This window comes from Colossoma macropomum, unplaced genomic scaffold (assembly GCF_904425465.1).
Source record: "Colossoma macropomum unplaced genomic scaffold, Colossoma_macropomum, whole genome shotgun sequence".
Taxonomy (NCBI): domain Eukaryota; kingdom Metazoa; phylum Chordata; class Actinopteri; order Characiformes; family Serrasalmidae; genus Colossoma; species Colossoma macropomum.
Window position 1 is genome coordinate 18,126,020 of NW_023494802.1, and position 144,179 is coordinate 18,270,198.

Genomic DNA, 144,179 nt, shown 5'->3' on the forward strand with positions numbered 1-144,179 from the left:
AGAAGGACAGAGCGAGTAGACCACTGAGACCAGCCGGTGATGTCAGAGCTGCTTATGGTAGAGAAACACACATATACACACAGAGACAGACCCCCTCCGCCCACCCACCACCTGCGCACACACACACACACACACACACACACACACCAGCTGTCTCATCAGTGCACAAAAACATCACTCAAACCCAAAGCTGAAGTCATACACACAACAATGAATGCTCACACACAAATATAATACAACAAGCTGTAAGCTGAGATAAATACACACTAATCGAGTTCACTAACCAAGTTCTCACCAACCATTACCCCTTGTGTGATTTTCAATATTTATCAAAAGGAGAAATTGAGCGATTTATTATTATTTCAACCCCAGATTAACTGGTCTTTGCTCATTTTCTGTGAAGAACATATAAAATAACCCATTTTCAGTGTCTTCACTCTGTTCACCCCCCACACATTTATATTACACATGTGGTGTTGGGTGAACCTGCGGGGAGTAAAAGTGTGGAGGTGCTGTGTCCTTTACTCTGTTCTCCTCCTGCATGGCCTGCTGTGTGTGTGTGTGTGTGTCTGTGTTTGTATATATATGTGTGTGTGTCTGTGTGTGTGTGAGGGTGGACAGCATGGACAGGCTGCTGACTGGCTACAGCTGCTAAAGGAGATCCCTACGCTGGACACTTGTGATATTTTAAACATCTGGTATTTTTACATAATTTGTTATGGCTGTATTGATTTAAACCAATAATGTGGTGGGTCCACCAGACCACTCAGTAACATACACATCAACACCACACAAGGGTTAATATTACAAGAGTTTCATACACCATGAAGGTGCAATAAAAGCTAATATTATAATCCAATATTATAGCTACCCCTTTGTATTAATATCATGACTGACAGTCATATGAAGACAGACTCTTTACTCTAATGGCCTTTCCCTAGCTCAGCTAATAAACGATAATGCTCATCCACTGCTACGGGCCTCATACACTAAACTGTTTTCACTTTGAAGTTGTTGGATTATGGAGACTTTGAAGTTTTTGTGTTTTTTTTGTCCCTTGATGTTAAGTGTCCAGAGCTGCTAATCATTCAGCGGATCATTTGCCTGTGAAAAAGGCCCAAACATAAAATAGATAAAGTAATAATAGTAACCAGACTGTAGTCCATCTGTTTCTCTGATACTTTGTTAGCCCCCTTTTACCCTGTTCTTCAGTGGTCAGGACCCCCATGGACCCTCACAGAGCAAGTACTATTTGGGTGGTGGATCATTGTCAGCACTGCAGTAACACTGACGTGGTGGTGGTGTGTTAGTGTGTGTTGTGCTGGTCTGAGTGGATCAGACGCAGCAGTGCTGCTGGAGTTTTTAAACACCTCAGTGTCGCTGCTGGACTGAGAATAGTCCACCAACCAAAAATATCCAGCCAACAGCGTCCTGTGGGCAGCATCCTGTGACCACTGATGAAGGACTAGAGGATGACCAACACAAACTGTGCAGCAGCAGATGAGCTATCGTCTCTGACTTTACATCTACAAAGGTGGACCGACAAGGTAGGAGTCTCTAATAGAGTGGACAGTGAGTGGACACTGAGGTGTTTAAAAACTCCAGCATCACTGCTGTGTCTGATCCACTCAGACCAGCACAACACACACTAACACACCACCACCACATCAGTGTTACTGCAGTGCTGAGAATGATCCACCACCCAAATAGTACCTGCTCTGTTAGGGTCCATGGGGGTCCTGACCACTGAAGAACAGGGCAAAACATCAGAACATTACTATTACTGTGTATGCATATAATAATGAAAAATAGATGTATGTTGTTGTTGTTGGTTTATATTTAGTTGACTTTAGATGGTCATCCTGAAGAAGTTTTAGAGAAGAGGAAACAGAATAAACTCACTATCATTTGCTTCCACAAATTACAATGCAAAGTTGGACTAAAGCTATAGCATAATAATAATTAATATATTAATCTACATATTGTGTTTTACTTTAAAAAGTCTTTTATAAAATACAACATTAATTATAATGGTACCTGATTAAGGCAATTCCTGCTAAGCGTGGATTTTTTACATGGATTTCTTCTGGTAATAAAGTCAATTTGAACCTTTAATCATAACGTAAAAAAGTGCTGTTTTGAAGTTAACTTAAAAATAAAGTTTTATTCTAAATATATGTAACATCTAATTAAATGTACAATGAACTACAAGCAAATTTCATCCTTTTTTCTTTATTTCTTTTTATATTCTGAAAAAATATCAGTCTGGTCTCACCACTCCTGGTCTCAACTACTACAAAGGTTTCGTCCTGACTCTGACTTAGTGTGTCCAGGTCTCGGTCTTGACTTGGGCACGTCTCACGTAGTCTTGACTACAACGCTATTCAAGTGTTTTCCATCGCTGATGTTGTTTGCATTGGGCTCATCTTAATTAGGTCCTAAAATAAACTATATACCGTACACAACGATTCTGGAGGTCTGTTTGCACACAAAGTGAGATGTAGTTTAGTTTATGAGTAATATAACTCACATTAAAGTCATAAATTAGTCTACTCTGTACCAACAGAACTGTAGATTAGTGGTCATCCAGCAGTAACTTAGTAGCTTCTCCATGAGGAATCGAATAACATTACTGGTACCTGCAATGTACCAACTAGATTACTACACTTTGGCTCACTTTGTAAAACATTTCTGACTCTATATTACAAGTTTGAACAGCTTTAATGTCCTCACCAAGAAAAAAGCAATGGGTTTTTTGGCCATAATAAGAAAAAATTGGTGTTTGTTTGTTTTTTTTTCTTTTTTTTTTTGACCCCACAATTTTTTAAATATTCAAGTCTACCAAATGGTCGAGATGGCTCTTTGTGGCATATACAGTGACCCAAAATTTGCTCTACAAAATGGTTGAGCAGAACATTAAACGGTTAAACAAAATCAGTTACAAATGTATTGTAGTTTTCAACATAACCACCATTAAGTTTACAAATGTTTTTCAAAAATCGTACGTTTCTAAACCAAAAGAGAGCAGCTAGTTCTAAACATTTATCCCAAAATACTCAATAAAAAAAAACTGCCAATGTGATACATATATAAAATGTTTATTCATAAATATTACTTCAGGCTGCATCAAAAATGTTGCAAGCAGGTATAAAAGAAGAAAGAACTTGCAATTCCATGACTTTGCCACTAGATGGAAGCATTTAGCAGAGCTTATTTATTTAAGCGGCGGCCAAAAGTCAAACCTGCCAGATTTTCCTTTACCTCAGTTGTAGTTGTCTGAAATTTGTGGGTGTCCCATTAGGGTCAGAAGTGATGAGAAGAACTTCCCTGGGGATTTTCCCTTTTTATCATCTCTACCACATGATCACCCACTGGCTTTGAGCAGCTGCTTAAAGGCTTGAATGTGTGTGGTTGCTAAATAGAACAAATAAACTGATTAGAACACATCTAAGTAACTGCAAACAACAACAATAATAAAACACTATGCACTTAAAAACAATGATAAATAGGAAGAAACATAAAATCAAATACTGAACTCTGTCAGTACCCACAAGCAAAGTCTAGGCTTGCAATAACAACTTTCGCCACTATGTGACACTAGCTCTATTACACATAGTGCCACATGGTGCCACTAGAGACATCCAGCGGTAACATGCATAGTTAACATACAGCCAGTTTAAGAGGTGCCTGGCCACTTCATATTTCTCCCATTATATCAAATATATGACGGCAAAATGCAAAAGAGCACATGTGAGTGAATGAGAAGAGGTGAATGGTACTAAACCAGAGAACTTGCAGAGAGGAGAATTACCTCTCTGGTACCTCTCTGGTAATTCTGTCTTACAGGTTTCTCAAACGCTAGAGGGCGCTCCTGAACGAGTCCAAAACGAATGGGTTAGGATGGAGCATTTGAGCAAAATCAATAGAAATGCATAGAAATGAAACTTAAAACCTTAAAAAATCAGAGAGGAAACTTATCAGCTTTGTAACTATCAGTTATGTAGAGAATAAACAACAAGTCAGGATCATGTTGTGCAATACAGTCAGACTGAGAACCCCATCTCTTTAGCTAGAGCCAGAATATGTGACACAGCTTCAAGCATGTCCATAATCTCCTCAGAGAAGGTGATCTGTCCATCCTCATAAATCGTAGTATCAGGTTTGATCAGTACATGAAAAATCTCCTCACTGGAGTCCAGTCGAGCCCTCCTGCATGGACAGTCAAGTTCATCAGCCTTTTCTTGGACTTCACAGCACTTCTCCTGCTTCCTCCTAGCTCCCTGTCTCTCTGCCTCTCTGTCCCCCTCTTCTCCATATGCCTGGAAGGAAGCTCAGTCGTGTGTCTCTGATCAATGTCATCAATGCTTTCAGGATGATGAGGAGGCCAAACACCTGAACCATAGTGGTTCATGAAGGGAGTGACCCAGACAGGAGTGAGCAGAGGCATTGAGCCATCCCAGTCTTGAGTTGATTTACAAAACAATGTGATAGAATTGAGTCAAAGTATTGAACTTGATTTCAAACAAACTGTCACGTTTGTTTCTATTTGTAATACCATTTAAAAATACCAGCAAAATGACTTCTAATAACATCTTGTAACATTGTTAAGTATTTTTTTCTTCTTCTATGAGGATACCATTTCATAGATTCAAGGTTTTCTTACAAGAAAGGAGATATAAGATTATAATTTTGCTTCTGTTTTGTCCAGCGATTAGCGATTAAAACAGCTGAAGGTCCTTCTCACCTGAAGGTGGTGTGATGAAAAGCACATTTTCAGAAGCTAGAAAGTGGCTCTGCACTATGGATGGACCTGATGGAAGTAAAAAGCTTTATACACCATTTAAAAACACCAACTGCTCTTTATGTGAACATTGCAATACATATAGACCAACAGAAATGGTCTAAAATAACTAATAATAATAAAAATATTACATTAAGAGGTGTTAAGTCTTCTTTTTCCATCTTCTATGAAGTTACTCTTTAATAAGTTTGTTTTGTTTCTGTTGTACATAGATAGCAATTAAAAAAGCTGAAGACGTTTCTAACCTGAAGATGATGGGATGGCATGAATCACATCCTCAGCTGGGAACTGGTTCTGCACCATGGGCTGACCTGGAAAACCCAAAAAACAGACGTAAGTATACATAAACACAGAGCACATGGAATAATAACTCATTTTTATTTTTACACTAATTGTAAACACTCCCTGTCTTTTACACTACAAATAGACTAATAAAAATGGTGTAAAATATCTAACAATAAGAAAAGTCTTGTGTTAAGAGGTGTTAAACTTCTTATTCCATCATCTATGAAGACTGTGATGATTATTACTTGCTTTGTTTTGTTTAGGAAAGACAGCAAATTAAAAAGTTGAAGTTTCTAATCTGAAGATGGTGGGATGTACACAGATCAGGCATAACATTATGACCACCTCCTTGTTTCAACGCTCATTGTCCATTTTATCAGCTCCACTTACTATATAGGTGCACTTTGTAGTTCTACAGTTACAGACTGTAGTCCATCTGTTTCTCTGATACTTTGTTAGCCCCCTTTTACCCTGTTCTTCAGTGGTCAGGACCCCCATGGACTTTTTCCAACTTCTATGAAGTTACTCTTTAATACGTTTGATTGTTTCTGTTGTAGATAGATAGCAAATGAAAGTTGAAGAATTTTCTAACCTGAAGATGGTGGGATGGTGTAAATCACATCCTCAGCAGCTGGGAACTGATCATGCACCATGGGCTAACCTGGAAAACCTGAAAAACAGATGTAAAAACACCGAATAATATCATATTTTTGTTTTCGCTCTTCAGTTTTTTACACTGGTTGTAAGTGTTGCCTGTTTTTTTTTTACATTATAAGGACAGAAATGGTTCAAAATGAATCTCAATACATCAACAGTTATGTTTTGCGTCTTACAACAAGATCAGTGAGATTATGAGTTTGCTTCTTTTCTGTCTAGCAGACAAAATAAATGAAGCAGTTTGAGGGGTTTCCGAACCTGAATGTGGTTTAATGTGTATCACATCTCTAGCAGCTGGGGCGTGGCTTTGCACCAGTAATGGACCTAGAAAAGGCAAAGAGATGAAAAACAATGCACTGATAAATATTACCTAACATTTTTTCATTTTTTTAACATTCCAGATAGCCGTATTTGTTTGTTGTAGGTCATAATCTATAACACATTGTAATCCAGGATTTGAAATGAAACAGTTATTATGAGAATAAAGTCCATATCACTCTTAGAAAGCATGGTTCTTCAAGGGTTCTTTAGTAAATTATTCTATATAGAACAATTACTAAACCATTACTAAAGAACCCTTGAAGAATCATCTGTTTAAAGAGTCGAGTCCAAGTCAAATATATCGCTGTTGTCGGAAGAAAACCTTGTATCTCCATTTTTGACGTTTTTCAGTTTTTGACATAATTTGAAAATACCTGTTGTTCTTTACATTGTTTGTAAATTTCATGATGAATGGACCAAACGAAACGGCCCAAAATGACTTGGAAAAAAGTCTGGTTCCATTGACTTACATTAAAAGTAAAGTAGGTCTTTTCCTTCTCCTGCAAAGTTATCGTTTTGGAGATATGAGTTTTTCTTCCGACAACAGCGATATGTATATCTGTATTGTATGAATCATTTAAGATAAAAAGGCTGTTTCTATTAATAAGAATGTCAAATTTATCCAATACATTAGTTTGTGAATTTGCAATCTTTTCTTTCTGAAATGAGTCTCCTGCACATTCATTAGAAAAGCTTCAAAGTTTTCAAAACTCTCGCTATTTGGAAAAATATTTAAATGAACCTACATGCAATATCATGGTTAGGAGTATATGATTTTAGCTATTTTAGTATATTTACATATGATTTATGTGAACACATCTATTAACAGTTTAACTATGTTTAAAGATACACAACTTATTCACATGAACTGAAATGTATTCATACCGTGACTGATCAAATCAGATGGTCCCTCAGTGAGGTGCAGGGAATCTTGCTGGAAAAAATTTCTGGCTGTTAAAACTTATCGTAGAAAAGATAAAACTGGATTAATCAAAGAACATAAAAACATGAAGTGAAGCTTCAGATGAGCCATTCAAACAGGATATATATATATGTGTGTATATATATATACATATATATATATATATATATATATATATATATATATATATATATATATATATATATATATATATATATATACACTGCTCAAAAAAATAAAGGGAACACTTAAACAACACAATATAACTCCAAGTAAATCAAACTTCTGTGAAATCAAACTGTCCACTTAGGAAGCAACACTGATTGACAATCAATTTCACATGCTGTTGTGCAAATGGAATAGACAACAGGTGGAAATCATTGGCGATTAGCAAGACACACTCAATAAAGGAGTGGTTCTGCAGGTGGGGACCACAGACCACTTCTCAGTACCTATGCTTTCTGGCTGATGTTTTGGTCACTTTTGAATGTTGGTGGGGCTTTCACACTCGTGGTAGCATGAGACGGACTCTACAACCCACACAAGTGGCTCAGGTAGTGCAGCTCATCCAGGATGGCACATCAATGCGAGCTGTGGCAAGAAGGTTTGCTGTGTCTGTCAGCGTAGTGTCCAGAGCCTGGAGGCGCTACCAGGAGACAGGCCAGTACACCAGGAGACGTGGAGGAGGCCGTAGGAGGGCAACAACCCAGCAGCAGGACCGCTACCTCCGCCTTTGTGCAAGGAGGAACAGGAGGAGCACTGCCAGAGCCCTGCAAAATGATCTCCAGCAGGCCACAAATGTGCATGTGTCTGCAGAAACGGTTAGAAACCGACTCCATGAGGATGGTATGGGGGCCTGACGTCCACAGATGGGGGTTGTGCTCACAGCCCAACACCGTGCAGAACACCAGGATTGGCAAATTCGCCACTGGCGCCCTGTGCTCTTCACAGATGAAACCAGGTTTACACTGAGCACATGTGACAGACGTGACAGAGTCTGGAGACGCCGTGGAGAGTGATCTGCTGCCTGCAACATCCTTCAGCATGACCGGTTTGGCAGTGGGTCAGTAATGGTGTGGGGTGGCATTTCTTTGGAGGGCCGCACAGCCCTCCATGTGCTCGCCAGAGGTAGCCTGACTGCCATTAGGTACCGAGATGAGATCCTCAGACCCCTTGTGAGACCATATGCTGGTGCAGTTGGCCCTGGGTTCCTCCTAATGCAGGACAATGCTAGACCTCATGTGGCTGGAGTGTGTCAGCAGTTCCTGCAAGATGAAGGCATTGAAGCTATGGACTGGCCCGCCCGTTCCCCAGACCTGAATCCGACTGAGCACATCTGGGACATCATGTCTCGCTCCATCCACCAACGTCACGTTGCACCACAGACTGTCCACGAGTTGGCGGATGCTTTAGTCCAGGTCTGGGAGGAGATCCCTCAGGAGACCATCCGCCACCTCATCGGGAGCATGCCCAGGCGTTGTAGGGAGGTCATACAGGCACGGGGAGGCCACACACAATACTGAGCCTCATTTTGACTTGTTTTAAGGACATTACATCAAAGTTGGATCAGCCTGTAGTGTGTTTTTCCACTTTAATTTTGTGTGTGACTCCAAATCCAGGCCTCCATTGGTTAATAAATTTGATTTCCATTGATGATTTTTGTGTGATTTTGTTGTCAGCACATTCAACTTTGTACAGAACAAAGTATTCAATGAGAATATTTCATTCATTCAGATCTAGGATGTGTTATTTGAGTGTTCCCTTTATTTTTTTGAGCAGTGTATTATGGCAAGTCAAACAGGAAATATTTAATGAACATTGATATATATGGAATGAATATTGATATATATACAATGAACTTTGATATATATGGAATGAACTTTGATATATATACAATTAACATTGATATATATGGAATGAACTTTGATATATATGGAATGAACATTGATATATATGGAATGAACATTGATATATATTGAATGAACTTTGATATATATACAATGAACTTTGATGTATATGGAATGAACATTGATATATATACAATGAACTTTGATATATATGGAATGAACATTGATATATGTGGAATGAACTTTGATATATATACAATGAACTTTGATATATATGGAATGAACATTGATATATATGGAATGATCTTTGATATATATACAATGAACTTTGATATATATGGAATGAACATTGATATATATACAATGAACTTTGATATATATGGAATGAACATTGAAATATATACAATGAACTTTGATATATATTGAATGAAAATGTATATATATTGAACATTGATGTACATGGATCGAACATTGAGATGAAAAAATGAATAATATAATTCATAAAATGTTTTGTTTGGACAGAGAGGGACTTTTGGGGTTGTGTGTGTTGTAGCCTTGCACCCCCCCACACCCCCAAACAGACTGTTTACATTGTTATTTAATGTTGCTATGTTGTTGTTCTTCAGTTACAGTGTGTGTATGTGTTTGTTTACTCTGTTATTTTGTGTCCAGCTCAGAGTTAGGGAGAGTGTGTTTGTGTTTGGTGACCCTCAGAAGAAAGAGCAGGGCTAGGAGTGACCTACCTCAATTTTCAGTTGCTTTTCAAGTGGCACTGTTTTCCCTCACTCTCAATAAAAGAGCATTTTTCAAACAGAAGCTATGGCCTCATCTGACTCTTCTTCTGCACCATGTCAAATTGTGTATATATTGAAACTCCACCCATCTGTGTCTTCACATCATATATCAGCCACTCTCAGGTCACTCTGTCCACAGGATCAATGTGTATAGATACTGGTCACTTTATCAGAATTCCCTTCCTTTAAGCTCCACCTGGAGTTTGTTAATGCCCATTTATTGATGTACAGTTTTTCTTGGCCATCCTCAACCCTTCAACAGCGACTTTCATTCAATATATATCAATGTCCATTCCATATATGTCAAAGTTCATTGTATATATATCAAAGTTCATTGTATATATATCAATGTTCATTCCATATATATATCAATGTTCATTCAATATATATCAATGTTCATTCCATATATATCAAAGTTCATTGTATATATATCAATGTTCATTCCATATATATCAAAGTTCATTCCATATATATCAATGTTCATTGTATATATATCAAAGTTCATTATATATATATATATATTAAAGTTCATTGTATATATATCAAAGTTCATTCCATATATATCAATGTTCATTGTATATATATCAATGTTCATTCCATATATATCAAAGTTCATTGTATATATATCAAAGTTCATTCCATATATATCAATGTTCATTCCATATATATCAAAGTTCATTGTATATATATCAATGTTCATTCCATATATATCAATGTTCATTCCATATATATCAAAGTTCATTCCATATATATCAATGTTCATTGTATATATATCAAAGTTCATTATATATATATATTAAAGTTCATTGTATATATATCAATGTTCATTGTATATATATCAATGTTCATTCCATATATATCAAAGTTCATTCCATATATATCAATGTTCATTGTATATATATCAAAGTTCATTATATATATATTAAAGTTCATTGTATATATATCAATGTTCATTCCATATATATCAATGTTCATTAAATATTTCCTGTTTGGCTTGCCATAATATATATATATATATATATATATATATATATATATATATATATATATATATATATATATATATTTATATATATATATATATTTATATATATCATTAACACTGATGTATCTACTATATGCAAGCAGATTTTCATACATATATAAACATGAAATGAAAATAACACAGTGACAGTGTCTGCAGGGGTGCTGATAGTGCAAGTGATGCCCTCAGTCCAGCCACAGTGGAGATATTTTGTTTTGTCCCATAACTTTTTCTTGATATCGAATCTTTCAATACAGATATTAGCAATGTAGTCCCATACAGCATTTAAAGATTACTCTAAAAAACACTCACAATATAAAATTAGATCAAATGAATAATAGATTTTTAAGACTGTCTGTTGGAAAAGTGCAGACCACTGAGCCAGGTGTATTGTTTACACGTGTATTTGTGAACCTTTTGTTATTCTATCCTCAGCATATGAACAAAACGTGAGACCAGTTTGTCTCCAACGTTACGTAACAGAAAACTGTTACTGCCTTTTCATAAAAATGTCATTTCGACTTGGCACTGTACACAACTTCCTTGTAAACAGCAATACAGTAACATTCATTCACACATGCAGCAGTGCGGGAGACTCTGGATACAGATGAAACGTCTAAACTTCTGTTCCTGTCATGCTGACTAACAACACCAGTTTAACTGTTGAGTTTGTTTTGTAGCTCTCTCAACACAGTGTAAGAAATTCAGTAAATGCAGTGTAATTCATTTGCATCTAATTATACAAATCAGATTCCAGAGTAGGTTCAGTACAGTAGGAAAAATGTAAATGTAAATAAAAACAGATTTTCAAATCCTTTTTAACCTGTAGTCAATAGAAAACAGTACAAAGAAAATATATTTTGTACTTTAACTAATTAACTTTATTGATTTTATCTGTACACATATTTTAACTCAAATGCCTGCAGGGAGTTCCAAAAAAGTTGGGACAGGGATGTTTACCACTGTGTTGCTTCACCTTTCCTTAAAACCTTTAGAACCCTAGAACTTTGGGTCAATTACAATTGCAATTCTAAAGTATTTACATGAGACAGTCACACATGCCATATGTTGTTATTTTCAGAAGGCCCTGGGCTGCTCAGATATGCCATTGTTTGACATGTAAATGCTGACAGAAATCTGATATCTTTATGAATTTGGGTCATTTCTGATCAAAAATGTACCCAGCACCTGCTAAATTTTGTAGTTTTTTATTTATAGAGATCTTGAAAATAAGTTGCACCTCAGATACCTTTTCAGAAATTGTTAGTCTGGAGTGTCTGTGAGCTGAAAGTGCAATCATTTTGAAGGTGATTCATTCTGTTATTATGTAACAATAACCAAAAATGGTTATTATGAGTAAAAATAAACAATTAGCATAAGGTGGACGTGTTGTTGTTGTTGTTGTTGTTGTTGTTGTTGTTGTGTGTTTATTGATTTTCTGTCCTCTTGGATTCATGCTGAGTGCTGAAACTCCAATACCCAGAAAGGCAGTCATTAGTTTTAATTACGTATTGAGTTGCATATTTAATATCAGATATTTTTAATACTCAAAATCAATGTAAACTGACAGACAGAGCTAGATATGATTAATTTTATAATATTTGTCATATTCATTGTTATTTGTCTTTTAAAAATGTGTTTTAGGGCCTGTTTGTGTGATTTTGAGGGAAAGTGCACTCAGTGCAGTGAAAGGCAGTTTTATCACCTTTTTTCGCCTTTTTTGCTGGAATATGAAGGCTAAAAAACAGAGCAATAATATCATCCGAATTACTCACTGGTGCTGACGTCACAGCTTGATGATGTCATGTTTTCTAGTTAGGGGTTGGGTCTGCTGAATGTCCTGATGCATGGATCATGTTTGTACCTTTAACTGTTCTGAAGTTATGAAGGCTAGCAATTAAAGAAGACCTGTTATGCTTATTTTCAATGCTGATAATTTTATTTTTGGGGTTTCTCAAGATTCTCTGAATCGTTTGAGAATGTACGTGGTGAAATCCCTCAGTTGTAATCATGCATTGCATTGTTCTTAAACTGCTGGATTCGTGGCCCATGCAGTTTTTCGCGAAGTGGCGAAAGACCTTTTTATGAATGTTTCTTTTATATGCAATCATGATAGCATCACCTGCTACCTATTCACCTGTTTATCTGTGAAAAGGTAAAAAACAAGTGTTTTGGATCATTCCACAAACTTCCCAGTCTTACACTGCTCCAGTGCAGGCATCAAGTTTGGAATTAGCGTATATGTACAAAAATCTGGACCCAGTTCTATGGAAAATAAATACGTTTTTTTTTCTTTTGGGAAACGTCAAATTCTTGCCGAGGTTTCAAAGGCTACATGATATATTTAAGTAAAATTAGATCGTTTGCTGTTCAACACGCAATGGACAAGAGGAAGAGCAACCATTTGAATTGCAAAGTAAATGGCAACCTACTATTTTGTCTATTTTGACAATAAATTAAGTATTTTGTTCGGTTTATACCACATATTTCAATAGTATAGGACATAAACACCATGTTGAAAATATCTTAATAGTTATGGTTCCCATTTGATCAGTTCAAAAAGAGGCTATTTAATGAGACAAAGCATGGACTCTTCTTTCTGTGATTGGCTCACAGCAGCTTCAGCTCCACCCTTATTATGACGATGATGATGATGATGATGATGATGATGATATTAATTTTTTTATTATTATTTTTTCTGTCATTTTTATTATTAAATTGACTTTTATTATTTGATATGTTCTTACACATTATCAGTCCCTTTTTAATGCATTGACTCGGGTCACCCTCAATGTTCTCTGAGGTTAAATAAAGGCTGATTGATTGATATGACTAGCTGACATTAGCCAACTCTAACATTAACTACATACACATATGAAGCTACTGGTGGTATACTGGTAGAAATAATGGTAACTACTTTTTCCAAACAGTTTGTTTAGCTAATAAGCTAATGATGCATCTTTAACCACCAAATATTTTAAATCATGTGCACCTTAATGCGGGTTCACGTGTTCTTAATTAAAGGGACGGACAAAATGGAAAACCATCTCTAACGTCAGTCGTAAACATGCTTACTCACATCCTACAGTCGTGCCCAGGTGGACACTTAAGTGAGATTTCCAAGTGTAAAGACTAGGAAACCCCCTTCTGATTATGTCACTGTAAGGCAGGAAGAACTTTTGGAAATTACTTGGGGGGGATTCCTATGGGTGGGCTATTTTTCCTTCCTTCCTTCCTTCCTTCCTTACTAACTAACTAACTAACTAAATACCTAATGCAGAAGCAGCTAATGTTACTGCAGGTTACTGTATGGACAGAATGGATTACTTAAACGGCAACAATGACTCATTTGAGGAGGATAATAAGCTAAAAGTTACCTGGCTTTCTAGATACCTTCCTTCTTGTTTCTTCTTTTTTGTCTGAATGGGTGAAGAACTCATCTCTTTTAGCCATTTTGTGCTGAATAAAGACAGAATCGTCGTTTTCTTAACAATTTTTTTGTATCCCTAAGGTAAAAGTTACACTAATGCTTTATTAGCTGGGCTTATTAACCTGTAGATAACTGGCCAGGCTAGCAGTCAGATGTGGTTGACATCAAAGATTCCTAATGGCTGTTTCAGTTCAGTTAATGTTCATGTCTAATTACATGCTCATTGCAGGGTGATTGTGGATGTGATTTGACGAATAAATCAAAAAAGAATGTAATGTATCATTTCATGTATCATATCATTCATGTGTCTGTTATAGCATGTTAATAAATTGCTTTGTTCAGTTGCGAATACAATATGCAAGTGAATAACTCATTAGAAATACAAATGCGTACCTGTTTATTTATACAGGAAAAAAACATTTACATCAACTCACAAGATTTACAAGTCTTATTTCAATGAGACATACAGTTATAGGCACAATTACACAATGTATGAACTACAAACTGTTAATTATTTAACCCCTTATGAGCCAACGTAGTCAAGATAAAATATAGACAAGATACTTTGAAGCGGGAAAAAAGTGAGTGCACTGCTTACAAAGTCCATGCTGGGTATATAAGGCTATAAGGCGATAAGATAGGAAGGTTGCATGCATCACTTTATATTGTCTGCATTTTAGTCGTATGTTGGGGGAAGAGAAATGAGCCGATTTCCTAAACAGGTAGACCCTTGATAATTTGCTGGACATGTGGCTCTCCTGATGATTCCCTCTTGAATATGTGGTTCCTTTGGACAGATCTACCATACTTTTTTTGTCCTTCTCAACCATTTTCGTTTCTTTTTTTGGATGCTCTATTACTACGGATAAGGCCAATAGATATTACAGAGAGACCCAGTCAAGTGTGGGTCACACTCAAGGTGGAAGGAAAACTCAAAGCCTCCGTGATTCAGTCCACAGCTCTGCCGATACAGTCCTCTTCTCAGATTCACAGAACAGCCCCCCAGGTGGTCATCATAGCGGACATCTTTATCCCATACCTCCATTTTAAGGCGATGACCGGTGTAAACATTTCCGAAGTCGTACTGTTTGTTCCACCATGGGTTATTTGATCTGATCCATTGGGTTTGCCTGAAGCTTCCATCGTACCAAAGTTTGACGTACCCCTCGGTTTTGCCCACTGGATCGCCTTTTAGACCCCAAGCCCTTATCACGGTCACCCTTAGCCTTCCTCTGTGGCCATTGAAAGGACAGCAGTTTGGAGAAAGGTTGGGTTGATTCCCTGCACACTGTGGAGGCGACGGATTCTTTGGTTGCCCATTTTCTGTAATGTACTGGGTGATGGCCATTTGGAGGTTTCTTCTCACGTCTGTGTCATTGACCAGATCATGCAAAGGGAAGACAGAATAGGTTATGATGTCTGGGGTGTGTTTGAGGCTACCAAGCCAAGTGTAGAAGCCTTCAGAGTCGTTTCTGGTCAGTGAAATCTCTCCAAGCCATCCATTCCCTCCAGAAATCTGGGTCATGTAGTTCATAAGACCTTCACTAAAACTCATAACACTATCTTGGTTTGTCAGGATGTTTCTACAGCTTCCTCCTGCAATGGAGGCGTCAGCTAGCCCAAGCCCCGCCTTTAGACCGACGTTCAGACAGTCCTTCACCTGACTAGCAGAGACCCTGTTGAGGGTTGCCAAGCACGTGCGAATGGAGGTCACTCTTTTAAACTTCCCACCAAGGTTGACTTGGCGGATATAGTGGGTCCCATAAATCTCGATTAAGCGGCGATATTGTTGCATGGCATTTGACGTGTTGCCTTTGGGTAAAGACAGAAGATGCTGGTGGAACTCTGGACTGAGAGGAGGAAGGCTTGGAAGTCGAAAACTGAAAAAAAGAAATAAAGAAGTATTTATAAACCTGGCCGTTTCACTGATGTCTTGCTGATTTAATAGATTATGTCTATATCAGTTTATACACCGATCACGCATAACATTCTGACCACCTCCTTGTTTCTACGCTCATTGTCCATTTTATCAGCTCCACTTACTATATAGGTGCACTTTGTAGTTCTACAGTTACAGACTGTAGTCCATCTGTTTCTCTGCATACCTTTTTACCCCGTTCTTCAGTGGTCAGGACCCCCATGGACCCTCACAGAGCAGGTACTATTTGGGTGGTGGATCATTCTCAGCACTGCAGTAACACTGACGTGGTGGTGGTGTGTTAGTGTGTGTTGCGCTGGTGCGAGTGGATCAGACACAGCAGTGCTGCTGGAGTTTTTAAACACCTCAGTGTCGCTGCTGGACTGAGAATAGTCCACCAACCAAAAATATCCAGCCAACAGAGTCCTGTGGGCAGCGTCCTGCGACCACTGATGAAGGACTAGAGGATGATCAACACAAACTGTGCAGCAGCAGATGAGCTATCATCTCTGACTTTCCATCTACAAGGTGGACTGACAAGGTAGGAGTGTCTAATAGAGTGGACAGTGAGTGGACAAAGTGTTTAAAAACTCCAGCAGCACTGCTGTGTCTGATCCACTCGCACCAGCGCAACACACACTAACACACCACCACCACGTCAGTGTCACTGCAGTGCTGAGAATGATCCACCACCCAAATAGTACCTGCTCTGTGAGGGTCTATGGGGGTCCTGACCACTGAAGAAAAGGGCAAAAGGGGGCTAACAAAGTATGCAGAGAAACAGATGGACTACAGTCTGTAACTGTAGAACTACAAAGTGCACCTATATAGTAAGTGGAGCTGATAAAATGGACAATGAGTGTAGAAACAAGGAGGTGGTCAGAATGTTATGCCTGATCGGTGTATATGTCTATTATATACGTCTATAATATTTATCTGTATATCGCTGCTGTGTGAACAAAACCTTGTATCTCCAAAGAGGTGACTTTACAGGACAAGGGTAAATGTTTTTAACTTTTAATGGAAGTAAAAGGAGAAATATTTTCCTCAAGTAATTTTGGACCATTTCTGTTGGTCCATTCATCGTGAATTTTTGACACAACATAAAGGGCAACTGCCTTTTTCAAAATATGTTAAAAAATGAAAAATGATAAAAATGGAGATGCAAGGTTTTGTCCATACAGCAGCGATATCCTCCTGGTCTGCAGATGCTCGGATCAATTACGTAAACAACAAGTGATCAAGAAAAACCCAGAATTAGAGTTAAAAATATTAGAGTAAGGGAAAATATTCTTTTTCAGGTTAAGTTAGGGATGTTTAGAGTTTGAGCTTTAAAAAAATCAAGGCCATGAAACCCAACCTGTAGTAAGTGCAGCTCAGTTGGTGGGAGGAGAAGTACGTCTTGTCCACTTTGATTCTGGAGGTTGCGAATCTTGACTCGGTGGACTTGCTGCCTCCTAGTTGCAGGTTGCTCAGTCCTGCCAGATTCAAGCCCACCTTCCAGTCATTCCCAATGACCGAGGTGGAGCTCTCCAGCAGAGCACTGACGGAGGAGAAGACAGCACTGGAGATCTGAAGGCTGCATCTGTTGATGGCTCGCCAGTCCAGCACAGAAAGAGGAACTTTCTGCAGCTCGCCGCTCATGAAAGGGTTCTGACACAACGTGCAGGAGTTAGAAGGTGTCAGAAAGGTCTGCATGTCGCTGACATAAGCTCCTTTACGCTGAAGCGTTACCACATCAAAGCCCTCACCAACTAAGTTGTGACCGGGGACAAAAGGAGCAGCCAGACACTCCTGCTGGCTGCCGGTTCTGCAGCTTAAAGAACCTTCAGAAAGGACAAACACTAGGGCACAAACGTGCCAGAGCTTCTGGACTAACGATTTCTGTGGCATTTTTATTTCTTGGTCATTCAGGTCCAGGAAAATCTGTCATAAAAAAAGAAAAAAATAGTTGAAATTGAAGTAGTGCACTTTATTTACTTGATTCAAATGTGTACATCATGTCCACATGAATAAAACAGATTATGAAATAACACAAATATTGTCAAAGGTAAGTAAATTGAAAAACAAAACTGTGTTATGCATAAAATTCTTTGAAAGAAGAAAATTCAATACTTTTTACTGATGAAACATTGAATGGAGTTAGTATACAAAGTAAATTCAGACTAAAAGTTATTTAGGAGTAAAAACTGTATGTTTGAATGTTTTGAAATCAAGTTGATACAATACCAATACTAATAACTACAGAACTAATTCTAATAATGTATTTACTGAAAAACCTTTAAACTGGGTAATTTTTCCACAAATGTTCACAGTTTATCATTTAACTATAACATTCTTATAAATGTAAAAGAAAACTCACCACTGCACCTCCTTTATCTCTGATAATGCCTACTACTCTTGTCTTACTGCAGCCGCTACCACTTCACTCATATCCCTGATCACACCCACTTATATGCTGTACATTACTTCCTCCTCGACACATTTTATTGCCTTTGAAATGCAGTGACACTCACATAAGCATGTTTTTTATGTTTTCAAGTTGAATATTAATGGACTTTAATTACAAGTTTCAGGAATCTACAAGCAAAACTGCTGTAGTATGCAATTCAAGATAAGTTCACAAACATCAAAAATGATAATATTGTACATTAAAATGCAAATAGGTTTAGAATGAAATTGTAGAAAATGTGTTTCGCTAGTGAAAGTTCTGATTATTACACAGACTTTCAGATACATTTACTTCAAAACAGTGATCTAACTGCTCACCATGTGGCCATGAGGGACAGGGATGCAGTCTGTCTCACTGCTCTAAAATGCAGTGGTGTGGCTAACATAAGGCTTTGCATATAGACTAAAACTCTTTGGCTGTGATCGAAATGGCATACTGTGCATTATATACTGCTTCAGTATGTAGTGTATCCTATTTTTCTGTTGTGGTCGCCATATTTGGGACCGAATTTCGGAAACAGACATGAAAAATGGCTAAAATTACTCTCCTTACTGTGGAAGAGAAAAACGTGACCTCAACAAAGTCAATAAAATAGGCTGTGATCCTTATGCAGTTTCCCCTGACCTCCTGATCCCACTTAAACTGGCAGAAAACTACCAATTTTTTCCTGACATTTATATTTATCTTTTGGGTTTGTTTACTTAATCTATTTAATAAAGTTAACTTACTATGTAGATAATATGATTAAAACAGCTGGTCTCAGCTGACCAATCTGTACAGCACTGGCTTTTTTCAGGCTCATGTGTGCAGTTACACTGTTTATTTTTCACTCAAACTACTTCATATCACCATCCTGGAATGTGAAAGTGACGAGAAGTGACCACACAGATTCCAAAGCTCATGTTTTTTAAAGTTTGGCTTTGGAGATGGATAGAAGACAGGATCCTGCCCTCTGTCATTGTATTGGGTGTCTTTTAACAGCTATGCAGACCCATCTCTTGACCAAAATAAATGTACACACAAAAAAGCAGCTAGAAATAGTGATAGGGTCTTGAGATGAGTTTGATTAGTTCGGTTTCTGATGTTGGCCGGCCAGTCATGCCCCTTTCTTGTGGTACGGCAAATGGCTTTTGTCGTACACTGTTAGAAATAAAGGTTCTGTGTAGGTACATTTTTCGTTCATCAAGGTTCAAACAATGTAAATGTTCCCTCAAAGGTACAACAGTGGTTTCAAGATCCAACTGTGGACCTTAAATAAGTTTTTCCAGGTGAAAAGTTCGTATTTGTACCTTTTCATAACCGAATGTTTTAAAAACAGAACAGTAAAATAAAAGCCTGGAGACGAGACGGGGTGTGTGGAGTCAGTACAGCTTAGAACATATCATTTCAGTGGATTATGGTACAGTTTAAACATAGCCTTTGTATTTTGGTAGTGACATAAAAATGAGTGACAGATTTGTTTTTATTTATTTGTTTTATTTTTAAATTAATGATAAATCTAAATCTTTCAATTTTAAAAGAAATCAAAAAGATAAAAAAAAAAACAACAAAATGACAGAAAAAATGATATGATGAAATTTAGGGGTTAGGATTTGGGACAGCCACCTCCCAATAGTACCCTATAATTTATAATACCCTATAAATGATGATTTTATATATATATATATAGCTCATTAATATATTCATTAATACCTTGGGTTTTAATAGATTGTGATATAATTATTATAAATATCTAAGCTCTGAAGACTTAATTGTTTGTCTAAATAGGTTTTTTTATGTTTGTTTGTTTTTTTTACCGTAGGATTACAGTTTGAACTAATTTGGCAGAGCTGTCCATAAATGCAAAGCCAGTAAAACTAAATGACCAACACAGGACAATGTTGCAGAAATCCTTAATGTTCCAAGGTTTTTCATTCATTTCAAGATTTTAAGCATTAAAAATGATCCTTTTGCTCAAACAGTTTAAAGCCACGTCTCGCTTTAAGTAGATCAGTTTGGACCTCTGATGTTAGCCTTTGCACCAGCTTCACTTAATGATAAATTTGCATGTTTTAGATAAACGTGACATGTGCAATCCTATCAAAGTGCCATTGGGTTTTATGCAGTTACTGCAGTGCACCTTTGACAATCTCTTCCCCTCATCACGTGTACAAAGTACAGAAGAGAGTCTTGACATAAGCTGGTTACTAATTACTGGAAATAACAGTGCACATGCACAAGCACATGCACGAGCACTCGTGCTCACAAAATTTTGTTTGTAATCCAAGCTGAATGTTATGGCCAAACGTGACCAACCATACCTTGAAGGGTGTTAAAAATGGGGGATAATTTTGTTATTACTATCAAAAGTAATATATACAGTACTGTGCAAATGTTTTCAGCACTCTGGGAAATTTATCAGGGCAATCAGCATTTATTTCCTCAGAAAAACATTAATATTATAATAAATACAAACAATATTAATAGATGAGGTAATTATTTATGCAAGTGTCTTAACAATTTTCAACTCTTTTCTTTGTGGCAGTCTGATATATAACTTATATAATAAAGAATTGGTATGTAAGCTAAGTTATGCGGTCAATATGTTCAATAAAGAATATTCGCAATAGAGCTGGTGATTATCTGTCTAATGACAATAGATAGCGCTCCTTTGATTGCTCTGTAATCCATTGTAATATCTGACTTAAGTCAGTAATTGTTTTAGTATTAAAAAAAAAAATACTGGAAATGGTGTCGCTCAGCAATTGGTGCTTGAGTCGAGGTATCGGTACTATTACTAGAGGTCAGTCTTTCACATCACTCCCAACATATTAAACAGCATATTCTCATTTCCTGAGTCTTTTTATTTAATGTCTAAAACAATCATATATGAACTGAGTTACAAGGGGTAGTGGTTGAAATCTTCCCCTCTGAAATGGGACCCTCAAATAAAAAGAGCATTACTTCATTAACAGCTACCAGCACTGCTCTGTAGGCGACCCTGCCAGTCTGCAGTGACAGCAGAGGAGGGTAAAGTTCAGCTCCTCACTGCTGGGCTTTAGTTACATTTAGGGCATCATATGACTTCAAAGAGGGGGGCAATTATTTATTATCACCCACCCCTAATTCTTCAGTGATATGAAGCTGAAGTCAGATATTCACCAGCTTCTTGTTCGAATTTTCCTGTTCCACCTTAAATGGTGCAGCAGTTACATTCTGTCACTTCAGGCATCAGAACTGCTGGACTATTTAAGGTGGAACGGGAAAGTTAGCTAGCTAGCTACCAAGACATTAGCATGCTATTAGCGATTTTTTTTGTGCTTGTTATGAAGAAAACGACCATAATATACTGAAACGACATTAAACCAAGATAAAACAATGGTTATCGTATTTTTTACGCAGAAAATTCTCACATTTGTGTGTTTCTTTGGTCTCTTGTTCAGCCATCTTGCCGTTCCTTTTTTTCTCATAACTCTCCGTTTGGAGTGTGTTTTTGAAAAACCTCCATTTGGAGGGCCATGTAGCCCCAACACTTCACCCCACCCCTCTATCTCAACAAAAATTGGGACTCCCTACCCCTAGACGAGAACACAAAACAACAGAGGGCTAAGGGCTAAGTGGTAGGGGTGAGGGGTGAAATGGGATTAGGCCTAACTCACAAGGTTAGGCGTATCCAAAAAAGGGACACTTCCACCAACAGCAGTGCAGCAGTAGTTGCTAGAGCAACTAGAGTGATTTAAAGACAGAGAAAACCCCCTTCTGATGATGTAACTTGAGGGTTAAAGGAACGTTTGAAGAACTACAAATGCTTTAGGGGCAGGCAGTTTGAGGAAGAGGACGACAAGGATCAGGTGAGGAGAGCAAGATGAAGGCTAAAGTTAGCAAGGTAGCTACCAGACGTTGTCTCGATAGCAGCATTGCTATCAGCATTGCTCCAAAATGCGAATTTACCTTTCAGCATTTTTATTTAATGTCTAAAACAGTCAGTTTCTATTCCCTATTTCCAAGCCCATGTGGTGATATTCATTACAGAAGCACGTCGGTAGCATGACCTGTTAGCTATTCACCTGTTTACCTGGGGAAAGCTCCAAAACGGGTGTTTTTGATCATTCCACAAACTTCCCAGTCTTACATTGCCCTGTCCCAAAATTCTTGGGATGTTGTAGGCATTAAATTTGGAATTATCTTACATTTTTGAAAATTGAGTTGTTAAAGTAAAATCTTTAACCCTTGTTTGTTACTTGTGGTCTGGTGGACCCACCACATTATTGGTTTCTGAAATCAATACAGCCAAAGCAATTTATTTAAAAATACCAGATGTTTAAAATATCACAAGTGTCCAGTGTAGGGTTCTCCTTTAGCAGCTGTAGCCAGTCAGCAGCCTGTCCATGTTGTCCACTCCCCCCCCACACACACTCTCACACACACACTAACAGCAGGCCATGTAGGAGGAGAACAGAGTGAAGGACACAGCACCTCCACACTTTTACTCCCCGCGGGTTCACCCAACACCACATGTGTAATATAAATGTGTGGGGGTGAACAGAGTGAAGACACTGAAAATGGGTTATTTTATATGTTCTTCACAGAAAATGAGCAAAGGCCAAGAATCTGAGGTTGAAATAATAATAAATCGCATCATTTTTTCTTTTGGTAAACATTGAAAATGGGTCCCACTGACCTGAACACCACACAAGGGTTAAATATTTTTCCTGTTTTTGATAAAATGGCAGTAAAAAACTGCTGCTTTCTGATTTCATGTTCATTTTACCTACCTAGTCACAACTTTTTTTGGAACTGGGTTTGTTCTCTAATGTTAGCCTGGTTGTATTGATTGATAGGCTAACAGTTAGGATTTGTTAAACATTGGACGGATTACCAAAGGTAGTATTATGTATCTGCATACTCGGTATTGTAGTGAGAAAACATTGACAAAGAAACATGAAAACATATAAAATCATGAATTCTATCAAAACAAAACAATGAGGCTGAGGGAGAGAATGCTGTGCTGCAGACTACTGCAATAACATGACAAGTAACAGTTAATTCTATTTTTAGGCCAGAAAGCTCATTAAAAATAAGAATAACATGCTGTAAAAAGAAGCAAACACATTAATGAGTCCATGTGAAGGCAAAAAACACCTGCAGATACACATACACACAAAACAATATCACCAGATTAACTGCAGCTGAGTAAATTTTAACTCTATATAAACTAAAGGTCAACAAAAGAATCCAGTATGCAATGAGGAAATAATTACATAGAGTGTATAGGTGTGTGTTTGACAGCTAATTACTGTTCCTTACTTACATGTTATTAAGGAACAGTAATTAATAACATGTTATCAAGGAACAGTAATAAGCTGTTCCTTAATAACATGTTATCTTAAAGATTTAGGGAACTTTAGGCTTTAATATGTGACTAAATGCAGTATGCACTGATATGTCACTGCCATAAAGTCTACAGGTGTAAAAGCAGCTATAATTCTTTCTGTTATTACCATGCTTACATTTAGTGACCAATAAACAAGAGATTATTTCCATGAACTAAAGCCACTCACTCCATTTGTTTAACATGATCATATGTCCTCATCTTCCTCTTTAATTTTGCTGTAAGTGCACAGTGGAAGCTGATTTTCTTCTAGATCAATTCAGCTACAATATCTTCCCTAATTAACGTTATTGGTCACCTTAAGCAATACAGACTCTTTAACTTGCTGCATCACTTTCTGTTATAAGGATTTCTCTGAGATCAGGGCTTTAGTTGCAAAGTAAACAGTAATCTTGATTCGGTGGAACATGAGTGGATAGCAGTCTGCCCTCTATTGGAGATTTCTAGGAATTGCAGTATGTGTGCAGCGCTTTTTCATGAAGTAACTAGACAGACTTCTAATACACAGATACACTCAGATACACAAACTGATAGACCATGTAAAGGGGTTCTAATAAAACAGTTGTTGGCAGATGTTTTCTAGCCTGTGAGGGATTCAGTAGCATTATTATGTGCCACAGTCCTGCAAGCCACACTACTGCACTGTGATAACAATGCAGTACAACAGAACCATTGCAGTGAAGGGACTCAGCCCTGGTAACTGAAAGCTGTGATTACTGAAACATGTTTTTTTTTTCAAAACAGTTGTTGATTATATGATGACAGACTACGAATTCTCTCTCACTTAGTGCTCATCCCTGCACCCCAGTATGTTTGTACTTGTGCTAAAATACCATTAATCTCCTCAGTCCTGAAACTAAACAATTTGTAAACATGTCCTCTGCTGTGTACTAAATAAGATAATACATATATTATCTTTCCAGTATACTTGGACATAGGCGTATAAAATGTGAAATGTGAGAGTTTTTGAAAAATGAACATTTCGCTGTTGTTGGAACAAAACCTCATATCTCCAAAATGGTAACTTTACAGGAGAAGGAAAAAACCTACTTTACTTTTAATGTAAGTCAATGGAACCAGATGGTTTTTCCAAGTAATTTTGGGCCGTTTCTTTTGGTCCATTCATCATGAAATTTACAGATAATGTAAAGGGCCACAGTCATTTTCAAATTATGTCAAAAACTGAAAAACGACAAAAAACGGACATACAAGGTTTTCTTCCGACAACAGCAATATTTATTATCACCAGCATAGGTCACAAAGAAAACACTGAATTTTTTCTGTGTTTACTGGATATAAAGCAACATGAAAAAGTTTCTGAACTCTTGGATCTACCTGGACATCTACAGGAATAATCTATCCATCCATCATCTAAACCGCTTATCCTTCTGGGTCGCGGTGGGGTGCTGGAGCCTATCCCAGCTGTCATTGGGCGGAAGGCAGGATACACCCTGGACAGGTCGGCAGTCCATCGCAGGGCAGACAGACAGACATACACAGTCACACATTCACTCACACCTAGGGGTAATTCAGCATGTCCAATCAGCCTGACTGCATGTCTTTGGACTGTGGGAGGAAACCGGAGTACCCGGAGGAAACCCACGCAGACACGGGGAGAACAGGCAAACTCCACACAGAAATGACCCTGGTCACCCGGCCGGGAATCGAACCCAGGCCATTCTCGCTGTTATATTACATAAGCCATATACATTTTAAATGGATTTACATGTAATATTACACAGATTGCATACATTTTCTATGCTAGCCCAGTGTCTTAGACTGTATACTGGACAGTGAAATCTATTAAAATCGCAAAGAAAAACAAAACAATATCATCCCCAAATTCATAGAACATCATCTACTGTCACTGCTAAATGCACATTAGATTCTACTTTTAACAAAATAAATCTTGAGTGACTGATTTGTAATACAACAATCTATTACACTAAGCAAAGCACAATTTACGAAAGATTGCTGGACATTAAACTTTCTCTCAGAATTGTAACTTTTAAAAAGGTGCATAGAATGAAGGTTGTTGCCATAGATGTCATTTAGTTTATGGTGATGCTCAGAGGTGTGAGAATTTTAAGATAAGTGTGCACGAAAGCAGACCAGGATGAAGACACTTATAATCAGATGTGTTTTTACTGAAAGACAATAAAGGAAAACACTTCAAGAGGCACACTCTACTAAACTGGCCCTTATTCACCAAATTTGTGTTCTACTCTGCATCCAGTGAAACATCTGTATGACGTGGAAACAAGCAGATATTCGAGCGCAAATCTTGAATCAGCTTCAGTGAAATCAAGCGCCAGCCTACCAGAACCTCATTTACATATCATTTACATGAAGCACACCCTGATTCATTCAGATATTTCAGTAGGGACCCAATAAAATGGCAGCATTCAGCCATACTGACCAAACTTTATAGTGTTAGAATCACAAAGACTGGAAAGAATAAAATGTGAAATTAACAAAACATCTGAGATTTTTTGAAGGTGGTAGAATGATGTGATTGTGTAGTGTAAAATAACATATCTAAAGGCTGAATTATTGACATATATGAGATGCTGTGTTTTGTAATTTGTATTTTTTGGGTGTTGTCAGTTGTGAAAAAGGCACAGTGTAATATGTCTTTAAATGCAACATGGAATAGATGCAGCATTTGCAGCACGTTAAATAAACATCAACTGTTGTACCGGATTCCTTTGTGCACAAACGATTAGTATTATTGCTATATTTGAATTCTATTCTAATTATTAATACTGTCTATGGTATTGATAATTGTTACGGTTAGTTAACCACAAATTAACCAATCAGGTTGTCAAACTATTTTACTTAAATTTGTATGCACTCCTACCAGATGTGTACAGATACACCAAAGATGAGACTGAATAACAAAACTGTCAGTAAAAAAGTTTTGGCTTAATATCACGACAGGGCTTAAAGGCTAGAATCTGTTTTGTTCATACTTATAATTTTTTGATGCCTCAAAGATTGATTTATCATGGCTAAGTAAACTGAAATTATTGGGTATATGTAGAATGGAACATGATTTAGAACATGAGTCTATAGCAGTCTGCCCTCTAATGGACAGTTCAAGCAATTGCAGTTTGTGAAGTGTTTCTTCACTATGAAAGTAACTATAGATGTTTACATTGACCGCAAATATACAGAACAGAGGTTTGAACTGATAAAACATGAAATGTCTGCATCTGTGTGCCAGGATAACGAAAGTTCGACATAAAACATCAACAGAAAACACCAGAAAAGAAACATAACCAGCTACATGTAAAAAGAAAAAAGTAAGAAAGAAAGAAAGAAAGAAAGAAAACTACTGGCTACATTGTTGTCAATTTTTGTTCCCCAGATGTTTCTCCTCTTTGGCAGTTTCTCCCACATCTCTCTTTACTACAGCAAGTTACATGTACCAAATATAGACAAGTCAAGTCAAAGTTTATTGATGTAGCGCTTTTTACAACAGGTGTTGTCACAAAGCAGCTTTACAGAAAAATCCGGGTCCGAGCCCCCATGAGCGTCGCCAATGGCAAGGAGAAACTCCCAAAGAGCAAGAGGAAGAAGCCATGAGAGGAACCAAGACTCAAAAGGGGAACCCATCCTCCTCTGGTCGACACCAGATAGACATCAGTATTAGTATAAAATATTAGAATACAAAACGGGAAAAACAGGTGGAGCAATGGTTAATTAGATAGCTTGAGTTTATGCAGCAGCAGCAGGAGGGGCAGTTCATGCAGGTGAGGTTTGCACAGCTTTGTACAGCATGAAACTCCATGGTGGTCAAAACGGTGCAGATCAGCCAACAGAGATGGGGCTCTGGTGAATCCCATGTGGCAAGAGAAATTGATTAACAGGTCCGTTTATGGAGAGATGTTAGAGAGTAATAGTGCAAACAACTGATATTAGCAGAATGCTTGTGCAAACAGAAAAGTTTTGAGTCTAGTTTTAAATGTAAATAGTGTGTCTGAGTCCCGAACAGAGGTCAGGAGATGATTCCACAATTTTGGGGCTACGTAGGAAAATGCTAGACCGCCTGCTGTGGTTTATCTAATTCTAGGAACCGTCAGCAGGCCGTTATTTTGTGAGCGGAGCGTACGTGTGGGTTCATATGACTGAATTAATTCACTAAGATACTGTGGGGCCATTTAACGATTTATACGTTAAGAGAAGGATCTTATACTCTACACCAAATTTAACAGGTAGCCAGTGTAATGACGACAGGATTGGGGATATATGGTCAAACTTTTTGGTCCTTGTAAAGACTCTAGCAGCTGCATTCTGGACCAGTTGGAGCTTATTTGGTAATGTATTGGAGCATCCATGAAAAAGCAAAGAAACCTAACCAGCAACACGTAAAAGGAGCAAAACCAGCTAAATGTAAAATCAACAAAACAAGTAAAGAAACTTAACACCTGCTATCGGGGCGACCCGTCTCCCGTTGAGTATTAGCATTTCACATACTGACTCAGTTTTGCTTTGGAATTGAGATTTGTAATTTTGGACCATGTCTATTGGTCTGTTCATCATTAAATGTAAATATCAGCTGCTATTTTCATTGGGTCAAAAAAAAGGTATGAAATTCTCTAATGACACATTGACTCGTGTGATACTGCTTATCTAAGCTATTACCGAGAGAAGCCAGCAAGTCGTGCAGATCCTCCTCATCGATAAAGCGATCATGATTCTGGTCGATCATGGTGAAGGCCTTTTTAAATTCCTGGATCTGGGACTGGAGGAACGTGGCGAAGACGTTGAAAGTCGGCCTCTGGGGTGCTTCTTTATGGTCCTCCTCTTGGCAAGCTTGGCAACAGACATTCTGGCTGAAGACTTTTGAACTTTTAATGAAAACATGGCAACAGTTAATATACCCTTGAATATTAGCTGTGAATTCCACTGATTTTTCAGATTTTCTGCTAAATAATTGCTAAAAAGTAAAAGCAAAGGAAGTCATTCAGAGTGGTTTTATGTGTTAACGACTAACTAAGTCTGGACAGTTCGCAGTGGTTGTGATAGGAAATGGATCTATTCACAGTGGAGAGGTACACACATGCAGGCTGTCGCAAGGCAAAATAAACTCCAAGAAAACCTATTTACTCAGGTTTACAACTATTTTACTACAACTCTATTTATCATCAACATTACATATCACTGTTGTCAGAACAAAACCTCATATCTCCAGAATGGTAGCTTTGAAGGAGAAGGAAAAAAAAGTATACTTTACTTTTAATGTAAGTCAATGGAACCAGACTTTTTTCCAAGCCATTTTGGGTCATTTCTGTTGGTCCATTCATCATGAAATTTACACACAATGTAAAGGACAATAGGCATTTTCAAATTATGCCAAAAACTAGAAAAAGGACAAACAGCGAAATACAAAAACCCAGACAATGCATTTAGTTTGACTGGTGGTTTTAAATAGTAAATATATATGCATTGTAAGCATCATGACATCTGTCTCCTATTGCCATCACTGTAAAGAAATCTAGATCAGTAGGTTTCTCTACAATGAACCATTTCATATCAAACCACTCTGAATGACTCTGTGTACATCTCAAGCACAGAATTGTGCAGAAAGTTTAAAAATCCTCCCTTTAAGCTGGCATCCCAGAGTAGAGAATTGATTGAGGATCAGATCAATAAAACAATAAACCTGTGGTCATTTAGAAACACCTTGCACATTGTCAGTTTACACTTACAGATTGTAGCTCATCTGCACCATTTATCAGCCTCCATCTATCCTGTCCATCAAAGAAAAGGGACCGCCATAGGACCACCACTGACCAGATAGGAGAAACCTTGTATAAGAAGCAGGCAGTGTTTAATGTAAACATTCAATGTTAGTACAACAAGCAGCAGCCTCGCTGCAGGAAGGAGCGTTTTTGTAGGTTATTAACCATCAGACTGTACTATTCTGCTCTCTAACTCAACTATTCCTTATGAATTGTGGCCTTAACTGTGACTCTAATACTTTATAAAGTAATACTTTATATTTGTACTCCAGTACCACATTGTGTATATATATATATATATATATATATATATATATATATATATATATATATATATATATATATATATATATAATCAGCAACAGGTGGAGCCTATTTGACGATTCTTTCCAATGCAAGCAGTTGTCATTCGGTGGCTTCACATCCTTTCAGTATCTCTGTGCAGTTCTGAAAGGAGCACAGTCCCTATCAATATTTGTCTAATAGCACCATCTACTGGTTAGGGAAGGGAAGTAAAAGTAATAAATAAATAAGCCTGACTGTACATCTACAACTCCATTTGTAGCAAAATGTAAATAGAAACAAAATCCAATGATATGCAACTCATTTAAACCCTATATTTCATTGAAGATAGCACAAAGACAACATATGAAATGTTGTAACTGAGAAACTGTATTACTTTATGAAAAATATATGCCTATTTTGAATTTGTTGCCAACAACACATTCCAAAAAATGTGATGGGATGGCAGGGACGACTGTCTTGAAAACAGTTTGTTGCTGCATCCACAAATAAAACTCTAAAATGCAAAGCAGAAACCATAAATAAATAGGATCAAGGAGTGCTGCCACCTTCTCTGGGCCTGAGCTCATTTATAATGGATTGAGGGGCAGTGGAAAAGTGTCCCGTGGTCCGACAAATCAACATTTAAAATTTTTTTTGGAAATCATGTCCTCGGGGCTAAAGACCACTCAGCTTGTTATCAGTGCACAGTTCAAAAGCCAGTATTCATGATGGTATAGGGGGCATTAGTGCACATGGCATGGGTGACGTGCACGTCTGTGAAGGTTCCATCAATGCTAAACAATAAATACATGTTTTGGCAACATCTGCTGCCATCCAGATGACATCTTTTTCAGAGAAGGCCTTGATTATTTCAGCAAGACAATGTCAAACCACATTCTGCATGTATTACAACAGCTTTGCTCCGTATTAAGAGTCTGCCTGCAGTCCAGGCCTGTCAGGAACTGAAAACATTTGGCGCATTATGAAATGAAAAATACGACAAAGGAGACCCTGACCCGTTGAGCAGCTGAAATGCTATAGCAAAAACAATACATTTCTCAGTTTCAACATTTGATTTGTTGTCTTTGTACTATTTTCAATGAAATATAGGGTTGAAATGATTTGCACACCAGTGCATTTTGTTTTTATTTACTTTTTGCACAGCGTCACAACTTTTTTGGAAATGGGGTTGTAAATAGAAACAGAATGCAATGATGTGCAAATCATTCAAACCCCATATTTAACTGAAAATAGTACAGAGACAACATACCAAATGTTGTAACTGAGAAATTATATATATTTTTTTTTTAAATAAGCTCATTTTGATTTTGTTGCCAGCATTTAAACACTAATTTACTACCGCATACGCTTATGAGCTCTACAGACTACCAACCCCAACATTCACCTTTGATTTTCATAATAAATGTCGTACTCTCACTTTCCAGGAAGATTCAATAAATGTGCTTCACCGTTGTATCTTTGCAATCTGCAGCAGTTTAGCATACAGATGTACCTGCCTGTGGTGAGCTCTGAACAGTGAATCTGAGAATAGCAAAGCGAGCTTCCTGAGGAAGGCCACGTCTCAGACAGAGGTGCGAGACAGACTAGGTCATAGATCAAACTAAACAAGCAGCCATAACAAAAAAAAATGCATAAGAGCTGTTTAAAGTGCAACTGAGCAATACATAGGCTGTTGTACTGAACACCAAAATTAGAATGTGTAGCTGAATAGGCCACTGAAGAGCACAATCACTAATGTAGTAATCTGATTAATTACATTTATTTAATTATGTTTATTTATTACTCTTACACTATTCCTTCACTGCTGCTGTAACAAGTCTATTTATAAATATATGCATAAATAGGTGATAGATTTAACACTGTAGTTCATTTAGTAGTGCATTTTTGCATACGGCCCAAGATTCAGTGTTCTAAGAATTCATAACTTTTTCTTTCACAAACCCATTTTCAAAAATGTTGGGATGCTGTGCAGAATGTAAATAAAAATAGAATGCAATGATGTGTAAAACATGTAAATCATATTTTTAAAGGAATATACTACAAAGATAAAGTAACAAATGTTGAAATTTTATTGTTTATATGCCTATTTTGAATTTAATGGCAGCAACACATTCTAAAAACATTGGGACGGGGGCCTGTTTACCACTGTGTTTCATCACCTCTTCTTTTAACAACACTCTGTAAGCGTTTGGGAACTGTGGAGACACTGCTGGAGTTTTGAAAGTGAAATATTTTCCCATTCATCTTTGATACAGGATTTCAGCTACTTAACCGTTCAAGGTCCCCTTAGTTGAATTTTTATTTCATAATGCGCCAAATGTTTTCAGTGGGTTACAGGTCTGGACGGAAGGCAGGTCAGTTTAGCGCCTGGACTCTTTTAATATGGAGCCATACTGTTGTAATGCATGCAGAATGTGGTTTGGCATCATCTGAAATAAGCAAGACTTTCCCTGAAAAAGACGTCATCTGGATGGCAGCATATGTTGCCAAAACATGTATTTATTGTTCAGCATTAATGTTGCCTTCACAGTCACCCTTGCCATGTGCACTAATGTGCCCCTATACCATCATGAATACTGGTTTTTGGTGCTGGAGGACACAGTGTCCATGATTTCCAAAAAGAATTTCAAGTGTTGATTCGTCGGACCACAGGACACTTTTCCACATTGCCTCAGTCCATTTTAAATGAGCTCGGGCCCAGAGAAGGTGGCCGTGTTTCTGAATCCTGTTTATGGGCAGTTTCTTCTTTGCGTTTTCAGAGTTTTAATTAGCATTTGTGGATGCAGTGATGAACTGTTTTCACAGACAGTGGTTTTCAGAAGTGTTTCTGAGCCCATGCAGTGATTTCCACTACAGAATCATGTCTGTTTTCAATGCAGAGCTGCCTGAGGGCCCAAAGATCACGGCCAACAAATACTGTTTTTTGGCCTTGTCCCTTACACACAGATATTCCTCTAGATTCTCTAGCTTCAGACTCAGATGCTCTTTTTAGACCCAATTATGTTCCTAACTTGTTGCCAATTAACCACCAGGTGTTTTTTTAGCATTACGCAACTTTACCAGCCTTTTGTTTTCCCCTGTTCCAACTTTTTTGGAATGTATTGTTGGCATCAAATTCAAAATGGGCATATATTTTTCAAAAAACAATTAAATTTCTCAGTCGTTTTTCAGTTTTTGACATAATTTGAAAAATGCCTGTTGCCCTTTACATTGTGTGTAAATTTAATGATGAATGGACCAAAATAAACAGCCCAAAATGACTTGGGGAAAATATCTGGTTCCATTGACTTACATTAAAAGTAAAGTAGGTTTTTACCTTCTCCTGTAAAGTTACCATTTTGGAGATATGAGGTTTTCTACCGACAACAGCGATATATTTTATTTACTACTGTAAAATGTTTGTCAGATACTGTGCACTGTGAGCTCCTGTAACTAAAACTGGTAACACTTTATTCAGATGGTCCACACTTTGTAAATGCTCAGCCTGTCTTTAAGTAACGTTCAACTAAATATCCATTAAATGCAACTGAACGTCAAGTTCAGTGTGAAGGATTTTATTAAATATAACCCTAAAACTAACTCTAACCCTAACCTCAAGGCAAAACCTGCATCTACTCCTAACTCTAACCCTAACAACAATGTGGTTGATAATCAACTAAACATCCCCAAAAGTGTGTAAGTATCTGTGGAGCATCTACAGAGGACCATCCAAATAAAGTGTGACCCTAAAACCAAACTCCTTGTACGTGTAAGCATACCTGGCCAGTAAAGCTTGATTCTGATTCTGAGAAATCTTGCCAGAATTGCATCATATATGAACAGTACCAAAATAAACAGCACAGGGTTTCAGGATGCTTCATACGGAAGCTGCAGGCATATGGAGGACTAGATTTGCCAAAATGGAAAATAAATAAAATTAAAAAATAAATGCCTCAGTAATCAATAAAAAAAAAACTAAATAAAGTATATACTGCTTATTTTCATTGTAATTATACACATATTTCCTTACATATTATATATTTCTCAAATTATTTATTTCTGTATTATTTATTTTTTTATTAATGCCATTTTTATATTTTTTCCATATTTATATTTCTAACAATTGTTTGCTTTATTTATTGATTCATGTCTTTTTTTTTTTTCATTAATTCACTTCTTTAATTCTGTATTTCTTCCTTCATATGATAATGAGGGGGCGTGTTTTTCACATTCAGGCTGTTCTTTCACCAACTGCATAAAGAACTGCAGTGTCACGAACAGACTACCTCCTCTAAAGTTCTGAACACTACTGGGTGGACCTCTGTATCAGCAGATCAGCTAAATGGACCAAACTGACCCCACAGCCTCCACACGAAAGAGTCCGGCCCTCATTTTCAGCCAGATCAGCCGAGACTCTCAGACCTCTGACTGTCTGCTGCCTGTAAGCAGCCATTATTGTACTGTCTTGTCCTTAGTTACCTCTGATAGAGCAAGACGTGTACAATCGATCTACAGAACCTGATATCGATCAACTAATAGGTATATTAAGACGCTGTGACATCACTGATTGACAACCCCTTTATTAGCACAAGGACAAGGAAATAGAGAAATGAATGGTTATGGAAATAAATCAATAAAAAATGACAAAATATTAATGAAGAAACATAAATAACAAAAAAATACATACAAAAATGAATGAGAAGTGGAAATTACTAAACAGACCAGATAGCAAGCATATATTGGTCCACTAGCTTAATAAGTTCGGCACCCCACTGACTGTATACCACTGCTGGTCCACCCTCGGACCACCCAGATTACTGTCCTGCAAACTTGTTTTTAATCGTTTCCAACAGATTTCAAATGCAGAGACTTTTATTTTGGAAAATTACTAGGCCTGGTGTAAAATGATTTTATAGGAAATGTTACTGCTGACACTGTGGTGGATTAAAATTATTTACTACACTAATTTACAAAGTATACCTAAAGAAAGGAAGGAAGGAAATATGAGTAAACTGGACTGTAAATGGAAAATGAGCGATGATCAGTGGAATTTTGTCTCTTACTCTGCTTAACCACCGGTGGGCTTCCCAGAAAACGCTCAGCAAAACGCCACTGGACCGCCAGCTTTGCCATCAGTGGACCAACAGTGGTCCACTATCCTCTTGCTATCAGGGTAAGTAAACGCAGGCATATCAATTTAGGTAAGGTTTTATTTATGAATATATAAATTTTTCTATATATGTATTTATTTTTTAGATTTATCATTATTCTTGCAATTCTATTTCATGTATTGATTTACTAAGTCATTTATTTATTTATTTATTTATTTATTTTGGCAGATCTGGTCCGTCATACAGGCATGTTTGATCTGGTTTTCACTCCTCTGTAAAAACACATTCACAGGTAATAGCCTTAACTCCTAGCGCACGGTGTCTCCCGCCCATCTCAAACAACGGCTCAGATCACACCTATTGGTTCAAACGCGTAGCGCCACGGGGGGGCGGCGTCTGATTGGATGGAGAGCGATGAGCATCTTAAGCCGCTTCGAGTCAGCAGCAGCAGCAGCAGCGCAGTCAGTGCGGGATGAGAGGCGACAGAGACGAGTGCGACTGACACACTTCTCAGAAGGCGACTCAGCAGCGGTGAGGCAGTCTGACTCGGTGGCCGTGTGAAAGATGTGAGTATTGTGCGTCGTCCTTTGTTCTGAGCGGTCAGTGGTCAGCGGTGCAGTAGCCGCAGCACATGGCAGCATCCCTCATATTCAGGCGAACGACAGGGCGCCCAGGTTGTGGGCGCGTAGAGCTCAGGGATGAGGTTCTGAGGTTCTGCTGTCTAAAGAAAACAGCTAAACGTTGCGCGAGCCGTGTGTTTCCTTTTCCAGGACGTGTTTGATGTTGAAGCGGAACAAAGGGGTGTTGATTCATAAATGCTTGATTCATAAATTCCTATCAGCTCGTCAGCAGACCTGTTACTGTACTGTGTAGCAGAGGAAGCTGGCTGGTCTCCACTTCGAACGCCATTCTCTTCATGAAAACAGCGTTTAGGCTACCAGTAGAAGCGACGTTAGTGTTTATAAAGCGTAATAAAGCCTGTATGAAACCGTCTAAAGTCGTGCTATGGTGCTGAGATATGAGCGAGGACATACAGCTGACTGGAGCCAAACAGGCCACACATAGGAGCGGTCATTAGTGCCTTTGTTGGCTGTGTCGCATTTACAGTAGACCACCTTACAAGATGTGCACCTGCTGGTCATTTACGTGACTTAAAATCTGTTCCTCCACACCGCACTGCCTCACTGAGGAAAGCACATTGACTCAATGCGCCAGTGAGTGGGCCTGAGAGTTTCCTCTTAAGAGCAGTTACTGAGGTGTGTTGTGATAGAAGCAGGATGGAAGTGCTGAAGATTTTGCATTGCCATGCCAGTATTATGTAAGGGGCTGGCAGTCCATGTTTAGCTGCTACTTGCAAATGAGATTAAGTTGTAAAGGCCCAGTGGACATCTGCATCCTCCTGCTATAAGGCTCTACAGCGAGTCTCCCCACTGCAGAGATAGTGCTGATGTCCAGCTGTCTGAACTGTGCTGAATGAAATCACTACTTCACTACTCTTGTTAATACACACTGTGCAATACATCCTAATCTGCTACTGTATTGACACTTTTATTATGCACTTTAGACTGTAAACGTTGCGGCTACTCCTGGTTATGTTTATACGCATTGTGCTTTAAACTGTCATATCATTGAGTGCAATACCTGCTCTCAGATAAATGCAACAATGCTGTCTTATATGCTTGTGTAAATGTGCTAATAGATATACTTCTGTTCCTGTTCTTTCATATTTTACTGTAATTTATGTCTATTTTTTATTTCTGCGAAATATGTCTATTTTTATTCCAGACTAATATATGTAAGCTTATGTGCAATTATATGTCTACTGTAATGCTGCAATTTCCTTCTGGATAAATGAAGGTAGGTGGGTGGGTGAGGTCAGTCGGTGGGTTCTTTGGTTGGTCAGTGGGTGGGTCTTTTTTTCCCAGACTCTGCCAAACCCATGGGTCATGAAGGTTGTCCCTGCCAAACCCATGGGTCATGAAGTTAGTCCCTGCCAAAGCCGTGGGTCATGAAGTTAGTCCCTGTCAGACCCATGGTCATGAAGTTAGTCCCTGCCAAAGCCGTGGGTCATGAAGTTAGTGCCTGCCAAAGCTGTCGGTTATGAAGCTAGTCTCTGCCAAAGCTGTCAGTTATGAAGCTAGTCCCTGCCAAAGCTGTAGGTTATGAAGCTAGTCCCTGCCAAAGCTGTAGGTTATGAAGCTAGTCCCTGCCAAAACTGTCAGTTATGAAGCTAGTCCCTGCCAAAGCTGTCGGTTATGAAGCTAGTCCCTGCCAAAGCTGTCGGTTATGAAGGTAGTCCCTGCCAAAGCTGTCGGTTATGAAGGTAGTCCCTGCCAAAGCTGTCAGTTATGAAGCTAGTCCCTGCCAAAGCTGTCAGTTATGAAGTTAGTCCCTGCCAAAGCTGTCGGTTATGAAGTTAGTGCCTGCCAAAGCTGTCAGTTATGAAGCTAGTCTCTGCCAAAGCTGTCAGTTATGAAGCTAGTCCCTGCCAAAGCTGTAGGTTATGAAGCTAGTCCCTGCCAAAGCTGTCAGTTATGAAGTTAGTCCCTGCCAAAGCTGTCGGTTATGAAGTTAGTCCCTGCCAAAGCTGTCAGTTATGAAGCTAGTCCCTGCCAAAGCTGTAGGTTATGAAGCTAGTCCCTGCCAAAGCTGTAGGTTATGAAGGTAGTCCCTGCCAAAGCTGTAGGTTATGAAGCTAGTGCAGTGTAAGCTAATCTTAGATTAACACTCGAATATTAATGTGCTAACAGAAATGAATCCTCAAAGCTTTGACAACAGACCATGTTAATTACAGCTCTACACATTCACACAGTGAGTTTACAGCATAAACATATAGGAGCCAAATATGAAATATACTTCAGAAAAATGTTTTTCATTAGTAAAATAGATATGACGAGGCTAAAGTTGGCTTCTTATTCGCCAGCTTCTTGTTCTCATTTTCCCATTCCGCCTTAAAAGGTGCCACGGTTACATTCTAGCGCCTGAGGTGAAATATGGCTCATTGGTTTTACGTCACGGATCAGCTCTCAGAATCAGCTAAGTTAGAGAAATATCAGCTGATCACCAATCTCATATTTGGGCCAAAACTCGGCCAATCGATCCTTCCATCTCTTATTACTATTACTCCTCTAGCTCATGTTGTTCTTTTTATTAGCCGTAATAATAAATAAACCTGTAACAATAACCTGATTGCGATTATTTAAGCTGACTGCAATTATTTTTCACAGTGGCTAGCTTTCATATTAATGTGTTAATAAGGAATTACATAGATTTTTCCCAGATTTTCTACATACTTCGATCGTGGAGATGTAAACAGTCATTCGGAGTGGCTTAATTTTTACAATGGTTGTAACAGGAACCAGATGTCATGGTATCTACAGTGCAAACACAGCCATTCTATTTAGTTTTTATATATAATGTAGATGTTGGAAAATATTATGTTATATGAAACAGTTTTATTTTCACCTTTCCCACATTTATCGAAGCACATCATAACGCTATAACATATTTAGAGGACAGTGGTGAGTGATGTTTGTTTATTTGTGCCAATTGTTAATCAAGGTAATTTGTTTAGCAATTAATCATCAGCTAAGAATTCATGATCACGATAGGCCTAATAATAAGTATGGAATGCATGTGTGCAATAGCTACATAAAGACATTTAAAATTTATTTATGAGAGGTTTGATACTTAGGTTTTTTTCATTTGTACTGTTCAAAGTCTGTCTTTAAGAGTAAGGTTAGCCTCTCCCATATTTCTAGTTTGTTTGTTTGTTCGTGACTTATTTGCCTTACTTTTACCAGTAAAATATCATGTCTATGCTTGCAGTGTTTGCATTTTGTCTTAATAATAATCCCATTATCCATTACTGCCATTTTATCAACCTTCTTCCAGTACTTTTCCTGGTTCTGCCATCACAACCAGTACTTATCTTCGCTCTTCCAACCATCAGTAGCCATTTTCATTGCCCTTGTGTCCAATCTTGACAATATCCCCAACAGTAGGATGGTTTGCATATACAGTTAAAGCTATAACAGCACTATGTGTACAGTATTTATGACTGTAGACTATTCTTGTTATTGATTTACTTGCTGTTGGGCAGACCAGCCTGTTTAATGAGGGCCTTTAATTTAAGTGCAAAATTAGATAGGGAAGACATAGATGCATGGCTGTTTGCATTATAGTTCATAGAAAACTGGCCCCCTCCTCTCTGTGTTGGCTCTTGATTTAAGTGGCGTATGTTGGCTCATTGTTGGTTATTTATAATTCATGTAGATTTTGCTCTCTGTGAACTGCATTTAACCCCTCCAACCCCTGCTGTCTCCCCAGTGGCAGTTCAACAGTAAAAATCACATCAAATATTGATTTCCTGGCCTTGACACACAGGAAGACATGGTGTCAAGAGTCCTCTGGTACATCACATCCCCAAATCTGTCTCTTATGATCAGTTATTGCTAAATCCAAAGACTGTATGTACATCGCTGTTGTCGGAAGAAAACATTGTATGTCCATTTTTGACGTTTTTCAATTTTTTACATATTGTAAAAGGACCTGTTACCCTTTACATTGTATATAAATTTCATGATAAATGGACTAAAAGTAATTACCCAAAATGACTTGGGGGAAAAAAGTCTGGTTCCATTGACTTACATTAAAAGTAAAGTAGTTTTTTTTCCTTCAACTGTAAAGTTACCATTTTGGAGATGCAAGATTTTGTTAAGACAGCAGCGATATGTTGTAAATTAGATAAATAATGATCACTGTAGGGCATTTTTGATCTGCATTTTGCCTCCATATGACCAGGGACATCTATGCTTTTTCCTTGCCTGTCCAATCAGCAACGAATTTAAGTTGGTTGACTTCTAAAGATGTTCATTTGCTAGTAGCTGCATTGCACTGAAACACTGTTGCGTCGGCCCTGAATCAGTGCGAAACAAATTCACGAACTGCAAAGAACAAAGTATTATCTTGGAAACCTAATTTAGATAAACAAATTATTTTCATCAACGCAGCTCAGCTCTGCAACTCCCACATTTACCACATGCACTTTATACCACATACTCTCACATGGCCAAGTTTCTACCATAATACTACTTCTGCTCTTGCTATTATGGCTACTAATAATGATACAGTACTTCCCACACATAGACTATAGTTAAGCAGCCACACGTCTACTTTGTCCCATTTTAACAATGTCTTATTGCCATTTCATCACATTTTAATTAACTCAAAACTATTTGAAATTGTGTTACGAACAAAGGCACACTTTGTGTAACATGAGATGCTGTGTCAGATGCTTATTTTTCCCCTTTTCTGTGGTTCAATGCTACATGCTCTGTTAAAAACTGACAGTACAAAACTGCAAGATAACACGTTTCTTTTTTTTATTTCAAACCATAAATTCCTTATTTGAATACTCAATTAAGTAAAAAGGAAACTGAGACGAGTTTAGAGAGCCAAGACATGTCTTATGTCCAAGTGTTGCTTCAGTAGTATGGCACTGGAGCAACAAGGCTAACGATGCTAGCCATCACTAGAAGTCAGTAGTCACCCAAATAGTTTCTCTCAAACTGCATCTGGTTCTTTGTTAGAGTCGCACACACTTGTGGTTTAGAGGACAGTATGGATGCTTGATTACATTCAGAATTTCTGTTTGTAAAATTTAAGATCAAACAGTTATTTATACAAAGAGAAAACAGAAATTGTGATTGCAATCTGAAGCATCCATATGCTATATGCCCTATTAATAATAACACAGTGCTCAGCTACGTGGTGAAAGGGGAATTTTTGCATCATTCAATGGCTGCTATGTAAACAAAATTATTCAGAGTGGTTGTGAAAATCTCCATTTTAGAGAAACTTACAGTTTACAGGGGTGTGCTAGGATCCAGGAGTCACAATATCTACAATGCAAATATAGCCATTTTATTTACTATCCTAAGCCACCAGTGAGCCTCCATATATCTCCTGGGTTTTGATAATGAAGTTATTGTTGAAGTTGATAATGGTTAAATAGTGTTGAACCTGAAAATCATTTGCGACTATTTTGCCTTACAAAACTTTTCATGTACCTCTTTGCCATGAATGTATTTTAAAGACACGCTTTAGGCCCAAATCTTATATCAAAACTGTCATAAAACAATATATTGCATATTCGCAACCATTTCATGTAATACATCTCTGTGAGAGAGCTTTTAAAGGTATTAAACTCTTCAGACATCTGGTTCTCATGGCTATGAATGATTCTCACTCGGCAAGTTAGTCTAGAGTGGAGCGTTTTACATCAAACCATTCTGAATGACTTCATTAATATCTTAACCATTTAATTATGCATACATTTCCCAATCGGTGGAATCACCACTGACTTTAAAGAAGGCCTGGATTCAGTTTGAGTTTTGGGGATGTATTTACTGAAAAGATTTGACTCTTAACTTCTAGTGTCTGTAAGGAACGTAAGACTAGTATCTCCAGCTCAAAACCAAAGAAGCAAAAGTTTTACGTTAAATATACTTGACTGATCAAACACATCTGAGTAAGTGGGAGATCATGTAAACCTGATTTTCTGCCTCACCATTCCTAACAACTGATAGACTTTGCAGCCCTAGATTGTAGTGCATATACGAGGATCAACCATAGACACTGTTTAATGCATTCCTAGCATTAAGATGCACATCTGCCATTCCTGCACTAATTGCCCACCTTAATGGTTTCTCTCCTGCTGTATAGACATCTCTGAATCTGCAGCAGCTGGAAGAATCGCCTGGGTTTATTGGTCCCTTGAGTTGCCTGTTGCCTGACGTCTAGCTGCTGTGTCTGAAGGGCGAGGCGGAGCGCACTGTACTGTAGTTCTATATATGGGTTTAGATGCATGTGGGCTTTTGAACACACATGATGATGAGGTTGCATCGTTGCACTCGTGTTATAGCCATGCACTGTTTTTTGCTCTGCATTCAATTTTATGTTCACTCTGTCTTCGTCTTCATCCTTTTTGCTTCTCTCTGTGTCTGTGTGTCTTCATCCTCTCTCTCCTCCTTTCTCTCTCTCTGGCTTCTTTTCTTTATCTCTCCCCTGCTGGTTGGAGGCTAGGGTAGTGACTCAGCTTTACTGTGGAGAAACGAGGCTGGGCACGCGCCTCTCTGGAGGCACAGCCATTTTTCCTGTAACCTCATCTCTTGCACATTGGCCATTCCTTATTCTTCTCCTGCTATTTTGTACGGTTGTACTCAGATGTCCATGTTTTTGTACCATGCCAGGTCAGCTATAAAGACTTCTTTAGTGACAGTAGACAATAAAAGGACCAGGGGACTAAGGGCCTCCTGTCTTGTGATCCTTATCTAAACACATGAGAATTTCAAACCTATTGAAGCTGAATTTATGCAGTCATCCAGCACTTGGTAGCTGCCAAACACCATCAGCAAACTCATTAGGTGACTTAGAAAATGTTTGCTTAATTTTTAGTGTTTATTGTGTTGCATTATGTTATAATCAATCAAGCAAAATTATCAGGATGCATTGATTATTGTGTTACATTACATTTGTTTGCACTTTAGATTATCTGGTTGGCAAAATACTGTGGGCTGCGGAAGCTTTTGTGATTGGTTGTGTGGACGAGTTAGAAAAGGGTGTGAACTTCTGGTCTGAACTACTGGCTGCCTCTGAAGGCCTGAATATGAATTACATTTCATGGTTCAATAAAAGTTTAAAAGTTCAAAAGTTCATCCCTGGTTTCTTCTGAAATCAAGGGTATTAATAGGAAGTTTGTTCCCTATTTGCTGCAGTAACAGTCTGTACTTCTCTGAAAAGGCTTGATGTTGGAACATTGCTGCATGGATTTGTGATGAGGCAAATGTGTTGCCCATCACCAGAGACTATGGGTGTGTCTCAAAACCTAGTGAGCTCTACATAGACAGCATTTTACGTCACAATATGCGCTCCCGATAAGAAGGCTGTCCCAATTCTTAGATATCTCAAATATGCTGCCTACTGAGGTCTCATTTTGGCCCAATATCGAGAGAGCATCGGATGTTTCCTCAGCCGCCGAGGCAATCCCGCGATGCAGCGCGGCGCAACTTTTGTTTGAAGATGGCGATCAGAATCGCATCACCAAGCAGTGACATCATCTTCAAATGTAAGTTATTCTGAGTTTCTGGGGTATTTATCTGTTTTCTAGTCATAAAGGTGCACAAATAGCCTATACTTTCCGCGTTTGACCACAACTATTGTCTATTTTGCTGTTTCTTTCAGAGCAAATACAATTAAAATCGTTATATAAACCGCCAGAGCAGATCCATGTTGGCTAAATGTGATTCTGCCGGCTGAGGTAAGTAAACGCCGGTCTCGTGCAGTGGGCGGGAACAAGCGGCGACGTCACTGCTGTCTAACTAGAGCGTCTCATTTATCTGTCTTATAAGGACAGACGACGGTTGGAACGCTGCCTACTTAGACAGCTGCCTAGGTGGACAGCGGCTACTTAGAGAGCTCAGTAGATTTTGAGACACACCCTATGTATGTATGTATGTATGAGTGTGTGTTTGTGTGTGTGTGTGTTTGTGTGTGTGTGTGTGTGATACTTACCTGAACACCTACCTGTAATACTCATCTGTTGCCTGTTTCCTAGTAGACTCACCAAAAGGGAGGCAGATCAGACGGAGCTCACTCATGAGCGTGCAGGAGGGCCCATGGCTAGCTCATGAGAGGGGTGATGTCTCTAACCTAGGTCACAGAAAACAGAGCGAGACAGGTTAATAAATGTGGGCACCGTATGAAACATCTTACCGGTCATATTATATATTAAGGCCTTGTGATATGGGATTATGATTTTATTTATCCTTGTTTTTAATCCACTCTTATAGGACAGCAACACCCCTGCAGAGTGGAATGGTTCAGCTCAGGTGATGCAGGGGTGGGGCTAACCCTATAAGAGGTAGGGGAAAGGTTCAGTAGGGGGGCTAGCTCGAGGATACTCACCTCAGATTGCGAGGAAACTGAGGAGAAGGGAGTAGAACTAAGCTAAAGAGTATAGTCCTATGGCCTTGCAGCCTAAGACTACTTAAACTTACCTGTACTGCTATTGAGTTGAGTCAACATTTTAACCACCGTTTATTTTGTGTTTGTACAGTTTTTCTTTGCATGTCTTCACTTTGTAAATAAATCACCCACCGTTTGCACAGAACTATTTGGAGTCGTCCCCTTCAGCCTGCAACTGCATTCCACCCATTCAGTCACAATCTACACGGTGACTTCGTGTCTCCTCACGGGGTTCGGCGAAGCATCATCACAGGATTTGATTACATTCAGCCACAAGAGCTTTAGTGAGGTCAGCTACTGATGTAGGGTGATTAGTTCATCTTTATTGGGTGGAGCTCCATCACTCCAGAGAATGCAGCTCCACAGCCCAATGCTGGGAGGATTTATTCCCCTTTAGCTTGGAGTTACATTTACAGCATTTGACAGGCGCTCTTACCCAGAGTGACTTACAGTTTGATTTCATTTTACACAGGTAGGTGAAGGTAGTGGTAGGAGTCTTGCCCAAGGACTGTTATTGGTATAGTGTAGGGTACTTGAACCCCAGTCTACAACGTAGAAGGCAGAGGTGTTACCCACTATACTAACCACCAGGGCACAATCACAATAGACTTGCCAAAGAAAACATTGCAAAAAATGCCGGCAAAAAATAGACTCAAAGCTTCACAGCCACAAGCTTATATTTTATAATTTTATAAATAGTTAAGGTAGTTAAAATACTTCAACTCTGCAGACTTTCAGACTGAATGTTACCTTCTGAAAACATGCCACACTGCTGCAAGTGTACATTTATGGCGGCTTTGCGACAGTGGCTTAAATTAGAGGTGCACCAACATTTGTACTAATACTTTTTATTAGCCAGATTTGCAACATAAATACCATTATTTGCTCTTTAAAGTGTCCAGCAGGCATTTAAATTCGTAAATGAAAAATCAGTCGCCTGTTTAAATAACATGAAGTCAAATAAAATACTACATATAAAAAGAAGAGTCAACTGATTATTTAGTACAGGTGTAAGAATTAGGGATGTGCACACGTACTGGAGTACCCATTCAAAGTGTCAGTATTTGAATATTGAAATCACTATTTGGATATTTGTTACATTCCAAGCTTGACATCCTAACAATAGAAGAACTCTTTCTGGTGCTGCATAGAACCATTTTCAAAAAGGCTGTATATAATAATCCCATTTTGCTGCAATAAAAATAAGTATATAACTAATAAGATGAATCGACTGAAAACATAATCTTACTAGATAAAACAAGTGTTGATAAAGTTTTCCTTTGGGGACAAAATGTGCAGTTATAGAGAGGTAATAAATCTCGAAATATATTGCAGTATATGTTGTTGCAGTGCTCAGTATATCTCAATAATAAATCACAGTAATATCATATTGTGATGTAGGTATTATGATAATATTGTATCATGGGGCCATTGATGAAACCCACCCTGCTATTATCTAGGTCAGAAACAGTTTACCAATGTTTCTCTGACAGACTAATATTTGCACACTGACCACTGAGCAGAAACATCTTGTGTAAGGCGACGGGTCCTCATCAGCATCTAGTGTTGTACTAGATACTGTTGGATTCCTCTGCTTGCTGCTGAATCATTGTTGTACACAATACTGTTTTCTCAGCATATTGTAGATCCTCATTGTAATGAAACAATCATTTAAGTAAAGGTGGCAAAATCAGGCCTGTATAATTAAATATAGAGCAGTGCTGTTTGTAAAACACTGAATAAAAAGCACTGTAGTAGTAGGATGATTATTATTATTATTATTATTATTATTATTAACAACAAAACAACAACAAGAATAATAATAATAATCCACAGGTTCTTATTTGCCTGTTCCTCAGAAAAACCAAATATTGTGATGCTGTGTATCGTGAACATGTCTTGAAGTATCATGAAATAATATTTTTGCCATATCACCAAATTATTTTCGGACGTTCCTTGTGGTTTAGTTGAGCTTAGTTTAGTTTTATTTTGCACAATTTCAAATACACACGCTTTTTCAGAGAAGTAGAGACTGTTACTGCAGCAAATGGGGAACAAACTTTCTATTAATACCCTTGATTTCAGAAGAAACCAGGGATGAACTTTTGAACTTTTAAACTTTTATTGAACCATGAAATGTAATTGGGCGGCACGGTGGCGCAGTGGGTAGCGCTGTCGCCTCACAGCAAGAAGGGCCTGGGTTCGATTCCCGGCCGGGTGACCAGGGTCCTCTCTGTGTGGAGTTTGCATGCGTGTCCCCGTGTCTGCGTGGGTTTCGTCCAGGTACTCCGGTTTCCTCCCACAGTCCAAAGACATGCAGTCAGGCTGATTGGAAATGCTGAATTGCCCCTAGGTGTGATTGTATATGTATGTATGTATGTATGTATGTCTGTCTGTCTGCCCTGCGATGGACTGGCGACCTGTCCAGGGTGTATCCTGCCTTCCACCCAATGACAGCTGGGATAGGCTCCAGCACCCCACCGTGACCCAGAAGGATAAGCGGTTTAGATGATGTATGTATGTATGAAATGTAATTCATATTCAGGCCTTAAAAGGTGATGCCAGAAGTTAACACCCTTTTCTAACTCGTCCACACAACCAACCACAAAAGCTTCAGAATACAGCCTCCACCTAAATAACAATAAAATTACACAATATAATGAAAAATACAGTATAATATACAACATAATAATGACATAAAACAAACCTCAAATAACTTAAATATTAGCATCGACATAACATTAAGCACAGATATCCGCTGGTTGCTGATACTCGAACAGAAAAACTAGTGTAACATCCTTAGTAACAGTATTTCAGCCCACAGCTGAATTCGATTCTCTGTGCTGGGTTCACGATTCAATATTATCACAATATTTTGAACAAAATTCAAATAAAGAAAAATGATGACTGTGTCCATGTTGTTGCAAATGTTATTTATGAGCCTGCTGGTTTGGGTTGTTGATTAGTGCTGGTTGTTTGTAAAGTATCTGACTGCTGATCAAATAATTGGCTGATCCTGGTAATGCAACCTCAATAAATCCAATGCAGAAAATGATGACAAAAGATAGGAAATGAATGGGGCGTATCATAGCAAACACCCAACCCATTAATATATGCCTAGGTCAGCTCTGATCCTGAATGAAATTGGGAAATTCCTACTGTTTACATGCCAGTGTATCTTTACAGAGAATCCTGGGTCCTTTTTTCAACTCGGTTGTCCTAAATTTGGACGTTATGCCCTTTGAATCCTAACTAAGAGCTGTACAGTACATTACACATCCCAGCCCAGACACTGTTGATTTTATGAGGTTGCAAACGCTCGTGTCAGAGGTCAAAGCTGTGTGTCGTTCCATTAGTAACAGTCTCATTACAATGATCACCCTAGGCTTGGTGAGCTGACTGGGTGCTGGGTGCTTCTCTAGGTCATTCATTCCACTCTGTTTCACCTGCTTTCCCCCAAGTCTACAAACGGCTGCCAGACAAGACACGCCCCCTGGAGAAGTAGGGCACTCTGTTTGCTCTGGCACATGTGAGCATGTGTATGTGCGCGTTAGTGGTCATGGTGGGGGGTCGAATTTTGTCCTTTTTCAGTCCGTTAAGAGGGGAATCCTTGTTCATTTGCCATGAAAATACAGTTAATATCAGCTGTTAGGAATTCCAGTGTATAGATTATGCTAGTGTTTCTATGCAGTGCCGTAACATAAAGCTTATTCGTCATCTGAATTTTTAAACAAATAATATATAAATATAAATCTTCTAACAAGAAAGTATTTAATGTTAGGAATACAAAATTTTAAGATGGAAAAAACAAATAGGTTTTCTGTACCTGGCTGTTCGTTTGATTAAGTGATTTTTAAAATCCCTGTGTTTTAGGCACACGTAATTTTAAACACTAGTATTCGACCTACAAAAGAAATATCTCAGAAACGTAGAGATTAGTGTACAAATTTGTCTTTTTCTATATTTACACAGTAGCTGCACTTCGATGTTGCCACTTTGCTAAACATTATAAACACAATATCATCTGCCTGTGTTCAGACATTCTCTGGTTTTACATTACATTGTTTCCCATATTTTTGCTGTGTTGTATTTTCCATCCACATATAATATCTGATTTTATATAAAAGTAGGTGGAATTTTGTTTCCTGTTTACCCTTTACAATTAAACAGGCTATTTTTTTACTGTGCTTTTAAGCCCGATATAGCCTATGTAAATGATCACTGTTTTTGTTGGCTGCCCCTTCTGTTGTGCCTTGTTTAAAAAGCAGTCCAGACTGAAACGCTCCTTATAGCTTCAATGTAATTGGGAGGGGCCAAACTGCTGTAGGCTGAATAGTGGATATATGTAAATAGGGCTGGGCATTTAATCGAAAAGTAATCGAAACTGACCTTCAGAACCTCTAACCAACGTAATCTTACCCATGTCGGTTATTTCGATTTTTAAAAATTCTGCTAATCCTTTCCCCACCCTGTGTGGTCATGCACTGTCCCCTTAAAAGCTTACTACAGCCCCTGGAGTCATAGACTCCACCACGTCCAGTCTGCGACATGGAAGGTAAGGCTGTGTTCACACAGCAGGTAAAAGTGGCCCAAATCTGATTTTCTCACCAAATCTGATTTTTTTGTTTGCCTGTTCACATTGTCTTTTAAATGTGATCTGTATGCGACATCAGTCTGAACAGATCAGCTCCTAAACTGACCCACATATGCAAAAGAACAGAGCGTCACGCTGCTTCACGGCTCATCCAGAGGTAAACAATCACGACCGCCAACGAACGCCAGTCGCTCCCGGAGGATCAGCTTCATCTTCACCAGCATCACAGGAGCCATCATGAAGCTTCACTGACTGACAGCTGGGCTCATCACCCAGAATGTGTTGGAGCCGTAAAAAGGGCGCGGTCACTTCTTTGGTTCGCGTCCTCGGATTCTCTAAACTTTGCTTTCAGACTTTTAACTGTTCTTTGACGCTGCAGCCTCGTTCTCCTGCGGCCGCGTTCGGACATTTCTCTCAAAATCTCTTCAAATGCGGAGGGTTTTGGATGAGTCTCTTCTAATTTTGTACAGAAATATCAGCCCAAATGTTTATTATTTATCTTTATCTTTATTTATTTATCTTAATTATGACGATTGTCGAGTTGGATTGACGTAAAAGCTGTGTGAATGCCGATCTGGCTGTTGAGACGATTTACACTAAGATATGCAGAGCATATTTACAGTACAAACCTTGTCAGTGAACTACGAGTGCAAAAAAACAAACAAAAACAAAATAATCGTTCATTAATCAAATTCGAGGTAAAATATTCAGTAAATCGTGATAGTGATTGGGGGTCATATCGCCCAGCACTATATGTAAATGAGTTTTTGGGACATCAGTTTACTTGTTTTAGACTCAGTAGTTCCAATATTAGCCCACTGGAGTGAATTAATACATTTCAGTTATTGAATTCGGCAAGAGTTGTTACTTTGGCAAAAGGGTTGCAAGGGTTAAATATGACTAATTACACATTTGACTCTTGTGTATGTGTTTTTGGCTTCTCAGGACATGAACAGACTGTGTTTATATTCCGCTTTAGGGAGGTGTTCACTCATAATGGTGAAGGCTGAGTGAGGACAACCTGAGGCTTACTCTAGAAAGCCTTCCTTTTTTACGTTGCAGCTAAACATAGCAACTCAGCAGGATCCTCTTGTAGGTCACGATGCCGCACTATATTAGATTCATGGTACTCTTCTGTTTTATGCATCAAGACGGTGTCTCAGAGTGTCTGTGTGTGTTTTAATATGCATGTATGCTGTGGATGCAGACATTAAAGGAATCACATCATTTGACAGTGCAGTGGAAAGCGTTTACTGGGTCAGGGGCATGTCAGATCTGCTCACATCAGATCACATGGTTCAGGTGGCTGATCCACTGTCTAACAGGTCTGGAGACTGAACATTACAAGAGACGCGATACATATCACTGTTGTCAGAACAAAACCTCGTATCTCCAAAATGGTAACTTTACAGGAGAAGGAAAAACCTACATTACTTTTAATGTAAGTCAATGGAACCAGACATCTTTCCAAGTCATTTTGGGTCATTTTGGTCATTTGGTCCATTCATTATAAAATTTACACACAATGTAAAGGTTAACAGGCATTTTCAAATTATGATAACTGAAAAATGACAAAAATGGATATACAAGGTTTTGTTCCGATATGCTTTCAGATGCCTCTTTTGTTTAAGTACTTCTCCCTTGTAGCTCATTTGCGACTCATTCCAATCAATACGAACAAAAATGTGTTAAGTCAAAGATATTTTATTATGCTTTTAATAGGATTTTTTTTATTATGATTTGCAAAATTACTGGTGTGCATTGTCTTTTTTTACAGACAGAAAAATTCTATACATTTTTACAGCGTTTGCCATTTTTTCTTAGAAAAAATTCAAAAGTGCAGACTAGAATCTATTAGTAAAGGATAATTAAGTCAGTAATTGGGTCCAGACAATACCGCTAATGATTTTAGGGCGCTAAAAGAAACGCTAAACGATAAAATTGGCTGACAACGTTTTATATTAATATTTTATATTTTAATTTTCTACTCCAATAGTTTTATCTAAACTGTGCTTTACTGACAGAGATATGATTGTCAGTTCTCAATTACCCCTTTTTCACTCATTTGAACAGAAACCCATAAATAATACAACTCTAAATAATGTATTTAAGCCCTGAGGCCTGAGCTACCCAGAATGCTTTATGTTTTTGCTTTTTGTTTATCACCATTACCACCCTTTTACTTGTTTTTCATTAGTTTGTTTCATAAAAAAGGATAAATATTTTAAATAATAATGTTTTCTCATGCTAAATGTTAGGTCTGGATGCACTGTTCATGTTTTTGTATTACCATGATGGTGTTTCTTGATCAGAATCACCAGTGTAGCCTGTATTGCTGTCATAGTTAAAACCTGTACAGCTGCTTGAATGTAACTGCTGCACCATTTCTTTGGCTTCGCTGATTTCCCAAGTCATATGTCTCAAATGTTCATCCCGTATACTTCTCCCTACACTACTTGTGTCAGACACTGGAAAATGTCATACTAATTCAAGCTTCAGTACCAGCTGGTCCACACGAGGCCCCGACTGTGGCCTCATCTGATGCAGCTGACCAAGTTCGGTGGCTTCTCAGGCGGTTCAAGTGAAAACAGAAGCACAGCAAGCGCTTCAGTAGCTCTGTTCCATGCTAAGGCTAACCTCAAAAGACTGGCCATTCCTTTACGTCTGCTGCCTCAAAAACAAAGCGGACTAACTCAGGATTAGACAGCGGGAGGTATATGCTGTTTATATATTGCTTTATCTGCACTTATTTGTGGACTAACGGTTATGACAAAAGTCATAGAGGAGAAAGAATTCCAACCAGGTTGTCACCATTTTGGTGTGAAACTCACTATTTTGGGTCTCATCCTCCCACGCTGCGCAAAGAAATCTCAAGCCAACCAACTGGCACACTCAGAACAAACTTGCATTGTGACTATTTTATGTCCTTTCTGCATTATGACATCCAATTGGTTCATATCGTAGCCTGTTAAGAGGATACTGGCAGCAGTTCTGCCTTTAAATGTCACTAGCACGGCCAGAGAGAGCGGAGTGCAGTGAAGCAGACTGCCGCGTTTGAGGCCAGAGCCTCAAATTACATCTCGTAAAATTGAATGTGATTACTTAATACTTCATGGAAAACCAAGTTCTCTCACTACTCGTTAAATTACTTTTAGATTACTAGAAAAGCAACACAAATCTGTACCACCAGGAAAGCACAAGAGAAAATTCATTTCAGTGCTTTATAAGAAATAAGCAGAATCACAGCAAACACCATTTAATTATCCCTGCCTTTGAACATAACAGCCAGTTATACTTGATTAAAATCAGGCCAGTGGAAACTGTTGAAAAACAGTTGCATCAAAATACATTTTGCTCTAACCCAGCTTGAAACAGACCTGCACTAGATATTTCATGTTTTTAATGGCTTTGTTTAGGTGTCTGGGGCTGCGTTAGAGCAATGTGGACTGGCTAATGACTGAGCTGTGGTTCAAATTAGTGTTTTGAGCAGAGTAACAGTGGATACACACCTGTACACACAACATTGAAAATCTCTCCAGTTTCACTCCAACTTCCTGAAAGGAGGTCACCTCACCAAAGTTGGCAACTCTGATAAACTGACCAACTAATAGTGAGATAGTAAAATCCGTAGTAATAATAACTCTTAGACTTCTGTGGGTTAATGAGAAAATGTAATGTAATTAATGTTAGCCTTGCTTAGTGACAGGGATGGAGGAGTAGTTAAATAGCGTGCTACTTTTTGTAGCTAACTACAATTTTTTGTAGCTAATAGCTGTAGCCGCTACAGTTTTATTACATGTAGCTAACAGCTGTAGTGCCTACACATTTTTGTGTAGCTGTAGTGAAAATTTTTGCTACAATTTCACTACAATCTTCAGGCAATCCGTGCAAAATCAGAATCATAGAACGCAGCAGTTAACTGGGCTGGTGGCGATTGTGCAATCCTGACTGAGCCGGACAGTTCGAGCAAACGGGCACGTGCTGATCACCCCTTACTAGTAGGCTTAGCGCAGGAGTCGCAACCCCAATGTTAAGAAAAGCCATTTTGTCCTTCAACTTGGGAGCCACAACATTTTATGTTCGTTTTACCATCATGGCTGTAAATATGTCTCAGTATGTGCTGATATGCTAGTATAGGATAAAATTGTAATATATAAGGAAAACGCTGACTTACTTTGCTCTGCTTTAAGCTTCAGCTCAGCTATAGCTGCTTTTCTCGCCTCTCAGTCAGGAAACTTTTCCACCAAAGTAGAGTTTCTTGTAAAATGTCTCTCAGCATTCGACTTTTTACAAGGCTGAAGTCGCTTCTCATTCACCAGCTTCTCATTAGAATCGTCCCGTTCCATCTTAAACGGTGCCTGAGGCGCCAGAATGTACTGCTACGCCATTTAAGGTGGAACAGGAAAACTCAAATGAGAAGCTGACTTCATGACTTAGTGTGTGACAGTTTCTCGTTGCAGATTAAACATATCAGGAAACCAGCTGGAGTGATTTATGAACGCATCGATATTATTATTATCAATGTTCGCCTTAAATCTCTCTCTTTGCCGTTTCGTTAGCTGCGAGCTAGTCTACGCGTCAGTCTTCAGCATTAAAGGTTGGTGAATTAGCAGTCATGCGTTAATTCCAGTGTTTAGGACAGTTTATTGTTAAAACTGTGTTTGAATGATCAGCAGAGCTTTATTTTACAGCAAAGGAGGATTATTTTATTTTTACCTACAAATCTAATTCTGCTGTGGAGCCGCAACAGGGCAGTAAAAGAGCCGTGTTGCCGACCCCTGGCTTGGCTAAAGCGGAAAAAAAAAACATTTTCCTAATATTCTATTACTAATACTGCTGTGCAGAGTCAGAGTCACTGATGAGGATTTTGAGGCTAAAGTGTTGCTGAAGTTTAAAGGACTCTGAATGTCATGTCTGTACAAATCTTGAATGATGAAATGAAAATGAATTGTTTAAACTGGAGCAGTTTTACTTCAACAGTTGACAACGCTTTGCACAAAATTGTTTCGTTTGTATTCGGTTATTTGTTGTTTTTGTTGATTTTTATTAGGAAAAACCTGGATTGATTGACTTTGCCTTTAGTCTAAAGTTTTGCTGGATATCACGCCTTTGGTTGTGTACGTTTGATTGTTGGTTACAGTTAAACTTACTGTTTGTTGATCTTTTTGTACATTTGCAGCTTTTCGATTGTTTCTTTCTGGCTCATGATTAAATGCAGCATCTTGTTCACACTGTCGGTTGGGCTTGTTTCGTGTGTCAGTTGGAGATTCACAGACATTCTGACAGTCACGCGTTGAAAGTAGCTAAAAAGTCGTGCACTACTTTTTAAAAAGTAGCTAAAAAGTAGCCACTACGTTTTCTGGAAAAGTAGCTAAATTGTAGCAGCTACAAATTTTGGGAAAGTAGCTACAAAGTAGCTAACCACTAATTTTTCAGTAGCTATCCCAACCCTGCTTAGTGATGCAGAAGTGTTGCAGAAGTGTATTCAAGGATCAGATGTAACTGAAAGGTCTGGATATCGCTGAGGTCACGACTCGTACTTAATGTATGAGAGTTTCTGTATAGTTCTGTACTTTAGTGTATTTTTAATCTCTATAAAATTTGGAAAAACTGTAGTCTGTGCCTAATAATTCTCTGAAATCTGTGCAGATTCCTTGTAACAGCCTGTGTGAATGTGACTGCTATTGCTGTCCAATTTGAATTTTAGAACTTTTAGATTTTAAGTTTACTCCAATAGTAGTTAAACAATGTTTTACTGACTGACACAAAGTCATTTGGAAAATATGCTTATGTCTGTTTGTAGCTGTTAAATGTCTTAAGTAAGCAGCTGTTTGTTGTTCAAGATAGCATTTTATTCCTGAGTGTGGTTTTCTTATAAAACGTTTTTTTTAAAGGTTTGAATGCTTTTGCTGATACTGAATCTGTGGAACCTTAATATTAGCTAATTTTATCAGCCAAATTATGTATTTCAGGCCCTAATTTGAGCATCATGATCACCAGCACTCACAGTAAACTAAAGCATAAAGCATGTTGCACCTACATTCTCACACTAAATGGTACATTTAAATTTACTTTAAACAAATGTGTCAGTGGGTCACACATGCCCAAAGAAGCAAAACAGCAGAAAAACAGCAATTCTGTAGATATAACATGTTGTAGCACGTTGACATATACATCCAAAACACCATTTTTTTTTCAAATGCAAACGCAAGGAAGTGCTGGATTCACTGGGCTCACCTTTCTGACTTACCTGGTGGAGCCAGGAAGTGCCTCCCAGGTAAACAAATGAAGTCAGCTGAAGTATAAAGTCCGTTTGGCTGTCATTATCATAATTATGTGGTGTGTGCTTCCTGATAAACACAGTAGAGAAAGGCCTCAGGTAGTTATAAGGAACTTTGGGATTATGTTATGATGTTATGATGTCTTTCACCCAAAAGAAACGCTGAGTTTGTTATTTGAAAGGCTGATGAAGGGAACTGCTGTTACATTTGAAGAAAAAAAGGAGCAGCTGAAATGTGGATGTCTAAGGTTTGTTGTTCTTCTTACATCTACTGATTTTAGTATTTTTATCTCTACTGAGAAATCCTACCACAATCCCATGCCTCTCGAATCACAAATGATTTAAACACACTGTATATCAGGATTCTTCACTTCTTGGTCCTGGAGGGCTGGAGTCCAGCACAGTTTGGTGATTTGCATGCTTAAACACACCTATTAGACCTGCAGTAAACAGAATAGTTAATCAGGTGTGTTTGAGCACGGAAATTACCAGACTGTGGTGGACTCCCGCCTTCCAGGACAGGAGCTGTACGTATGAACCCTGATGAATACTGGGGCATTCATGGGCTGGAGCTTAGGGAACCAGCCCTGTGACTGAAAGGTCGTTGGTTCGATCCCCTGAGCCGACAGTACGTGACTGAAGTGCCCTTGAGCAAGGCACTTAACCCCCAACTGCTCCCTGGGCGCTGTGGATAGGGCTGCCCACCGCTCTGGGCAAGTGTGCTCACTGCCCCCTAGTGTGTGTGTTCACTAGTGTGTATGTGGTGTTTGACTGCACGGATGGGTTAAATGCAGAGGTGAAATTTCCCTGGTGTGGGACTTATAAGGGTCACTTAACTTAAGAAGAGAATGTCTGCATTCAGTAGGCTGTAAAATTTTGTTAGTACATGCTGGGGCTGGGACTATGGAACATGCTCATTTTAGAATATTTATACTAAAAGAGTATAGAGTATATATACTAAAATATTCCATATGAATAAGAAAAGCTCAAGATCATTGAACAACTTTTTACATAACTCATACAACTTTGTAATCCTACTGTTTATTTTATTGTCACTATAATCGTCGTTGCTAGAATGAATTAGTATTAGTGCTTTAGTATTATTGCAAATATTATCGTGATTATCACTGTTGTTTTGCATTTCATGATTTCTAAAAATTCATTTTAGTCAAATATTATAATTTGAAGTACTACACAAATAAAGTATTGCTTATAAATAGTTGTTGCATTGAGTTGCTAAGCTGGGGTTTCTGTCCAATCTGGCAACACTGAACATGTTGCTATCTTTGTTTGAACAGCAGTAAGTGGTGCAGAAAAGCAGAAGACCATCATGTTAAAACTTGGGGGAGTGGTAAAGCTGCTCAAAACCACTTTATACTGGGCCATGCAGTAAACTTAGCCACGTTAGAGTCATTTTTCTACGGCTCTGAACAGCTAGCTAGCCTTCGCATTTATCCTTGGTAACAAATGCTAGAAGCTAGAACCCAGAGCAGTGAGAGACTTAATCATTCTGCACCTGAAGTTAAGACCAATACTAAGGCCAGAGTGGGTAATTGGGAGAGTAGGCCGGTAGCATTTTGGGCCACTTACTGTGAACTAATGTTTAAACTCATGCATGTAAGCACAGGTGTAGTGAGTGTGGGTGTAGCAAACTTAATGGAGTCTCACGGGTGATCCCGAATAGAGTGCGCGAATAGAGTGCACTGCCTATTATTTTCTCTGTGATGACCGAACCCACTGCTTCCAGGTTGTTTTGGAGCGCTTTTTAAGCGGTCCTTGGCTCTTGGGCTGTTCTTTTGGAAATCTTGTAAGGAGCTCCTGTGGGTGGCCGAGTGACGTTCCTTCCACTTATGAATAACAGCCCCAGTGGGGCTCATAGGAACAATTAGAAGTTGAGAAATCAGTCAGTAACCAGTGCCACTGCTATGCTGCTCACCTACCGTGTAGCAAAGGTCTTGGGATGCCAGAGTGGGTAATCAGGAGAGTCGGGAGAATTTCAAGTAGGGTGGTAGCATTAGGGGGCCACTTACTGTGACCTAATGTATAAACCCATGCATGTAAGCACAAGAACTAAAATGTTACATCCATTTGTAGTAATTTTAGGGTTAAACCAGCTACCCCACACCACCACCTCAAGTTGTACAGCCCCAGTACTCTGACTGTAACTTGTACAGTGGATTGAGATTAGATGAAGAGAAAATTAGCTTCCCATTCCACCTTAAATGATGTAGCACTTATACTCAGCTGCCTGTTCAGTCACCAGCGTGATGGCACGAGCCTACTGCACTATATAAGGTACAATTGAAATGGCAATAGGAAGCTAACATTAGCCTCGAGAGATTATCAAATCAAGCACGACGATGTGGTACTGGCTGACGCAACAGAGTTTATTACTGTCATTACAGTTTTCATGTGTGAATCATGCGAAGATTGACAGCAGCGGCAACTGCAGCAAAACAAAGGAATGAAAATGCTATTTAAGGAGGATGAGGACATATACGAGCAAGTGGGCAGTGAGAAATGCTGACAGGAAGTTACTAAGCTAATGTTAGCATCGTTTGTAGCATACTGGCTGTCATGATTGTCGCATTTCAGACGAAAACTTTTGTCAGTTTTCTTTACTGTCACTATCTAGACACCTTATTTATCTCAGTAAAGCATATAAATAAGACATAAGAGTAAGAAAGATGAAGATGAAAATGCACAGATTTTAGGAAAAGTTATTTTGTACGAAGGCAATGCTGTTTGTACAGCAGGAGAAATGCAGTTGGAGATTAAAGTGGGCTGGTCTGCATCATATAACTCCTGGTATGAAAACAAGTCCCACTCCGGCCCTGGCAGATGCTGCCCAAGTCTCGCAAGCCATGCCAGACGGTGGTCTCCAGTGAGTCTGGTGTGCAGAGCTGGCAACTGCACGCTACTGGTGGGGTAGTATTTATCCTGGTCAACAAATGTTCCCTTTCAAACGGAAGTGCATTGGTTCATTGAACTGGTAAGCATGACAGATATTCGAATAGCTTATTCAGTTTTCAAATATTTTAATAATTGAATATTATAGAACATTATAGGATATTTGGTGCAGCCCTATAGTGGGGGGGTTAAGTAGTTTTATTTAGGGTCATATGCAGAGCCATTCTCCTATAAACATGCAGATGCAAATGGAAACCGTGGCAGTAGAGTGCACTGCCTGTTATTTTCTCTGTTATGACTGTAGCCACTACCTCCAGGTCTTTTTTGGAGCACTTTTTAAGCGGTCCTTGGTTCTTGGGCTGTTCTTTCAGAAATCTTGCATGGAGCTCCTGTGGGTGGCCGAGTGACGTTCCTTCCACTTATGAATAACAGCCCCAATAGGGCTCATAGAAACGTTTAGAAGTTGAGAAATCAGTCAGTAACCAGTGCCACTGCTATGCTGCTCACCTACCTTGTAGCAAAGGTCTTGGGAGAGCTTTTTGTCTCTAACCATCATGAGATGTTTCCTATGACAAATAATTTGTCTACCTGCATCCAGAGGAGGGATACCCCTTCTTCAAAAATGGTACAAACAAAACCTACCAATATGCTCTAACCCAGCTGATTCTAATTAGCACAGGTAGGAGAACTAACCAGTGCAGGGGTCGGCAACATGTGGCTCTTTTACTGCCCTGTTGCAGCTCCACAGCAGAATTAGATGTTAAGGTAAAAATGAAATAATTCTCCTTTGCACTAAATTAAAGCTCTGCTGATCGTTCAACACAGTTTTAACAATAAATGCTCTTAAACGCTGGAGTTTAAGACAATAAAAAGTCATGAAGCTGAAGTCAGCTTTTCATTCACATTTTCCCGTTCCACCTTAAATGGTGCAGCAGGTACATTCTGGTGGAATTTAAGGTGGAATGGGAAAATTTGAACAAGAAGCTGGCGAATGAGAAGCGACTTCAGCCTCGTAAAAGGTCGAACGTTAAGAGACATTTTACAAGAAACTTTTACACTTTTGTGGAAAAGTTTCCTGCTGGAGATGCGAGAAAAGCAGCTGTAGCTGAGCTAAAGTTTAAAGCAGAGCAAAGTAAGTCTGTATTTTGATTTATATTATATTTTTTAGCCTATACTAGCACATCAGCACACACTGAGACATATTTACAGCCAAGATGGCAAAATGGACATAAAATATTGTGGCTCCCAAGGTGGTTTGATTTTTGTTGAAAGGACAAAATGGCTCTTCTTAACATTGGGGTTGCGACCTGTGAACTAGTGGAATCAGTTTTTTTTCTGATTGTGTTCAATACTTTTTTCCTGTGTCATTCCGCTTTATTTTGTGTTGTACAAAATATATTGAATTGTACATAACATTGGATTTGGATTGGAATATTAAGATGTCCTTAGCTTGAGTGTTTTTTAAGCAATGCCTGGTCAAAATTTCACATGAATAGCTACATTGGTAATGTTTCACTAAAAAATGCTGACATGTTAAACACTCGTTTCTCCCACTGTACATACACTACACCTTGGTACAGACATTATTGTCTTTCTGTTTGTCACACCACTGTCAAATTATATAGGTCAGTGGTTGTCAACCTTAATTATGAGGTCTGTTGTGTGTTTTCTCTCCTGTTAACAACGTGACTCACCTCGTGTTGGGCTTGGTAATGTACTCAGATAACAAGCTGAATCAGGTGTGGTATGAGTTACAGCAGGGAAACCACAAAAATATATAGTGCAGGGGGTCAGTGGAACCATTGAACAAGACTCTTTTACCATCAGGTCTGGGTACAGTGGACCTACCAAACACCTAAACTGTCTCTTCTCATTTCTCCTGTTCGTAGTTGTTCTTAACGGCAGAAATAGTCGCATTTTTGCTTTGGCCTTAAAAAGTAAATCAAATTATATTATGATTAATCATTTTAATTAATTACTGTCTATAATTATATGTACATACATAAGATTTTAGGCACCTAAACACATTGTTTAAAACCAGATATCTTAGCAGTGAGCATGTTTACTTATATCGTATATCATTAGAATAGATGCAAATGAACATAAATGCAATAAAAAAATAACCAGAATTTCTTACTTTTAAAGAGTAGTTGATATCTTGTGATCTAGTTTGGTTCTAGATGTCTCTTCGATGCCCCCAGCCATCAAATCCATCACTGGCACACTTGATTTAACATAAAATATTGCTTAGCCAAATTATTTTTAATACTTTTAATGATTTAAATTTGAACTATTTCCATTATACAATTAATAATAAATAAAGTGCTAAACCGTAACTATTACAGCACATTGGCCATGCTCTGGTTGCTTTGTATCTCTTACTCAGACTTGAATGCAGTATCTGTTTCACTTGTGCACATGGCATATGTAAAATTGGAGCCGTTACTAGGCCCGTCACGGTTATTACATAAATTGTCTAATTGCAGTTATCTGAGATGATCGCAGTTATTCAACTGGACTCCAAGCATTTTCCACACTAGTTAGATTTTTTAGTCATATTACTTTACTTAGTCGGGTTGAGGCAAATAAATGTAAAAAGAAAGCAATACATGCATTCATTGAGACCTGTTGTGGGGTTTATGAAAACACTTCTAACTAGGTGCTCTAACAAGTTTAGAGGGCAGTGCTGAGTAATGTTGGTTAGTTATGTACCAAACATTTTTAGCATTTATAATAGCAAAGATTTTATTTGCATATATTTTCACTCTCATGAAAAACATGTAGCTTTTCTAAACTTTACACATAATTCTGTGTAACTATAGATCAGAGGTCACTAATAGGTGGACCACGGTCCGAGACGCTGTGCTATGCGAATCTGGACCCATAACCAATATACTATGGAGAATTATTTAATTTCGACGGGGTGGTCCTATTTTAATCGGCATAATTTTTCTAGCCTTTACAGTAGCTTTAGCGCCGCGGGAAACTCACAGACCAATCGCATGCGTTGTAAATATCACAAGTGACACTACTCAGCCAATCAGATCTGTGCATTACGATGAGCACTGAGACTCGAGTGAGTGACGCTCAGACAGGGGAGGGACAAGGCGAGAAACAGCAGTCAGAGAAGAAAGTGAGTCAGAGGGAAGTTATTTCACATGGTGGCTCTAAAAAGAGAAAACTGACAATAAATGTCAGTTAAAGTTAAAGTAACCATTAACCATATCAAGGAGATCAATAAAACCGAATCATATTAAACAGTATACCAAGAACCATGAGTAAGTAAGTAAGACAAAAAACTGAACATATCAGTCCAGAACGGCACATTACTTCACCTTTAGTGTGAATAACGTTACTGTAGTATTTATTTAGTAGCATTTACTGTAGTCATATTTGGCAGCCTAGCATATTTTACCTATATTGTGCAGCTGTTATTATATTGCATATCATCTATGAACACACACAGATTGGATTAGACCAAATATCAGCTTATTGCTGTTGACGGAAGAAAACCTTGTATCTCCATTTTTTCCGTTTTTCAGGTTTTGACATATTTCGAAAGTACCTGTGTAAGGGTTCAGCCAGCCCCGCCTGCTGCCAGCAGAGGGCGACGGCGGCAGGGTGTCCAGCCTGCGCCGCCAGCTGCCAGCAGAGGGCGACAGAGTCACAGGGCCATAACTTCAGGGAACTCCAAATCCCAGAAGTCCGCGGGCTGATTAGGCCCAACGCGACACACCTGCGGACTCCTCTACTTAAGGTCAAGGCAAACAGTGGTGTTTGTCACATCTTTGTAGAGGGGTGACCGGTACGGTACTTAGTAAAAGAAAAGAAAAGAAAAGAAAAGAAAAGAAACTGCCCCAAAACTAAAAAGAAAAAGAAAAGAGGGCTGAGAAAAGAAACTGTCCCAAAGTTACTTAAAGGGGAAAAAAAATGTAAAAAAAGTTCTTGAGCTACAATCGGCTCAGAGAAAATAAGAGCAAACAACTGAAACAAAGTCTGCCTTCCCTTCAATCTTGGAGTGGAAGTGTTTTTTGTTTTCCTGTTATCTGTCGTTTCGCCTTTCTAGTTCAGCCTTTGTTTGAGCACGCTGCTCTCAGCTTCCCTTTTGTCTGCTGTTCGTCGTTTTCCTGCCTTTTCTTTTCCCCTTTCCTTGAGGTGTTTTGCCAGTAGTCACCTGTGCTCCTCAGTGGTGCAGTGGTAACGCCGCGGAGCGCCGATCAGTGCATCGGCGGTTTGAACCTGGCTTTGGGTCACCTCATTTGCATGTTTCGAACTCACAACCCAGTGCCTCAATAAACTGATTTATCCATTTTTCTCTCTGTTTCCATTTCTGCACTTGGGTTCGCCTCCCCACCGTCCCGTAACAACCTGTTACCCTTTACATTGTATGTAAATTTCATGATGAATAGACCAAAATAAATGACCCAAAATGACTTGGAGAAAAGTCTGGTTCCATTGACTTACATTAAAAGTAAGGTGTGGTGTGTGTGTGTGTGTGTGTGTGTGTGTGTGTGTGTGTGTGTGTGTGTGTGTGTCTGTGTGTGTGTGTGTGTGTGTGTGTGTTTTGTTTTGTTTTTTCCGTTCTCCTGTAAAGTTACCAAAGTTACCATGGAGATACGAGGTTTTCTTCTGACAACAGCGATATGCTTCAAATTCTCTGAGGGAACTGACTGTGGGGTGGGGTGGGGTGATCAGGACCTCGCTAATTAAATAAGATGATTTCTAAAGAACAGGTCATTTTACTCATTAACTTCTCCAGAACAGTCAGTCAACCAAAACTACCCATTGACAGCAGTCCCATGGTCAGAAACTGACCACCAGTGAATGGCTAGAGGACAATAAAACTGACGATGAAAATGCTTGGTAAAGATCATGCAATAAAAAAAGATCAAAGCATACATCCTTTCTCAGCCAGTCAGTTTGAGTACAGTAGGCATTAATACATAACATGAGTTTGTGCTGTTCAGATGGTATTAATTTTACTATGTTGAGGTCTTTAAAAGTTATGACCGAGCACTGAACTGGATTTTATTGTGCAGCAACCCTGTAAATTGCTGAGCTTGCTAATTCCAGTAGTCAAAATATGAGAAGCCACTACAAGCATATCATATACATAACATAGTCTGAATAAAGTCTTTAAGGCATTCGCAATTAATGCCGACATATTTTCAGTTAGTGGGTCAAAAGAAATCCCTTGCTTTGCCTTTTGAGTGTTTGTGGTCGTGATGTTATGTTCGTTCCAATCCCTGAACTTCATACCTCTGTTCTGATGGGGAGGCAACAGCAGAGGGTCGGAAATTGATGGCGTGAGTCCATTCTAAAGCCTGTTCTTCCTCTTGCCTGAGGCGTCTGAGGAGAATTCAGGCACAACAAAAGTGGAAACACAAAAGCAAACAAGGAAGAGAAAGAGAAGCTGTAATTTGAAACAGATGACTGTATTACAGTAGAGGTTCTGCTAGCATGCTTGACCACTGTATTGTTTTCACAGCAGTCATTTGGTTATGTGATGAGAGACTCATTGTGTGAGAAGGGGAAGATACGAACGGCACATCATATTTCAGTATGACATCTAGCTAGATAGACGGCTTTATTAGAAGTGGAAGGCTCATATACCACCCCATGCTGGACTGGAGAGTGCAGACAATAACCTGGCCATTCATAAGATGATTAGAGGTGGAAAAGCACTGCAGTAACAACATAACTTACACAGTCATCTCAGAATTGTTCATAAAACGCTCATTCAGTGAGCTCCACCAAAAACACTGCAACCCCACAACTATACCTGTCTTTGTTCTCCTTTGAGCTCTAAGGTGTCTAGATTTAGGCCAATAGCAACACTTTTCTCACATTTTAATACACAACTTCATCCCCTGTGGCATCTTGAGGGCTGTTTCATTACTGTATAAGCCCAAGTGAAGTGTATTACAAGAGCCCTCAGAGGGGTGAGGGGCAGAGTGAACACAAGTGTCGACTTTAGCCGCAGAACCTTCCCAGAAATCATTGTGACCTACTTCCCTTTTCAAACCAGACAATGCTGTCTAAAGCCACAGCAGTAAACAACTTTAAAAGGCATAACACTTCAAAACCATAACAGTCAAATTGCTGGGCTTTACATTGCGAACCTCTCCATCTGTCCTACATGACCGCTGATACGACTTCATCACTTTATTCAGCCAGTTAACAATAACAAAAATAAAGGTGCTACAGCACGACTCCAAAACAAGGCTGCCACCAAACAAAGCACTAATTTACAAACTTTACATGTTGTTTGCATTGCAAAGTTTATAAGGCGAGCCGATTAGCTCACTGAGGCTAACCTGCCGAGGGCAAGTGCATCCCATCTGAATAATCCGCTCGTCACTGACCCCTCCTCCACTTCTGCCGTGAGCGGCCACTTGTGTAACGTAGGTGTAACGCTCTTCCAAGTGTTGGACGGAGTGTTTGAGGGCAGTTTGAACAAAAATTTCTTAACACTTTTCTTTCCAACCAAAACATAACAGTGAAGAGAAGAACTACAGTACATGAGTGTAAATACAACAAACTAAACTACAAATTAGACATGCATCCAGGAATCATGAGGCCTTCTCAGACATTTTACATATAAAGGTTTCTTTTTGCTGTAGAGTGGCCAAAAAAGTATTTAGACATTTCAACAATTTAACTACTGGTAAACTTTAAATATTAAATAAAATGTTTAACAAAATCGTATTTGTTTTGGAGAAAAGCACTTTTAGCACAATATCAAACATACGGCAAACGTAATTTTGGGGCTGTTTTTCCTACAGTGCTGTCATTGAGCTCGTCCACTGATGTGACCATGAGTTTTAGATCGTAAACCTGAAGAAAATGTCTGCAAAGAAACTGCTCAAGTGATAATCTGAGAAACAGATTCTGAAAGAACATTTTGCCAAAAGAAAAAAACTTGAAATGGTCTGTTTTTGAAGTTAATGCCACTTAATTTGACGTTCTGTTTCCTAACACAATGATCATTTTTAAGTTTGGCATAAATGTCCAAATACTTTGTTTTAAATCAATGTATATGAGCTATCACCAACTGCAGTACAGAAGTCACTAAATACTCCCCTGGCATCTTGAACTTAATTACAGGAGCAGAAGCAGAGCTGAGGATATATAATCTTATCACCAATAAGTTCCATTTCAGTAAACTGGAAAAAATGGCCATGATGAAAATGATGAAAACAGCAAACTTTGTGTTTTGACCCCCAAAAAGACACATTAACCTAACATTAATTTACAGGAAACGTAAATGTAGGACATCACCACTCGCCAATTGTCATTTAAGATTAAAAATACAGACCTGAGTAAAGATGCCACAAGTAAGTCAGATTGACTCAAAATTTACATCAGCAAATGCTGAGTTAGTGGCAAGGTTAGATTAAGACCTGCATAGGTCTCTTGGTGTTGATGTTCTGTGGCCCCTACTTCCACTAGAGTCCCCTCCACCCTCCCCCAAGGCATGCCCACACACACACACACACACACACACACACACACACACACATCTGATATCTGATATACAAAATAAGGGATACAAACTAATGCATATTGTCACAGTAGGCATGAAAAAAATATTTATCGACTATTTATATCTTACTTTTGATGACCTTTTTGCGTAGAAAAATATATTTTCTTTAACCTTTTGACAAGGCTTATTTAGTCTACCACCCAGTGACTACTGGGATAGGCTCCTCGCAAGCCAGAAGGATGAGCCGCTTAGAAGGGGTGTGTGTGTGTGTGTGTGTGTGTGTGTGTGTGTGTGTGTGTGTGTGTGTGTGTGTGTGTGTGTGTGTGTGTGTGTGTGTGTGTGTGTGTGTTGTTGTGTGGTGTGTGTGTGTGTGTGTGTGTGTTGTTGTGTGGTGTGTGTGTGTTTTCCTCTCTCCCCCGTTTTGGCTTTGGAAATGGGTAGACATGGAAACACTTATTTACAGTCCCCTAAGTTCTGGTATGAATCATGTAACTATGACATACAAAATCCAAAGTACTAGATTATTGGTTATCATGATGGTAAATTCCAAGACATTTTAACTTAATTATAGTGAAATATCCAGCAGGTTCTTGGTATTCACTGAGCAAATGTGGATAGAATGATGGTAAAAACCAAGTCAGTCTAACTAAATTACAATCGAATTACTGACAGGCTGTAGCTATTCAGCTGGTAATTTGGCATAACAAGGTGCTAGGTACAAACATACTCAATCAAATTTACACTGAAGTAAATTTCAATGGAATTTTACACATTCAAGAGGGGAAAAGTAAATCAGAAGCACCTCCAAGTAGAAGGTAACTTAAATGGCATAAAATGACAGCACAATGTACAATAATACTTTTCTATATTAAATGGTAAAGACCCAGTAAAACCATAGTAAGACTCATTATTGCTTTATTTTACAGTCCATATTTGGTTTAGTTTATAGATAATACATATGTACACACTATGTAAGATTCTTTGTACTTTGGTTGTGCTCAGTTTTTATGCCATATAACAAACCTGGATGGTTTTACCTAAAATAACTGCCTGAACTGTACTGTGGAGTTTGTACCAGTCTTGAAACTTACTGGTACTCAGTAAGGGCATTGCACATGAAACCACTCTGAATGATTTTGTTTTCATCTTATCTATTATGCAGAAATTCAGAAAAAAATGGTGGAATTCCCCTTTTAAGGGATAGTGAGGCTACGTTAACATTCCAAGCCTCGTTGCTCAAATCTGATCTCTAACACGATGGCTCACACTTGTTTGGGTAAGTGACTCATCTGTCATTAATGTGATGAACCGGCGTCCTGAAATGACCCACATGAGCTCATCCTACTCAGTAACTTCACGTGAATGAATCACGATCATCAGCAGCACAAACTAACGAGCAGAACGAGCTTCGCTGAGAAGATAATTAACTCTGATCAGCTCTCAGCTTCATTATTAGAGCGAGACGAAGGAGAAAAAGGTCAGATAAGCTGCTTTTCCACCGTTACAGGCTTTAACTTCTGTTCAGTGCTGCTGCCATGGTAACGCTGAATGATGGAGCAGCGCAGTGGAGAAAAAACACATGAATTCAGATCTGAGCGTCACATTAAGGTCACATGGCCACGGATCAGATACGTATCTGATCCTGGACCACATATGAAAAATGGCTCAGGTCGGATTTGAAAAGATGAGATTTGTGTCCACACAGCTCTGAAAACATCAGATCTGAGTCACATTAGGGCAAAAAATCGGATTTGTGCCACTTCAACCTGGTAATGTGAACGTAGCTTTATAGACAGAGGTGCCAACAACACACAATATTTTGTCAGGGTCTGAAGAGATGGCGCGCTGCCAAAATTTGACAGGAATAATGGATAACTGGATAACTTTCCTCCAAAGTATTTGATATAAAATATTATTATAATTACAAGCTTGGACAAAAATAAATCTAGCAGTGATACCTACGCCACACTTTGAGGGGCAGCTGATGGTTTTGACCTTGTCTGACATAAAGCTGTTTGTCTGAATTCCCCACTTGTGTCATGCTAAGGTGTAGCCTAAAGCGTGGGTAGAAATGCATTTGGAGGAAGCTATAAATTCAGGTCTGAGCAAGTAGCACTTACCTAGATACCGTCTAGCTTGTGAGGAAGACTGTGGGTGGCTGCATACATTAAGACATCCTGAGCAGAAGTACATCTTGATGAAAACACACCCTTCTGGTGTGTAAATCTCAGGTTGTTGTGGAGAACTAAAGACTATACTTACACAATCCCTACACCTTAAAAACAACTAGTTCTTCAGTAAAACAATTGTTATGTATAGGACCATAAGAAGCCTAAGAACCATTTGAATGAATAAATGGTTCTTTTTTATGGTGGAACCTGGGGTGTGTGTGTGTGTGTGTGTGTGTGTGTGTGTGTGTGTGTGTGTGTGTGTGTGGTTCTTTAAAAAATCTTTTTTTTTGTAATGGCTCCGTATAGCACCAAAAAGGGGTTCTGCAAGTAACAGAACCCTTTTTCACTAAGACTATGGAACATGCTGTAGGACATCTGGACCTTGCATGTACATAATGACGCTGCCAGTAAAGAAGATTGTCCGGTCAATGGCTAAGAACTTTAATGATGTGGTCTTTCAGAAAAGATCACAGTGCAGTTCTCTCATTTCTCGTGATATGCAAAGAATGTGATCTAACAGCTGAAAATGCGTAGATTTTTATTTTGTTTGTGCCACCAATTATCATTTTGAGCAAGTGTAGAATGTACGTCACACTTTAGCCACCGTTTATAGTCGTTTAGTATAGTTCCACTGATTGGCAGTAACGACAAAAAAGGAGGCAATAACTTGTCCTGTAATCATTTTCAATCCTGCTTTTATGTACTTTTATCATTTGTTGACTTTCTCCTTTTTTTCTTTTTATCACTATATTTATTATTGAAGTATTTTGCAAAAATATTTATGTGCGGTTACAGACTAAAATGTGACATAATAGAAAAAAATGTTCTAATATGCAATGCAATGCAATACAATCAAATCTCTATACTGATTATTTATAATTCCTCTTAAAATATTTTGTTTTGTGTTTTAATATTGGCATTCAAAGCAGGAGATGTCAATAAGTGTAATTGTAGGCATACTTTCTTTACACAGTTTGACATATATGAATTGCTTCATGTTAGCTGTAGTCCAATTGTCAGACCAAATTTGCCCCCCTGCAAAACACAAAGCTCCAGTTCCAAGTTGATCCATTTTACTGTGCGTAATTTGGAAAAGCAGGCACCCTTATTGCTCTGGGCCAGATTTTAAAGAGTTAAAGGAGACAAAGACTCTGAATAGGGTTAAAAAGTATAAGATTAACATTCAGAAGTCGTGATTTATTAAGTAATAATTTCTGTGTTGTAATATTTATATCTTTTTTTTTTTCTCACTTGTAGCTCTTTAACACAAACAGAAATGCTGTCAGACCTGCACATTTTAGACTTTCAGTCAATTCTACATTTGTGTTTGTAAGTTAAAGAAGAGAGACACCAATCAGGCATAACATTTGTTATATACGCTCATTGTCCATTTTATCTTAACTCCAGCAGCACTGCTGTGTCTGATCCACTCAGACCAGCGCAACACACACTAACACACCACCACCACGTCAGTGTCAGTGTTACTGCAGTGCTGAGAATGATCCACCACCCAAATAGTACCTGCTCTGTGAGGGTCCATGGGGTTCCTGACCACTGAAGAACAGGGTAAAAGGGGGCTAACAAAGTATGCAGAGAAACAGATGGACTACAGTCTGTAACTGTAGAACTACAAAGTGCACCTATATAGTAAGTGGAGCTGATAAAATGGACAATGAGTGTAGAAACAAGGAGGTGGTCATAATGTTATGCCTGATCTGTGTGATAATGATTTTTATTTGATGAAACATCATTTTAGTTTGCAGAAAGTAAAACATCCTTTACATTTTTGCCATGTTTGTCAGTTTGGCATTAAAACAAATGTAAAACTCAGAAGTGCAGACTTGAACCTGTTCATACGGAATGTAAATCGAATGTGAAGGTTATTAATTTTGTTACTGTGTGATTCTTAATGGAATTAATTCTACATAATATAGCATGTCTTTTATGGTCACCCAGGGACTAGCACTCAAGATCTAGCTGCTGAGGAAGATGATGGGTAACTGCATACATCATGGTGCACTCCAAGTTTGTAACTGAGGAGAACCAGTGGTGGACGAAGTACACAAACCATGTACTTGAGTTAAAGTAGAGACACCCAAGGTAAAATATTACTCCAGTAAAAGTAGAAGTTCCTCCCTTTAGACCTCCACTTGAGAAAGTACAAAAGTATTCGCCTTCAAATGTACTTAAGTATTAAAAGTGAAAGTACTAAGATTAATTATGGCTCTAATGTCCTATTTTCATTTTTGTAACAAGACTCTGCTTTATCAACTCATTTTAGGTGAAAATACTCCAGTGTCTCTCTTGGTAAACCAGTCTTTTAATAGAATGTCATTAATTAGTGACTCAGTTTCCATCAGGTAGAACTGAGTGGCTCTGAAATCACTTTTGCAAACAAGCAAAGTTTAAGATTTATTTGCAACTTAATTTAAATAAAAAATATTTTAAATTTAATTAAACCTTGCTTTAAACTCAGGTTCACAAATGAGTTTCCTTTACTAAACTGCATCTGTAGGTCTCTGTTCATAAACATAAACTAGCAAAAACAAATTTACTATAAAATGAACAAGTGTTTGTATAAATTCAGAAAAAAAGACACATGATACTCTGCTTGGTGTGCTTTCTTTGCACTTCTTTCATTTTGATGTTACATTTTTATGCACGCAAGCCAAAAGGAACGACAGATTTCTCATAATGTGGTGGAGTAAAAAGTGAGAGATTTGACTGTGAAATGTAGTGAAGTGAAAGTAAAAAGTTGCCCAAAATGGAAATCCTTCAGTAAAGTAAAGATACACAAAAAAAACCTACTTAAGTAACTTTGTTACTGTCCACCACTGAGGAGAACTAGATTCATTGTTCATAAACCAGTATAGCTCAGCACCTAAGCGTACCCTCTACCGTACCCTGTACCGTAACCTCCATTACCCCCAACGCCCTCTCCTCCAGTTGATGAAAATAGAAGCTGTTATGGCTGAACTTCCGTCCTAGAAGTCCTGGGTGAAAGTGTTTGGCCTGCTGGCTTCCTGGTTGCCTGCTGGTTTCTGTTGTACATGCCTTCCACTTGTTATTACCCTGCTGAGCTTCAAAGAGGACAAAGGAACCAAGACTCCAAAGCAAACACAGAGCCTGTTCTCACACAGACGGTGCTTACTGATCCTGGCTTCCCTCCGTTTGATCACCCTTTGAATTTGGAAAAGAAACGGCTCACGGAACACGATAACAAATAATAGCGGTTTTTGAAGGCTAAAAACAGGCATGGACTGTTTTTTATTCCATTGTGACCAGTCGTTTCGGAGCAACAATTGAGAGCAGTCCCTTCCTGATGTTGCTCCGCCCCTATTTATGACCTGATAGTCATGCCACCTAATTAATATTCTTCACTGCCCGCCTCTTTATGGATATGCAAGCTTGTCTCTTAAAACATTTCATATTATGGTATTTTAATAGTATAATAGTAGTATTTAATAGTATGATTATTGAAAATGGATCTATTTTTAACATGACCATGTATAGCACCTATGTTAAACAAGCACCCATTTTAGCTAGCTAAGCAAAGTGAACTCTAAGTCTTGTTTTTAGAAGTCTGAGCACAACATACACACTTTGTTTTGTGAATAACTGCCTCATCTGGTTTAAGCCTCAGGTTTAGAATGAGAATCATGTTGCATTGGCCCTTTTGGTGCTGGCGGTGTAGAGAAAATTGGGGGGATTCCACCAATTTTTTAAAAATGTCTGCATATTTCAGTGGTTGAGAAAACAGTTATCAGAGCTGTTTTGATGTGAAATGGTTCATTTGTAGAGAAACTTTGGGACTCACATTTCTTTACAGTGGGGGCGAAAGGAACCAAGAGTTCTGATTTCTACAACACAAATCTATTTATTTACTATCAAAATCACCAACGTGTGTCTTGACTTTTTATATGTAATGTCGATTATGGTAAAATAGTGGTAGATCTGAGAAGGAAAGAGTTTTCTATGGGGACTATTTTTCTTAGAACACCCTTCATGTATCCCTTCACCATGCATAGATTACTTTATGAAAAGGCAAAACACAAAAACGACTGTAAAACAATCTGGCTGAGCATTCATAACCATTCCATGTAATGACGTTCTGTGAGGGAGCATTTAGAGGCATTAAACTTTTCTGACGTCTGGTTCCTATCACCACCACTGTGAATAATACTGCCTTGGCAGCTAAGTTTCTCTAGAGCGAAGCACTTCACACCAAACCGCTCTGAATAACTTTGTTGGAATGTTAACAATTTAATTACACAGAAATTTTGAAAAGTCGGTGGAGTTCCCCTTTAATATTTTATTGCTCTCTAGTTTACACTTAAACAGCTTTGTCCATGGAACGCAGGAAGGGGTTTTAAGTTGGAGGTGCTGAGGTTTTAGGCAAACATGTATGTGACAATATACAGTATACATATACAGCTTTACACAGATAACCAACACCACAACTACAGCAGACGCACAGCCTGCTGCCTCTGCTCTCGCTTGCTGGATGAATTTTATGCAAACAAGCTGACTGTTAACCAATCAGATTGCTGATATGAGGCAGGAAACCACTTGTGTCATGCCTATAGTCATGCTACATGCACACATGTAGTGGAAGATTATTACTGTGGTTGAAGAAATGAGTGGGAGGCAGTTATGTTGGGTGTAAATGATAGATTAAAAAAGGCCGCTTCAGGTTGAAGTCCTGAAATCTGGAGCTGCTGCAGCACTCTTAGCACCCCTGCGTCCCACGTCCCTGGCTTTGTCTGCTTTTTCCCCCAGTTTGAAAAGTATACAGTGGCCGATCGCTGTGATTTCTGAACTCTATGGTAGGAGTGGGCAATATGGCAAAAATATATAAGGGTCATTCTACAGAAACGTCCATAGGTGTCACTGGTGTTACTGATCGTCATTAGTGTTACACATAATAAAGGTAACACCAGAGACATTTTTAATGAAGAATGCTTTATATAAAACAGCTGCTACAGAGCATCAAACCACATGTCAATCATGGAATATCCACTAAAATATGTAATTTAATCCATTTGTATTCTAAATTTTCACAATGACCTCAGAATAAAGTCGGTCACACCAGTGACTTCAGCTAAAAGCTTCATATGAAATCATGAGCTAAATGAGAAAATCTCTGATAACTGAAAGACACAGTGGACTCACCATGAGCTTTTCTTCATAGATCCTCAGAAAACAGGTAAAAGGAAGTCGAGTGATGTCATCAGTGTGACTTTCATTTCAAACTAAGAGATTTTTTTGTTACGCAGTAACACCAGTGACTCGACTCCTGGGGACAACTTTCATTATGTTTTATAATATTTATTTGGCATTTGTTTTCTTTGTCATTTAAATCACATTTCATAATCATGTATAGATTATTGCAGTTAAAATAGCAGAAAAACATGTTTTTTACCTCAAAATATGGCCTCAGCCTTTACACATGACTGAGAGGACGAGCTCTTCTGTGGTGCTTGGAATTCTGCATAATTGATTTTAAAAACCAATATTGCTAAATTGAGGCTCAAGAAGGTGTAACTTAAAACGTTGTTATTTTAAAATGTAAGTAAATTGTACCGCTACCATGTTTTTCAAGTGTAATATATCTAATATATCGTCACTGTCCAATGAAAACCATGTATCTCCAAAATAGTAACTTCACAGGAGAGGGCAAAAACGTTCTTTACTTTTAATGTAAATCAAAGGCAAGAAATTTTTTTTTCTAAGCATTTTTGGTGCATTTTAATTGGTCCATTCATCATGAAAATTTCAAACAATGTAAAGAACAGCTGCTGTGGTCACCAAAAATGGAGATGGATGTTTTTCTTTGGACAGCGACAATGTATGTAAACGCTAGGGACACAAATGGATGTTTCCATAGAATGACACACAAATAGATAAGACATTTTTGCGATGTATGATAAGTATCAGAATTCAAAACTATCACTACAGTGATTTTTTTTTTTTCTTTAGTGTTTCATGTACTGTGCTCTAAATCTACTTAAACAGTTTTTAATTATGGTTTCTTTGTAATGAAACATGCAGTTGGTCAGCGTTCTTTAAGTTCTGATATCAACCATACGCTGAGAAAAACATATTGAGACGGAACTAACAACAGCACCTTTACTGTACAGCTATGTTGACACAATGAGTCCCATCGAATGGGTCATCTAACGAACTTCACTTGAGCTAACACAGATAATCTGTTTGTGTGCATGTGCATATTCGTAGCGATTGGGAACAGCCATGCTTGGCCATCAATCAACCAGTCAGAGATTTAATTTGGGCTTAACTGGATTTTCTGTTCTGCCTGCCGGGTCTGATATCTTCCAATATTAACAAATGGATAAACAATGAGTTCACATTTTCTTCCTTCCTGTTCAGCTTCTTGTGCTAATGCTAATGCAGTTCCTTGTACTGCGTGTGGTGACTGCACTGTTACTCTATCAATAGCATGTGATACTACACTATTACAGAAATAGACTTGAGTGGTTTTACACCATTCGATGAGAGATACACATGAGTCTTTAGTAGCGATGTGCAACTGCTTCACATGTCAGTATTCCAATGCTTATATTGGGTATTTGTTACATTTTCTAGTGGACAGTCAGAAAGAAAATATACAGGTAGAACGAATAATCAGCGAAACATATTCAGTCATGTTTTAACAGGGCTTTAAAGGACGACTAAGTACACACGTTATATTATACTTTGGTACAATGAAACTCAAATTGCTTAATGTGAGTGGGATGCCAAGGACACACTGTTAAGTACACAAGGCTGAAACTAGGCTAAAGTTACCTGTTCTTAGTGATGACTAAACAGAATAACATGTTGGAACTTGTTGGAACTCCTCTGTTGAAGAAAAAATATGTACAGACGAGTTATCACCATCTACCACTGCACACATTAGCGCTAGTGTGAGCGTTAGCTCATTGGCTCATTCATGGCAGGCTCTGTTACTCCAGTGCAGTGACCAAAGAGTTCAGAAAGAAGACATTGTCACAGTCCACACCTGCAAAATTTCATTTTTGCTTCTGAATTTTGTAGCTCAGCGCGCCAGTTTACCCTGTTTGTCATTATTTGAATATCATGACGACTGATTTTCTTTCTTTCTTTCTTTCTTTCTTTCTTTCTTTCTTTCTTTCTTTCTTTCTTTCTTTCTTTCTTTCTTTCTTTCTTTCTTTCTTTCTTTCTTTCTTTCTTTCTTTCTTTCTTTCTTTCTTTCTTTCTTTCTTTCTTTCTCACGATTAACTGGATTCCCATTCATTAACTCTTATGAATGTTCAAGTATGAAAATTAGTCAGGAGGCACAACCCTAGTCGTTCAGTGTTGTCCCAATATTAGCATTCTGAATTTAGGTGCACCTGAAATTTAGATATATATCGCTGTTGTTGCAAGAAAATCTCGTATCTCCAAAACTGTAACTTTACAGGAGAAGGAAAAAATCTACTTTACTTTTAATGTAAGTCAATGGAACCAGACTTTTTTCCAAGTCATTCTGGGATGGCATTTACACACAATGTAAAGACCAACAAAAATGGAGATACAGGGTTTTCTTCCGACAGCAGATATATATTTACTTTTGCTGTTACACTGAACAAAGTTCAGCTTATTTTAAAGGTGTGAATAATTTTCAGCATGTATAAAAATCAACAAAATTTGGTCTAATTTTGCTTACTTTTGGCAAAAATTGTGTTGATGTATTATTTTATTGATGTTGAAGTGACACATACACATTTGAATAAAATAAGTAATACTGCTGCAACTACTGATAATAATGACAACAATAATCATGATAATATTAAATTATTGTTTAATTGATATATTTAATCTCAATATATAAAGAAGAAGGAAAGTAGAAATTAGGGAGACAGTGATATGGGAATTGTGGGCCAATGATATCAGAAATTTTCATGTGCATATCTGCTGATACCAGTACATACAGATTTTCAGCTGGGTGATATGGCAAAAATATAATACCACGATACTTCGAAAAGATTTGACGATACTCGATGTATCAGAGCGTTGATTTTCTTGAAATCATCTGTTAAATTGAAACAGATGAATTAGTACCACTTTTTAAAAAATCTACCAACAACAGTGAATCCAGCTGCACTAAATCCAATTGAACAGGACTAATTATGCTCTCTCTGTAATCAAACATGCAGTCGGGAAGTGTTTTCAAGTACTGACCCATATCCACGACATGCTCAGAAAAGCAAATTCTGACGTATCGTGACAATTTAAAGTCATATTGCCCAACCCTACCAATACATATGGTATTATGTTCAATACCTCTCTCCTATATCGCCAATATTATCCCAATAATATCGTGCACCCCTAGTAGTAATAGCACTGGGTCTGTTTTACAGAAAAGCGTTAGCTTCTCTTGGGTTTGGAGCCACGAGAGACTATTATTTGAAAGAATTTCAAGAGGCTGAGCACTGATCCTGCTCTTCCTCCTCGCCACAGGCAAAAAGAACACAATAGGCAGCCTCTCTGTCTCTCTCTCTCTCACTCTCTCACACACACACACACACACACACACACACACACACACACACACACACACACACACACACACACACACGCCCAGTAACTACAAGAAAAGCATATGACTGGACAGGTGAGCGGCTGTGTGCAAGAGTGTGTGAGATGGGAAATGAACAGGCACACATTAGTATTAAGCAGTTAGATTAGCTGTGCCTGCCAGTCAGCAGGATTTCAGAGATGGGAGACAGATTGAACTAGTGCTACCTCAGCGCTGGGCTCAGAGGGGCTTTAAGGAGTGATCCAAGCTCACATTCCTTCTCTCTCTGTTGTCTTGTGAATTAAGGTAAGAGAAAGAGATTCATTCTACTTTGTATTGCCTAAAATAACTCAATACTGCATCGTTACAGTTCTTCAGATATGATTATTTTAAATCACTATCTGCTGATTCTTTGAACACAGTATAGTTTTTCAAGGCAAATCTTGAAATTTTTAACCAACTCTACCTAAATGTTTCACGATGATGTGGATTAACATTTTCAATTCCTTGAGACCACCGGTGGTTCCAAAACGCACTTCGTCATATTCTTAATAACTTTCATATTTCATAAGCTACATTCAAAAGGTGGGGGTCGTATGAGAGCTGTAACTGTCTTAATTTTAAACTCTTATAGTAAAAAGCTGAACTCACAATTTTTTTTCTACTGAAAGTTGAACATTTTTTCCACAAATCTGGGCTATAAACTATAAACAGATGGCGTCTCTTCAGTGATCCGCTCTGTAAAAATTATTTTTATAAAATAATACAAAGAGCGTCTAAGATTTTTGGCTTTCAGCAGTAAATTGTAAGCATATAGCAATATGTGTGATCGTAAAATGCATGTTCTGTTAATTTGAGAGGAGCTTTTACAATAAAAAATTACCATTATTTCATGCAGTTACTGAATAATTTGCCTTACAGTTTGGTCATGTAAATTCAGATGGACCAACCAAAACATACCCTGGTCAATAAGAGGTTAAAAGATGATGAACACACTGAAAAGAGTGCTACGATGATGTGTGCATCATTTCCACATGAACAAAACTAATTACATAAGTCTTGCCTTTCAGTTTACTTTAAGATATTCCTAGTAATTGTTTTATAATGCATTTTATTAATGTGGAATTGACTAATTTACTTGTTTTCTTTCAGTGCATTACTTGGCAAACATGTGAAGATGTTTTTTTTTCTTTTAATCAAGTCACATTTCTGCTGTTCATTCACTGAGTTAATCAGTTTAATTGAACAAGGTAAAAAATCAGTGATACAGAATGGCATTTGCAAATTGCATGAATGAGCCTCAGTGTATTAGTACAGTGTTTTTTAAATGTATCTGGCTGTAGCAGTCAGTCTGTTCTCATTTCTGATTTTACTCAATTGTACAGGTCAGAACGATCTCCGTAGACTACTAATCTGGTATTGTTGGTTCAGGAAAAACAGCATGCGAGAGGGAGGGATATACTTATATCACTCATACCAACCACACATTGGTAAAATATAAAAAAAACAGACATGTCGGTATTTTGGAGTTATTTTCCAGTGAAGTTTAAGGGGCCCATATTCTACATTTTTACTGTCCTACTTATAACATTTTACCAAAAAACAGTCATACTTCTTGACTATTTTTCAAACTCTTTTCATCCATTACAGTTAAACAGACTGTTTTTGTAACTGTGCCTTTAAGACTGATATACAGTTGAAGTCAAGTTTACACACACTGAGGCTGAAGTCATTAAAACTCATTTATCTACTCCACAGATTCCATGTCAACAAACCATTTTTTTCCAAAAATTGCTTACAGATCAATTTACTTAGAATTAACTATTCATAAAATTCCAGTGGGTTTAGAAGTTTACATACACCAAGTTGACTGACTTTAAATAGCTTGGAAAATTCCACAAAAACAATAACATGGCTTTAAAAGTTTCTGATAGGCTAATTGGCATCAGCTGAGTTAATTGTATGTGTACCTGTGGCAGTGTTTTAAGGCCTACTTGCTTCTTTGCGTGACATCATGGGGAAAATCAAAAGAAATTAGCCAAGACATCAGAAAAAGAACTGTGGACAGAACTGGAACATCCTTTTAGAGCAATTTTCAAACACCTGATTGTGCCTCGTTCATCTGTTCAAACGATAACGCGCAAGTTTAAACACTGTTGGACCACGCAACCATCATATCGTTCAAGAAGGAGACACGTTCTGTCTTCTAGAGATGATCGTGTTTTGGTGAAGAAAATACAAAGCAAACCAAGAGCAGTAGCAAACGATCTCATGAAGATGCTGGAGGAAACGGGTACAGAAGTATTTATATCAACAGTAAAACGTGTCCTATATCAACATGACCTGAAAGGCCGCTCAGCAAGGAAGAAGACAGTGCTCCAAAACCGTCGTAAAAAGACAGGTTACAGTTTACAACTGCAATGAGGACAAAGATCTTTAGTTTTATGAGAAATGTCTTCTGTTCTGATGAAACAAAAATAGAACTGTTTGCCCATAATGACCATTGTTATATATGGAGGACAAAGGGGGAAACTTGCAAGCCAAAGAGCACCGTCCCAACCGCGAAGCATGGGGGTGGCAGCATCATGTTGTGGGGGTGCTTTGCTGCAGGAGGGACTGGTGCACATAACAGAAAATTATGTGGATATACTGAAGCAATATCTCAAGACCTGAGCCAGGGCTAAAGACCACTCAGCTTGTTATCAGTGCACAGTTCAAAAGCCAGTATTTGTGATGATATAGGGGTGCATTAGTGCACATGGCTTGTGTAACATGCACATCTGTGAAGGCACCATTAATGCTGAATGATATATACATGATTTGATAACATGCTGCCATCCAGATGACGTCTTTTTCAGGGAAGGCCTTGATTTCAGCAAGATGATGTAAAACCTCATTCTGCATGTATTACAGCAGCATGGCTCTGTAGTAAAAGAGTCTGGGTGCTAAACTTACCTGTCTGCAGTTCAGACCCGTCACCCACTGATAATATTTAGTGCATTATGAAATGAAAATATGACAAATTGCACAAATGTGCCTCAATATATTAGTGTTTTTAAATGTACCTGGCTGTAGATAAGAGCAGTCAATCCGATATGATAAAGCTTAAGCGCAAATAGGTCTTCCAAATGGACGATGACCCCAAACATACGTCCAAAGTTGTGGCAAAATGGCTTAAGGACAACAAAGTGAAGGTAATGGAGTGGCAATCGCCAAGCGCTGACCTCAATCCCAGAGAAAATTTACGGGCAGAACTGAAAGTGTGTGCGAGCAAGGAGGCCTACAAACCTGACTCTGGAGGAACGGGACAAAATTCCAGCAGCTTATTATGAGAGGATTGTGGAAGGCTACCCAAAACATTTAACCCAAGTTAAACAATTTTAAAGGCAATGCTACCAAAAACTACCTACATGTATGTAAATGTCTAAAGCTACGTTCACATTACAAGCCTCATTGCACAATCCGATTTTTTTTGTTCAAATCCGATCTCTCTGACAGGATGGTTCACACTCGTTTAGCTAAGTGATTCAAATCTGTCGTTAATGTGACGAACTGGCGTCCTGAAATGACCCTCATGAGCACATCCTACTCAGTAACGTCACGTGAATGAATCACGTTCATCATCAGCACAAACTAACGAGCAGAACGAGCTTCGCTGAGAAGATAATTAACTCTGATCTAAGAGAGGGAATGTGTACTCGGATTAAATGTAAGGAATTTTAAATACATGTGCCTAAGGTGTATGTAAAGTTATGACTTCACCTGTATGTAAATGAGTTCTCTTCTGATTGGCTGTCCTCTATTGTGCCTCATTCAAAAAACAATCCAGACTGAAACACTCCTTGTAACTTTAGTGTGAGTGGGCGGGGCTAAACTGCTGTAGGTTGAATAGGCAGATATACAGTGGTATGCAAAAGTTTGGGTGGTCTGGTCACGTTTTGTTGATTTTCTATGAAGATAATTTACCATATTCTCTACAGAGAACACACGTCTGCACATTTTAATGAACGACTGCTGTTCATTTGCTGAATTTAACATACTCAGGGGAAAATACTTTAGCATAATTCGTATAGTTTCTATATATAGATGGTATGGACTAAGGGTGGCTCGATATATATATATATATATATATTTGTCTGATACTGATACTGCGGCATTGAGTATCTTGCAATACCTACACCTATTCAATACTGTCTTCCCTCTCTTAAACAACTAAGGTGTTAATAATACATTTATCTGGATGCACTTTGCTTAACCTAGCCATCTACGTGACATCATGCTCCATCTGTAAACAAATATTCTACTCTCCTAAAGGAAGAAATACACACAGCCCACATCATGACTCAGTTATGCTATACTGCTGTTTTTTTTATTTACTTTTTTACACAGAACTTTTAGCAGCATTTTATTCAGTCAGCACCATTCAAACACTTAGCTTAAGCTAATGAATCATATCGATCGATACTTTTTTTCTCAACCAATATCCGACTCAGTGATTTTGGCTAGTATCAGACTGATACTGATACTGAGTATCGTATCGGCACACCCCTAGTATGGACTGGAGGGTGAGCGGTACGTTTTGCTACTTAAAGCGTTTACTTACTACATCAAACACTTTTATCTCAAGCAAGTGATGAATATTCATCAGTTTTCTGTGATTTGGGCCTTTTAAAGAAGTCCTGCTGCTGCTTGCACAGTCAGCAAAGCGGACGCTCGTGTGCTGTAGATAAGCTGAATATGACACAGATTCAAAGCTCACTCATTCTGTCGCTCCGCTCTCAGCTTTGTGTTGCCTGGCTGGAGGGCAGAGCTGGCCGGCACTCTCAGAACGGTAAACTATTACAAATGGTAGGCATGGCAACCGGCGACAGACAAGCCAACTTCGACCAAACCGCTTTGTTTAGAGTGCGGCAATCTGCACAAAGGCTTTGAAATGTGGAAAAAAAAGCTAAAAAGCACTAACTAAATTTCAGGAGTAATTCCGCCATTAAATTTGACCACCGTGCAAAAAGTGCTCTGACATGTTAATTATAGAAACCCTTAAATAAACGCCAAATGATTCACATCAGCCTCTTTTAAGGCATTAAGAAGAAGATATTTTGTTAATGAATGAGAATGTGAACAGGAATGAGGCATGGATTTGATTTAATCATTATAGTCTCAAAAAAGGTACTGAATTGTGTTTTTCAGGGTACTAACACTGTCACTGCACTCTCAGAAATAAAGGTACTAAACTTTCTCTGGGTCAGTGCCCCTCCTGTCACTGGGGTGGTACCCATAAGGGTCCATCTCAGTACCTTTAGTCAGGGAACATAACAACCATAATCCACTGAAATGATATGTTCTAAGCTGTACTGACTCCACACTCCCCGTCTCGTCTCCAGGCTTTTATTTTACTGTTCTGTTTTAAAACATTCGGTTATGAAAAGGTACAAATACGAACTTTTCACCTGGAAAAGCTTATTTAAGGTTCACAATCAGACCTTAAAACCACTGTAGTACCTTTTGAGGGCACATTTACATTGTTTGAACCTTGATGAACGAAAAATGTACCTGAACAGAACCTTTATTTCTAACAGTGTAGGTGCAAACACTAGAACAGCATGTGAGTTGAAACTTCTTTGTTGTCAAAATAAAAGTAAACCCAGCTTAACAGTTTACCACACATTTTCCACATGGCTATCCAAATAAGGGTTCTGTTCCTGGCACAAGCCTTATTTTATTATGACTTGAATCTGATGAACAGTGACTGTTGTGTGTACAGTTCTTGTTTTGTGGAAAGAAAAATGCCATGTTTTTGTGAACGAATGTAAATGAAATTAAATTTGGCAGCTTAACAGGTAATTAAGCATGTAATTACATAATTGCATTTGAATAGTACAGCAAAACAAAAGTAATAACTCTAGGCAACTCTACACTTTTTTGTGTTGTAATTATCTGTGACTCAGTCTTTATATGCAGCCATGCTGCTGATTGTTTCCACTGTGATTCTGTGTAACTGGCCTGATATTAGTGTTTGTCACACATCTGATAGAACTATGACTAACTTAGGAAAATACTCTTTCAGTTCAGTGGCATATTGTGCAGCAGCTTTCTTGTTGCTTTAAGGAACAGGAGGAACTTTCATAGATTTACTGTACATATTACTTTAAATAGCAGGGCGTGTTTGTGTGTGAAGCTGCTGAATCACTCTCATAATTAGCCTCCCATCGCACTTTGGTCCTCTGAGTTGACATGGAGGCTCCAAGCCTCTCCTACTTCCCCTTCTGCTGCTTTTCATTTGCATAGTTGTTTACCTGACTTTACTAGTGTGAATTCGGGGAGACACTGAAATAATGGTCCTCTGCTTTTCATTTGCATAGCTGTTTATTCCACGTAGAGTTATTGCTGTGAATTCCATGAGATAGTCAAATTGCTCTGCTCTTCATTTGCATAACCTTTTTTTTGCGCAAATTCCAGTAGATGTTAAGTCGAGAGCTGTTACTGTATGGGAGGCAAATCCAGCCAAAAAAGAAATTAAAATGAAAACAAAATGCAAACCTCTTATTGCCGTTTCTTTTTCCAAACATCTGCACAAATATCCTGCCAAAGTTGAAAATGAAATGAAATACCTATATTTGCAATTTAATTTTTTCACGTAAGCATGAGTCATTTATGACAAAAAAAAAAAAAATTAAAACAGCTATCTGTCATTTCATTTTAGTTGTTACTGGTATTTTATGGCCATATCTAAAATGAAAAGCTAAGAAAAGGAAAAATCCAAGCTTCACTTTAGCTTTTCTTCATGAAATACGTAATACGTGTCAAAAATTAAGATCAAAATACAGTGTTTACATTCTTATTTCTTTTTCATAGCGATCGGCTGCATATCTGACAAAATGAAAATGCGAAATGGATAAATCAACAGTAAAGTGACAGTTTGCGATTCAGTTTTCGGTGCGGACGCACTTTAAGTCAAATGCAAACGAACATTGGTGCCGCCTGCTGGTGGTTTACTTTTCATTTCCCACTTTGCTTTTTCGTTTTCAAGTGAAACAACATGCAAATTTATTACAATTTACACTAGGTGGAGCCATGGGGTACATTTTAGGACATCCTCAGACCTCAGCATCAGAACGGCTCCCTCCGACTAAATGGTTTCGAGTCTCGGGAAAACCATTGTCATGTCTCAGATCTGGTTCAGCTGAACATGAGAAATTGTCAAACTCAGAAACGACGAAAATGGAGATACAAGGTTTTCTTCCAACAGCAACGATATACTGGTTTGTATAACTTAAACTATTGAATATCTTGATATAAATGGCAGTATAACATTTGCAAAATGTAGCCCCGCCTAGTGTTAATTAACATATATTTGCTTGTTAGTCAACTTGAAAATGAAAAAGCAAAGTGGGAAATGAAACGTAAATCACCAGCAGGTGGCGCCTGTGTTAGTTTCCATTTGCTTTTTTTATTCTGACGCCGAAAACGCAAACTGTCACTTTGCTGTTAATTTATCCTTTTTGCATTTTCATTTTCATTTTGTCAGATATGCAGCGTAGCGCTATGAAAAAGAAATAAGAACATGAACACTGCATTTTCATTGTAGTTTTGACACATATTATGCATTTCATGAAGAAAAGGCAGAGCCTCAGTGAAGCTTGGATTTTCTTTTCTCTACTAGCTTTTCCATTTTAAAAATGGCCATAAAATACCAGAATAAAGACAAATAAAATGACAACTAGCTGTTTTAAGTTTATTTTTATTTTTGTCACAAATGGCTCGTGCTTATGTGAAAAAATTAAATTGCAAACATATGTATTTCATTTCATTTTCAATTATGGCAGGATATTTGCGGAGATGTGTGGAAAAAGAAATGGCAAAAAGAGGTTTGCATTTACATTTTATTGTTTTCATTTTAATTTCTTTTTTTGGCTGGATTTGCCACCCGTAGTTACTGTTGTTGGCCAAAACCACTTAATAAATACAGTTTCCATAAAATAAGCTTACTAAAAATATAACAGTATATGCCGTGAAATCAGTACAACATCCTCAACAGTTGGTCATCCAAGGCAATGGATTCCATTATTTTATACACAAAATTTGTCATTTCTAAAACTGTGGCTCCAGATAGTGTTGTGGAGCTAGTGGGGTTTTCAAGTGGTATCAAACCTGTAATGGAGATGTTACTGATATGATTGTATATCACCACATACAAATACAAGGTTTAAAAATTTGAATGAATCCACATGTCTGGCAGGGTTTCTCCACTTACTTCAGTGACCTACAGGTAGAGCTGGGCGATATGGCCAAAAATGTTATCACGATAAACAAAATTCATATCGTTCGATATCGTGTTTTAAACTATCCTTTATGTTCAGAACATGACAAACACTCGCCAAACAATGGAACATTTCACAAATCTGTCATGGGAGAGTGGGAGAAAGTGTCTGAGCTGTTTTACCAGCTGGAAAAGCATGGCTATTTTTGTAATAGTCATAATTTAAGAAAGAAAACAGATTATTTTTAGCTGGTGCCGAGCGCTCGGCTACCCGTTACAAATGACATCACAGTATTCAAACACCAGCTAGACGACTGGATTTCTCTATACTATCGTAGTAGTTTAAGGGGTGAACCGCAAAATATCAACACCAGACAAACAGAGTCCTCTTTTTAGGAACGTTTAAACTGAAAGTGGTGCTTTTGTGTCTTGTCTGATCTACAGTATCATCAGTTCTCCGTGTTGTGTGAGTGACGAAGCGCTGCTTCAAGTTAGCCAGCTGCTAAAAACAGCTAGCCTGGAAAGATGGCGCTCTCCTGCTCTCCAATGCCTCACAGTGTCCTCAGTTTACTTTCGTTTAAATCAGAGCTGTAATTTACATGAACTCACTTCTTTCTTTCACTTTCGTTGCTTGAGAATGCACTCATACTAAATTATGACTGTCCGAGCGCTGTAACAGAGCTGTAGTTGTGAGGAGCAGACGTGATTTAACGCTGCTAAAGCTGTTAGGATGTACAGAAAGAGGTGAGTTCACTGTAGGACAACACAGTTACACCACTGATCTCGTCAGTCGCACTCGGTCACAGGAGAGCAGATCGCCGGTCGCTCCACTCAAACAGGGAATGTATAACTCCGCGTTTCAGCTGTGGCTAAAGACTCATCTTACTCGTGGCTCCCTCCCTCTCTAATCATGTAGAAAAACTCGGAAGTGTGCCCTCTCCTGGCGACAGCAGAGTAGTGTCGCTTTCCTTGCAGTAGAAAACGCCACGAAGGCTTTCGCTAGAACGTGGAAGTGTGCGAATGGTGTATTATATCGAACATTTATCGAACGTCGTATCGCTCTATCGAGGAAAAGTTATATCGCGATAATTATCATTATTGTTTTATCGCCCAGCCCTACCTACAGGTAAGAAGTAAGTAATAATAAATAACAGCCTGTTTTAGTTATCACAGGAACTGCAACTTCTAAGGGTGTAAATAATCTCTCAAACATCAGGGTATTGCAGCTTATTTGCTCTCTTGCTGGGACCCCTGTGAGGCGGGGCAGCCATATTGTTTATAATTGTCCAGAGAAGAGTTGCGGTTAGTTCAGGACAGCTGCTCTGAAACTACTGCTGGCATGCAGAACTAATCTCCGCTCTAGGGTGTGGTTCTTGGGTCTGTGGGCTGCTGGCAAGCTTAACTGGGCCAAGAGCACCTAGAAGGACCTACAGTATATCCAAAAGCAAGAAAGCAGTTTGTTTGTTTGTTTGTTTGTTTGTTTGTTTGTTTGTTTTACACTGCATGCTCATCCAAATGTAGTACGAGAAGTTTTTAAAAATATTTGTAGTGATGTTCTCGTACTCTGTGTCTTTGTTGATAACAGTTCTTATTTTTTAGACGTGAGGAAGCAGAACACTTCAGTGAAGCACTCTATTCCTCTATAGAGTCATATGTTATTCTATGCCTTAACTTCAGTCCATGAGGAAACACAGCTGAGTAATCAGACAACATTTACGTGGGTTTGTTCTCATTTTTGTAATGTAGTGACTTCTGATCTGTTTCAGAATGACCTCTTCCTACTTCAGAGCACTTGGATGACTCTTCTTAAGGGTTTAGTGTAGCACGGATATCCACAGCTCCCGTCTCACCTCAAGCTGATACCACTACTGCAGGACAGCAAGACCCAGCCAAAGTTCCAACAGCAGCAACATTCTGGTGACCACCGCCTCCAAACAACTCTGACAGCCCCTATAGGGGCCATGCCCCATCTGCTGAACAATGACACTTCCTTCAGCTCCAAGCAGGAGCTCCTGGACCTGCAAGATGGCCCTCTGGCCCCCAGCGTGGACACCCCGAGCCCAGTTGGGTCACAGGGCGATACATCCATGGGCTCCATCCCAGACAGTCCAGCCAGAGATGCCTCAGTCAGGACTGCCAAAAAAGGGGCTGAGCCCTCAGAGCCACCGATAAGGCTGAAGTTTGTGCCCTCGGACGCTGAGAACCTCTGTGGATGGGGTGCTTTGACTCCCAACTTCGTCCAGACCTTCAACACCCCTCGCTGGGTGCTTTTCTTCCTGTGCATAGCCTCCTTTCTCCAGGGCATGATCATCAATGGCTTCATCAACACGGTCATCACCTCTATCGAGAGACGCTTTGACCTTCGCAGCTACCAGGTCTGTCTTTTTATGTCAAGAGTGAGATAAGGAATGAAGGATAGTGAAATGGGCCATTCCTAGGCCTAGGCAATAAAATGATAATCAATCATACTGGGTTTTTTTAATTTGATTTTATAGAGTATTCAAAATGTTCAATAGCTTCAGCCCAACAAATTAGCATTAGGAAATGGTTAGAATAAGATAATTATTGGCAGTTACACCGATCAGGCATAACATTATGACCTTAGCCCCCTTTTACCCTGTTCTTCAGTGGTCAGGACCCCCATGGACCCTCACAGAGCAGGTACTATTTGGGTGGTGGATCATTCTCAGCACTGCAGTAACACTCACTGTCCACTCTATTAGACTCCTACCTTGTCAGTCCACCTTGTAGATGTAAAGGCAGAGACGATAGCTCATCTGCTGCTGCACAGTTTGTGTTGGTCATCCTCTAGTCCTTCATCAGCGGTCACAGGACGCTGTTGGCTGGATATTTTTGGTTGGTGAACTATTCAGTCCAGCAGTGACACTGAGGGCTTTAAAAACTCCAGCAGCACTGCTGTGTCTGATCCACTCAGACCAGCACGACACACACTAACACACCACCACCACGTCAGTGTTACTGCAGTGCTGGGAATGATCCACCACCCAAATAGTACCTGCTCTGTGAGGGTCCATGGGGGTCCTGACCACTGAAGAACAGGGTAAAAGGGGGTAACAAAGTATGCAGAGAAACAGATGGACTACAGTCTGTAACTGTAGAACTACAAAGTGCACCTATATAGTAAGTGGAGCTGATAAAATGGACAATGAGCTTAGGAACAAGGAGGTGGTCATAATGTTATGCCTGATGGGTGTATATTGTGATTAAGATGTCTGGCTATATCAGCCAACCCTAGATTACACAATTAACACAATATTGACTAAAGAGTGAGTCAGCTCAGAAGCGAAGGCACTGATTGGAATACAGTAACTATTAATAATTATCATGATAAGATGTCTTGCCATATCAGCCAGCCCTACATGGCACAGTTACGGCAATATTGACTTCAGAGTGAGTCAGCTCAGAAGCAAAGGCAAATGCATGTATATTAACAGGAAACTTTCATAGAACTGGTTTGCTGGACACTCACTAAGCATATTCCTAGGCCTAAAAGGATTTTAATTTAAGAAAGTCTGTACATTTCTAGGCTCAACCAGTACACAGAAAATCAGCCCATATTGTTTCCACCTTTTAAATCTGTCAATTTTTTTTTAATTGCTGTTTTCACAGGCTGGACTCATTGCCAGCTCCTATGACATTGCTGCCTGTGTGTGCCTGGCCTTCGTGAGCTACTTTGGCGGCACTGGCCATAAGCCTCGCTGGCTGGGCTGGGGAGTCCTGATCATGGCTATAGGCTCGCTGGTATTTGCACTACCACACTTCACTACTCCACCCTATCAGGTGAAAACACAGGAGCACACAGGACTGTGCTCGGCCAATCACACAGAGGTATGCGGGGACAGCGATGGGAGCGGCCTCTCCGCGTATCGCTTCGTCTTCATGCTGGGTCAGTTCCTACATGGCATTGGGGCCACACCTCTCTACACCCTTGGGGTCACCTACCTGGACGAGAACGTCAAGTCCAGCTACGCACCAGTGTATATAGGTGAGTGTGTCCAGCGTTTGATAAAAACACCTACACGTGATAAATATGTATGTACATGGTGCCCCAAAAAGTTTTTTTTAGAATGTTTTAAATAAATGAGCATGTTTTCTTTGGCGCACAGTAACTTAACATTTAAATGAACTGCTGTTCAGATCTTGCCATTGTTCACATGATGCTGTGCAGTGCTGGCCAATGTGGTGTTTGTTAGCTGATGTAACCTAATTAGCGGTTAGAATTTTCCAATCAGCTGTCCAATCATGTTGCGTTTGCATGTTAAAAGCAGCTTGAAAAAGAATGGAATGGCATGTAGACAAAAGCATTTCCCTCAAATTTAATATTTAAATTTGTAGGCCATTTTTGGAAAAAAAAAAAAAAAACATTGAAGACTTGAGGCCACAGGTTACTTCACAATGCACACATTGGGTGACATCACCAAACACACCACTCAGCACCGTGCTGTTACTGTACTGTATTAAACCCAGACCACAAATCCAGAGTAGGTGACATGGCTTATAATTTACACTGAGAAAAACATCCAATCTAAAGTCTTGAAGGAAAACAAATGCCAATTGTCTGTTTCCACCTCTGGCGACGCTGCCTGTATTTACTGTTACTCTAACTGTATTTAACCTTGTATGTATTACACTGAAAAACATGAGTTAGATAGTTGATACCAAACATGTTAAATTGACTAAATAGAGCGTTTTATTCCATCTAAGTGTCCACTTGCGCTTTTTTTCACTGCATTCTGCTGTGCCGGATCTCTTTGTTTACCACTGCTGGGTGTTCCTGTGTCATTATAGAAATGAAGGAATAGTACTGAACATGTCTAGAGCAGTAAACAATCTGATACGCTGTTGCACAGAAACTTATGAGACTAAAATATAGATGTATGCCTTTATAATCTTCAGAATGTATCAGTCATCCACACAAGCTAGAAAGCTAGCTCACTAGCAAACTAGCTATGTTAGCAAGTAACCATTGAGCTCTGTACGATTGAAAATTTGCCTTCTTGTTCAAACCATGCAAACTTTATCTTCCACCCAGATCCTCAGTGTCAACAGTTCTGTGTAAAACCAGATATTTTCATTATTACATATGTCATTCAAAAGATTCAGCCACTGTTGCTGTTCTTGATAAACAAACATCAACCACTGCCTGATTGGCTAAACACAATGTGGCAGCTGCATCGTTGAAGGTGGCGAGGCGAAGTTGTAAGTGGACACATACCGCCACACGTTTACTGCATGTCACAATGCAGGATGGGCAGCAAATACAATCTTGGCTAAACTCCTTGTCAGATTATGTGAATTCAGTTACGCTGCACATCAGATTACACAGATTTTTTGCCGATGGATTTACGATGCAAGAAAAATGGGGACATTCTGCAAGCGCTTTCTTCTTTTGCTGGAAAATACGGCCACACAAGCCAAAAAAAATAAAACTAATAATAATAATATCGGTCAATCCTTTGTGTGAAAAACTATGTATTAAGAAGGATATGTTAGATCTATTGTCTGGAGGAAAATGGTTACATAGAATTCTCAAAACCTTGAAGTCAGTAGGCAATATTTGTGTCCCCAGTGCGATAGCGGTGTCACAGTGTCTCTGGTGACAGCTAGCTCTGCTATTTCAGTGCAGGTCACTCGGTACGTGAACTGAGGGCCGAGCCAGACTAGCAGCGTAAGCGAATGTGTTTAAACTTGTGAGCAATAAAGTTTTAACCTTCATTTATCATCTCTCTCTGCCTCTCGTGCACATATACGTTATTTCATTCTGCTCCTTATTGGATGCTTTAATCCTGTGTTGTAGCAGCGGTCACACCGAGATATTTTGGCCTCATTTTCTGTTTGACAGCGAAACTGAATTGTGGGCTGTCTTTGGTTGCAAAGGCAGGAAATCAGGAATCTATTTGAATCCATGATCAAAGAATTTGTTGCGATTTTTGTCTGTTACAGTATTATCATTAATATTAGATACTATAATACTAGATCTAAATACTATAGTACTAAATCTAAACACTATAGATCCTCTGCCAGCGCGGTGCGGCACTTCTTGCCTGTTGTCTGGTAGCCTTTAGCCGGCCGCAGTAGTCTATCTAGGCTTCCTTCTTGGGACTAAACAGATGAGGAATGTAAGCCACAGGTTCTGCCAAGCCCTCCGATGGGATACAGAGTTCAAACAGCTCATGGCAAATGAGAATCTATAACATCAGAGTAGGCCTGTCACAATTATTGCATAATCGCCTAATTGCATTATATGAGGTGATCACAGTTATGTAAACTGACTTTAATCATTTTCCACAGTCATTATGTTTCACAAAAAACATAAAGCTGCTGCAACAAGCAAAATGTGAATTGATGATAAATGTAAATAAAAATAAATACTTTCTTTGAGACATATCAGTAGGGCTGCAACTAATGATTATTTTGGTAGTCAACTAATCTGTTGATTATTTTTTCGATTAGTTGATTAGTCGGCGATTATTTCTGTCATGCCCTCCATCTCTGCGATGTCTACTAATCGTTGCAGCTCTACACATCAGTAAACAGAAAAAAGTTCTACATTTTAATTCGGAGCTGTAACATATCTAGAGCGAAGCACAAGTGATGCTCGTTTATTTGTTAGCTATGTAGCCAATTCTAATGTCTTTGAAATGTATACTAGCATAAGCTTTGCTTAACTACACATGATTCTATGTAACTATGACGTTTTTGCGTATCAGTTCGACAGTGCTACCAGTGTAACCATTGCTAGGAAGCAAGATGGCTAATAGGACAATTTGTCCACTTTAATAGAGAAACGAAAAAAATGTTAATGCAGTATTTATATGAAAATTAATCACCAACTAAAATTTTATGATGTAATTTTATGATTTTAAACTTTCAGGACTATTCAAATACTCAGCGATTCTGACTCATCCCTGGTGGCTGTCTCGAAGGAAGCACAGGCTTCACTCTCCCATGTTTGTAGCATCAGGTGATGATAGTGGGTGGAATTGGTTCTGAACAGTTGGAGGAAAACAATAGCCTTTTTTTTGCCCAAATAGAAAAACTAAAGGAAGAACTGACGAGTACTTCCTACCTTGAGAATAATTCGATACCTCACGCATTTGTTGTGATGTCAGAACTCAGCAGCACTCAAACCTTTCAGTCATTTAAACCACTTTTGAGGCAAAAGAAGGAAAAGAAAACTCAAATCATTGAGTGTGTTTACATGCACTCAATAATCAGATCATCATCGGATTTCTGAAGTTATCCGATTATTCAAATGGTCATGTAAACCCCATACTCCAATCTAGAAATCCGATTAAGAAATCAGATAAAGAGGCTGGGTTTTAGCTCAGTAATCAGATTTTTAAGTGCACGTAAACTCTTACTCTGATTTCTTTCGGGTTTCTCAGTCTGCGCATGTGTGAAATTGCTGTGAAATGGAAATAAGCGAGCAGCGCCGCTGCGAGACGCAGGAAAACACTTGGAGCGACACTGAAACCAAACACAACATGAAGGATTTAAATATTCTTCATCGTCTAGATGATGTATGTTCATATTTTCAGGTAAAGTGGCGCAATGTTTTTTTTTAAAAAAGCTGCAGTATGAAGTTACGTTCCGTTTACGTCACGTCTTCTTCTGTGAGTTTGTTGGCTCGTTGCAAAGTAGAAATCCGATTACTGCCTGACTCATGTAGATCCGGAATTTCCCCATTATCTGATTACTCAAGTGCATATAGACGTGTTGATCAGATTACTGACTAAATTGGCACAACCTGCTCCAACAAGAACAAGGGGCAAGTACACTCATAGTAAGGAAGATACTCCGATGAATATGAGGCTGAGTATTTCAAAATGTACCCAAAGTATTTGTACAGTGGTTCTCAACCTGTGGGCCGCAGTGGTACTGCTAGGGGGCATGGCCTTTTTAAAAATTTTTTTTTCACAATACGTGGACATTTTTATTTGAAATATGACCAATCAATTGCAAAAACAGATCATCGTATTTAGGTTGACCTCTTTTATTAGTCTTAGCTATGTTAACATTTGAAGTGCAAGTCAAAGTAAAGCGTTTCTCTTTTCTTTGTATGGAATTCATCCATCATGGATAAATGGTTACAAACAGGGTCTTTCAAAAGAAAAATCAGAGGCTGGACCACCTACAAGTGAAGTAAAGACAAATATGGCAATGAGTACTGTGCCTTTTCACGCCGTGATATCTCCTTTACTCCTCACAAAACATGCAAACGATGACAGAGTGGATTTATTTCCATTCTGGAAAAATGAAAGGAGCACGGAGAGTTTCAGCATCTCATTCAGGAGCTCAAACTTCATGAGAGCTTTAACAGCTCGGATGTTTGTAGCTCAGTTTGAGCCCCATTTAAGCTGCTTTTGGAGATGCCAACACCATCTGTGTTGAAGCAGAGGACAAACAAATTCTGTTACCGGTGTTATTTCAGACAGAGTGCTAATAAAATAAAGTCACATTTTTCGCCAATCGAAAAATTGTGTACAATGTGCAGGATAATATCAGTTATACATGCGATTCACATTTCCGAGAATAGAAAACACTCGAAAGACCTTTTTTAAAGTAAAGCTTTGAAGCCAAAAAAATGACAGCATCAATTGGAGGCTAAACAAACGTGCAACTGAGCCAGACCTTCTTTCACAGCTTTCATTTCTTCAGCATGTCATCCAGCAGCACTTGGCAGCTGCCAACATCAGTTCATTAGGTGAGCTTTTTTTTATTGGGTTGCATTTTATTGTAAAACTAATTGAAATTGACAGGCCTAAAATGTCTGTAAATGATCTGGTCAGTAAAATCTCGTAGGCCGCGGAAGCTTCTGTGGTCAGCTGTGTGGGCTGCAAGTTAGAAAAGGTTGGGAGCCTCTGTATTAAATAAGTTGACAAACCTTTGTAGGTATTACCTGTTGCTTAACTGTAAAAGTACAAGTAAAAATCAAACATGACTTCGAAAAACGAAAACACTTTAGATGGGCAGCTATTTTTGAAACAGTCACTGGAAATTCACGATTGAGACTGTATTTCTCCACAAATTGTCCACTAAAACCAAAATACTTGACTCATAAGTCTTACTACACCCATCACATTGCTGTTGACCACCTCAGATCCATCAGTCCTTTCACTGAAGACAGGTTTGGTTTGCTAAATAGCGGTTTGTTGTGTACATGCAGCTTAAGACGACCCTCCCCCAGACTAAAACATAGGTGAGACATCTTTGTATATGTCTTCTGGGTGGCCTTAATGTGGTTTTTGACTCTGTTTTTCCATTCCGTTGAAAGGATGGGCGCGACTCACTTATGAGTGAACAGGAAAAAAGCATAAGTGATATGTAAGTCGTTATGTGGGGGGGGGGAGGGGCAGGGTGCTTATTTTCCAGTTTCTTAACAGGATGTGCTTTGGTCTTGTGACTAAGTGCATTTCTTCAAAATAGTGTTTAAAGGCCTTTAAAATGTCATGTAAAGCACTATTACGAAATAATGGGCCAGGCCGCTTATTGATGTGCCAACCCAGCGTGACATTACGCTTTTGTGCAACACTGTCACTTCCAAAATTGTGGAAATGAAGAGTAATTTATGCTATTTATTATATGTGCAGCTTAAAATTACACTGGAAATGGAGTAGCATGCCTGTAATTTTGCATCTCTTAGGCACTAATGCACCCAGCTGCCTGAGTTTTATCAGCTTTATCCTCTAGCTTCCACCTCAGACATCAATAAGGCGTCCTTCAATTGTGCTGCTTCCCAGTCTTCCCACCATTTCAAAGACAATCGAAGACAATCGTGACCCCGGTCGCCTCTCTCTCCCAGACAAAGCCGCCTGTAAAAGCGGTCTGGCCCTCACCCGCCGCACTATCGATCAAAAACACAACACCACAGGTGTGGGCGAACTGGAAGCTGTTTAACAATGGAGATTTTTTTTTCCCCTTAACACTCCTGGGGGCGGCAGGGCGAGCGGCGGAAAACCTGGTCCTCAAACACTAGTATGCTAAGCTAATGTGCCTCCCCTTTTTCCAGGTATCTTCTACACAGCAGCCATTGTGGGCCCGGCAGCCGGATACCTGCTGGGCGGCTTCTTCCTCAACATGTACACAGAGATTGGACAACCGTGAGTCCTTCAACATCCCTCCTCCTGTTTGGTTTCAGGGGTCAGCAGAGTTTTAACAGGTTCAACGAGGTCATGGTGGTGTCAGTTGAAAAATAGACAACATTGTTTTTCCTTAAAGATGAATTTCACTGATTATACAGATGTTTGTGTGATTCAGCTGGTTATATGTAAACAGTCATTCTGAGTGGTTTGATATGAAATGGTTCATTGTGGAGAAACATTTTATGCATTTAAGCTCAGGCTGTTATCTCAGGCAGATAGCTAAATAATGGTAGCGATTTATGTCAGTCCAGTAATCACATTTTTTGCTAAGTATTCATTTATTTGTTTACTTTTTATAGTTCTATAAATATTTCTGTAGATTAACACATGGATATATACCTAGTGAGTCTTCTTAGGTTTAAGCATTACTTAAAAGCAGAGCAAAACTGATACAGCATGAAAAAGCAATGTTGTAAAAATCATACATGAGGACGTACATTCAAATTTGTAAAAATAATTCTAAAAGTAGAATATGAATAATCATAATTATGAGTAGCGAGCTTACTGGGGCAAGTGTCAGGTGTAAAGTTGAGCATTTTCCATAATTTGACACAAAAAACAATCAATAAAATTAAGTGTTATTGTGTGTATTAGAGGCAAACTAACTCCAATTGTCATTGATAATTTCAATTACAAGCCCAAAGAAATGTTTGAAAGTCATGTTTGTCATGAAAGCTCATCATCTGAACAATTCGCTGTTGTTGGAAGAAAATCTTGTATCTTCAAAATGGTAACTTTACAGGAGAAGGAAAAAACCTACTTTACTTTTAATGCAAGTCAATGGAACCAGACTTTTTTCCAAGTTATTTTGGGCTGTTTCTTTTGGTCCATTCATCATGAAATTTACACACAATGTAAAGGAAAACAGGCACTTTCAATATGTCAAAAACTGGAAAACGACAAAAATGGAGATACGAGGTTTTCTTCCGAGAACAGCGAATTGCTAATGATTAAACGAAAAAGTAGTTGTTTATATACAATGATTTACCAGCAGTGTTTTTAAACTGCTATAGTCAGTTTATATTTAAGTAGCAGTCCAAACTGTTCTGACTGCTATTAGCTGTGTTACATCTTTAGCCGTTAACTCAGAGAAGCTGTCTTAAGATAGGAAGTAACACTGTCATATAGGTAATTATTTTTTTCATTAATCTTTTTAATATTTTGTGATTATTGTGAACACTTTCCTTGTTTCTGACAATAAAATCAGAATAAGGTTTCTTTCCTGGAGCACATTTTAAAGCTAAGCAGCTTTGATACGTTCAGGATGGTCACTCTACACTCACACATATATATTATAGTAAGACAATTCTGTTTACTAAAAATTCATAGTAACAAAATGACTTTGTTTGCTGTAATGAGAACTTGTATTTTTAAACACAACAATTCTAAAAATATTTCTTATTTACCGTATAATCGGGCTCATAGGATACTTGGTCCCCTCAAAATAATAAGTCTTAAGATCAATACCTGAGTATGTAGCCAGGGGTCAAGGGGTTAAGGACATTTCTCTAGAAAATAGTCATATCAGAGCCGGTTTATGAGGAACCTGGCCACTTCCTATTTCCCCCATTATATCAAAAACAGGACTTCAAAACAGCAGAGAGCGCCCGCGAGCGAGTCCTCAATTAATGGGAGTAAATGGAGCTAAACAGGAAAAAAACTAAAAGTTAAAATAGTTTCTAATCACTCGCCCAGAACTTTCCTTTAAAGTAGAAGGATGTATTTCACTAAAAAGCAAAGAAAACTGACCTGTATGTTTAATTTTTTCTTCAGCAAACGGGTTTTGGGCTTCAGAACGCTGGCATTACTGCTACTGAGTGCTGATTGGTTGGTGAGTGGAGCAGCTCATTGGCTGTTCGTGCTCACAAACGTCATGAATGTACATATGGCACCATTTTAAACTCAAGTTTAAAAGCTCTTAAATATAACAGCAGTATTAAAATGTTTTATGCTGTTCTGTGTTCAGGAAATGAATGTATTCTTTTACATTAAAAATGTTTTAGCATTTATAAACTATGATTTTACTCAAATGCTCCATCTTAACCTATTTTGGACTCGCTCGGGAGCGCCCTCTAGTGTTTGAGAAACCTAGAAGACATTGCAGAGCAGTAATTCTCCTCTTCTCGGGTCATATAGTGGTTGGAAAAACAGCTGAAGGCATAGGAACTAGTGTCTGCTGGTCAATAGCTGAATAAGTTTTTCCTTTACAACATTTCCCCCATGATACAGCAAGGTAATTAAATATGGACTAACCCTCAGCTGGACTGAAATGAATTGCAACATTTATGAATGACCATGCTTCACTTTCCACTTCTCTCTCTATTTGTTTTAACGGTCTGTGACAGAAACAAGAGTTTCGTTATGTATAATTCTTCTCAAATGCTTTCGTTTTTGCTCTCCTTTTATTGACTCACTTGTTGACCTGAATGAAAAACATTCTGTCCATGTCTCTCCTCATTCTTCCAGGACTGAGTTGACTCCTGAGAATCCCTTGTGGGTGGGAGCTTGGTGGATCGGTTTTCTGGCTGGAGGGGCTGCTGCTCTTTTCACTGCTCTGCCTATCCTGGGCTACCCCCGCCAGCTACCAGGTTACAGTCCATCTACCTACAGCAAAAAAATAAAATAAACCAAACCCTGAGAACTAGGGCCGAGTAGTGAAATTCAGTACAACCAAGTTACTTTAAATACAAATTTTAATATTTAGGTATTCACTCTTAACAGTGTCGGTGAGCCTATAATCATGCTTCTTCCAAAATCTACACTGGTGATTGGCTGGCCAAACTACACAGCATAACATGTTATTAAGGCCAGCACTTATTCAATTCTGTATGTACTGTACAATGATATGCAAATTATGTAAACCATATTTTTAAAGGAAAATACTACAAAGACAACATATGAAATGTTGAAACTGAGAAATTTTATGGTTTTTTGAAAAATATATGCCTATTTTGAATTTGATGCCAACAACACGTTCCACAAATTTGGGACGGGGGCCTGTTTACCACTGTGTTTCATCACCTCTTCTTTTAACAACACTCTGTAAGCATTTGGGAACTGCACGGCTGGACTCTTTTAATACAGAGCAATGCTGTTGTAATACATGCAGAATGTGGTTTTACATTGTCTTACTGAAATAATCAAGGTCTTCCCTGAAAAGACATGATTTGGATGGCAGCAGATGTTGCCAAAACCTGTTTAAATCATTCAGCATTAATGGGGCCTTCACAGATGTGCACATCACCCGTGCCATGTGCTCTAATGCACCCCTACACCACCATCAATACTGGCTTTTGAACTGTGCACTGAAAACAAGCTAAATGGCCTTTGGCCCAGAGGACGCAGTGTCAATGATTTCCAAAAATAATTTCAAATGTTGATTCATCAGACCACAGGACTCTTTTCCACATTGCCTCAGTCCATTTTAAATGAGCTCGGGCCCAGAGAAGGTGGCAGCATTTCTGAATCCTGTTTATATATGGTTTCTCCTTTTGTGTTAGAGTTTTAACTTGCATTTGTGGATGCAGCGATGATTTTTATTTGCTATTTTATGTTGAGAAACGTTATTCTTGAATTGTTGCACTATTTGAACGTGCAGTCTTCCACAGAGTGGTGAACCCCTCCTCGTGTTTAGTCTGAAAGACTCAGCCTCTCTGGGATGGGTTTTTATACCCAATCATGTTACTGACCTGTTGTGAATCAACCACCAGGTGTTTTTTAGCATTGCACAAATTTACCAGCCTTTTGTTGCCCCCATCCCAACTTTTTTGGAATGGTTTGTTGGCATCCAATTCAAAATGGGCATATATTTTTCAAAAAACAATAGAATTTCTCAGTTGCAACATTTTATATGTTGTCTTTGTACTACTTTCAATTAAACATAGGGTTTAAATGATTTGTATATCATCATTGCATTTTGTTTTTTTTTGTTTTTTTTTACATTTTGCACACCGTCCCAACTTTTCTGGAAATTCCTGCCAAAATGGCCATTAAGTATTTTTCAGGAGATATTTCTGAGGAGATAAGATGTTAAGATAATCTACCTGTATAAGGAAGGGAAAGATTTAAGGGAAGATTGTGTAGCTGTCAAGGAGTCATCACTGAAAAAAGGACATAGACAAAAAAGAACATATGCAAATAATCTGCTGGTGTTCTCAGGCTAAAGGACTGACCATATTGTTTAATGAACATGAAGCCGAGTGTAGTAAAATCTATCCCAAATATCTACATAAAAAAACACCTTTCTTAACTGAAGGCAGTGAGCCGTGTGCGACGTGCTGATCAATTTATTATTTGTATTTCCCCCATGCTCACAGGTTCTCAACGCTATGTGGCCATGCGTGTCTCTGAGGCTCATCAGCTGAAGGACGGCAGTCAAGTAACCGCCGCTGACCCTCAGTTTGGCAAGACTGTGAAGGACATGCCGAGGTACAAGCACAATGTGTTCTCTTCAAAAGCGAGAGTAAAGACGACGCACAGGTTAACACCACTGAGAGAGGGAGATGAAGAGCCACACGAGTGAATTAATAGAAGCTGTAAAGGACAAATTGGGAATAACGTGATTCAGATTACGGAGAAAAGAAAACCATTAGGGCTGCGGAGGATGGTTCCACACAGACGGCAGATGGTGAAGCACAATAAGGCCATTTAGAAACAAGCCTGTTTGGTCATGCTCACGAAGGGTTTTGGCAAGGTGTGTGGGAGAAAAGAAAACTCTCCTCCTCTGTGGCTGTAATGACACACCGCTGCTCTGATGTGCTTTCATGGTTGTGCTTCAGTCACTTGCTTGTCATTGCAGTAAAACTCCAGTACAGGATAAAAGCTATGTCAAAGCTGACTGGTTAACAAACAGTATGGCCACTGAGGATTGGCCGAGGAAGACAGTGCAACTCCAATCATTGGTTGCTTGGTTAGTGTGATGAGGTCTGGATGAGGTTAAGGTTTTAATAGGCTTAAGGCTTTAGTTAAACGTGGTCCATGGGCCATGGCTTGAATCACTGTGGCAACGTGGATTACTGAAAAAAGGCTAAGCAGCAGCTTTTAAATCAGGTTATATAAGCTGGCAGTGTAAATGCACCATTATGTAACTTCTGCTTGAAAAAAAAAGAAATACACTAGTTTTAAATGTCAATCTTGAAACCCTTAGAGTTTATTACATTTGTATTATCTGATACTATACACCTTTGTTTATATCTTGTTTATTATTCGTCTCTCTAGGTCAGTGCTACTATTGTTGAAGAACCCTACATTTATTTTTCTGTGTCTGGCTGGTGCTACAGAGGCCACTCTCATAGCTGGGATGTCGACATTTGGGCCCAAGTTCCTGGAGTCCCAGTTCAGTCTGAGTGCCTCAGAGGCAGCCACCTGGTTCGGTAAGTCAGCCACACTATGTGCGCTCATTTCCGCGTATGCTCTCTTAGCAGACAAACACAGACAAAACACACTGTCTCACTCTTGGTTCCTCCCAAGGCTACATGGTGGTCCCAGCTGGTGGGGGTGGCACCTTCCTGGGTGGCTACATTGTGAAGAAGCTGAACCTGCGCTGCCGGGGCATCATTCGCTTCTGCATGCTGTGTGCCGTGGTCAGCCTGCTGGCCATCTTCATTTTTCTGCTGCACTGCCCTAATGTGCCAATGGCTGGAGTGACCGTGCCCTACCACAGCAGCCCCTTCTACCTGCAGCCAAACAGCAACAGGTACTAACAGCTGCAGTACATGAGAAACAACGCAGCCAGTCACACTGGATTAGGGAGTGGCTGATATATTGATTGGAAGATAATATCAACCAGTACAGAGGTCAAAGAGATTTATTGGTATAAAAGATATAAACAAATGATACCAAAACTACTAAGAATTCTTCGTAGTGCTGCCCAAACACTAGTTTGTTTAAAACTTTGGGAGTTTCGACTGAGTTTAAAGCCCATTTCACACCAGATGCGGCAACCGTGCTCCCATATTAATCCATGTAGCCTTCCACACCGGTCTTACTGTGGCGGTAACACACGTGTGAAGCACAAAAATATGTTCTGGGTCTATTTCCGACGAGTGTTGCACGCAGCATTCCAGTAGTTTCTATACGGAAACAGTAGAGAAATGCAATGTCTATGCTATAAGATACAATCAAGGGTAATAAACATATTAACAAATCTAGTTTTAACTCTGACAGGCTGACTGAAATCCCTTGAGTAGGTTAATGCTGTGAACACACAGGCGTCTCCTCCTCTTCAAAGCCAGCAACAGTCAAGGCAGTTGGTCAAGATTTTATTGTTGATCTGTTTTTCATCTACATAAAGCTTATATGAGTAATAATCGGACATCACACACATTCATATTACATGAAAATGCAACACAAACAGCAACAGCTCTTGCTTTGCGACACGTGTGTGTCGCGTCTGGTGTGAAATAACAAGCGTCCCATAGTGGTTCCGAATTAACACGCGTGCCGCTTCGCATCTGGTGTGAAACAGGCATAAGAATTGTGACAGTTGAGAACCTACAGTCATATTTGGCTATTCACAGCTGACAACTGACAATCTAATCATTCAGTAAAGCATTGTTTGAAAATCTAGATTAAAATTGAAATCCAAAAGTAAAATTGTATTGGATGATATCAGTTGAATTTTTTTAACCACTCAGTCAAGAGCATTTTGATGGGTCCCTAAGTGGCACAGCTGGTAAAGACTGCCCAAATGACTCTGCTGTCTTTTTCCCTGTAACCCCTGCAAACTGCAGACCTATTGTTGAAGTCTTACAAAATAATTATTCAATAACTATTGAGATAATATTCAGTAACTACTGTGAAACATCTTTGTAAGTTATGAGAGTGGGGAATAGAAGTGTGGGCCCACATACAGGCCCTTATGCTGCATTTACATATTGGCGGTAGATGGGCGACAGTGCAGCGGCAGAGCATCCTCCTGCATTTTTATTTTCAGTGACTACATGTGAATGCAGGTTTAGGGTTTAAGGTTTTAACTTTTTTTTATATATTTAATTCTGATTCTGAGCTTATTTTGGGGAGGGGCTTGTTATCACAAGTTTGTTTTCACACAAGAGAATTTCTTCCAAACCATGGACTAGTTGCACAATTCCACATATCAAAATGGTTGATAATCAGTTCATCGCTTTACTGTTTTTAAAAAGAAAGGGATGGCAGCTCTATAACCCGCCACTGTGGTACTTTTTAACTCAAATAGGATAACAATAGTACTGTTTATTGCAGTCATTCTTTAGACGATAATCATTTGTCTAAATTCACATTGCGGGATATGTGTTGTGTCCTTGAGCAGCTATTCTCACTTTTTAGCCGTGCAGGACGCCATGAGACGTGCCTTATTCATAATATTGTCAGTACAAAAACTTGCTTCACTTTGTGACGTATTCCCTGCCATTACAAAACTTAAAGCAGTGAGTAACATGACACTAAGCGTGATAAGCTTTCACTGATCATGCTCAGTACTGTTGATGTGGACTGCATCAACATTACAGAATCGGTCAGTTAAAGACATTGACTGTTTTTGGTCTAGAGGCTAAGCAGTCAAAAATCCCGAACAATTTAATGGATACAAAGCTATTGTGTATTCTGTTATATCTAACCAAGAGTTGTGTGTCATTTTATTTGCAAAACACTTAGAATTCTTATATAGTGACCTGAGCTGATCTGAGGTTCTTATTACAGTTACTGTGTTTCATAAAAATAAAACACCTCACATTTCACAGCCTCATTTACATGGAAGCTTTATTTGGTTATTGCAAACTGCTCAGGTTACAACATGACAAAGTATACATTGCATGAAGGTAGATGTAAGGGTCTCGTCTGTGCCGCCGGCTGGCAGCAGAGGGCGACAGCAGCGAGGCGGCGCCAGTTCAGGGAACTCCAATTCCCAGAAGCCCTCGGGCTGATTAGGCCCAACCTGGCACACCTGTGGACTCCTCTACTTAAGGCCGTGGCAGACAGCAGCCCTTTGTCACACCTTTGTAGAGGGGTGACCGGTATGGTACTCAGTGTTGTTAAAGGAAAGGAAAGCTGAGAAAAAAAAGAGAAATTGCCCTAAAACAACAGAAAGAAGAAAAAGAAGGTTAAAAAGAATAAATTTGTGCCTGTGCTTCCCAGTGGCACAGCGGTAACTCCTCAGGCCGCCATTCAGTACATCGGCGGTTTGTGCCTCGCCCTGAGCCACCTCAACCCCAACGTGCAGAATCGCTCGATTTGCACTCTGTCACGTCATTAAATAATTTAAGACCCTTTCTCACAGGTTTTCCTCTCTGCACTTGGGTCCGCCTCCCTGCCATCCCCAAAACAACCCTACAGAGAACTGGGCCACATACTTACATGCCCAGCCAGCAACAACTTCCCCTTTTCAATATGTGATTTCTGCTGCCCTGTACGAGGCCTGAAGCTTCAACCCTGCTGTCACAGGATCCTGCATTTCCATTGTTAACTGCTCAGTAAAAAAGACATTCACAGTTTTTGGACCACAAAGCAAACACTTGTCATAAACACAGCTGATTTTTTTTTTTTTCTGGGTAATTTAATTTTCTAGGTCGATTACTTTTATTTAGCTGATTTAGCCAGAATCAGCGTAAGTTTTCTGAGCTGCCAGCTGGCTGAAATGGCAATGTTGGATGTAATAAGCCAGCACTGGGTGTCTTGTACTTGATCAGCTTGTGGCTGAATCTTACATGACTTCTTACTCCCTCCATAGTGCACTATATAAGCCATGTACAAACAGTTTTTACACCCAAATAGCCCAATATATATCTAATAGAAAGCCATTTAAGTTATATCCAACCATATTGTTAGTTTTTCTTCTTTTGATTCTGATTTTGCACCGAAACGAATTGAGCAGACCAAACCATAAGTCATACTGACATGATACTTGGTCAGCTGGCACTCCTGCTTGCTACTCAAGCTTGAAATGAGCTTAAAATAGTGAAGATAAATGATTGATTCAGCTTTTTAATGCTAAACATCTTTGCGATTACAACACTTGTCCGAGTTTGTCAGGTATTTTCACTTATTTGTTTTGTTTCTACTGTTTGCTATACCAAGGTCAGAAGGTCAGTTTCACTTAAACTTGACAAACATCATCTTTGAACATTCTTCATCAAGAATCGTGGTAAATAGAGGCCTTCTTCAAAACTCTGTCTTTAAATTATCTTCTGTCTGGGACAAATCCATACAGGCCTCCTCGTGCTGATGGAGCTTGGAGCAATTATAACCGCAAAACTGCCCAAACCGTACAAACAAAACTTGAAGGTTACGTTCATGACCTGTTCCCCACACCATAGATTATGCTGCAGAGTGCTGATTAGTGCTTGGGCCTTGTGTAGTGATGCTTGCAATGATGTTATTTTACTGTATTTTGTTCTATGAAAGGGACAGAGGAATTTGTAATGATATAACTATTTTCTTTGCTAATATAAGCTGATCAAAGGCACAGCTGTGCTAATTAACAGATGAAGCTTTGTGTTGTGTGTGTGTGTGTGTGTGTGTGTGTGTGTGTGTGTGGAGATATATACATATACACACACACAAACATAAGGTACATTTAGATGTATTTGGTCTGTTACTGGTAAAAACATCCCTGATACTCGTTGCTCCCTGCCTGTAATGACTGTCCAATGTGTCTGTGTTCTGATGAATTATAATGCCCTGTTGAAATGTCCCACCAAAGCGTATATTTACATGTAGTTGTCTACATAAAACTATAGGTAAGATGTTTTGACAGCTTTAATTGCCTTATGAGAAATTGGTACCTGCATTAAATGTATAGGCATATTATTTTGATAGCCTTAATATACAGTGAGTCTGCATAATACATTTGGAATAAGACTGAATCAACATCAAAAACACTGAACTTTAGTAACAAGTTACAAAACTAGACTAATGATACATGAATGTGCAGTAGGACCGAAATGGGACAAGATGTTTGAATGCCTTGCTCATAAGTTCTCTAATTTCTGTGTTTATTATGCTAATGTGCTCCACTGAGCGGTCAATGGAGAAACTGCAGGGTCCTGTGACTGTGGGACTAAAGCTACAGGCCTCCCTCAGGTCTGCAGCAATCCCTCAGTCCCTGTTAAACGGCTAATCGTTTACATCGGTACTCACTACCAAGGTAAAAAGAGGTAACTGGTGGTGAAAATGCAAAATTATTGTCATGAATTGGGCATTTCTGCTACTTTCTGAGGCCATGTTGCAGCATTTTAATAATATTTTCTCATATTGACAGCTTGCCATGTCTAACAGATGTGGAATGCCTGACCTGGGAGGAAACAGAGAAACTCTGTGTGTTTGTGTTTGTGAGTCAGGGCCGTCCACATGAAAGCACTGCTCCAGGCTTGTGCATTCAAGAATCATGAAGATGATATAAATCCAGGCAGCAGCACTAAGCAGCAGTGCATACTGTCTTCTGAGTGTTCTGTGTGTCTTCACAAAGCACACAGCGCCCAAGGAGAGCAGATAATAATCTCACTCTTCTCTTTCTCAGTTCTTTTTCAGGTGGGAATCTGACAGTGGGCTGTAATGCAGACTGTCACTGTGTGAAGGAGCACTATAACCCCGTGTGTGGAGCTGACGGGGTGATGTACTACTCCCCCTGCCACGCTGGCTGTGGCACTGTCAACCACACACACAGCCATGGCAGCAGACAGGTACGGTATAGACTCAGCATGGTCAACACCGCTCATATAATCTGGATTAGCCTTATGATGATCAGCCAGTCCAAACAGTTCTGAAGGGGAAAGTGTACCTACTTAACCATCAATATAGACAGTGCAGTCAGTGTACTGCATTAGTACTGTCCTTTAGAGCCCAATCCTAGAACAGTCTTATGGATTCCTGACTGTTTTCAGAGTTATTAGCTGCGTCCCAATTCAGGGGCTGCGTCCTTCGAAGGACACGCCATCGTAGACTGCGTCCTTCGAAGGCTCACGAAGGCAGGCGGATTTCCTGTTTGTGTCACAGCACAACCACCCATTGGATCCTTTGTTGCCATGGAAAAGGACACATTTCCAGCCTTCAAAATGGGACAGCCTAGTCGCGCCGCTGTGACGCAATCGGCCTTCAAATGCAGCCTCCGAAGGACGCAGCCCTTGAATTGGGACTCAGCTAGAGAATTATCAGTTTTTAAGAAAACATTCCACACAACCCGGAAAAAAAATGCTGTCAATGTTACAAGCTGACTTCATTTGAAAGGTGATTGAAATCTCTTTTAATAGAAAAACAGCCCAGGACTGAGAGAAATAATTGCCTCCAACCACGAAAGGTAGTGCAGCATCATCCATAAGCACAGAAATAACAATTCCTAGAAATACAGAACAGGTATATGGAATGATCTGAGTACAGCAACCATGTTCAGGAATATCAAGATCAGGATCAACAATGCATGCAGTATGAGGCTATAAAAAGGTCATAGGGTAATATTAGCTGAAGACTGAATAGCCCAACTGCCCCCTACAATTTCACAAGGCTTTAATTTTCTTTGAAAAACTGAGGTACAGTATATGGGCAAAAGTATTGGGACACCTACACATTACACCTACAGGAGCTTTTATGGATCCCATTCTAAATCCATAGGCATTAATATGTAGCTGGTCCCCCTTTGCAGCTATAACAGCTTCCACTCTTCTGGGAAGCTTTCTTCATGATTTTGGAGAGTGTCTGTGGGAATTTTTGCCCATTCATCCAAAAGAGCATTTGTAAGGTAAAACTTAGCATATATAAGTCAATCCTAAAAGAAATTTCACCTACCGATGTCATTTCACTCGCGGTAGAGCCTAAACTTGAACTGTTAATTTAGCAGTAGAATATAAAGTTATGCATTCAGTAATCCATCTAAGATGATCATGCAAACATCTCTAAACAAAGAATTTTAAAGAATTCATGTCTTGAACACTTTTCTGTATCACTGTTTTCTCCTGGAATTGTAAAAATTGCAAAGTGTAAATTTGTTACAAACCAAAAACTCCAATATTTTCATAAAAAAAATTATAATCTAATCTAAATATGGTTTGTGACAAAGATGTCTGCATTTACAATGTTTTCCCTCAGAATTCACCTGTAACACAGAGCAGCCAGCAGAGGTCACTGCAGGGTCTAGGGGGTTAAAGTAGTTCACGCTTGGTAAAGTGTAGCTACACATATGTAAACATTTCAAATGTCAAAAAGAAATTATTATTATTATTATTATTAATAATAATAATAATAATAATAATAATAATAATAATAATAATAATAATAATAAAAATAATAATAATCCTCCATTCACATTTGTGTTTTCCACAGATGTCAACCTAGAGCCAGTATACATTACGTTCTCAGCTTCCAAGCTGTAAAAATTCACTGATACCTTTTATAGAACCATTTATACCATTTCTACCAGTAAAATATTTAGCAATATCTTAAGCTCCTTTAACTTTACCTGTTATGATTTTCTCCACTGTGATATATTCCTCTGGTAATCATTAGAGCCAGGCTGATATCCTTTGGCTGAAAATATCAGCTGATATTAGCTATCCATAATATTTTTACTATTTCCTGATAGTATCACTCATAACGCGCATGATAAATAATGCTTCTTTCGGTCATGCTACCGCCAGGATCTGATCACCTGATCTCCCAATGACCAGGCTAAACCTAGTACAGTTGCTCAGTTATGAGGCAATTCAATATGAGGTATTATCTGTCTGACAGTATTACAGACTGAACAGGTAAATCTGAACACAAATCACCATCATGGTAAAAATGCACCCAAACCCAACATTAAGCATCAGAATAACAAAAATAAGTAGTGATCAACAGAAACCAACAGCGCAAAGCATTCTGGGTAGCTGTGACCCAGGCCTCTCTATATTATTTAAGACAGTGAATTTCTTTTGATTGTCATTGTCAATTACCACACATTTTAAACTCAATCATAAGAGACATTAAAGTAAAACTATCATAGTAAAACACACACACATTTTCTTAATCGCTTATCCTTCTGGGTCACGGCGGGAGCCGGAGCCTATCCCAGTGGTCATTGGGCAGAAGGCAGGACACACCCTGGACAGGTAGCCAGTCCATCGCAGGGCCAGAGTAAAACATTAATATCTAAAATAAAAATCTAATATGATATCGCCCATTATTATTGGTTATTCCCCTATTATTTTTTTAGCCCCCTAAAATCAGTATCAGCATTGGACACAATTTTCATATCAGTCTGGCCCTAGTTTAAACAAGTAACTCGCACTGTTACACAAGATACAAAGACAATCAAAGGCAGTGAGGATGCGAGAGAGCAGAGTCAGGTTACATTCTGCAAACAAAACGAAAAATCTGGCGATGTAGCATGACCTGCAGGGTGAGACTGAGAGGCAAATGTTTGCTGATGCTTTGTGCCTCAAATATTATACTGTTGTTAAGTAAGGTACATTCCAGATTCAGCAACGTTAGTGTTTTTAAAAGGGTCCATATCAGGGAAAAATTAATGTCCCTCATTTTTTTTAAACAAAATAACTTAATGTAGTACGCATTTAAACACTGTTAGACTTTCAAAATGTACTAGTCACCCCCCAGTCCATACAGTCCACATATGGAGAGAATAAAACTACAAAAACAGCCTTTTCAAATTCATTGTTTCTGTGATGTCACAAGAACCGACTGTAGCACGGTCTGTGCTACCCCGGGCTCAAGGAGGACGCTGGAGGCAGGGTTCAGTGTCGCAGCAGCCATGTTTCTTTTATTCACACCACAAAATAAACACAACTCAAAACAACCAAACTATGCTGGCCACTTTCCAGTGGCTTAGGCTGGCTTGACTTTTCAGTCCTTTATCCTCAGCTTTTCAGCTCTTCAGTCCTTGTTGCTGCTGCGTGTCCCTCTCTCTCGCTCTGTTCCCTCTCAGCTCTTTTAAAAGGCGCTCACGCTGCCAGCCAGATCAGCATCAGCTGGCTCTCATTAAGGGCAGAGTGAGCACCTGAGCCGAGAAGGAACGAGAGCTCGCTGCTCCACCTCCTTGTCACCGCCCCCAGCTGGCAGCTCAGCCGCCCGGGTCGAACGTGAGGTGTAGGTCGTCGTCTTCCTCCTCCTCCTCCCGCCGTCACTCGGGTTACTCGGAGGAGCTTGGGCTTTGTGCTCCGCCCCCTCCCCACTCGCGGCTCCCTCCTGGCCAAGGTTCGTCGCCGCTGGTTGTTCGGGCCCCGCCTTCCTGCCGGCTCTCGCGGCCGTCATCACCGGGGCCCGGGGGGCGGGCGCATGCCACACCGACATTCACACATCTGCCTATTCAGCCTACAGCAGTTCAGGCCTGCCTGTTCACACTGAAGTTACTGTTCAGTCTGTATTGCTTTTTGAATGAGGCACAAATCAGAACAGCTCATGTACATTTATCAGTCACAGTGACAAGAACCGCCTGTCTAATGATAAGGGATAAAGAGAGGTTGGAAAGTGGTCATGTAAAATATGAGTTGTGAGCATTTTGGGTACATAAGCACACACAAATGTTAAGTTTATGTGGAAAATTAAGATAGTGGCCCTTGAAAGGAACCCAACCTAAATTCCTGGGCGTTTGATTACAGCATAACAATTTCAGTTCTGGGGAGTGTCAATGTCTTGGCTCGTTTCTTGGAATCTGGTCTGTGTTAAGCGTATGCACGGCAAAAATGTCACATAAATCAGTTTGCCTGCTCCTCCACGCGCCACCTGCAGTCTGAGCAGATGAGTTGGGCTCTAGTAAAACAGAAAGGGAGAAAAGAACAGGATTATTGATGTTAATTGTACAAAGTCTCTGGACAAAACTATATAAGCCTAGATTTCTCATAACAGCTTGGGTTGACATCTGTGGTATTCAGTGCAGTTTCAAAAAACATTTTTAAATTGTACCAAAATAACAGAACCGAGTTGGAAACACATTTCAGACGTTTAACCAACTTTGACCTTAGACTAAAATCCTTTTTGCTTTGAGTGATCCTATAAATATAAATAAATAAATATAAACCATATGTTTATTTTATTAGAATAAATGACTCAAACACTACACTGGTACAAATAAAAATTCTGTTCAGGTACATTTTTCATTCATCAAGGTACAAACAGCGTAAATGTTCCCTCAAAGCTCCAACAGTGGTTTTAAGGTCTGATTGTGAACCTTAAATAAGTTTTTCCAGGTGAAAAGTTCGTATTTGTACCTTTTCATAACCGAATGTTTTAAACAGAACAGTAAAATAAAAGCCTGGAGACGAGACGGGGTGTGTGGAGTCAGTACAGCTTAGAACATATCATTTCAGTGGATTATGGTTCAGTTATGTTCCCTGACTAAAGGTACTGAGATGAACCCTTGAGGGTCCCACCCCAGTGATAGGAGGGGCACTGCCCCAGTGACAGTTCAGTACTTCTGAGAGTGTAGTCACTAGCTTTGAACAGTTGTACACATAAAATGATGATAATTTTATCATTAAAACACAAAAAGGTTTACTTAATTGCAGAAAATGTGTTTTCAGTAGTGACAATTCTTAATGTTCCACACTCATTTTCAGACTTTGGGACACATTTACTTCAAAACAACGGGATCTAACTACTCACTATGTGGCCATGAGGGACAGGGATGCAGCCTCACTTCCTGCACTAAAATCCAGGGGTGTGGCTAAATAAGATTCCACCTATGGACTTAATTTGTTTTGGTACTGACAAAAATGTGGAACAGCATTTTTTGAAGAAGTGCTTTTTGTTTAAAAATTAAACTCTAATAAATCTACATCTTTCAGCTTCACTTGGTCTTTTTAAAAAAACAACATAGAAAAAGAACCACACACACACAAACACACACACATTTTCTAAACCGCTTATCCTTCTGGGTCACGGGGGGAGCTGGAGCCTATCCCAGCAGTCATAGAGCGGAAGGTAGGGTACACCCTGGACAGGTTGCCAGTCCATCACAGGGCAAAAGAAATATACAAAAAACGGAAAACATATTTCCCTAAGTTGAAATTCAGAGGTAATGGAGCCACTTCTCAATAAAAAGTGCCATATAAATAATGCTTTGTATATTTTTAGCTTATTACGATCATAATTTATGCCTTAGATTTAAATAGATCAGCATCAGCTCTATATACTTAATTGTTGTTGTTGGGGACCTCACTAACTTGGAAGACGCTCTGGCATTAAATAGGTGTGTGTGTGTGTGTGTGTGTGTGTGTGTGTGTGTGTGTGTGTGTGTAGATGTTTACAGGCTGCAGTTGTGTGTTCGGGAACGTGTCTCAGGGTGAGGAGGGTGTGGCTGTAGCAGGAAAATGCAGCTCTTCCTGTAACCACATGCCAGCCTTTCTCAGCTTCCTCTTCATTATCATCTCCTTCACCTTCCTGTGCAGCATCCCTGCTCTCACAGCCACACTCAGGTACGTTTAAGAACTGCTTCATTGCTCCAGTGATTACTGTGCTTCAGTGTGCACTGTGCTTTTTTAGTGGCCTCAGTCACTCAGTGCAGCTAAGAAGCTCTTTGCCTCCCCCTGTAGGTGTGTTCCTGACAGCCAGAGGTCTTTTGGACTGGGCATTCAGTGGATTGTGGTGCGGACGCTGGGTACGTTAGACTCTTATTTTGACTTCCTTGTTTTTATACCCCTGTCCATGTGTTCTTCCTCCTATTGTGAGCTGCATAAATATCTCAAATTTAAAGAACTAGTCACTACTGACTGACCTTTCAGCTGGTCTGTAATACCCATTCATGTCCTGCAGGTGGCATCCCGGGACCAATAGCGTTCGGTTCAGTGATCGACATCTCCTGCCTGCTGTGGCAGGAGCAGTGTGGAGAACAGGGGTCCTGTTACCTCTACCATAACTCTGCCATGAGCCAATACACCCTCATCGCTGGCATCATCTATAAGGTAGCACAGCACACTTCAATGCTCACTAACATGCAGGTTGCATCACTTCCCACAGCAGTGGTCATTCTAGGGTTGGGCAGTATCCCCTTTTTTCGATTATTACCGTGGTATGTGGTATTAATAGGGGGCAGGGTGGCGTAAAAGCATTTTTGACGCGTTATTTCAGAATTGAAAAAAATTCTAAAGAGTAGTTAATATGGTCACCAAATAGGTGAACACAATGCACAATTTTAAAGGCATCATTCAATAAATGTCAACTTGCATTGAGGTGACAGAAAGGCAAATTTAAACCTATTCCAAGGTTCAGATCTGAAGCCTAACTGGCTAACTTTGCAGTTGGCGAGCAGATTACAGACCCACATAGTGCCACACATCACACTGTAGGCTTGATTCTGCCAAACTTGTGCTCTGCTCATACAGGTTCAGATGATTAAAAGTCGAGTGAGTGACAGTGTTACGACCCGGTCTAGGTCGGGCGGCAAGAAAAATATAACTTAAACAAAAAGAAAATCAAATACAATTTCTAACCTAACTTCCTAACTAAAGCAAACCAAGAGAAAAAGACAACAAAAATAACCCCCTTTTCCCCAATGAGAGTTTATGTACCAGAGCTATTGTCTGGGCAGCCACGGTAGCTGAGTGTTTACAGTATACTTCAGTGAAAGAGTAACGGCATGAGCTAGCTTTTACAGAAATCTCAACGACAAACAGCAAAGCAGCAATAAACCATACACCAGTAGCGAAGCTCTCACACCAACACAGCTCTACAGCAGTAGTGTCGCTCAAGTGACTGCAGGGAACCGGGAACGCAACAGAAGCCACACCAGAAGCAAAAGTACCCCCCCCACTTCCGCCTGGGCGTCTCTCTTTTATTGGCGGCTCCCCCTGGTGGTGGCTCAGTGTATCTTCCCTCAGCTCTGCAATAAATACAGAAAACACACTACAAAAACTATGACCCATAGGGTTATAACAGACAGAAAGCTGACTTCAAACCTGCTCTGTGGGGTTTGGGACTGTAGCATTTTGATTAAATGTGCCACAAGCTTTGTTCCAGCTAACTGATGCTGAAATTACACCTGTTTAGAGAATATCTGAAAGTGCAAAGGCAAGGCAAGTTTATTTATATAGCACCTTTCAAACACTGCTGTCATTCAAAGTGTTGCAAATGAGAAAATTCAGAGTTGGTTTTAAAAAAAAAGTAAAGTAAATAGAAAAACATAATTAAAAACATTAAAAAAATAATTAAAACATGATTAAAATGAATTTAAAAGAGAACATCATTAAATTAGAAATTAAATTAGGACAGTTCAAAATAAAAACGAAGTTAGATTAGGATTGGGGAAAAAAGTGCCATTACAAAGTAACAAGGGGCTAGAAATGCTAACAGTGTTTAAACTGAGCTTTTACTGGAACAGTATCCTGCTCCTTTCTCTTGGTTTTGAGTGTGCTGTTAAACACTGGTTTCAACCCAGAAACAGCATTGAGTGTTAAGCCTTGGCGATGTGATATCGTCAGTGATAGACAAGTAACCCGATGGTGATGGGTAAAAGGTAATAATCATTTAAGGTGAAAGAAAAGAGAATTAGAACAGCTTGTAAATATGTTGGGAAATTAAGGGTTAACGTATATGAAATGTCCAGCAGGGAGCGCTGATGCGCGGGTTTGCAGTGACATTTATTATAATGACAGATGAAGTAGTTTTCTAAGGATGCTAAGTTACTCAAAATCATTAATATGTGGTTTTAGTAAAGATTTTTTGCTCAAAAAAAACATGTACAGAAATAGAATAGAAAGTAGACCGTTTGTATTTGTTTGGTGGGAGTTGGGGGGGCCAGCAAGATATATTTATTTATTATTTTTTAACTAAAAAATATAATTCTAGATATTTTTGGAGGCCTATTTGGCACTGCTGCCGGTAAAGCAGTAAACTTGAAAAAACTATATTCTATGATTTATTGTGTCTGAAAAGTCTTAAACATTTGTGGCAGGCCTTTTTACAAACATTTGAAAATGCAGCTTTAAATAAGACTTGTGGCTGAAGAGCAATGCTTAAAGAACAGTGTTACAAAAGAATGATACAAGCAAAGGAGCATCAAGGAGAAGGCAGACTAGCTTGAAAGAGCAAAGGAAATCAAAAGCTTTCCCTGGAAAACAAGTCTCTGAGCAAGAGGTCAGGGACAAGAGGGAGGACTCAATCCAGAGAAGTCCAAAAGAGACAGGCTTGTAGGGACCAGGTCTGGCTGTAAGGAGCTTGAGAGGAAAGGCAGACCCAGGAGAAAACAAGGCATTTACCAAATTACCGGTTAAGCCTTGTGCCAGTGCTCTGAAAAGAGAACTCAATGCTGAGCACAGAGCTCTGGAAACGCTCTCCTTAGGTTGGCACAGGTGACAACCATTGATGCTGGTTGATTGCTAGGGAGGTGCCCTGTGCCTCCCTCTTGTGGCCAGTGATGGCCTAACAAGCTGCCCAGCTTTAGGCTGTGTTGTTATAAAACTAATAGATTGGCTATTAAAGACATTATTTAGCAGTGATGAAGAGCCTTTTGCCTGTTAAATGAGGACTGTAAAATATGTGGACCACTGATCTACAACCCCATTTCCAAAAAAGTTGTGATGCTGTGCAAAATGTAAATAAAAAACAAAATGCAGTGATATGCAAATCATTTAATCCTATGTTTTTTTCAAAATAGTACAAAGATGACATATGAAATGTTGAAACAGAGAAGTTGAAAAATATACCCATTTTGAATTTAATGCCAGCAACACATTTAAAAAAAGTTGGGACGGGGGCCTGGTTACCACTGTGTTTCATCACCTCTTTTAACAACACTCTGTAAGAATTTGGGAACTGAGGAGACCACCTGGTGTAGTTTTGAAGGTGCAATGTTTTCCCATTATTGCATGGTTTCAGCTGCTTAACAGTTCAGAGTCTCCTTTGTCATATTTTTCATTTCATAATAAAGCGGCAAATGTTTTCAGTGGGTGACAGGTCTGGACTGCAGGCAGGTCAGTTTGGCACCCAGACTCTTTTACCAAGCCATGCTGTTGTAATATGTTGCAAGAATGTGGTCTGGTATCGTCCTGTTGAAATAAACAAATACTTCCCTGAAAAAGACGTCTGGATGGCACCATATGTTGCATATATCATTCGGCATTAATGGTACCTTCACAGATGTGCAAGTCATCCTCCCATGTTCACCCCCATACTATCACAGATGCTGTTATTTGAACTATGAACTGATAATAAGCCAGATGGTCTCTCCTTTTTAGCCTGCAGGACACGACGTTCATGATTTCAAAAAAGGACCACACTTCCACTGCCTCAGTCAATCATAAATGAGCTTGGGCCCAGAGAATGCGGTGGCGTTTCTGCATCCTGTTTATATGTAGTTTCTCTTTTGCATGGTAGAGCTTTAACTTATTTGTGGATACAGCAAGAACTGAGTTCACAGACTCTAGTTTTGGAAGTGTTCCTGATCCCATGCAGTGATTTTCCTCTATAGAACCAGGTCTGTGTCTGTGTCACCTGAGCGCCCGAAGATCACAACCAGCCAATACTGGTTTTCGACCTTATTTCTTGCATACAGAAATTTCACTGGATTCTCTGAATCTTTTAATGATGTTATGTACCGTAGATGATGATAATCCAAAGTTCTTTGCTATTTTGAGAAACGTTACTCTTGAATTGTTGTACTAATTTCCCATGCAATCTTTCACAGAGTGGTGAACTCCTCCCCCTTTTTACTTCTGAAAGACTCAGCCTCTCTGAGATGCTCTTTTTATACCCAATCATGTTACTGACCTGCTGCCAATTAACCTAATTAGTTGTGAGATATTCCACCAGGTGTTTGTTTTTTTTTAGCATTGCACATTGATTAATTGATATTTACCAGTCTTTTGTTGTCGCTGCCCCAACTTTTTTGAAACGTGTTGCTAGCATCAAATTCAAGATGGGCATTTATTTTTCAAAAAACAAATTTCTCAGTTTCAACATTTTGATATGTTGTCTTTATACTATTTTCAATTAAAAATAGGATTTAAATGATTTTGCTTATCATTCCCTTCTGTTTTTATATAAAATTTGCATTTAGCGTCCCAACTGTTTTGGAACGGGGTTGTATGTTCTACATTAATTCTTTGTCGTTTCTGTCTGTCTCCTTTTGTGTGTCTCTCTCAGGTTTTAGGCACTCTATTCTTCCTGCTGGCGAGTGTGTTATACCAGCCTCCTCCGGAGTCTCCTCAGAGCAGCTGTGAGAGCACAGACCAGGGGGCAGGAGACAGCGGGGGGGAAAACGGAGACTTTCCTATCAAAGACCTCCCTCCTGAGATCATAGCCAATGTACACGCCAGGTTGTGACCTCCAACTCCAAACACACACACATGGGCCCGCTCACCTCTGCTCACTTCACCCCACCTGTGTGAGTGTGTGTGAATGTGTGTAGTCCGTCAGCTTCATTACAAGCTCAGATACAACAAATCACACAGTGTTCCCTGTGACCGTGCACCATTTAGACCAGAACGCCAGCTTCGGAACTGTCGCACACACCCGCTATGTGGCAGCCTTAAGTTCTCCTTCCCACTGCTACCTGACCTACATGACCAAATCATCTGAATGGGTCATCTAAGACCAGAGGTCAAAGGTCTCAGTGCGGTTTACTCTGCTGGTGTTCATCATGATACTGCAAACATCTTTCAGCTTCAAAGGACCGATTTCTTTCAAAGAACTGGTGATGCACATTGGGAGATGCAAAAAGAAAGGTTTTACAATGCTTGTGCACTAAATGTTCATGGTGAAAAATAACTGGCATCATACAGAACCAGAGCTGATGATGAATCAAAGCTGCAGTCAGTACATTTTTTGTTGAGACCCTAAGACAGTGATCAACATCCCTCCTTTTGGCAGTCTACCTTCCTGCAGAATTCCAGGTCCAACCCTAATCAGCCCCACCTGATTTGTCTACTTACTGCCTTCCAGAAGTCCTTGAGGTGTGTTAGATTACATTCACATTCATCGTTTTAAAGCTTTTGTATTAAATATGATCTTTCTGGTGTTTTTTTGACGGTTCACTTTCACATAGTAAAGTGACCTGTATCCTTTAGTGCGAGCACAACTGCGACATGAAACATGCGGGCAGACAAATTGTCATGAACATTAAGTAAACTAGCTGCACAAACCCTCTTCACAGCGGTTCATTATTCGAATGAGAGGCACAAAAAAGATAAGATGCATTGCTTTTGCTGCATTTAGCTTCAAAGGTGCTGCTGCCACAGTTAACAAAGTGCATTCAGTCGAGATAAAAAAAAAAAACACGACTTCCATTCTGACCGTTCTCATTAAAGTCAATGTGAATTGAAATCAAAGCATGAAAAGCTTGTTCCACAATGTGACATTTATGAGTGAAACAGGATATTTGGGTAGGGATTAAAGGGGACCTATTCACCCTCTGTTAGGATGTTAGGGTTAGTGTGACCCTAACCCCCTGTTAGAGCTCCTGTGTCTAAACACCCCTCCTGATGAGTTTGGTCAGTTCGCCCACTCTGTTATAGTTGTTTAACTGCCAGAGCGGTTCCACCCCTGCACGTTCCACCCCTGTCTTGCAGTCTACAGAGACCCTTCTGAGCAGCTGTAAACACCGCTGCGGCTATTTGGTGTCGGTTCTGCCGTGTAAGTTTGAGTCAGAATCAGGTTCTGAAGGTCAAGTCAGCATCTTCGACATGGCTACAAAACTGAACAGACTCTTCCCAGCCTCCAGTAGTTGCAATGCATTGTGTGAGGGTGTGCCAAGCTTACCGGTAGGTGGGCAGTAAGGACTGTGTTACGAGAGTGCGTCATCTTGTAATTCAGGAAAAGGGACAGAATTCCAACGAGGCATTTCAGACAGCTGCGAAAAGTGGTTTCTGTGGGAGAGAGTTACTCTGTCATGTACCTCGAGCTTTATAATATTGCAGACTATTTACATGCACAAAAAGCTATAACATACTAAAGGAAATGGAAAAACCAGAAAAGCATAACAGGTCCACATTTAATTTTAGGCAGGACATGATTTTATCAGTCTTTCCAAAATAAACATTGAATCAGACCCAGACACTTATCTACAGTCAGTTCTGGAGGACTTGCTTTCTGCAACACCTCTAGCACTCATGATGGAGGAGGTGGGACAAAATTCTGGTAGTATATTAGGTGCAAGGGGGGAGTGGGAAGGAAGGGAGGAAGATGTTATGATATTACTGATTAATAGTTTCCCCCACCTGTGGTCCACACTGCTCTACTGCTGTCTAATGGCTTGTTAAGGCCCCATAATAACAGTGTTTTAACATTTATGGTGATTAATGCGTTATATGTATACATTATTTAGCCGGCGGTTTAAAGAGAAATTGGCCCTCTCTAGTTAGTCTGTCAGTTCTTTTGATTTATTGCCTTTTTTATGCCTTTTATCACCATTGGCTTATCTGATCACATAGCTCGATCACCAGGCCTACCAGGGACAAGAACAGGGTGAAAATGGTCAATGTGGATTTCAGGTTGATTTTAAGATGGAATGGCCATGAATCAGATACGTGTCTGATCGAGGACCAAATATGAAAATGGCTAAGGTTGGATTTGAAAAGATCAGATTTGTCAAATCAAAGTCAAGTCAAAGTTTATTTGTATGGCGCTTTTTACAACAGGTGTCGTCATAAAGCAGCTTTACAGAAAAATTCGGGTCTGAGCCCCCATGAGCGTTGCCGATGGCGACAGTGGCAACAAAAAACTCCCGAAGAGGAAGAAACCTTGAGAGGAACCAAGACTCAAAAGGGGAACCCATCCTCCTCTAGTCGACACTGGATAGCAAACAGCGTTAGAATAAAATATTAGAATACAAAACGGGAAAAACAGGTGGAGCAATGGTTAATTAGCTAGTTTGAGTTTATGCAGCAGCAGCAGGAGGGTCAATTCATGCAGGTGAGGTTTGCACAGCTTTGTACAGCATGAAACTCCATGGTGGTCAAAACGATGCAGATCAGCCAACAGAAATGGGGCTGTGGTGACTCTAGCAGCTCTGGTGGCTCCCATGTGGCGACTCAGGCAGACATCGCTCAGGGGCTCAAATAAAGGGAGGGAGAGCAAAAGAGAGCCAAAGAGAGATTGATTAACAGGACAGGTCCATTTACGGAGAGATATTAGTGAGTTAATAGTGCAACAACTGATATTAGCAAAATGTTGTGCAAACAGAAAAGTTTTGAGTCTAGTTTTAAATGCAGAGAGTGTGTCTGAGTCCCGAACAGAGGTCGGGAGATGATTCCACAATTTTGGGGCTACATAGGAAAAAGCTCAACCGCCTGCTGTGGTTTATCTAATTCCATTTTGTGAGCGGAGCGTACGTGTGGGTTCATATGACTGAATTAATTCACTAAGATACTGCGGGGCCATTTAACGATTTATACGTTAAGAGAAGGATCTTATACTCTATAGGACATTTGAACAGTGTCCACACAGCTCGAAAAATGGCAAAAATCTGATTTGTGCCTCTTTGTGAACATAACCTTATCTTTGAGTTGGAGGTAAAACCTGCAGGAAGGTACATGTCCAGGGGAAGTGCTGCTCTAAAAAGGCCTTTCCGAAAAATTGGAAGTCCTGAAGCAGATTTTTGTATGCACACCAGAATTTTGCGGGCGTCTGCATGCCCCCCTAGATACACTGCTTGTGTACACCTGCAAACGCTGGGCTCATCTGAAAGCTTCAGGATGCACTTTTTTATTATTTTATTTTATTTTTTATTTTTTTACAAAGGTCCCTTTTAGGGTCTCGCCACATTTTAAGAGCAGGTTCTTGTTTGAACAGTCTGGGTTATTGTGAATGAATCGTCTCATTTGTCAGAGCATGCAGTGTCATTTTTGAGTCAACGGTGTTCAGATGGCTGTTATTCCTACAGGAGTTCTATCACTGACGTGTAGCTCTAAAGCTCACCGATTGCAATTTTGAAGACACAGAAGCTATCAAAGCTTATCAGTTCTCCAGATAACATTATCAGAAGTTTAAAAGTAAGATTATTATTATTATTATTATTTATTACTATAAACAAATTAAAGGAATTCTCATATACTTTACTAGAAAAGCCTGTCTTATTCAAAAGCACTTAATATTTACATAAAAAAAGTATTAATAAAGCATTAATGATATATAAATGAGATTGGAAAATTAGGAAATGGATGCAGATACAGTAAGTACATTGCCGCTCAAACACACAAAGTCAAAGGACATTTTTGTAATGAAGTTCTTGCAGGTTGCGAGAATAAGCTAGCGACAATAGGTGGTGCCTTACTAGACTACATCACAAGTTAGCAAACTAATCACACTATCATATAATTATCCTGCTCAGCTTTCAGTCTTGTAACCCCAAACTTTCTAATTGCACTTTAAAACAAAGTCACTTCTTCACTGCGGACCATATATTTCAACTATATAGGCGACAATATTGATATAGCATATAAGCCATTCAGCCAGTTTAGTGTTTACTCCTATGCCACACGACTCTGTTCATGAAATATCATTGCTTACTGCCTATCACGAACTAGAAAGTAGGAAAAAGACATAATTCTTGTATTTTGATGTTATACTTTTTGAACAGATTTCCAGTTGTGCCAAAATACTGTACCTCAGGACTGTGCAGAATGGCTTTATGGGTTTGGTTTCTGTTGTAAACAGTTAAAAAAATGAAAACGATAAGCAACAAACAAAAAAAAAACATGAAAATGGTTGATATCCAATTATGTTTGTAATTATGGTGACTAAGATGCATTGAATTTATAAATTCATATTATAAAAAAGCAGTTCATCCTGATGACTGCATGGAGAACCAAGTGCTCAAATTGACCATTTTATTATGAAAAATGTCTAGAAAGACTGACAGCAGTTATTTCCATGAAGTGTCTCGTCATCTATTTTTTTCTCACTTCTGTGCTATTTCAAGCACCGTTCCGTTTCATCCGTATGAATATATAAACAACCAAAATGGACTTAGCAAATGCCACTTTATTGAATATGTTATTAAGGTTTTATTTATTTTTTTCCTTTATTTTCAACCTGGATCCTTAAAAGCTGTTTATTCTTTTTATTTGCGTCTTTTTTAATGCTTTTCTGCTGAAATCATATTTCTATTCAGATGACTGTGCTTTTGAGAAAAGAGGAAAAAAAAAAAGAAAAGAAAAGCTCAATGAGTTGCATCCTTACTGGGATTACTTGCTGTTAAACAAATGCACTTAGAAATCTTCAAAGGATTTGCACATCATTAAAAATGTGACATCGGGGGCAGTAGATTTTAGAAGCAGATTTTTTGTGTTGTTTTGTTTTTCCCGCCCTAATAACTACAAGAAAGAAGGCCTCTTCAGTCATTGTGTTCTTCCCCCATAAGCATTTGTTAGTGTGAAACCCAGTGTCAGTCTTTGTCATTGATGTTTGGTGTTTATTTGAATGGTGATGTCAGACCATCACATTCTTTGCCAATTAAAATGAGGGGGGTGGGGACGGTGGGGGCGGGTTTATATTTTTGGTTTGGTACTTTTGATTGGTATCTCTTTTATGATGCAAAAGTTTCGATAAGTGTTTTTGTAACAAGCAACTGCCGAATCCAAAAACCTGAGTCTGAGTCTTGATTCATGAGACAATTGTTTGTGTGTGTGTGTGTGTGTGTGTGTGTGTGTACAAACATATTCTTATTATTTTTGTGTCTTGTTATCAGGAGCAACAAAGTGATCCTGACATGCTCTCACACTGCCTGCTTCTGTGCAGTGCTGCTCCCACAATCCCTGGAGCAGGGGGCCAGTATGACACTGAAGCTAAATAATCACTTGCAAACATTTTCACTATTGAGATCCTCCCTCAAAAGACTTCAGTAATGCAGAGATTAATAAGTGATTATCACATTGATTTATCAGTCTACTCAGGCTTTAGCAGAGCTCAGTAACACTGAGATTAATAACTGATCATCACACTGATTTATCAGTCATTTATCATATATACACACACACACATTTTTTATATATATATATATATATATATATATATATATATATATATATATATATATATATAAATAGTGTGTGTGTGTGTCCTCACATCTCTGTTCTGTTCCAGTTTTCTGCTCATCACAGCACTACAGTCCTTTATTAGCTTCTCTCAGCCCCCCGGTGGCTGGAATAGAACACTGCACCCTGTCAGAGGAGCCATGAGGAATACGAATGTATCTGTATGTGTATAAACACATTTCTGTAATCATACTGGATCTGACAGCAGGAGCTCCATAGAGGAGGGAACAGAACTGAGCTATGAAGAGAAGGAACACAACCAGTCCAAACCACACTGTTTGCTGGCTTTCAAAAAACAAGAAATTCTAGTTGCAACAAGTCAGCAGTGTGAATAAGGGTGAATGAAGGGGATTTAAACAAGTTTACTGGAACTTATAGACATATAGACATTTGTTAGCGTAGTTTAAAACCAAGGTTCACCACATCCAAGGACACTGGTTTCCCTGCTTTCTGTTAATGAAGCAGATGTCAACAAAAAAAGAAGTAAAAAACCTGAATAAACCTGGAAGCCTAACAGCAAATATAGAGGAACATGTTTAATGGAGAAGTTCTATGTTTAGAAAAGCTGATCAGTCAAAGGCTACTTATTTCTGCTCATTAATGCAGGCACAGCCTTAATAGTGAACATGAATTCAAAGAAAAGGCCATGCAAAAAAATGTCAGAACTAGCAGGAATAGGTGCAGTTTTAAGTAAGGCCCAACGTCCAATAACAGTGTGAACTATTTGAAATGTAAGAAAAACTGTTGTAAGAAAATGAATGGCAAGGTTTCAAGGACTGCAGTTGAGAGAAACTGTTTCCATGGATACTACAGGTGCTGGGCTCTGGGGACTGTGATTTATAGACAGTTATGCTCACTCACACACACACACACACTCACACAAACAGACATAAATGAGCTGAATGCACTTGCGGTTATGAGCCGGACCCACAATCACTTAAAATTTATTTGAAAATGAGCACAGCAGTGAGGCTGTTTGGACACATTCTTGTATGTTGAGACATACAAGACATACATTATTTTTTTTGAATGCCTGACTCTCTTGCTTCATCCTTTCCCTCATCCTAGCTTCAGGATCGATTATATTATCTTATGTTTCTCTCTTTTTCTGTTTATCATTAGTGATTTAGTGGAAAGCCACAGCTGTTACAGCTGCTGAACAATTACAGCAATATACCATAGTCCAGTGGCAAGAGCATGTATACGGGTCATTCTACACAAACGTCCACTTTTCTGTCTCTCCATAGGAGTCACTGGTGTTACTGATCGTCATTGGTTACACATAAGAAAGGGAACACCAGAGACATTTTTAATGAAAAATGCATTTTACTAAATGGCTGCTACAGATGATCAAACCACATGTTGTCAGTCATGGAATATCCACCAAAATATGTAATTTAATCCATTTTATCCATCCATCTATTTTTTCACAATTACCTCAGAATAAACTGGGTCACACCAGTGACTTCAGCTAAAAGCTCCATATGAAATCATGAGCTAAATGAGAAAATCTCTGATAACTGAAAGACACAGTGGACTCACCATGAGCTTTTCTTCATAGATCCTCAGAAAACAGGTAAAAGGAAGTCAAGTGATTTTTATTTCAAAATAAGAGTTTTTTTTATTATGCGGTAACACCAGTGACACAACTCCTGGGGACAACTTTCATTATATATTTTATAATATTTATTTGGCATTTGTTTTATTTGTCATTTAAATCATATTTTATAGTCATGTATAGATTATTGCAGTTAAAATGGCACAAAAACATGTTTTTTACCTTAAAATATGGCACTCATGACTGTGAGGACGAGCTCTTCTGTGGTGCTTGGAATTCTATATGATTGATTTATAAACCAATATTGCTAAATTAAGGCTCAAGAAGGTGTAATTTTTAAAAATAACGTATTGTTTTATATTAAACTATAATTAAATTGGAACCCTAACATGTTTTTCAAGTGTAATATATCTGTGAACGTGAGAGACACAAAAGTGGACGTTTCTGTAGAATTGACCCAAATACATTGAAACAGTATTTCACATATTACTACAATATTTTGCCGTTATATTATAGGAGCGTTAATGGGGGACTTCTTAACTGACTTAAGATCGACACCTAAGTCATGATAACAATAATATCCCCTTCTTTTAACTCTTTAAATGGCCAGAGCCCCCCGGCAGGTCCAAAGTTTTACGGCACATTTCTATAACCTAAGAATAGCACAGCCATTTTGCCCTGAAGTCCCAATAGTTAATAAGCCTTGTTTTGTTGAGTTGATGACGCTTATGCTGAAAGGAGCATGTCTGCTCTTGAACATGTACACCTTTCTGCTCTGCTGTTTCATTTGCGAACATTTGAACATATATATATATATATATATATATATATATATATATATATATATATATATATATATATATATATATAAACTTAAACACAATAAAGTTAGAATAAAGTTAACATCAAGGAAGTCTAATTAAAAAAAAAAAAGTGGTGATCAAATCTCAAAGCAGATAACCTATAAAGAAATTACTATTAATAACTGCATATTTTTTGGTGGTTCCAAAACACTACATAACTTCTGGTGCCTAGTTTGTAGTATTTTGATCTACATTGAATAAATTATTATTAAATAAAATAACAATAATTAATGACAAGTTACATTTCACTCAGGAATTTCTAGATGTCCCATCAATTGTGGCACACACAGATATGAGAAATTATTTCATGATAAGATTTAAGTTTCTTTCAATCACTGAGCTTCAAATAAAGGTTAGATTTTTGTGTATTTTGAATGAAAGATCAAAAGGATCAGTAAAGAATATATTTTACAGCCTCTTTTGTTCACGTGCATGTGTGTGTTTATATACACTACCAGTCACAAGTTTAGATGCACCTTGCCACAGAAGTGTTTTCATTTTTTCTTTTATTTTAGACTAATAGGAAATGGAATGATAACAAAACTATCCAATCTGTGAAATAATACATTCTTCTAACATGAATCCAACTTTGCTTTCACACAACTTTATGCTCTCGGAGTTGAGCTTTATGAGGAGCCGCCTGAGATGCTTTTCCAACAGGACAGAAACAATCAAATGAAATACTGGATACCACATTTTCACCAACAGAGGTCACTACAACACTTTGTGTTATACCACCAGCCTGTTGCGCACCCCTGACTTCCCTGCTGATTTATTTTGCCTTCCACAATTTGACGGGAGAGGAAAAGGCAATAATTCAGACGGAGTTCAGGCAACATAATTTTAGCTAATTACAGTCCAGAGTGTGCCACTGTAACTATTAATTAGTGGCTTGACAACAATTACTTGACAGCAGCTGCACACAGACTGCGATTATTTAGATCCAAGCTGTGTCCAAAACTGTGCCCTAATTACTACAGAGTGCACTATTTTGGGGCTCCGCCATTTAGTAGTGGTGTCTGAAAACATAGTGCATAAGATCCATTGCACTCCTCATCACTCTACCCTCCATTCAAAAACCTGGATCAATATACATCAATCAGGCATAACATTATGACCACCTCCTTGTTTCTACGCTCATTGTCCATTTTAGCAGCTCCACTTACTATATAGGTGCACTTTGTAGTTCTACAGTTACAGACTGTAGTCCATCTGTTTCTCTGCATGCTTTGTTAGCCCCCTTTTACCCTGTTCTTCAGTGGTCAGGACCCCCATGGACCCTCACAGAGCAGGTACTATTTGGGTGGTGGATCATTCTCAGCACTGCAGTAACACTGACGTGGTGGTGGTGTGTTAGTGTGTGTTGCGCTGGTGTGAGTGGATCAGACACAGCAGTGATGCTGGAGTTTTTAAACACTGTCCACTCTCTGCTCACTTTATTAGACACTCCTACCTTGTCAGTCCACCTTGTAGATGTAAAGTCAGAGGCGATAGCTCATCTGCTGCTGCACAGTTTGTGTTGGTCATCCTTTAGTTCTTAATCAGTGGTCACAGGACGCTGCCCTCAGGACGCTGTTGGCTGGATATTTTTGGTTGGTGGACTATTCTCAGTCCAGCAGTGACGCTGAGGTGTTTAAAAACTCCAGCAGCACTGCTGTGTCTGATCCACTCGGACCAGCACAACACACACTAACACACCACCACCACGTCAGTGTTACTGCAGTGCTGAGAATGATCCACCACCCAAATAGTGCCTGCTCTGTGAGGGTCCAGGGGGGTCCTGACCACTGAAGAACAGGGTAAAAGAGGGCTAACAAAGTATGCAGAGAAACAGATGGACTACAGTCTGTAACTGTAGAACTACAAAGTGCACCTATATAGTAAGTGGAGCTGATAAAATGGACAATGAGTGTAGAAACAAGGAGGTGGTCATAATGTTATGCCTGATCGGTGTATATAACACTATTACAGGGAGCAGAATTTGTGATAGTAGTAAATGATTTCGGACACTAACGTTACGTGGGTTTGCTCATTACAGTGTATTATGGGTATCCCATATGCTACATCACTTATTGTGCTGCATTGTGGGGTTGTTCGAGTGCACTGGATCTTCTGCACTGTTTTCAGACACCACTATAAAGTAGCAGAACCCCAAAATAGTGCACTATACAGTAAATAGGGCACAGTTACAGGATACAGTTCCGCAGTTTACCACGAGTAGGATTACCGAGCCCAGCTACGATAGCAACATCTCCACAGACCTCACTTCAGATCTGTTCTGTTCTCTATAATAGCTCTCTATATAGTGATCAAGATCAATGGAGAGTAGAGTGATTAGGGGACCATTTTAACTTCTTTTTGCTTTTAACTCCGAGAGAACAATCAACAACACAAACAAAATGTCTCCAAATGTTGACGAGGGCACCATCTTCCCCCTACTCAGCTTGATTGGTTTAGAAATTGCACTCTCAGTTTTCTCCAACTCTAATAAACGGTGGTGTGCACAGACTCTGGCGAGGGCTGAGGTGTTTTATAAGGGCATTTTGGACTTGATGACAATTTACCAAAGTCAGATTTGGAAAAAAAAGTTTTCAAATGGAGCTAAAAGCTATAAAAACTCCACTTCACCTCCTATTGAGGACTGTGTCTACGTCTCAGACCAGACTTGAATGGTGTAAGATATTGGATGATGGAGATCATTAGTTTGAACAGAAGTGACTAAGGCAACTGCTTCTTATTCCAATTTTCTGTTCCACCTTAAATGGTGCTGCAGTTACATTCAGGCGCTTGTACAGGTGCCAGAACGTAATTCAGGGTTTCTCAACCGTGGGGCAAGAGATCGTGGGCCGTGAAGCACCCTCTTGTGGTCTGTGGGCCTGCACTCAGGGGGAGGCAGTAGTTCAGTGGGCTGTTAACAGCATGTTAAGTTATAATAACATGTAAAAGTGAAAAACAAGTTTAAAAATGATTAACTTAATAAAAGGTGAGATTGAAAAATCGAATGTTTTTAAAAACATCAAGAGTAGTTTAATGTAATTTAATGTCATTTCAGACAACACAGCTGCTTACACACAATGCTGTTAATGGACTGAAGTGGACATTGCTTCCATAACATCACAGTTCAAATATGCCTTGAAAGCTAACAACTTTGTGGCGAAACATTCCTATATTTTTCATTCTTTTCTGCTTTTCTAAGCATTATTGCAAATTTTCAAGGTTTGATTAGATTCTGTGATTGGACTGAAATGGACGATCTGATCTTTTTCAGGCCCAATTTAGTTTTTCAGTGTCAGCACTTCATAAAAGAAAAAACTTTATTCAAAAAAGTTTTAGAAAAGGTTGAGAACCCCTGATGTGACTGATGCCTCCTTTCAAATTGAACAAAAAATTCAAATTCAAATATGAAGCTGGAAAGTAAACGGTTCACTCTTATGTAATCGCACAGTGTTTCGAAGTGGGACAGAAGCAGCTTAATAAAACTAAAGATGCAACCAACACTTTAAACAGGCATTTTAAACATTTAGAGCTTATCAAAAAAAAGGCACTAGGGATTATCACCCACATGTAGCCTAATATTTCTCACGGTTGTCTCCAGATCCCCTCCTTACTAAGTTTAGAGCCCATTCAAATCACATGTTGTGTAAATCCTTGTGCGTCTGCGCACAGGTGCAGATACCAACAGCTGCCGTTGCTGTGCTGGCACTTAGCACTGATCTCTTGAATCTTAAGACCGCTGCCATTTTTTGCCATGTACATTTGAATATACTGCCATTTGAAGCTAAATGAGAGATGAGGAATTCTGTTAGCCTGCATTTCACATTAGCACAGGAGTAACGGTCATCGCACAGATCTATCAGCAGCGGCTACATCTGCTGTGCCGTAGCAGCAGTTGCCGCTACCTAATGCCCTTATTAGTAACTACAACAGCTAACTGCACTCGGCATAGTTATGGTTGACCTCTGCATTGTTCAACTAAGTACAGGAAATTGTGCCCTGCACTGTTAAAGCCCAATGACAGTGATGACCTTCATGCTTTATTTTAGATCACAAGCAGACTTTGACCTTTGCAATGACTGTAGCAACATGTCAGGGTCTCAGAAATGGGAGCATCTTACTGCTGTAGACCACAGCTTAGACTTCAACCTTTCTGAATTCTCCATGTACTCTGGGGAGTAACTGACAGCAATTACGGAAGGTGTTATCGATAAAGTCTGATAATGACCCCAAAGTCTGATAATGACCCCACAGTGTCCTGTGGCTACTGCGGAAATGTCACACAAACTTAGTTTCTGATTTGCTGGTCACACTGAACTGGTCGCCCCAATCTGCTAACGTGGTTATGGCTGCCAGGGAGCTCTTTGATGCTGCCTTGCACTGCCCGAAGCTTCTGGGTTCTTTGGCCTACAGCTGCTGTCAAGTTTGGCTAGCTCAGTGCCAGCTGCCCGAGGCATGCAGGAACACCCTGAGGTGTCTCACTATGGCACCCAGGCAATTGGTGCCATAGTTAAAGAGGAGCATATGCAATCATTCTAGTTCTACAGCCTCTATGTTTTCATAAATCTGCCCAGAGTTTATCTATGTCCTTTTAGGTCGTAGTTTCTCGGGAACTTTGCTGTCAGCACACAGACTTATTGAAATATACAGGGATTCACTGGAAAGAGGCCCTGAATATTCTGTTGTGACCGTTAGGATGAAGCAATCTGAACCAAAAAAATGCGCTACATACCTTGACGCATGTGTGATTTGATTGCATTACATGCGAGGCTGGAAGTGATCTCCGTTTTCAGCCAGACACATGAAGGGGTACGGGGGGTATGCACCTGGAAGTTGCAAATGGAGGTTAAACGTTGTGATGGCTGTCCGGCGCCTACCTCATCGCTCCGACGCGGGGGCATCCTGGCTTGTTTGAAGCTCCATAAACTGAGGAGCACATTGCACGTCGTTACGTTCAGATTGATTCGTCCTAGAGAGAGTTATTACAGAATATCCGGGGCCTCTTTCGAGTGAATCTCCCTGTAGTTTATTTGCAGGTACACTCAGTGGAGAACCTCAGCACCACATGCAATACAGCACTGACTTCTGCTGGCTGCAGCATTGATTTATACAGTTCTAACAGACATGGTGTGAAGTCAGGCCCCAGACAGACTAGATGAGTTGACAGTTAATGCTGATGAGGCAGTCAGAATTACAACTGACCAGACTTCCCAATTAAATAGATACTGAATACAAACAACTAAGAATCACAAAATACTGGATCTAAGGTAAGCCCATAAATACTGAGTCTAACAGTCCTGTGCATTGCCTTGTGTAAGTGGATATCTCTGTGGCACTACCTGGCCATCGTCCATTCCTTTTTTTCTTTTGCACTACATTTGGTGGTTAGCAAAACAACAGCTATATTCATAAGTAGCTATCACTGTTTTGGTTGGTAGCAAGTTCTAAAACTTCCCCTCACAGAAAAACAAAAGTTTAGTTTTCATAAAGAGCAGAAAAATGAGTTTGTTCATGAATATTCACTAGCAAGTGTATTTGCCAAATACACAGATAGCATGAAAAGTGAGGGGGGAAATACCATAGCCATGTTGACACTTAGTCACACTTCTCAAGCTCAAAACATTTCAATGCATGAGATTTTAGAATCTCCTCAGCCAGTGGGAGTAAGGTCCTCGCCCTGCGGGGAAAACCGTTCAGATGGTAAGAGAACATTCCTGGTTCGCAGGAGAAAATGCGAAACGCATAGAGAATGCAGTGTATCAGCAACCTCTGTCTTGTACAACAGTTAATTGCGACAACACAATCTGGTTAAAAAGCGTTTTACTTGTGCTGTTACTGGTGACAAACTCAACATTCAGATTCATCTGGCAAATACTGAAAAACCGGAGCTGAACCTGATATTGCAACAGTTTTCTGGCTCTATCTGTAACGTAAAAAAGGCAGTGTGGTCTAATCTCACGCTTTTACACCACACTTGACATTTCCCACGCATTTTTACATCTCTCTTTTGCTTAAAAGTAATGCTTTTATTTCAAATGTATATTTGCAGTGTTTGATGTGGAAAAGATACCGATACTGAACTTTTTGGTAATTTGAGAGAGTTTCAGGCTGGAAAATTAAAAAGGTCCACATTCCTAAAAAAATCAAATGTTGTGGACTCAAATGGCTCCCAGGAATTGCCGCAGAACGTGAATTAAAAGTTTTCGTGGTAATAATTTCTATGTAATGGCACTGAACTGCTAAAAAAGCATGCAATAGTGAGTATAAAAGTAGCAATATTGTGCAAGCATGCCTAGATAATGACATAAATAAACAACCCCCCAAAAAAATAATAATAATTAAATAACTAAAATCCTAAGTAAGAAAAAATAGGATCCCCAAACCCCATACCACAAACCTTCATGTCCACCATACCCCCCCCCAACCTCCCAAGAGGCCCTAGCATGCTACACTCACTCTAATAAGATGCAAAAGTTGGCAGCCCTGAAAATTATCTCCAAACATAGTGAAATAATTTCGTCCATGACTCAACGCCCACCTGCCTGATGCCGCCTCTGCTCAGTTGGGTAATTCTATGTATAAATAGAACTGAATTGAATAGAATTACAGAGGCAGTTGTAACGATGCCTTAGACAACATGTAAACGACTGTCTACATGTTGTGAGAAAAACCAATTCATTGGAAAAGACCATTCTTCTTGGATGAGTTAAAAGGGGAAAGGAGGGAGAGGATGAGCAGCAACAAGATGAATGGATGCAATCAGAGGAATCATGAATCATCCATTCAGAAGCCTGAAGACCCAAAGATGACATAATACACAGGAGGAGCACTATCTTGACGGCATTTGATGATAATAGTAATAATAATAGTAATAATGATAATAATTATAGCAACTGTCTCACATTTTATAAATATATACTAATATCTGACTTCATCAGCAGTGAAATCAACTTGGATGTTGACATTTTCCATGTGACAAAGAGCTTTTTCGCTGGGAAGAATGTGTCATTGGAGAAGCTGGTTTCCATGACTACTGATGGAGCCCCAGCAAAGACGGTACGTGATGCAGGTTTTATTGCTCACTGCAAATCAGATGGTGACTTGACAAAGTTTATGAACTATCACTGTATCATCCACCAAACCACCTGATCACACCAAAGCTCCAGCACCAAAGTCGGACACCTGTGATGAATTGAGTATATTCCATTTGAGAAAAAGCCAAACAACACAGAATCTTCAGACTATTTCTAAAGGAGCTCTCAGCAGGACCTGCTGCTGCGCACAGAAATTAGACGGCTCAGCAGAGGAAGCTTCCTGCGGTGACATCTCTCTCTGTTGGTAGAAAACAAGGAAAACATGTTGCAATCAAGGGCAGAAGATATCGCTCTGCTGTCTGACACTTCTTGATTGCTTGATTGGACTTTTTCACAGATCACAGACCACTAAACATAAACATTCAACTCTGATCCCCAAGATAAAGATAAAAGCACTGATATGATCAGTGCAGTGAAGATTTTAAAAGCAAAAGTGAACCCGTTTCTTCCACAAGTGCAAAAAATGCGGGAAACCTGTGACCAAAAGCTATGAATCTTAATAAGGGGGTCACAACACTCCTAATGTTGCAAGACCATTTTGAGGGTTCAGGTGATGGATGGTAGTTGTTTAGAAAATATTTTGTTGATTTTCTAAGTGAAAAAAGGTTGATATTCTCTATAGAGAACACACCTCTGCACATTTTAATGGACAATTATGGTTTATTTGCTAAATTTAACATATTAAAAAATGGGGGTGGTCACTGGGGAGCCACTAGGGGGTCCAGCGATTGGTTAAAGATGGCCATGGCCTTCCCTCCCCCCGCCCCCCAGTCTTATACGGCACAGCTGGGGTTATTCTTTTCAAATGCCCAAAAGCCAAAGGCAAGATAATATGACATTATAACATGTCCCCTAAATATCACACTTAGAGTTCTGAAGTTTTGATATATATGTAATGTATATGTAATGTGGATATTGGCAAAATAGTGGCAAGTGCAAAAATTAAGGGGACTGTTTTGTCTTACAATGCCCTGCATGTCCTTCTCTGCCATGAATAAAAAGAAAATGATGAAAATATTATATATCAAAACTACTGCAAAACAAACATTATACAATATATATATATATATATATATATATACATAATGTAACCATTTCATATAATAACTGTTAGTGATGTAGCTTTTAGAGGCATTAAAGTCTTCAAGCGTCTGGTTCCTTTCACCATCACTGAACAATCCTGACTCCATGTTTCTTTAGAATGCAGCGTTTTACATTCAACCACCCTGACTGTTTAAATTCTAACCCCCATGTGTCAAACAAGGCCCGCTGGCCAGATCAGACCCGCCACACAATCCTTTTCAGCCCGTAAAAGTATTTTAATTTTCTATTAATATTAGCCCGTTTCACAATGTGCTGCACTACAGTCCCCAGCACGCACTGCAACGTAATGTGTACCAACTCTCCTACCCCAACAACCATCTATGGGACAGCGGTTACACCTCAATTCTACGCAATTCTGTACAATTCCACACCGGTCTTATCACCAAAATGCATTTCAGCTGCAGTTTAACCAATATAAACACTTAACATCAGCTCAGCAGCTCAGAAACTGAGCCCAAGTCTTTATGAACTTGCAGTAAAGAAAGGATGCCAGGAGTCTAGATCAAGCAGGTAGGTAGATTTAAAAGACTGAGCTCCTGGGGACATTTAAATTTTGAATATCTTAAGTGTCCATGTAATATTTCATGGTCTACTATAAGTGCCTATATTTTACAGTTGAGGTTTTTGCATATTTTGAATAAACAATAGACAGTTCGGTTATAGCACAACATTAAATAAAAATGAAATCATTTTTTTTTCTCTCTGAATTTTTCTCTCTGGGCCACAGATTTGATTATTTTTTTTTAATATGGCCATTTTCCTGGTTGAGTTTGACACCCCTGTCCTAACCATTCAATCATGTAGAAGGTGTTTTAACTGTCTGCAGTAGTCTGTCTACTGATGCCTCCTCATTTCAGTTCTACAAACAGCGAGGCGGAATCTGAGATGAGAGATTCTTTCTTAAGGACGCTGCAGAAATACGCTCCACGAGCAGAACCAATGGGCTGAAAATTGCTATTACCACTGTAAGAGTCGCTTCTACTGGTAGAATATCTCACTCTCCCTTGATGATATAAATCTAGTCATAATCAGCCAAATTCAGCAGCAGCTCAGGCCGAGGAGAACTGCTCGCGTTTACTGATTCAGCTTCTCTCTTATTCACTTCCACTTCATCAATCTGTTTCTCATCCTGCTCTCATTTTCTCACTCTCATTCTGAATCTCGCTCCTCTGACGGTAGTTTCTCTCTCTTTCTACATTCTACTCAACCACCTTCCCCTCCATCCCCCAAAAACCCCAGCCCATATTTCTTTCCAATTCATCTGTTTTATCAGTTTGCCTTTGTGGAAATTAGAGGTCAGTGCATGTATTTTTGGATGAGCACAGTTATCCTTTGTCTCCAGATTTAAAAGATGGCAGCGAGGCCACTCTTTAAAACACAGGCACACACAATGGCAACTTAATTACATGAGTGGCTGAAGCACGAGGACCGGGCATCAGTCACATTAGTGACAGTGCAGAGAAATTTCTCCATTGTGCAGAGTGTTATGTGATGTTCATCAGTAATATGGGCTGAACAGGCATAGAGTAATTGAATGGTTGAACGGCAGAAGCATGCATGATATAACCCTTAGAGCCCCCAGTATTCCTGCACATATTTGCAACCTTTATACAAACCTAATTCCAGAAAAGTTGGGACATTAAGTGCAATGCAAATAAAAACAGCAAGCAGTGATTTGTAAACAGGAATACAATAAGAAGCGCAAGATAACGTGGTTGCTGATGCGCTATCAGTACCTTTTTTGTGTTCAATCTCCAGCATATAAGAGCCAATCGCATCAACCGTTGATTCTTCTTATACATTCTGGATAAAAACACTAAAGGGTTATGATCTGTGTGCATTTGCACGGGTAAACTACTTGAACCAACATAAACATCATGTTGAAGCGCCCAGAGTAATGCTAAAGCCTCTTTCTCGACTGTAGAGTAAATCATCTGATGTTTATTAAACTTGTGTGAGTAATAACACACAGGATGAATCACAATATTGCCATCTTCCTGCAAGAGCACTGCACCAGCACCGACTGCACTTGCATCAACCTCTAACTGAAATGGTTTAGCAAAATAAGGGGCAGCAAGCACGGGTGCTTCACATAAAAGCACTTTAACCCTGTTAAATGCGTGCTCACAAACAGAAGACCACTGGAAAGGAACTGAGGGACTGAGTAATTTCGTGAGTGGCTCCACTACTGCAGAGAAATTCCTACAGAACCCTCCGGCGCAAATCTCGACGCATACCAGGAGCAGGGAAATTCACTATAGAAGCTACTTTCACGTCTAATGCTCGAACTTGGCCCTCACCAACTTGTTTACCCAGGTATGTTACAGTTGCTTGGGCAAACTCACACTTGGCCAAATTTAACGTGAGAGAGGCTGTTTCTAGTCGTTGAAAGGGAGTATGTAGTGTTGTCTTTTACAGGTATTTACAAAACAGCACTAAGAAGAGACCTTTAATATATTATTATTTATGAATTTTTGTAATTGTACGCTGATTCTAAATTGGATGCCTGCAACACATTTCGGAAAAGTACAATGCACCTGTTTTTGCACTTTCCCCAGGTAAAGAGATGAATAGGTAACAAGTGACGCCATCATGATTCGGTATAAAAGAAGTATTCACAAAGGGCTCAGTTGGCACTTTGTAGTAAAATGCATGAGTGAATAGTCCAGGCATCATTAATGCTGAGGGGTCGATATACATTTAGAATCAACATATGGTGCCATCTAGACCAGGGATTCCCAATCTTAGTCCTGGTGACTCAACAATGCACATTTTTGTGCTCTGTCTCATCGAGCTTACCTGATTAAACTTATTAACTAGTGCCTCATTTGCTGGGTTGGGTGTGTAGATTTGCCCCTTCCCTTCTATTTTTGCGTATTTGTCAAACGTGAATATCTCAGATCATAAGAATACTTTTTAATATTAGACAAATATAACCCAAATAAACACAAAATGCTGTTTTTTAAATGATGATTTCATTTATCGAAAGGAAAAAAAGGCCCTTTGCCAAAAAGTCATGGCCTCCTTAGCTACTAAATCAACTAGTTAACCAAATTCAATTGATTACTGGGTTCGATTTCACTGGCCACACCCAGGCATGATTACTGCCAGACCTGCTGAATGTAAACATCACGTAAATAGAACCTGTCTGCAATGTGAAGCAGCTAGAAGGTCTCAAAAAGCAGCCCATGATGCCACGTTTTAAAGAGATTCAAAAATAGATGCAAAACAAAGTCATCGGAATCTACCGTCTGGAAAGGGTTAAAAAGCCATTGCTGAGGTTCTGGGACTCTGGTAAACCACAATGAGAGCCATTATCCACAAATGGAGATAACTTGGAACAGTGGTGAGCCTGTCCAGGAGTGGTCAGCCAACCAAACTTTCACCAAGAGAGCATCAACATCCTCATCCAGGAGGTCACAAAGAACCCAGACAAACATCTAAAGAACTGCAGGCTTAGCTTGCCTAATAACTGGTTGTGCCATCCTTGGCAGTAACAGCTGCAGTCAAACATTTGCAATAACTTGTGATGAGTCTTTTTCATTGCTGAGGAGCAATTTTGGCTCACTCTTCTTTGCAGAATTGTTTTTTATGCGGCTACACTGGAGGGTTTTTGAGCATGAACTGCCTGCTTAAGGTCTTGCCCCAGCATCCCAATGGGATTCGAGTCAGGACTTTGACTTGGCCACTCCAAAACATTAATTTTGTTTCTTCTGAGCCCCTGGTCATTGTCCTGCTGCATAACCCAAGTGCGCTTGAGCTTTAGGTCACAAACTGATGGGCAGACATTCTTTATCAGGGTGTTCTGATAGAGAGCACAATTCAGGTTTCCATCAGTTATGACAAGTCGTCCAGGTCCTGCGAAGGCAAAGCAGCCCCAGAACATCACACTACCACCACCATGTTTCATTGTTGGTATGTTCCTATGGTGCAATGTGGTGTTAGCTTTACACCACATGTAATGGGACCCATGTGTTCCAAAAAATTACACGTTTGACTCACTAATCCACAGAATGTTATTCCAAAAGTCCTGGGGGTCATCTAATGTTTTTTGGTAAATGCAAGATGTATTCTTTTGTATTCTTTTTGGTCAGCAGTGGTTTGGTCTCCCCTTGGGATGCCATTTTTTGTCCAGTATCCTTCTTATTGTGGAATTGTGTACCAATGGCTCTAACTGAGGTTAGGGAGGGTGATTACTTTTTCACATGGCTGATACAGGTTTTGAATAAATCTTTATCTTTACTAAATGGTATGATCATTTACTGCATTGTGTGTTTGTGTTGTGTTTATCTTCTAGAAAAATTTGTTGGATGGTCTTAAACATTTAAATGTGACAAATTAGCAAACAAAAAAAAAAAATCAGGCGAGGGGCAAATACTTTTTCAAAGCACTGTACCTCTCAAAAAAGAGTGAATTGTTGCTTCTTAAACCAAAGACAAAAGAGGAGACGTTTAAGATCTCAGTTAATATGTGGAAGAGCATATTACCAAACTAGAGAGGAGCATTCCCAAAAGAGGAATTGTGAAACCAAACCTTTTGTTGCCCTTGAAGCCAAAATCAGCACCGCTATAATGAGTGAGCAGCCAGCAAATGCTGGAGTAGCGAGCCAACATGGGGGGACCCCGGGGGGTATTTCGCACACTGAGCAAGAAGATGGTTTTTTTCTGCAATTACATGGTTGTAAAAGGCAGCTGTTCAGATATTAAACGAGCACTGCAACTTTTTCCATTACTGCTGAGATATAGTTGGTAGTAGAGTACAGAGTAGTGTCATCTGCATAGAGAATTACTTTGCAGTCCACAATGGAGGTGGCAACATTATTATAAAACATACTAAATATTAATTTAACTGACTTGTCCTTCCACTTTTTGGAACAACCTAAAATTCACACAACTGCAATGACCTCAGTACAGCTTTTTTTTTTTTGTTTACTTACTATGTAGATAAGGAGGCTCAGTGGAGTCTTCATTTTCAATTTGGTTAAAGGGGAATTCCACCAGTTTTTCAAAATTTCTGGATAATTCTGTGGTTGACTTTTATGAGAAATTGTTAATTTGCAGAGAAACTTGTCAACTCAGATTTCTTGACAGTGATGGTGATAGAAACCAGGAGTCCCGATCTCCACAGTGCAAATATAGCCATTTTATTTACTATCCAAAACCAGCAGTGAACCTACACTTGTTTTGAGCTTTTTATTTTGTTGTTGTTTTTTGTTTTGTTGTTTGGTAACGTTAATGAAAGTAAAATAATGGCCGATCTGGAAAAATGTTTTCTTTAGAGACTATTTTCCCTCAGAACACCCCTCATGTATCCCTCCACTAGGAATGGATTAAATTACATTGATTAAAATGTGTTTTAGATCCAAACTTTATCACAAAACTCATGTAAAACAATGTCTCAGACACCATACAGTGCATTCATAACCATTGAATATAATAACTTGCTTTCTGTGAGGGAGTTTAGAGGTGTTAAACTCTCAGACGTCTGGTTCCTATCACCACCACTGTGAACAGTTTTGACTCTGAAAGTTTCTCTGAAACAAAGCATTTCACACCAAACCGCTCTGAATGATTTTGTTGACATGTCAATCATTTAATTATACAGCAGTGTTGAAAAATCAGTGGAGCTCCCCTTTAAGAAGGGCCACCACACATTTGGTTTAACTCAAGCAACATAAATAAATAAAAAAAACAAAGAATAATTTAAAGCGAAGAGAAAATTAAAGATAAGTACAAAATTAGCTACAGACTTTCTACTCTGTGATTGGCAGATTCACTCACACTGCTCACAACACACAGGAATCATAAAACAAAAGCCTGGGGCCAATCTTCATCCCTCCACACCACTCAGGAACGAAATTATTCTACACACTAATTAATCGTGTCCTGAGGGAGCCAGACAGGAGAGCGTGCGTGAAAGGAGAGTACGCTACTCTTCATTCCCTCGTTCTCTTCATTACCTCCTGATCTGCACTGAATGAGTCTCCTGAGCACTATACAGCAACACATTAGGTTAACACCACACTGATGTCAAGGATCATTACCAATATTCATGGGCTATGGGAATTACTTTCTCATGCATGTCTGTTTTATATTGACTTAATGCACAGCATATTGATTCAGCGCTCTGATTCAGCGAGAGTCTTGATCACAGTGAGTTGTAAATAAAACAGTCTTTGTGGAACAGCAGGACGGATCCTGAAGCTCGCTGTGAGAACATTAAGTTTCACTAGCTTTCAAGATTCACTGCATCAGATGGATGAAAATCAGTCATGTTACACCAGTAAGTTCTGTAAATGCCATGCAAATACAGGGTGATTCAAAATGATTCATCTGATCTCAAAGCTCCATATTTTTACAACTGTGAGGCGCCTAGGAACCAATCACAATCCAATTGAAAGAGGGGGTCAAAGAGTTTCTGACTGTCAGTGGAAGATGGCTCCCTTCAGTCTGAGAGGAGATGAGACCCCTGAGCAGAAAGCGTTCTGCGTTCTCCACTTCAATAAGAGTGAATCCGTCATAACTGTGCAGTGTGATTTTCGTGGGCAGTGAAGCTCCAACAGCTCAGAGCGTTCGTCGTTGGTTCCACAACACTGGATGATCTCCGAAATCGCACTGAAAGAGCCGTGAGTGCAACGACACCCGACATGCTCAATCCAGTATGGGATGAATTTGACTATGGTGTTGATGTTGTCTGTACAGCTGGAGGAGGTTCATACTGAGACCTTGTACAATTACATAATAGACTTTATGCTCATTTAAACCATTTACAGTTCACTGCATTGATCTGTAATGATTTACAAGTGAAATAAATCATTTTGAAATCGGTGAATCTTTTTGAATCTCCCTATACACAAAATGTTAAAGTGTGTAGGACATATTTATGTGTTGTTAATACAGTAATTGCATTACTGTTGATATATTAAGTATAGTACTTATTGACTTGAAACATTTGACCATCATGAACATCTTCTATTAAAAATTACAAAGTATAAAATAATCATATAAATACAGTGGCTGTACATACTATATTCTCCAGTACACATAAGCAGTGTTAGAAGGTTATACATCGCTGTTGTCAGAACAAAACCCAAAATGGTACCTTTACAGGAGAAGGAAAAAACATACTTTACTTTCAATGTAAGTCAATGGAACCAGAATTTTTTCCAAGTCATTTTGGGTCATTTCTTTTAGTCCATTCATCATGAAATTTATAGACAATCTAATAGGCAACGGGTACTTTCAAATTATGTAAAAAACTGAAAAACATCAAAAATGGAGATGGTTTTCTTCCAACAACAGTGACATTTTAACATGCACATGGGCCACAAAGTACCTGTTTAGGCTAATACACCAGTTTCAAACGCAACACATGGCCAGAATGTGTTTGAATGTGGGTTTTGTCAATATTCTGTTAAGCTTATTCAATCCTGCAACTATTATTAAAAAAAAGAAAATATGGGCATAAAATCACAGGGAAAAATCTGAGCACAAACGGGTTGATTCACACTGAAATATACATTTCTACTCATGCCAGCACTGACAAGTTCACGTGATTCTAAATAGACAGCATCCACATATAGCCTAGTTTCACTCTATTAAAGCCCACTTCCTTTCACAAATGAATGCCTATTCATTTCAATTCGCATAAGCGATATGACTCATAAGCTACAGCAGTCAGGTTCTCTTCTCAAAAGCATATGTAAGTAATAATATTGATCTGGCAGGTAAAACCAAGTACATTTTGGCAGAAATTATTATTTTTTTTTTGTATCAAATTATGTTTATCTGCTTCTGAATACTACCAATGTTTGTGTATTCTTGTTTCCTGGTGCCTTTTAATGTGAGTGGTGTTTGAGATGCTTCAAACAACAAAGAAATGGTACAATTAGATGAAAGAGGGAGTCAGAAAGGTACATGGAGTACATGTTTTCTTGCCGAGACTTCTTTTAGAACATTGCTGATACAAGAGAAGTAAGAGATTAAAGGATAAGGGAAGAAACTCAGAAGCCTGAAATACAAGAGGCTGTCCTCGGCTGGAGAATGTCCCTTCTTTATAAGCAACAAAAACACTATCCATTGGGCAGAGGACGCTTAGCATGGATCTGAAATAGGAAGAGATATATTTTTATGTCCTTTAAGTCATTATGCAATCAACACATTTATCCACTTGCAGCGCTTTTCTGCATAAGAAAAAGTCAAAAATGATTTTATGGTGCAAAACTTTAAAATGATCAGTATCTCCAGGGGCACGATTCACTGACTAAACCCCAAAACATCCTTAGGGTGACGTCAGGTGTTCGTCTCAACAATGACACAGTGAAAACTGTAGCATGAAGAAGACACTGTTATTGCAAATTAGAGATGATAAACAAGTGACAAATACTGGAGCCTTTGAACTTTAAAGTTGTCGAAGACACATTCTGCATAGAACCGGGTTCACTGGAAAAGACCATCATGCTCAGAACAGTTGAAGGTAAAAGAGGAAGAAGACGATCAGCTACAAGATGGGTGGATGCAATCAGAGATATCATGAACCAGCCATCCAGAGGCCTTAAAACCCAAACAGAAGACAGGATATTCTGGAGAAACGCTATCCATATGGTTACCAAGAGTCAGAATCAGATTGACAGCACTTATATACTACTACTACTACTACAACTACTACTACTACTACTACTACTAATAATAATAATAATAATAATAATAATAATAATAGAAATGTAGATGTGATCAAACCTGTTAATTGAAATGAACAAATGTGTTAAATACACATGTGAATAGAGAGTTCCCTAACAGTGCAGGTCCCCCTGAAGGGTTTAATCTGCAGGAAACAACAACTCAGTTGCAGCGACACCCGACATGCTCAATCCAGTATGGGATGAATTTGACTATGGTGTTGATGTTGTCTGTACAGCTGGAGGAGGTTCATACTGAGACCTTGTACAATTACATAATAAACTTTATGCTCATTTAAACCATTTACAGTTCACTGCATTGATCTGTAACGATTTACAAGTGAAATAAATCATTTTGAAATCAGATGAATCTTTTTGAATCTCCCTATACACAAAATGTTAAAGTGTGTAGGACATATTTATGTGTTGTTAATACAGTAATTGCATTACTGTTGATACATTAAGTATAGTACTTATTGACTTGAAACATTTGACCATCATGACCATCTTGTATTAAAAAAAAAAAGTATAAAATAATCATATAAATACAGTGGCTGTACATACTATATTTTCCAGTACACATAAGCTGTGTTAGAAGGTTACATGTCGCTGTTGTCAGAACAAAACCCAAAATGGTAACTTTACAGGAGAAGGAAAAAACATAATTTACTTTTAATGTAAGTCAATGGAACCAGAATTTTTTCCAAGTCATTTTGAGTCATTTTGAGTCATTTCTTTTAGCCCATTCATCATGAAATACATGATACATACAATGTAAAGGGTAACAAGTATTTTCAAATTATGTCAAAAACTGAAAAACGTAAAAAATGGAGATAGATGGGTTGCGTTTAAGACCCATGCTACAACACAGAAACCCCACAAGATACAGCCATTTACAAAGGTTTGGGCACCCTGGAGAAATGAAATTTAGTCAATTTTCTATGTGTAGATGAGTTCACCTCCTCAGAACACATCTCTGCACATTTTAATCCACAATTAATGTTTATTTCATATATTTGAAAAAACAAAATATGGCTTGTGCACGTTTCCAATATGTTAAACTCGGCAAATAAATAGAAATTGCATATTAAAATTTGCAGAAAAATGCCATATTTAAGTTCCCTGTAGAGGATGTGTTCACTTTTCACCTAAAAAAGTGGGCAATTTGACAAACGTTTGCATAAAACTGTACATTGCGAAGTCTGCTTGCTCATGTGCATCTGTTTCTCCAGTCATTTGCTCTTTGTATTGCTGACCAGACTTATTTATCTTCAAAATAATCTCATACTTCTATACTAGCTAGACCAAAAGTCTATAGCCTTTAAAGGAGATTTGGTGGGAATACGCCAAAGCAGAATGTTTAAAATGACCAACAACTGATTGCTGCTGCACTGTGCAAGGAGACCCTCGGTCACTACCATTTTCAGCCGCCTGTTCATTAGCGCGGCAGCGTACGCTAGGCTTACGTCATGTGGTATCAGGTGGTGTCAAATGTTGGTATCACTCATCACTGCACAATCATGAATAAATGAGCACGATATCGGCCCAATACTCAATACCAATATTGGTGTTGATATTACAATTCATGGTGTGAATTACAAGCCAGACAAACGAAAACACCACTAAACAGCTGGATGGCACATATTATAGGCAGCAAGCACATCAACCTACAGATAAACAGCACAAGACCATTTGAACCCTGTCATAACCAGCCTGTCCAGCAACACGATCAGCGCAGTTCTCTTAAATAGATTTAAAATCAGGGCCTCAACGGTATTAGCAGGCCTTTTTCCTGCGCTGCTGATTGGCCAAGAGGTAATGAGTCTGAAAAGTCAGAGCAGATGTGTATTTGAGTAAAGAGGTACTCGCTGTGTTTTCTGACCCCTAGAAGGGTCCTACAGTGCGACAGTCAAGGGTTCAACATGCCTAGGAAAACAAGGGAGTGTAGATACCCTTGGAAAGAAGAGATAAAGAAGCTGACAAATGTTCTCTTACAAAATAAACGCTAATATAAAATATGTCTACAGCTCACATGACCATGCATTTTCTCTCCATATCTATTCCTCTCGTCTCTCACCAACTATCTCTTTTCTTTGGCAGTCTCAGGTTGCTATGGCAGTCCAGCCTTTCATGCAGCCATTTGTCTCTGTCATAAGAAACACTGTATCTCTGAAATGATAACTTTAAAAGAGAAGAAACTTTAAGTAATAAGAACGGAACAAAATGGGGTTATGAAATTTATGACAGTGATATATGTCTGTGTATCTGTACTGCACCCGTCCCCACAAGTTATTCAGTTAACATCATCTGTCACTTCTCTCTCTCTTACTGGTTGTTATGGGCCACTGACCGCAGATAATTATTAGCCTGACCTGATATAAACAGTATTGTTTTTTCCAGGGAGTGGGGTGAGAGTCGAGACCAACCTCAAAACACCGCCACTGACTTTTTAATCGACACATCGAGTAGCTCGAAAGATGCTGTGGACATCAAACAAAAAGTCGTGGGCAGCAGCAATCACTGACACTTACAAATCATCTCCTGCCCTCATCGGTCAGAATACTGTACTTGATTACACATGCATGGAAAGTGCTGAGTCCGCAGTCTGAACAAGCAGTCTGAGGTAAATGGAGCTTCAAACTATAAATGGACAGTTCTGGACAAATAAACATAATTGTAGGCTCTTTCTGCACACCCCCTAATGACCACTCCAGTTTCAGAATGGAAATCAACTGTTAATTAATACAGGGTGATTTAAAAAGATTCATCCGATTTCTAAGCACCATATTTTTACAACCATGAGGCGTCTAGGAACCAATCACATACCAATTGAAAGAGGGGGTCATAGAGTTTCTGACTGTCTGTGGACGATGGCTCCCTTCAGTCTGAGAGGAGATGGAGACCCCTGAGCAGAAAGTGTAAGAGTGAATCCGTCATAACTGTGCAGTGTGATTTTCATGGGCAGTGAAGCTCCAACTGCTCAGAGTGTTTGTCGTTGGTTCCACAACACTGGATGATCTCCGAAATCACACTGAAAGAGCCGTGAGTGCAGCGACACCCGACATGCTCAATCCAGTATGGGATGAGTTTGACTATGGCGTTGATGTTGTCCGTACAGCTGGAGGAGGTTCATACTGAGCACTTGCAAAATTACATAATAAACTTTATGCTCATTTAAACCATTTACAGTTTACTGCATTGATCTGTAATGATTTACAAGTGAAATAAATCATTTTAAAATGAATCTTTTTGAATCACCCTGTATAATGAAATAAAATAGTTTCCCCATAAATGTGTTGTCAGATTAACTGGGAAACTATCGGCTCTCTGTGTGTAAAATGCTGTGACTCTGTATTGAGCTGCTAGCAAGCAATGAGGTATGAGATGTCCACAATGATGGCTATGCTAAGACAACTGTAGCTTTCTTGACATCAAGAAATCATGCACAACTGCCACAATAAGAAATAGCATTTAAAGTTTTTAGACAAAAATCCGGTCTGTTTCTAGTTTTGATGATCATCAACCAGGTGTGTTTAACTTAAGGCCTGTTTACATCTTGTATCA

The 144,179-nt window shown here is 39.1% G+C and overlaps 2 protein-coding genes across 4 annotated transcripts; one reads left to right on the forward strand and one right to left on the reverse strand.

Moving 5' to 3' along the window:
- Positions 1-14,924: 14,924 nt before the first annotated feature.
- On the reverse strand, positions 14,925-18,475 carry LOC118822366 (perforin-1-like). Its single transcript, XM_036591380.1, has 3 exons — positions 18,362-18,475; positions 17,360-17,925; positions 14,925-15,961 (listed from the first exon to the last, which is right to left on the reverse strand). The coding sequence occupies exons 2-3, from the start codon at positions 17,890-17,892 to the stop codon at positions 14,941-14,943; spliced, it is 1,554 nt and encodes a 517-aa protein (XP_036447273.1). The 5' UTR covers positions 17,893-17,925; positions 18,362-18,475; the 3' UTR covers positions 14,925-14,940.
- A 16,948-nt stretch (positions 18,476-35,423) lies between these two features.
- slco4a1 (solute carrier organic anion transporter family, member 4A1) lies at positions 35,424-117,953 on the forward strand. 3 transcript variants are annotated; one of them, XM_036591992.1, is made up of 13 exons: positions 35,424-35,531; positions 85,999-86,607; positions 87,863-88,238; positions 94,266-94,356; positions 96,865-96,986; positions 98,715-98,826; positions 99,616-99,770; positions 99,868-100,093; positions 104,891-105,053; positions 110,599-110,774; positions 110,892-110,956; positions 111,112-111,260; positions 115,438-117,953. In XM_036591992.1, exons 2-13 carry the CDS (start codon positions 86,194-86,196, stop codon positions 115,615-115,617), a joined length of 2,229 nt encoding a protein of 742 aa, XP_036447885.1. In that variant the 5' UTR covers positions 35,424-35,531; positions 85,999-86,193; the 3' UTR covers positions 115,618-117,953. The 3 variants fall into 3 exon arrangements, with proteins under 3 accessions (XP_036447885.1, XP_036447883.1, XP_036447884.1); XM_036591990.1 differs by lacking the exon at positions 35,424-35,531 and adding an exon at positions 54,904-55,114; XM_036591991.1 differs by lacking the exon at positions 35,424-35,531 and adding an exon at positions 76,076-76,278.
- Positions 117,954-144,179: the final 26,226 nt, after the last annotated feature.

Coding starts and splice junctions, on each gene's coding strand:
- LOC118822366 (XM_036591380.1), bottom strand. CDS start 17,892: ATGCCACAGAAATCGTTAGTCCAGAAGCTCTGGCACGTTTGTGCCCTA. Junction 15,962..17,359: donor CTGAGCTGCACTTACTACAG/GTTGGGTTTCAT, acceptor TCTTTTTTTCAG/TTTTCGACTTCCAAGCCTTC.
- slco4a1 (XM_036591992.1), top strand. CDS start 86,194: ATGCCCCATCTGCTGAACAATGACACTTCCTTCAGCTCCAAGCAGGAG. Junction 94,357..96,864: donor TACACAGAGATTGGACAACC/GTGAGTCCTTCA, acceptor TCATTCTTCCAG/GACTGAGTTGACTCCTGAGA. Junction 111,261..115,437: donor TCGCTGGCATCATCTATAAG/GTAGCACAGCAC, acceptor TGTCTCTCTCAG/GTTTTAGGCACTCTATTCTT.